Consider the following 116,542-nt stretch of genomic DNA (forward strand, 5'->3'; position numbering starts at 1 on the left):
TTTAATTATTTCTCCTCTTAAAATTCATTAAAAAATACATTAAATTTTACTATTTTGTCCATTCTGGACGAAACAGAGAAAATGTTGCTTTTGAGTTTTGTGTAATTAATTATTAAATAACTCTTACTTATCTTTTTTTATTATAAATATTTATGTGCTCATTGTTTTTATTTCATCCATTCTGGATAGAAAGAGAGAGCAAATTGCTTTTTTTGATTAAATTATTAAATTATCCTTATATATATATATTATTTAATTTTTTTACACGGTTAAGTAAAATGAAAAAAATAAAAATTTTCTTTCATTTTCTTTTTTATTGAACAACTTAAAAATAATCTTATTTTCTAATTTCTTTTTGTATTATTTTATTTCTCTCCTATCAAATAAAGTTTTCAATAAAATAAAATTCACAGAAAAATTAAATTGGTTTAATTTTAAAATAAATAGACTTGGTTTACTTAAAAAAATTAGAAGAACCAAAATTACCCTATTCAAAGTCAAAATACCAAATATGTAAAATATAAAATTAATAGAGAGATAAACACAATACTTACAATTGACTTATCATATGCATACAAATTACAAAGATTCATTTCCATATATCTAATAAGAATATTCCTGCCCTTGCTAGTTTAGTTTTATATGTTACTGAAAAATACTGGGTTGAAGAGGTCCCTTATCAATTGGATCTAATTATAATTGAGGATGCTCCTTGCTCTATTTTTCGCTGAATAAAATCCCAATTCCTTTCTTTCAAAAAAAAAAATCCCAATTCATACGTAAAAAAATAAAAAGAATGTTCGTGATCTGTCTTACTACCATTATCTAACTCAAAGTCAATTTAGACAAATTTTAGTTTTACAATATGTATTGCTTAAATAAGTGCTTATATACTAATATCTATAAATTAATTTAAATAATTTTAGAGGAATCTTTAATCATAAAAACTTTTTTAATATAAAATTATCGCAAAAAGCTTTTATTTGAGTTTGTATTTTTTTATTCGATAAAAAATATAGTATTCATGTTTTAGGCTTTTAGCGATACAGAGGTTGACATTTTTTTATGAATAAGATAACGTAATTTATTGTTGGTGAACACACATCCCCTCAAATTTATAAATTATTATTTGAATTATTTTAAATGATTATTTTAAAAGTTAATAAATTTATCATATATAATTAATAAGTTGTAATTTGATAATTATGTAGAAAAATTTATACTGTGAGTGAATAATCTTTTTTTTTATTACACTCAAATTTAAGTTTAAGACATCCACAAAATTCCAATATCTAAATATAAAAAGTGATGGGCATTGAGCTTAAGTCTCTTATTAATTTGTTAATTCATGGGATCTCTAATATCTTAAAATTCCAAAAAAAATATAAATGACTTCATAACTTTCAAGTAGTTAGACTAAATAAATATGATATTAGAGAGAAGAGATTAAACTACATTAATATAGTTTTGATAATTATTATATTATTTTATAGTTTTCAACTCAATAATATTTTCGTAGAAATTATTGTTAGATTGTTTCTTTCATACAGATTATATAAAATTTCATATTAATAAAAAAATAATTTATTACTTTATTCATATAAATTAAAATCGACGTAATATAAATATTTCAAAATATACTAATATATAAATTATTTGATTATTTATTTGTTGTTGTTTAATTTTGATAAAATTTGACACAAATGATCTTAGTAATATGTAAATATAATTCGACAATTTGATCAATAAAAATCACATTTTATATCAAGTTATAAAAATTATGTAATAATTATCAAAGTTAGATTAATATAATTAAATGTTACAAGCCAAATATATAAGCCAAATTTTGGCATCTAACTAGTTAGAGATTATGTGGTATGAAGTGTCAAGCGTTAAAACTTATACATAGAACTTTTTTTTTTATTCATAATAAGAATGAAAGATAAGTATTGAAAGTTTTTCAATAATTTATTATCATATTTAATCATTTGAGGTATATCCCTTAATATACTTAAAAGATAAAATTGCTGAAATGTGACTTGTTTAAAGAAAGCTTCTTTCATTATTCAAAAACATGACTCATCTAAAGGAGTGTTTTAAGAAAAATAATGGCACCTTAAAAAAATCCAACTGAGGTCAATAATTTGAAACAAAGTACGTCTTAAATAACGTGATACTGCCCGGAAAAATAACGTAGGGATAATTTTTTTTATATGTAAAAATATATAAATAACTTAGTTTTAAATATTTAATATATGAATCATATTTTAAGAAATTTTTTATTGATAATAAAATTTTATAATTATTAATTTAATTTTAATTATTTTCAGTTTCAAAAGAAATTGCTTTTTAAGATAATTTATGTTTTTCATTTGTTTTACTGGTGATAAACAATAATCTTATTAGTAGAAAAAATGTTTAGATGATGATGAAGAATATCATAAAAAAAAGCTTAAATACTTTTTTTTTCTTGTAATTTAATGTTTTTTATTTTTGTCCTTATAAATTTTTTTCCGTTTTAATTTTTACAAAATGTGTTTTGTTTTATTTTTTTATCTTTAAAGTAATTTAGATAGCCGTCTTGAACAATAACAAAGTGTTATCTTCAACATTCTAAAGACGAAGAATAAAACAAACATAATTTATAGAAATTAAAGTGATTTTGTTTTAAGAATGAAAAATAAAAAAACTATTAAATTAAAAGGACAAAAACTATATTTAAACCTAAAAAAAATTGACAAAAAATGTGCTATATTTTTTTATACTATCCAAATTTAATCATTTGCAAAAATATTTTTTTATTCAACTTTACTTATTTCACGATTGAACTTTGGATTAGTCAGAATTTCTTTTTCTTACTGAATCAATCAGAGGATTAACACAACAAAAAATATCATTTTCAATAATATTAAGTATCTATTTTTTTATGAAATTTATATTATAGAATATTTATATACAAGAGAACCTTAACTATTGTTTCATCCAAGCTCATAAAATGTTAGGATCTATCCTGAATAAAATACAAATACGAATAAAAGAATAATAGCAAAATGTCATTAAAGCAATAATTAAAAAATAAAACTAATTTTTTTATAAAGAAATATTGTCTACTTACTCTTGCAATGATTTTTAATCCACCTTTAATGTATTTTTCAGTAGGTTTTTTATTAACCATTTAATCGTTATGTTTAGAACACAAGAATATTTGTTAGCAACATTGTTTTATTATTGTTATTATTATTATTTGATTATAGGTATTTTAAAAATGTTATGTTAAATATCATAATGAAAATAAATTAATAATATTTTTAGAAAAAATATTTTATTTTGTTTAATTAGTATCTTAAAGACATTTGGGAGTATTTGTTTTTTAACTTCCATATACGAACAATGTGAGTATAAAGTCGTGGGAAGGTACAGCCCGAACAACAAAATCGCTCACTCTGTCTCTCTTGATTTTGATATCCTTAATTGTCATTTTTTTAATTTTCATTACGTGTGAATCATGAATTTTGAATTAATTAATGGTAAAATTAGTAATTAATTTGGGTATGATGCAAAACGTTCTGGAGCTATATGCTATCAGGTGTTTTCTTAAACGTCAAAGAAAGAATTTGACTCGTGTTATTTTTTTTAAACCATAAAACTACTAATTAGTGATTTAGTGTCATACACCGGTCAGTGTTAACGAGGCAATTATAAAGCAGCTCGCGTTTACTTAGACGCTTTAAATTGTTTTTTCTAATATCTTTTCGTTTGCTCTTTTCGTTCTTTTGTGAAATTAATCTATCATCTAGTGAACGAAACGTCATGATCGACCAACATTTCCCCTTTGTTTAGACATGGATTAAAATAGCACATAATATTTTAAGATTAAATAAGAGCAATTGATTAAATTCTAAAAAACTTTTTCTCTCCTTATATTCTTGCCTTGTATCCAAACATAGGAGTAATAGTTATTATTAGTTCCACTAATAATACATTGGTGTTTGGAGTTTAACAAAACTAGTAGTAAAGTTAATTGAAAACTGACAAATTAACTTATTAAATTATAAGTAAGCAGAAAAATTAACTAGTAGTAAAGTTAATTGGAAGTAAGCATTAAATTATAAGTATTTGATAAAATTAGTTATTAAAATAGTTAAAAAGTATAAAATGATTGAAAAATAATAAAATTATGATTTATTTAAAAATGATAAAAAAAATTTAAAAAATATATTAAGGATAAAAAGAAGAAAATATAAAAAGTTAAAAATTAGTATTTATAAAAATACTATTTTAAGTAGTATTTCAAAAAAATGTTAGAAGCTACCGAGAAATTACTAAAAAAACTTATTTATTAAATAATCAAATAATTTTTTTAACTAATAAAAAAAGTTAAAATTTAACTAAAATGTTTTGCCCATCATAATCTTTGTATCATTGTAAGTAATTTTAATGTTTATAAGATAATTAAGAATACAAAACATTTTTGGAAAAAAAATATTTTGATTTAATCAAAAGAAAAAAAAATAAAATTAATTACATCTAAACTAGCACATCTTAACAAATGACTTTTTTTAAGATATTAAGTTTGCTTTTCAACTTATACTGTGAGATTTCTTATTACTTTTGGTATTTAATTATTAAATTGATTTAATGAATATTCGTAGATTCATCAACTAACAAAAAGTCATAGAATTTGATTTAATGGTAAAATGGTCACTTCATTTGATTTTTTATTATAAAAAATCATACAAGAAATAATGAAATTTTTTTTTATTATTTCCACTATTTCATTTATAAATTACTGAAAATAAAAAAATAAAAATAAGAATAAGGTGATATTTCTATAGTTAAAAATAAAAATAAAAGATAAATTTTCAAGCCAATCATTCGTAAGTCTTGCAAACATATGGCACACCTATAATTAATATCCTTGGAAGTTTGCATTGCATACATAAAAAATGATATTTGCGAGTAGAAGTGTCCACCCGGTTAAATTAATAACCTTTTGGTTTCATTTTCTTGTGGCGTATGCACCTGCGTATTCTATATGGCAAAAGGTTAAACCAAAGTCAAATATCCCTCTGTACGTTTGTTTTATCTCTCTTCTTTTAACAAAAATGAAGTGGAAGAATATCATTAGTCTTATTTTTAAGACTTGGTTAATTAATTATTTTTCACGTTAATGTAAAAGAATTATATATATATGAATAGACATGAGCAAGAAGATACTAATACATGCAGATTCCACATCATATTTTAATTTAGTTTCAGTCTACATCAAATGAAATATTTCGTCATTAAAATAATAATGTAATTGAGTATGAAGCTAGCATAAAAGGGAGGACTGAGGAGGGAGTGCTCATGGTTAAAGCATACTACAATACAATACGTTGGGATTATAAGATCTTAATTAGGGTTTGTTGTTGTTGGAGATGGCGACCAAGTTTTTAGCTTTAGCTTGTTTACGTAACAATGAGGGGTCGGGGTACCTATCGCCACGACCTCACTACCCGTCGATGCCGAAATATCCAAAGGGAGTGACAGAAGAAGAAGGAAGCAGTAACATATCGTCCAAGGCACTTTTCTCCGTCGTCGGAATGACTTGCTCCGCCTGTGCTGCCTCCGTCGAGAAAGCCGTCAAGCGTCTTCCCGGAATTCGCCAAGCCGTCGTTGATGTTCTCAACAACCGTGCCCAAGTCCTCTTCTATCCATCCTTTGTTAACGTAAGTTATATACTATTAGCAAGCCTAATCATATGGTACTAGCTATTTATTATCTTGTTATTATATTATCAATTTTTCTTTTCCTTTTTCCGAGCACCCTTGCATACTACGCCTATGTTTCAGGCCCCTTCTTTAATGTTGGTTTGTCAAGTCAAATGTTATATTGATAAAATATAACAACTATTAGATCAAACGTTTGTCATTAGAACAAAAGTTATATTGATTTACGGATTGATAATAAGTCTATCAACTCCTTGGAATCGATCTTGCTTATCAAAGAAAGTCAACAGTCTCCCAGAATATCACTAGAGTGATTTCAACTCATGACCCTCTTACACCGTCGGTTGAGTTAAGTACCTAGCTAAGAGAATAACTTTATTCCTTTAACTAAGAATTATCATATATCCACGTTTAACTTAATGGACTACACTCATTGTAGGCACCATGAGACGATGTTGACCAAATATAATCCAACAATAAAGATGTAAGATAATTTTATAGATTTACTTAGTGATTTTTTTATAGAGTTGCACTCTTAAAAATGAATCTTGTTTTTTTAGATTTAAATATAATCCTTAATTTTTTCTCATTAATTCATGCTATCTGATTTTTTGGAACGGAACCCTATATTTCGAATGATAATGTATGGACATGCCATTTGACATCACCAAAGAGAAAGAAAGGGGAAAAAGTGTAGATATAACGAGTAATAAAATAAAAGAGAGAAATAACGTGTTAAGTGTGTGTAAAAATAGGTTGTTCACATATCATTCGTAGATTAGTGACATTTGTCGCATGAATCCTGAGCTTTCTTACGAAAATAGTTTTTTTTTTTAAAATTATTTTTCTATCTAGATTGGTCAAGAAACATATTATCAGTATGGGTAATTCTCGTCATGTCGGCAATGGGAGGTGCCATTTTGGACTGCATGATTTTACTCTGATTTTCCTATCAACAGGATGTTTTGAAACTCAATTTTATCCGCTTAGATGCGTTATTTTTACATGAAATGATGAATGATTCCATTAGTTTTCATGTTGGTCTATCTAATGGTAGTATTCGCGTGCCTCAAATCACACTAAAAATCAAGTAAAACAAGCCTCAAAAACTGAAAAAAAAAATGTATTATAGAAAATAATTTTTTTTCCTATCAGCAGTGTGTTTTGAAGCTCAATTTTGTCTGTTTAGATGCGTTATTTTTGCATGAAATCATATTTATTTCATTAATTTTCATGTCGGTTTACTAATGGTAGCATTCATGCGCCTCAAATCACACTAAAAATCAAAGTAAAACAAGCCTCAAAAACGAAAAAAAAAATCACGCAGAAGGATGCAGTCCAAAGTAACGCCACCAATTTAGACAAACCACCTGAAAAGGTGACAAACATCAAAGTGACACCTCCCAGGTGACAAAGCATTGAATGGCGCCTCTCATTGCCAACGTGACAAGAATCACCCATATTGGTTATATGTTTCTTGAACAACCAGATAGGAAAATAGTTTTTTTAAAAAAGCCTTGAATCCTGTGTTACACTTGTTGTCACCTTGTATGGCTTCTTTTTATTTTTAACTGACAGACGGTGAGCTTCGTTGCGAACTCATGCATGTTAATTTGGTAGAACTTACAAGAATAATTCAGTGATTTGTAGTTGTACACTTGTACTGTTAGCTTTCTTTCACATTTGTTCTGGATGTGTCGATGACATTAATTCTTTCTTAGGAAGAGACCATTCGAGAGGTCATTGAAGATGCTGGATTCCAAGCCACATTCATCAGAGATGATAACGAGACATCTGTTCAGATATGCCGCATACGTATCCAAGGCATGACATGCACGTCGTGTTCCTCCACCGTCGAATCCGCTCTACAATCAATCCAAGGAGTGGTGAAAGCCCAAGTGGCTCTTGCAACTGAGGAAGCTGAAGTTCACTACACTCCAAACGTTGTTACCTACAACCAAATCTTGGAAGCTGTTGAAGACACGGGCTTTCAGGCCACGCTTATAAGCACAGGCGAAGACATGAGCAGAATAGACCTTCAAGTTGAAGGCATAAGAACTGGTCGTTCCATGAGACTCATTGAAAATTCTCTTCAGGCCCTCCCTGGGGTCCAAGGTGTAGAAACACACCCTGAGTTCAACAAAGTGTCTCTTTCTTATAAACCAGACTTGACAGGACCTAGAAATTTCATCAATGTGATTGAAGAAACGGGATCTAGGCGTTTCAAGGCGAAGATTTTCCCTGAAGAAGGAGGAAGAAGGAATAGTCATAGGAGGGAGGAAATCAGGCAATACTATAGATCTTTCTTGTGGAGTTTGGTGTTTACTATTCCTGTGTTTCTAACCTCTATGGTGCTTATGTATATCCCTGGAATTAAGCATGGAGTAGATGCTAAAGTTGTGAACATGCTTACAGTGGGGGAGATTATAAGATGGGTGCTTGCTACACCAGTGCAGTTCATTATAGGGAAGAGGTTTTATTCTGGTGCTTACAAAGCATTACGCCTTGGCTCTCCCAACATGGATGTTTTGATTGCCTTGGGGACAAACGCAGCATACTTTTACTCAGTGTATTCTGTGCTGAGAGCTGCTACATCGCAGGGTTTCAAGGGGACTGATTTCTTTGAGACTAGTGCTATGCTTATTTCGTTTATTTTGCTAGGGAAGTACCTTGAGGTTTTGGCCAAGGGCAAGACGTCCAATGCAATTGCCAAGCTCATGAACTTGACACCTGACACTGCTATACTGTTGACCCTGGACAGTGAAGGAAATGTTGTTGGTGAAGAGGAAATTGATAGCAGGCTGATTCAGAAGAATGATGTGATTAAAGTTATTCCTGGTGCAAAGGTGGCTGCGGATGGATTTGTTATTTGGGGTCAGAGCCACGTGAATGAGAGCATGATTACAGGTGAGGCACGTCCTGTGGCTAAGAGGAAAGGTGAAACTGTTATTGGAGGAACTGTGAATGAGAATGGAGTGTTGCATGTTAAGGCTACCTGGGTTGGATCAGAGAGTGCTCTTTCTCAGATTGTTAGACTTGTTGAGTCAGCACAGATGGCCAAGGCTCCTGTGCAGAAGTTTGCTGACCGCATTTCTAAATACTTTGTGCCTCTGGTAGTTAATTATATAACATACGCTTTTTAAAATTTTTTTTTTATTTGATTCATGTCTTCAAGACATTTTTTTTAATTGAATCCTTATGTTTATATATATAGTACTTACTTTGAAGGGTTTTCTTTGTGCAGGTTATTTTAATCTCATTTTCAACTTGGCTTGCATGGTTTTTAGCTGGAAGATTTCATGCTTACCCCAAGTCTTGGATACCATCTTCCATGGATAGCTTTCAGCTTGCTTTGCAGTTTGGGATTTCTGTCATGGTCATAGCTTGTCCATGTGCTTTAGGTTTAGCAACGCCAACTGCTGTTATGGTTGGCACTGGAGTAGGTGCATCTCAGGGAATACTTATCAAAGGAGGTCAAGCATTAGAAAATGCACATAAGGTCAGCATTTGACAACTAACATATATAGCTCCTTAAATTCAGGATTTGCTTTGTAAATGTTGGTGAAACTAACATGGACTAGCTTAGCTTGTCATAGGCACACAACTTACCTTTTGTGCTTATGAAAGAAAAGTTGTATGTATATACACACACAACATTTGAATCTGTTTATGGTGGTTTGTCTTGTAGGTGAACTGTGTTGTATTTGACAAAACAGGTACTCTCACAATCGGGAAGCCTGTGGTAGTAAATACAAAGTTGTTGACAAATATGGTACTCCGGGAATTCTATGAACTTGTGGCTGCAGCTGAGGTAGGCATTCTATTATTGAGTTTCACATGCTTATCAAGTTATTCATGAATAATTGTGAATAACTTTCGTTGTATAATTGGCTATGTCAGGTGAATAGTGAACATCCACTGGCTAAGGCCATAGTTGAGTATGCCAAAAAACTGAGAGATGATGAGAACCCCATTTGGCCAGAGGCACGGGATTTTGTGTCCATTGCTGGACATGGAGTTAAGGCCATGGTTAGAAACAAGGAAATACTTGTGGGTAACAAGAGCTTGATGGAAGACCACAATGTTGCACTTCCCATCGATGCTGAAGAGATGCTTGCAGAAGCAGAAGCAATGGCTCAAACTGGAATTATAGTGTCTATTAATAGGGAAGTAGTTGGGGTTTTAGCAGTATCTGATCCATTGAAACCAGCTGCACAAGAAGTCATTTCCATTCTCAAGTCTATGAAAATTAGGAGCATCATGGTGACTGGGGACAATTGGGGAACTGCCAATTCTATAGCAAGGGAAGTTGGAATTGAAACAGTTATTGCTGAGGCCAAACCAGATCAGAAAGCAGAGAAAGTGAAGGACTTGCAGGTACATTATTTAAAATTGTGGTTCTAAAATTGTAGATAATACTTTAAGCAACGTGTCGTTCAATCTTCATCCAATAGTAAGCGAAATTCTGATTAGATGTCTAATATTTTACACTGAAAGTGTATATAAATTAAACTCATACTTAATCCTACATCTCTAACATATATTACCTGTGGTTAACATATTGAGTACCCTTTTTTTGTTAGGCTTCTGGGTACAGGGTGGCTATGGTGGGGGATGGTATCAATGACTCGCCAGCACTTGTGGCAGCAGATGTAGGAATGGCAATTGGTGCTGGTACAGACATTGCTATTGAGGCTGCTGATATTGTCCTAATGAAGAGCAACTTGGAGGATGTCATAACTGCCATTGATCTTTCCAGAAAAACGTTTTCTCGTATCCGCCTCAACTACATATGGGCTTTGGGCTATAATCTACTTGGCATTCCAATTGCTGCTGGAGCTCTTTTTCCTTCTACACGATTTCGGTTGCCACCATGGATTGCTGGGGCTGCCATGGCTGCATCTTCTGTCAGTGTTGTATGCTGCTCTCTAATGTTGAAGTATTATAGGAGACCAAAGAAGCTGGACAACCTTGAGATACGGGGCATAAGCATTGAGTGATGTGAAATATGGTGCAGAAGAATTCAGGGTGGGGCTTGTGTTTGCTATTGTGTGTTACTGTTAGTGTTAGTGTTACTAGTAGGTGGTCACTTGTTCTCTCTAATGTTGAAGTATTATAGGAGACCCAAGAAGCTGGACAACCTTGAGATACGGGGCATAAGCATTGAGTGATGTGAAATATGGTGCAGAAGAATTCAGGGTGGGGCTTGTGTTTGCTATTGTGTGTTACTGTTAGTGTTAGTGTTACTAGTAGGTGGTCACTTGTTCAGTTGTCTGTTACTATTTATATATATCAATAACTTGGACATTTGTCACTTGACAGATGACCATTAAGTTGTCAATATTGCTTGCATGATTATGTTTTCCATGTAAAAAATTCTCTGATGTTGGAATAATGTACAAATGGAAATCCTTCAAGTCGTATGTTTTACCCTCAAGTAATGATATTTGCACCCGCAAAATTTACAGGAATCAATGTGGTGTATTTCAGCATGTAATGATGATATTATAATGTAAATAGGTATGATGGTAGTGTTATTTTAAGAGGAACAGAACCACGTTAAGTCGTATGGATACCAAAACGATGCAAGAATTTTGATGTGTAAATATGCATCAGTTTCAGGTGTTCTTCAACACTACGTCCCCATCTCAATTTGCCACATGCAAAGATATATCATTTCAAATATTTAGACTTAATTCAATGTTTGACACAGACAAATTAGTAGTTTTTTTTCTTCTTTAAATGTGAATAATAGATCACCTCCAAGTACAAAGCACCAACACCATTTACAAAATGAACATACACAATTGTTGGCCCATTTGGTTGAGAAAAGATAGAAGCAGGATATGCAGTTGCCATGTACAGCAACATTACTTCACTGTCAAAATCTTCTTATGGGCGTGTGAATTACTCAACAATTGAGCATGGTGGTCTAGCATTTGTGTCTTTATAGGAAGATATAAAGCTATTAAAGCCAACAAAGCAAAGCCAGAAACCCAAGGCTCAAGCCTGATGAAAGAAAAGGCTATGACTATGATTATGTTGTCAGTCTAGCAGCAAAGATAAAGGCATAGCTTTCACATCTTTGAATGCCCCCCCATCTTGTTGCTAGGCTCAGTCCCAGTTTCAGCTACCCTTGAACGCTGCTGTTCAAATTTCTTTTTAGCTCTATAAAGGATATTATGCACTTCTTCAAAGTGAGGATTTGTTGCAGTTCTCGTATCCTCAATCCACTGAAGAACTTTCTTGTATGGTGATAATATACGACTGTGATCCTTCTCATCCAAAACCTAAGTTTATTCACAGTTTAATTTTACAAATTCATGTAAAAAGCAATTATATTACCAATCTCAATTCTAATTCAACTGAAAATTTCAAGACATTGAGCCAATTTGGATGAATGCAGCATCGATAATTATTAAGTCACATTTAGTTACCTCAAGTTGCATGAGTTCACAAACCATGCTGAGATATGCTATAGATGGCTGAGAGACACCAAGCAGGAAGTGTCCATCTCCATTGAGCCAAATATTCTCTAGTTTTGATAAAGAAGATAATAGAACTTTCTCAGCTTCAGCAGCTGCTTTTGGACTAAGTGGACGGCCAGTTGCCGGTCCTAGTACAGTATTTATTACATAGTTCGCTGTAAAAGGTGGTGTGCTTCTGCCGGTTAGTCATAGTTTGCAAGAGACATGCTCTTTCTGTAAAAAGGAGAAAACAAAGATGTTCTCTGGCTAGAAACATGTGATTTAACATATGGCTTGCAGCAATGGTAAAACCTATTCTTCTATCATATGTTGCTTTTTCAAAGCAAAATCAATACAATATGAATAATTGAATATATTGGGAGTTGCATAATAGCTAGACACTAATTTAGTTTACTTAATGACATGAAGCTCTCCACAAGTGAGCAATGATTTAGGCCCAGTTTGATCCATATAAATAATTAATGAAGATATTGGCAAGTTGCACTCAAGTATACTTAGAACAAATTTGAATGCTCATAGTAAGTATGCAGAAGATAGTAACTATATGATTGAATTCTCTTTAAGTAGATAGTAGTCTATATCTATCTGTTACAATACCTATCTAGCACACAAGTTTCCATAGAACAAACTCAACTGCTCACAGCAAATCACATTATTCAAAGGGGTTAGAAGATGTATGGATTTAGTTGTGTAAAGCACCTGCTCCGTGTTGTAAATTAGAGTGATGCCAATCCATTACTGAGTTAATTTTGGCTCTCCTGAAAAGATTGCTTGGATACCTGATACATCAAGGAGTAACTAAACTAAATCATTATAAATTTCAGATGCAAAACTTTTACACTTTTATCTTCAATGCATGGCAACTAGTATTTCATTTAGATCATGGAAAATGTATCTCGAAGCAGCACAAAATTGGATTTAGAATCAATATATTTTTTAAGTTATTTATTTTATTCTGTTTTATCCCAATCTGTACTTTCAAATTAGCATCCAAAAGTGAGGAACAAGGGCCACTAGAAACGGGCAAGGAACCCTGGTCATGATTTTTCGAAATCATGTTAAAATACTGTGCAGTGAAACAGTTCAGCTCTGATATTTAAGAGACTCCGAAGTATTTCTTTAAAATAACCAAGCAGTTCAGAATTTCAGAAGCAAAAGAAGAAGAGGTTCTACTAGCCAGTGGTCAGCAATTCCAGGAAAAGCAGAAGCAAGATAGACAAGGATTGCATGGCTGGCAAAAGAAAACGAGATTTACTAAGAATATATGATAAAATCAATCAGTAAAAATATTCCTAACAAGAAATTCAAAATTTACACGGATTTACTGAAACTAAAAAAGCATACAGGAATTACAGAGACTAAGAAAGTACAGACAACAATGAAAAAGATGTGATTTAAAATCAAATACATCATATAAGCATTAAAAAGAAGGATAAACTCATTACTCCAGTGGAAAATTGATTGCACAACATGGTTCATTCACTTTCCTAAGCCATGATTCACATAGCCCGAAATAAAGAACGAAAGGGACATTCACATTGACCATTTCTAATACCACTCTACATCATGTATAAACCATCCAATCATTAGACTATGAGATTGTTTTCAAATAAAATGAAATTAGTTTCATAAGAAACTATAAATTGTTAGTAAATCAGATAAACATCTGGAAAAAAAAATCCCCTTTCTATGACGGCACACACAATCACCAAATAGTGGATTGAGTATTCAAAGTTCAAACAGGTAGATAGCTTCAAAATATATGACAGTTTAGTCCTTCCCCCGGACAACAATCAAGATTTAGATGCACATGGCTTAAATATAACTAGGACAAATGAAATGAAGATAAGTTACAGTCTAAGAACTTTACTTTCCTCTCCATCGAGAATCATTAATATAATAAAAGACATGACCCTTATCAGTAATTAATTACCTCTCGGAGAGATTGAAGCTTCCATGAACTATAGCCGGAACTTTCTGCAGAGGGTTGATTTCTGCAATAAAATTACAAGAGGGACTTCAATTGAAATCAAATGGATGCAAACTATAAAATTTTCTATCGACTACTTAGTTAGTGCCATGACAAAATACTATATAATTATATTACTTTGTTAAGTGCAGAGTCGTTGGTGAATGAATATACTTATGAGGTGCATAATATGCTTGTTTTACCTCTAAATTCAGGAGAAAGGTGGTGGCGTTTGGAAATGTCAACTTTAATCTCCTCAAAGTCAATTCCGTTAAACCTTTTTAACTCACAGAAGATGATAGTAGTGTTTAGTTCATCATAATCACAATATATACAGATAATGGTTTTGTGTGTAGTGTGGAGAAAAAATATAACCTGCAGAATATGAGAACTGCTCGAGAAGGCTGGGACATTTGATCCGCATACACCTTTAGCTTTCCCATCATCGCTTACAATTACAAATTTTGAACTCTTAAGTTTGGGAAGCAAAACACCACTTTGACATCTTGTTGCATTAGTTCATGTGCCTTACTTGCCAAAAATAGTACTACTATCTTATTAACAATCATTTTTTATATCCTTAAACTGAATGGTTAAGGTAAAGAGACGGTTTTTTACTCGGGTGTATGAACGTGCAAAAACAAAAATACACCGTGTGTTGGACAAGAATTTCAATGAAGACACTGCAGTGAAAAAAATACGCATTCCGATACACTTCTGTTGCCTGCTTTTTTTAACACTCATGAACCAATGCTACCCTCGTCTCGTTTGATGAAAATTGTAATGCATTTGTCTTGGAATTTTATGGAAATTCACGGGGTATTAAGGTATCGATGAATATTTGTTAAAATGCAATTTATTTTTTTTAAAAAAAATAAAATAAGTAATTTAAAACATATATTTATACTAAAAAGCAAATCTCAAAAAGTAAATGAGATTTATTTTATATGTAATTGTGAATATTTAAGTAAATTTATTATATTACAAATACCCACATTGTTACCTTGCGAGAAGAATAAAAATTTATGTATTTTATTTTTAAATGTTCTTCTAAGTGTGGATACACTAATAACATAATTAAAAAAATGTTCATTGAATTATCAATTTTTAATGAAATATCTGCCTGTATACACACATTCACAAGCCTTTTATTTATAATAGAAAATCTACGTCCCATATGTCTAAAACAAAGAAATAACTATTCTATCAGCTTCATCTTTCTTAGTTGCCTAGGCATCCACTCATCCTCTATTTTCTTTTTATTCAAATTCTTATTATTATTATTATTTTGCCGACAAGCTGGGCCTTTTGGGCTCTTGGGTATCAAGCCTTGTGTTGGCTGTAATAGAATAAGCTTCAATTGGAAACGCCAGAGCTCCATCACCGGAACAAGACCCAGGCAGGTGTCGCAGTACGCGGAGAAAGGACGCTATATAAATATATTTGTCCCCGATGCTCTCTATTTCAGCCACTCGTATATTCTTCCTCCGCTCAACAACTATAAGATTATCTTCTTCTTCTTCTTCTCTTCAATTCTTCTCCAATCCCAACCGCACCCTCTTCCGTCCCTTTCTTCACACTTCCTTCAAACCACTTCCTTCGTCTTTCTCTTTCCGAACAGATCACACTATGGCCACCTCAAACGCCAAATCAGTCCATGATTTCACCGTTAAAGTATCTTTTTTGTTTTTGTTTTGCATATGCATGTAAATTTTAGATTTTAGGTTAACCCCCCCTTTTTTTATCCTTTTGCAGGATGCCAAGGGAAATGATATTAACCTTGGTGACTACAAAGGAAAGGTCCTTATCATTGTCAATGTTGCCTCACAATGGTACCTCCCCAATTCTCATTTTTCCCAATCCCTATTTTATTTGTATAATTAAGTACGTGAGAGGGAGTATCATCAGTATTTTTTAACTTATGTCCTCTAACTGAAATTTTACCCTAATTTCGCACAGAAATTGGAGAGATTTTGCCCCCAATTTTGTTACAATCTAATTCTCTATGCTATATTTTGATGTTGATTCAATGTTTGATGCAGTGGCTTGACTAATTCAAATTACACTGAGCTCAGTCAGTTGTATGAGAAATACAAACAGAAAGGTTTGTTTTTCTCTTCTGTTCTCATGCTGTTGTTGCCTGTTGCCTGTTGTCCTTCTCGTTTGTTTCCTTCTTTCTGTCTGTCCCTTTCATTGTTGTGTTAATTATCATCTTATTCCTTGCTGTTGTGCCAATGCTCATCTCTGTAGCATGATAGCTTCATTTTGTGAGTCGTACTTGTACCCGGGTTTTTCCAACAATCTAGATATATTATATTATATTATGTTCTGAAATTCATCCGTTTTAAAAATTATATTAACACATCCAAACTCATTACCATAACAAAACCACAGATGCTCATGTACTGACTTAACATGACACAATACTTGTTGCAAATCTTGTTTGTTGTCTTTAACTTTTACATCCTTAATAAATAATCATTTATTGTAGACTAATTGAACTACTTGGCTGTATGTACTACACTTGAATAAGCATCCCGTAATTTTAAGTTTCAAGCAAGTAGCAACTAACTTATTATGGGGTCCCTTCGTCTTTCTAAAAATCTTGATATTCTTTGTTCAGGTCTGGAAATTCTGGCGTTCCCATGCAATCAGTTTGGGGCACAGGAGCCTGGATCTAATGAACAGATACAAGAGTTTGTTTGTACTCGCTTCAAGGCTGAGTTTCCCGTTTTTGACAAGGTAAAACCTTTGCTTATTCTCATTTCCCACTGCCTGTGATTTCATTCCTGTGTATAAAAAATTATTCCATGCCTGTATCTATATTATTGATAGAAAGAAATGCTGTCATCATGGGATTAGCTCCTTAAGTACAAATTTTTGGTGTGTAGTTCAAATTTTGTTTGAGTCACAATGTAGCATATGCTTTATGTTAACGTCTAATCTCCAATTACCCTTGAGCATGTTCTTAATGGGTTCTGTAATGAACTTTGCGTGCAAATCAAAGTTGATTAGGAGAGCAGTTGACTCCTTCAATGATTTCCCACAGTTTCAGTCCTGGTTGTGTAATGCATTAATATATGAACCATTTAAGTAGAGATGAATAGATTGACTTCAAGACTTTGTATTCTTCCTTGATGTGGCGTTAATAGCCCCCTCCAAATACTAAGCAAATAAGAGAAAAATGAACTAGGGAAAACTAATTCTGGTTTGATCATGGTCAAGTTTGAATAAATATTTCACTTTTCTGTGTCTAAGTATTTACTCTACTGTTAACCATATACTGAGAGTTGAGACCATTTTTTTTCCTTTTAATATAGGTTGATGTGAATGGTGACAAGGCTGCTCCACTGTACAAATATCTAAAATCAAGCAAAGGTGGACTCCTTGGGGATGGCATCAAATGGAACTTCGCCAAGTTCCTTGTTGATAAAGAGGGGAATGTTGTTGATCGCTATGCACCCACAACTTCTCCTCTGAGCATTGAGGTAAGACAATTAGTATGATGGAACCAATAATCTTTCCTATACATATTTGTATTTGAAATTTTTACACCAAGAATGCTTCTTTTTTATCTGATATCTGCAGAAGGACTTGCTGAAGTTGTTGGATGCATGAAGTTATGAATGTTTGGAGTTGCCAATAAATAAACTATGAATAAGAAATGTACTGCAGATGCTGCTGCAATTTCCTGTGTGCCTTATATGTACCGAAACAGTTGCTCTTGTAGCTTTGACATTAGATTCATAACCATGAGATTGTGTACTTATTATTGTGTGAATGTAAAGTTAAGCTTCCTTTAGCCGTGTGCTGTGGTCTACCTATTCCATTAATTGGTTTACTTCCTGGTCTTATTACCTTGACGCAAAATTGCCTATTTCTGACTTGTGATAAGATTAATTCCGTGCAGATGGCTCTTTTCTAGTTGATCGTGACCGAAATGCTGTGATGGTTTTTAGCTTCCTTGCTTACAAGCATCTTCCACGTCTAAACGGGATGTTCTCCAGAAAATATAACGACAATAATGAGTAGAAGAGTGCCTAAGAGAGACTGAGAAAAAATGAAAGTGCACTTAAGGACTCTAAATAACACAAAATTGGCTCTGCAGAACCTTAAGGTAGGGGTATTTATAAAATGTGCAATCTAAATACTTACCGCTAAAATAAAAACAGTATACCACAAAGTGTTATGCGACTGAGTATTGAGTCTTATGAACAAAACATATCAAAGAAACTAAGAAAGAATAACTAATCAAAATTTAGACAGTGGAAAAAGAAAACGTATCAAAGAATTAAAAGTACATAAAATATTATGGATAAGTTTTTTTAATAAATATGAATTATATTAAAATTAATTTGGATTTATTTGAATTAAAAATGATGTTCTATTTAGATCATATAAAATTACCTAAAGATATATTTTGCAGCATTACTTGATGATTACTATTAAATATTTGAGTTAATTTAAAATTACTAGAAATATTAAACTTTAGTACTTTCGTACGACTTATGAATGAATCGAGTCCTTTTATTTATTTTTTAAATTAAATCAATTAGATTCTCGTTATTTTTTTTTAAAAAAAATCCTCAAAACCTTATTCGTTTTCTTTAAATAATTTAGAAATTACGATATATTTTGGATATAACAACGTGAGATAACCAAATTCAGATATTTTATCGAAACTATATAATTGAATATGTAAAAAACCCTAATGTTAAAAAAATATAATTACAATAAATAAACGATGGTAATAATTTACACATGTAAAGTACCATATATAAGGTTCTAAACTCAGCTTCTGAGTTCAGATTCTACCCGAAGCTGTTGCCTTCTCTTCGTTGCCCGCCCACCATGGCCACCAACCATTCAAAGTCCGTCTTTGATTTTACTGTCAAGGTTTCTACTCTGTCTCTCTCTTTGCTTTGACTTTTCGATCAACTTCTGTTCCCTTAAATCGCTACTTTTTCTTCTATTACAACCTTGTTTTTTTATTTACAATCTTTTTTATCAGTAAATATTAATAGTTAGAATATTAGTTTTAATAAGTGGGATCCAAGTCCTGACTTTCTCTCTCTCTTTTTTTCTTAATCATTGAACGCATCTTATACCTGATTTTATTTACAATTATAAAAACCATCATTTTAATCATGTAAATTCATAGTGATATTAAATAACGTGTAGCGAGTTTTTCTGTTCTCTTGCAGGATGCTAAAGGCGATGATGTGGATCTTGCTACTTACAAGGGAAAAGTCTTGCTGATTGTTAATGTTGCTTCCAAATGGTATCCCCCTCATATCAATTATTTATTATTCTTCCTGAAATCGTCATCAACGTGAGAATGTTTTTTAGTTTTTGTTCGTTTTGTGTTGAGGCAGTGGCATGACCAACTCAAATTATGTGGAGTTGAATCAACTATTCGAGAAATACAAAGACAAAGGTTGACTCTTTATGCTTTGGGCTTGCGTTATTATACTTATCTTACCTCAAAGGGGAGAAACCTGGTTTTGGAGTTTGATATTGTGATGTTTTACTCTGTGAAGCACGGTATTTCTTTTTATTATTTTCCAAAAGCTTGATTTTGATTAATACAAATGAGTGAGTTTAATGGCTTCATTAGGGCTGGAGATTCTGGCATTTCCATGTAATCAATTTGGTGAGGAGGAACCCGGAAGCAATGATCAAATTCAGGAGTTTGTCTGCACTCGCTTTAAATCTGAATTTCCCATCTTTGATAAGGTAAATGAATGCATAAGCTTTGAAAGCTTACTCTTTAATCGCCATTTTTGGGCCCTCAAGTGCCAAAAATATATTCTTATGTTCTCTTCCAAATTCCAATTTTTTTTTTTTTGTGACACTTGTGCTGAAAGATTAAATATTACTAGAGATTTCGTGCTTGTGCATTAGTTGAGTTTTGCGTTTGCTGTGGCATGAGATTCATTTTGCTTGGCCATCTATTGCCAACACTAATCAGAATTTTCATCTGCTTTAGACTCTACAATAATTTATCTGCTTCAATTTTTTTGAAGATATGTGACACGCACCAATTACAAGTTTGTCCCTCTGTTATTGTGCTAGATTGAAGTGAATGGAGACAGTGCTTGTCCTTTGTATAAGTTCTTAAAGTCAGGCAAGTGGGGAATCTTTGGGGATGATATTCAGTGGAACTTTGCCAAATTCTTGATTGACAAGGATGGGCAAGTGGTAGATCGCTATTATCCCACCACATCTCCTCTTAGCCTTGAGGTATTATTCTGTCTTATATTATTATTCTAGAAATCATATGGTTTATGCTGCCAATAATTCTTATGGCATTTATTTTTATTGTTTTGCAGCGAGACATCCGTAAGTTAATTGGTATTGTCTGAATGCAAGGATTCAGTTGGGAAGAGAGGATGTTGTGAATGCCAAAGCACCTTTTCTTGACTTTATTATGTTCACTTTTGTGAAGTATGATGTTGTGCTTAAAGGTTTTGACTAAACTGAACAAGATCTGCTCATTGGCATGGACAACATTTACATGATGCCTGGTTTTATTGGGATTATGAAAGAATAAATCTTAAACACATAATAATATGCCAATGATGAACATGAAAAGTTATTTAAAGGTCGCCTAAATAAAAAAATCAGATAACTTTATGTTCTAATTTTCCACTTAAACTTTATCATGAGGGGTGGGAATCCAAGATTCTCATTAAGGAAGAAACTTATTTATATATATTTTTTTTCTCATTTTCAGAAATATCTTGCACATACCAAATATATTTTGGACATTTTCAGAAAATATAATCCTTAGAATCTTGATTCGCGGGGTCAGGATGAAAAAAATATTGTATACCAAACGCCTCTTTAAAGATTGTTGTCAGCATTCTTTAATTATTAAAGGAAAACAAAAATAAAGTTATTTCTATTTATTTTTAAAAAAAATGAATATTAATAAGAATAAACAAAAACTTAAAACATTAAAATTCAACTAATTTATTATTTTTAATTATTTCTCTTACCAAAATATTAAAATAAAAACCCCATTCTGAAACATACTCTTTCCAGCAATAATCTAGTTAACATTCAGGTCCAGCTCAGTCTCAATTATATTTTGTTCAGTTTATTAGGCTTCATAATAAACAGATATCAAATGCAAGGCAAATAGTAGCGTGTTTCAACGTTAAACATTTTGGACCGCAAAGAGGGATCCCAGAATTCACTAAATTCAACGCAGGACAATATGCATCCCAATGAAGTTTGTCATATGATCATTTCAACAGACATTTTTGGGATATGCCAAGAATCATCACTTAAACCCGAATCAAACAATTCATTTGTTTCAGCATGTATTAGTGCAAACCTGTTACCCAGCAACGTGGGGGGATAACAAGCAGCCACAATGCTCACAAACTCAAGTTCATTTACAACAACAGTTATATACAAATCTGCAATGTCTCTCTTCCGAAATAAACTCTCAACCGCGAGTCAAGTCGATGCCAGTATGCATGTGTGTGCTTTTCAGCTCTGCTGGTCGTGATCCAGGCCAAAGGTTTGTTGCAGAAAGAGGGAGGTAGTTTTGACCGGGGGGAGCAGGAGCACTGGCTGGAGAAGCTAACTTATCGTTATGCTGAGGAGGTGGCTCAGAACTTTCATCTTTGATAGTGGTTCCTAGTTTAGACTTGGTCTTGGAGCCACCATAAACAAAACTGCACAACATCACCTGCAGCAAGGAAAACCTTCATTCTTCTATCTAGCTTTTTGCTTTTTAGTTTTTTGGGTTATTGATATTGTTTTGGTTTTGATTCTTTCGAATGTGAAGTATCCTGTGATGCAGAAAAACATGAAGCATGTAGAACATCCTACCCACCCACATGCTGAACAAGGAAACTATAGAAGTATGAACAAGCCTAAGCTCAGCATCCCTATCTGACTATCTCCAATCTCTATTTCCCCAATCCATTTGAAGCAATTTCTTGTTTAAACAAATTGTTTCCAGCATTAACCGCATGAATAAGCAATTAAGGATGCAATCAAGATACTGTGGATTTTAGAGGAATCAAGATACCTGCACGGGGCCTCCAGCAATAAGCACAGCAACACCACCACCAATAACATGACCATCATGGCTAGAGAGCGAAACACTAATGCCACCAGTTCTATTGGAGGGTCCACCGTCTTCGGCAACCAAGTAAGAACCAGACAAGCATAGTATTTGGAATCGTCCCTATAAAAATTAAATAATAAAACAAGTTTCTTATTACAACATAAGAACCAACCTTAGGCACTTTAAGCAATACTAATGAGTGCTTTCACCTCAAAAGTTACACTAGCATTGGTAGAAGCAGGCTGTCGCAGAGTGACTGAAGAAACTGTCCCAGTGCCCGACATGATGCACAGAGCCCTTGATCTCTGCTGTGATAATGACAATAATTTTGCCACAATGTCCTAAAATAGGGAAAAAATTATCATTCAAAGGAACTTCTGAATCAATGTGAATTGATGAGAATAAATCTTGAAGGTTTCCATGATGAATAAAGTAATTATGCTTTTTGAAAACCGAAATTTAAAATTAGATGATTATATCAAGTAGTATCTTCACTCATTCACTCATCAGTATCGCATGCAATCAACAATCCTCTTTACAAGTGACAGTAGTCTTCAATTTATATTCCTGTTGACAAACCCAGTCAATGACAACTCCATCCATGTGTGCATTCAATGATTTCCAGTTATATAAACCATCCATGGGGGTTGCATGTCATGATTAGTAAATTAAAATTATGTCAATATGCTGAATAAAAATGAAGCACATTTATTTTGGAAAAAAGAAAGTTCTCTTCCCACTGTTTTTCAATATATGCCTTTCAGATTCATGTGGAGTATGGACTAATTGGCCACAGAAAGTAAATTTTCTAAATTGAATGAGTTCTTTTTTCCTATGCCAATGATTTTAGAGACACAACAGAATCGGACCAATAAAATTTGCCCCTCAACATCTTCACATTCTGGATTCAGAAAGAGAACTAAATAAGTAAGAACATCTATATTGCTTATGAACAGAAAGAATGTTACTACCTCCCCAACTCCAATAGTGACAACATGAGGCGAAAAGGCCAACCCTGCTGAACTATTCATCCATTCACCTGAGATGCAATAAAAAAGATGTTTAAGGTCCAGACACTTTCAAGAAAGTAAATAAATATATCTTGTTACTACCATTAATTACCACCAAACAATTTTTTTTTTTGCTCAGCAAAAATATATATATTATGTAGATATTGGAAGTACCAGTGGTACTGAAAATACAATATGGGGATTATGTAACCAGCTGGATCCTATGGTTATTACAAGGATCCAAGCCAGCTCCACATTACCCTGTTACAACAGTCCAGCCCCTATCCTCCCAACCTAGGTACAGAAGCCTACTCTTAGATTAGTGGACCATTGGTTAAAGTGTAATACAAAATCTTTCTCCATTGATTTGAGCCATGTCCAAGTTAGTAGTATTGCATCATCCAGCACTTTGCTACCATTGAACAATTCATTTTTAAAAACTATCTTGTTTCTTTGCTGCCAAATGGTCCACGTTACTACCAAACAATTAAAAAAGAGTTGCCCGAGGGGAAGGGAAAAGTGCAAAACCTAGCACAGTAGCAGACATGCTCAACATCAGAAATCTTTTATTTTAATTTTAAAATCCAGAAATGTGAACCTGGACAGCCAAGGCCAAGTGACTATTGCAGTCAGCACACATGCTCAACATCAAGTATCATGATGAAGGCTACTAATTTCTACATACATATTTTGGTTTAACCAGTTCTATGCATCTCCAGGAAATCCATTCATCAGAATAACATTCACTTCCAGAAATTTGAAAAGTACAGTAGAAGTGTAGAATTTAAGACTAACAAGTAATCATATCAAAAGAAACCAAATTATAGAATGTCAGTAACCTGGCCCAACACAGAAAATAATGGCAAATGATTAGGGGAAAAAAGGAAACAGAACTAACCAGTATAATGCATCCAGAAATATAAAAATAACAGCAACACAAAAATCATGCATTTTAAAATACATTTTAGCAATATGAAAACACAGTCAGCATCCACCTATTGCTAAGTTACTTATAATTATTAAAAAAAAGGGAAATTTAACAGCATAAATCTTCAGAAATTTAAGTCACTATCTACTTCTGAACCAAAATCAAAACAAAAATAGTCAAGTCAAATACTGAAGAGCAAACTTCCATCATGAGTACAGCACATTACAATACACAAGAAACGATGATCCTCACGCAACCACACCTAAAGCGGCTAGCTGTTGCTTCCTTCCAGAGCCAGGAGGGCGCCCTCTCGCCTTTTTCTGAGAAGGGGTGGTTTCACTAGCATCCTGAGTGGAGTTTGCAGGGGCAGACATTGGAGACAGTCTCAAAGAAACTGCTCCATCAGGACCATATTTACGGGGTCTCCCTCTTTTCTTCTTCACAGGCTCACTTGAAGGTGCCCCAATCCCAATGCCATGGTTAAAATTGGTATGACCCTGAGGTGGCTCCACTGAAAATGGGGAACTAGACCCTACAGAACCACCACCCTGACCCTGACCACCCCTAGCATTTGACTCAGCTTGAATGCCAGTGTTTGACAAAGGTCTGAACCCAGGGGCTGGTTCGAACCCAGAGGCAGACCCTCCGATCCCTACTCTATGCATGTAATATGGAGCTGAGCTACCAGAGAATGCCATAGCTTCTCGGCCATCCATGTATTTAGTTGCAAGTATACAAGCTTTCTACTACTTATGCAACTAAGCTAAAAGCCTAAAACTCTTCCAAACTCAAGTTAAAAAATAGGTGAAGATGCTAAAGTGGAAAGGCACAAACCATGATGGAAAAATTGGATTTTGACCCCAAAAAATAACAAAAGTGATCTAAAAGACAGTAGCTAACAAGCTCAAATACTTGGCAAAGTGTGTGCTGGAAAAAGGGTTTTGCAAGGGTTTTGTTCAACTAGATGAATCTAAAATAACCCCTCTAGAAAAAATAAAAAAGAGATCAAATAGCCCTACCCCTACCCGGTAGAAAGGAACTCAAAACAGTGTATCCATTGAAAACCCATGAGAAAGCTCACTGGGAAATGTTGTGTCTATTAAAAAAAATGTGGGAGCATCAGAAGCTTGGATTCCAGACATAAAACTCAGACTTGCAAGCTGGCAGTTCCCAAAACCATGTCTGAACTGACTTAGAAAACAAAACCCCAGATTTGAAATCTAGGGTTTTGACAGAAGAATGCAGGGGGTAAAAAGGACAAAAGGGGTGTGAGAGTTGGGAGTTGAGAAGGGGAAAAGCGAATAAAAATATGAGCTTTTGAATTGAAGTGGGGTTAGTGAAGTAGTGAATCAGATGGGTGTAGAAAAGGGGTAAATAAAAGACCCTTTGTTGTTAATTTTGTGTTGTGTAATGGTGAGTGAGGGTGGAGTAGGAGTAGTGGGAAGTATCTGACCAAGAAGGCAGAGAGATAAAAAAAGGGAAACATAACAACAAAAGAAGACTAACAGGGACGGCAGAAAATGTGGGCATTGGAGGGAAAGAGTGGCCTACCAAAGTACTAAAACCTGATGTCCTTTCTCTGACTGCTATTGCTTCTTAGGGTACTGAGCCTTTGCTTCATACAGACGGAGTATGAAGTCCTTAATTAACTAGCTAATTAATTTTTTTAGCTACAAGATAGATACGTAATCTAAATTGTCTTAGACTTTGTTATTAATAAAGTAAATTTTGGCTGCACTGTTGTTTTTATGTATGCTGTCGCCTGCCATATTGGAAGAGTGAATTTTTAGCACGGTAGACTGTACATACTGTTATTTTAGTTTAATCAGTGTGTTAAAATTTAAGGAGCGAATTATGTTGTTTATAATAGTTGTCGAATAAGGTTTTTTTTTTATAAAAAATATATGCAGTCTATGCATTTTTAAATAGTTTGGATCACTCATGAAAATGTCGAACAGATAGTTGAAATGTTTGAGGTCAAGATTCTCCTGTTATAACTCATATCTTAAGAAATGTCAAAAAAAATGCCTAGCATTTCAATAAAGTGCTTTTTGGCAACGTTCTTAGAAGAAAGCGTGCAATTTAGGCTCCCCTGTAGGAATTAAAATCAACGGTCTCCAAAGTTCTCCCATTTTCTTTTTTTCATTTCAACAAACTCACACGATGCGTTACCTTTTGTTCCGCCTTAGTGTATTTGTTATGATCTCATAATTCAACAATTAGGAGGAATGACTTATTACGTTTAACCATTTAAAGATATATATATATATATCAGCATTTTTCAAAATTTATTTGAACATAATCTTAAATAAGTAGGTTTCTATTAAAATTTATGACAATGTATTTGTGCTTTTATGTTTTTCAAAATAATAAAAATATTAAAAAAAATTGTTGTCTATATTTTTTTTCACAAATAAATTATGTGCTTGATTTTCTATTGGTGCAATAACTCAGTGAATCGACATTGAACATGTTCTAGAAACAAACAAGTTAGAGTTGGTGGAAGATTCAATTTTGTGTATTTGAAATACACTTACATGGCTCTGAGGGTGTGCACTTGCACCACTTATTCTTTAAATTTATTAAATTTGTAAATAAAATCTTATATTTTTATATTTTATTTTATTTATATTTATATAATTAAACCAATTAATTTTATTTTTTATAATTTACACTGATTTAGGATTTTGGATCCGTCACTGCTAAAATAAATGGACAAATTAAAAATGAAATAAATGTTGTATCCCTCAACAAAAAACATTCGATGCTCGGTTGCACCATCTTCTTTAACGATTCAAACAAAGTTTGATGCTATTTTTCAAGCAAAGTTTCATGGAGGGATGACAAATGCATCCATAAAAAAGCATTTGTGGTGAATGACAATCAAACATAATGAAAGATAAAGCAGGGGGTCATGAAACATAAATTAAGGAAAAGATTTTACTAAATGTTAAAAGAAGTTATAACTTAAACATTAAAGTCTCACAAGCTATCCTGAGTTAACAAGTTTTTATATTTTTTGTGAATTTTATATTATTAAATAAGTATCATTTTTGTCGACTATAATAATTGCGAGGTTTTCTTTTCATGATTCCTTTAAGGGTATATTCGGTTGCTTTTCCGATAAATATTTATTAATCATCTCGAGAGAGAGTCTAGTGAGAATTTGTTAAGTTATTTTTTTGGTTATTATAATATTTTTTGTAGTTGGCAAGAAATTCATACATAATTTTATTTTAATAATAAGAAACTTATTTTTATATATTTTATTTTTATTTAATTGTAATTTAATTATAATATTATTATGTGTTAGATAAATATTATTTTTATTAAAAAACAATTTTTATATAAGATATAAATCTTATTTTTTTAAAAAAATTCGTCACATAAATTTACTTCAATGAGAAAAAACTATAAAAATTAGTTTCTTTATATACATGTTTATAAAATTCACATACATACACGCATCAATATACATAACATTTTGTTTATAATAATATCTTTAATTTTGGCTTTTGATGAATTTGTTTTCTGGTTTCTTAGGGCATGAATGATGGTAATGGGGTTTGAGTTGTGAACGGTTTTATAAAAGGAGCGATGTCGGTCGAAACAGCGTCGTGGAGGACCAACCCCTCATGCGGACAGCGATACAGTGAAAAAAAAACAATTATATTTTGTGGCCCATATTTATCTACATAATCCAATCTATCCTATTATAACGCTAAAAAAACTGCTGTTAAGAACCTATAATTAATTACTCAATAAAATTTACTCATGTTTTTAATATAAATAAACAAAACATATGCAACTTTATTTTATGCAAAATAGTACAACTAAGTACATAAATGAAGAAAAAAAAATCGAATTTTCTATATCACATCCAAATAACAACAAATTTTCATTAACAAGTTTTAAACTTTTAATAACATAAAATTCTTGATATCTTTTCAAATTTTGAATTAGTCAAAATGATGGATAGGAAGATTAAGATAGAAAACCTTTTAATAATATTAAATTAAAACACAGAAAACAATACTTAATTATAAGTCTGTGTAACAGAAAAAAAAACTTATTGAATCTCTTCAAATAAAAAGGATCATATTATGTAAATTTTAATTTATACCTTAGTTTTAGTGAAATAAACTTGAATCCCCTGCGATGCATACATTTAATTTCAATTTTCAACTTGAATATCATTTTTGCATATTTTGAATTTAATAACTTTTTAACTTTATTTTTTTATTGTAAATTTAAATCTTATTTTAAAAATATGGTACAGTAACTCTTTATGTTTATATCCCTTTACATACAACCACGCGCATCTTCTTGATTTTGTAATATATGTCTTCTAAATTTTGTATTAACTTTAATAATTTTTCTCTGTGATTAATTAATTAATTATACATTCATTTTTTGTTTTTCTTAGTCATTTTTTCATTACTCAGTTTTTTTTTTCTTTAGCATAAAATATATTTATAAATTACTACTAAACTAGTATTTTATTAATAAACTAAACTTTAGCAATATTTATGAAAATATAAATCACATTCAATACCTATAGTAAAAAGAAAGTAAAAGGACTAATAAAAAGATGAAATAGAAGTTTTAATATTTTTGTTTAAAATATTATTTTTTCCACACATACAACCTTTGAAAAATAATTTTATCTGCAGTTAAAAAAAAGAAAAATAATTCTATCTAAGTTAGATTTTTCTTTTTTGAAAACAAAGTACTTTGACTGTCGAAACCATGAAACTAACATGAGAAACTTGATAATCAATTAATGGATAACGTCACTCATAAGAAGTAAGAAGTGTTACTTTATTTGCATAAGTAAAAATCAAGCTATTATCATAAAAATAAAAAAAGTAAAAATCAAACTCTTATCATATTTTGTTGTCTAAATCAAATGTTGCATATGTCTTTTAATTTACTGACTTAGAGATTAATTTCACTAAGGACAAATTTTAATCAAAATGAAAATCAAACACCAAATAACTCAAGGCAGATAACCCTGATAAAAGAAAAAATATTACTACTACTTGATTTACGCAATGATTTTAACCTTTACGAAGTTCAGTTTTTGACTTCCATTTTTTATTCCTTTATTAATGAGAGGTTATTTATTATACTGAATAAAAATAATATTAAAATTCACAGTATATATAAGTTGTGAAAGATCAGAACTAGCAAGGAAAGTCCTTTCGCTTTCCTGTCTTTCATTGTTTTGTTTTAACTGTTTCGAATCCCTGCGCTTGCTTAGGTGCTTCGTCAATGCTTCTTATCGCTTTTCTTCTTCAATTACTCTTCATGCTTCTTTCTGATCCTTGATTTTGGCACAAAAACTTACCTTGCTTCATTGCTTGGTGCCTTAATTTCGTCTTCTTCTAATGCATTTTTATTTGTTCTACACAAATAAATGTTTTGGAGTTCATTTTTGGTTGATTTGGTTGCTTTGTATTAGCAATTCAGGGAGGAACCGTTGAAGTGGATTGACCCAGTACTGCTTTCAATTTGCTGCTGAAGGAAAGGTTTGGTTTTTTAGCTGTATATGCTGCATATTCGGGTCTTGTTATGCTTGTTTTTTTTATAATTTCTGTATAGGGTGGTTTCTATCGTTTGTTTTATTGTTATCTACTATTGGGTTCAAGTTCAACCTACATGGTCCCAGGTGACATTCAATTGTGAATTCTTGATGAGCTCCGTATAGAACCTGCTTGTTGTGGGGCTTTTGTTTTCTTGATGTAAAAGGGTTTTTGAATATTAAAAAAAAATCCAATTTTGGTTAGTGAAGGCCTACCAAACTTGTTTTAATGTAATTCTGTGAGTGACGGGGTTTGTAGTGTGTGCAGTTGAAGGTGGTGATAGGTTGAGAGGTTAAGCAAAAAGGGGCTTTTGGGTAAATTTGATAGTTTTTTGACTAACTGGAATTTGCCAATGATTTATAGGGTTGGGATGGGTTGTGACTTTTCCAAGTACACAGTGTGCTGCACGGGTACGGAGCAAGATGGTCCGGCTGCTGAGGCTCAGGTTGATGGTGGTAAGTGTTTGAATGTGCCTATATTTCTGTTCTTGCTGCTCTGAGAGTGATTGCTCTTTCTGTGTTTATATTTCTTGTTCAGGAAACGAAGACAATGTTGTTGAGGGCGTTGACTTGCCGCGGTTTCATGAATTCACAATTGAACAGCTTAGGAGGGCTACATCCGGATTTGCCATTGAAAATATAGTTTCTGAACATGGAGAAAAGGCTCCAAATGTGGTCTATAAAGGGAAACTTGATAATCAGATGCGAATTGCTGTCAAACGGTTCAACAGAAATGCTTGGCCTGAAGCGCAACCATTTTTGGTAAGCATGCATCAGTTTACGTGGTGCCAACACTATGTAGATTTGCTATTTTAAATGTTCATTATGAGTATCAGTTTTCTTGTATGTTTATGCTTTTTATAGTGTTGTGATTTCCAGTTGGTTTTACCAAACTTTTTGTCGCTTTTAACGGCAGAATCAATTATTATTTTGTTTCGTGATCTGTCTGTTAATTTTTTTTTTTTTTGTTTTTACCACACTCTTTCCTGCTAAAGACATGAATCCGATGGGGGTTGGGGGAATGGCTGAATCATTTATTAGTTTGTTTTATACATGTGTGTCTGTTGTTTTTGTGCATTTGTGTTTCTTTATCTAGGATAAATAATTATAGTATAGTCCAATTCAAATATGTTTTGCACTGTGTAGATTTGTTATTTTTTTATGTTTGTGGCTTTCTTGTATGTTTATGCTTTTTATAATGTTGCGATCTCCAGTTGGTTTTACTGAACTTTTGTCGCTTTTAACAGCTGAATCAATTATTATTTTGTTTTGTGCATGTGTGTCTGTTAATATTTTTTTTGTCGGTTTTACCTCACTCTTTTCCGGCTAAAGACAGATCCTATGGGGTTTGAGGCAACAGCTGAATCATTTATTAGTTTGCTTTAAACACGTGTGTTTGTTTTTTTTCTTGCATTGGCATTTCTTTATCTTGGATAATAATGAATAATTATAATGCGGTCCAATTCAAATGTGTTTTACATGGTTTAATTGCTGTCGAATGTGGTCCAATTCAGCCTGGCCAGATGTCCAGCAGTTTTTGGGGGGCTTGAAGTATTCTTCATTTTAATTATGTTGCAATCTCTAATTGGTTTAACCATACTTCTTTTTGTTTTTAATGGCTGAATTAATTACTATTTTATTTTGTGCATGTGTGTTTTTTCTGCTGGTTTTACCTCACTCGTCTGGCTGAGGACACACAGAAATCTTATGGGGATGGTTGGAACAATTGGGTCAATTATTAGTTTGTTTTATTCACATGTGTATGTTGTTTTCGCACATGTTTATTTCTTTATCTAAGATGGTCCAACTCAAGCCTGTTTTACATGGTTTAATGCCTCCTAACTCATGCATGACCTAATGACATATGTGTTTCTTGTTTCTATAGAATATTTTCTATTGTTGTGCAACATTTTCATACTTAATAGATATTTTATATGTAATGTGCTACATCTATCAATATAATTAACTTGTGCTGAAAATTTTGGTGTGCGATTTATGTTTAGTTTCACTTGCCAATGACAGTTGGCTCAATTAATATTTAATAGTATTGAACAGTGTTGAGAAAAAGGTCTTGGCTTTGTTTCCTGATTCGGATCCTTCATTTGTAAGTTGCATTTGGAGTTAAAGCTTCAAACATCTTGGTGATGGATTTGTTGCTTTAAGGATTTTCCTTTTTGCATGTAGTGCCAGTTGAATATTATCCACTATTTTCACAATTTTTTTCCATGTGGTTAGTGATATAGTTTTCTTCATTCACTTATACATGCTGTTCAATATTCATTATTAGCTTGTTAAAGAAACTTCTTTCCTTCCTTCAGGAGGAGGCTAGGGCTGTTGGTCAGCTAAGGAACCAAAGATTGATAAATCTGCTTGGATGTTGTTGTGAAGGTGAAGAAAGGTTACTTGTTGCAGAATATATGCCCAATGATACTTTGGCAAAGCATTTATTCCATTGTAAGTGCATAACTGACAATTAATTCAGTTTGCCAGCATTAGCTTTGCCATTTACTTGTTTGTATTTTTAAATCAAACTCTTATCTAACCAGTGACTGAGCACAATCTTGAGTTATTAGGAAAGTCCCTTTGTCAGATGATTCTTTTAAATCTGTTTGCCAAGGAGTTTATTATGAAGGAAATTCATTGTCAATGCTCTCTTGTATTCATTTTATTTTACTTAGTGAACTGTAGCTGTGATTTTTTGTTGCCCCTACTTCTTGCTCTCATTCTCTTAAATATGGTTTGGTGACTTTCTTATAACAACTTTTTACACAATTATTTAGGGGAAACTCAGCCCATGAGATGGGCAATGCGAATGAGAGTTGCTCTGTGCCTTGCCCAAGCTCTAGAGTACTGTACCAGCAAAGGACGTGCTCTATATCATGATCTGAATGCTTACAGAGTTCTTTATGATGATGTAAGTTTATTTTCTTCATCTGTGACATGACCTTATTATTCAAGGTTAAGGAATTGTTGGATGATGCTCATCTGCATGTTAATTGTCTTTTATTCTTATGAAGTGGTATCCAGCACACAATCTAATGGGTGTAATCCTGGAAAGCTTTATTACAGTCAATAAAAATGATATTTTATTCAATTGAATTGCTTAAAAAAAATAATTAATATCATTTAATATTGACAATTCACTTCCCTTAACAAGTCAACAAGTTAATACTTATTTTGTCATGTCTTCAAATTTTCATACTTCATACTCTGAATTAAGTTAAAATATTGATTTACAATAGTTGGATAGACAGCCAAGATACACTGTACGTATATAAATATACTGTTTTTGTAGAATTTGAAATGATATCAGAATCTTAAGAGTACCAAGATATAGAGTTGACCATTGTTCAATATTTCATTGCCTTAGCGGGTAAAGACTAGGATGGATGTAAGTAGCTATTTACTTGATTAAGAGGCTATGAAAGGGCACTGATACTGTGGAAGAAACTGCTATAAATTAGTGCTTTCTTAGCCTAAATAGTATGTGTGACTGTCCTTTTTCTTTTTTTCCTCCTTATTATTCAGGAATACAATCCTAGACTTTCATGCTTCGGTCTGATGAAAAATAGTAGAGATGGGAAAAGTTACAGTACAAATTTGGCATTCACTCCACCTGAATATCTGAGGACAGGTACCCCCTCACAAGATATATTTTTCATCACAAAATCATGTTACTCAATCTTCTATGCCTGTGCTTGGAGATCAAACTTTAGTACTGATGCTTATTAAGAATTTTCAGATATGATAATTGATTTTTCTTCTCTCATAACGGTTGTTTCTGTTACTCTATTTTCATAAAGTTTTTGTCAACTTAAAAGGGTATTAAGCTGTGAAAGTGTGAAACTGTTTAGTCATACCAGGTCTTCTGCAAAATTTGTTCTTAGATCGATTTTATTCTTTCATTGTTTCTCTTTATAAACTTTTCATCCAATGGTTGACTTATTGTTGGAGATTTATCTTCACATTGATGTTGGTGATATTTGACCATGTTTGGGTGGAGCTATTAGTGCCATTGTCATAATTTATCTTATTATTATAAACAGGTTGATATAATCTACTGCCATTTCAAACTTAATGTGATTGGAGTGGATAATATAATTCCCATCTCTCCCAAATAGAAAAAACAATAGTTTATATGACGTGATGGCTTAATTATGTTACTTATTTTATATCCTATAATCTCATACCATAATTATAAGTATATGATGGCATTGCGTCTGCCCTCCTTTTCCCTGGCCATGCAGGCAGAGTTACTCCAGAGAGTGTAACTTATAGCTTTGGAACCCTTTTGCTTGACCTCCTCAGTGGCAAGCATATTCCTCCAAGCCGTGTAAGTTTCTTTACTTAATAAAAAGTTATGCAAACCACTCTTACTGTGCCCTGCCCTATAATGTTGTCTATCTTAGTCTAATTGAGTTCTTCCTTTTGATCAATTTCTTCTTCTGATTGTTCTAGCTAAAATCAAGTAAGAAGTCCCTGTAAAAAACAATTCCCCAAAATAATCACTTTCAAAACATACACTTACCTTCATAATTTGTGCAGGCCCTTGACCTAATTAGAGACAAGAACCTTCAAATGCTATCAGACTCTTGCTTAGAAGGAGAGCTTACAAATGATGATGGGACTGAATTAGTGCGTCTAGCCTCACGATGTTTGCAATCTGAACCACGAGAGCGTCCTAATCCAAAGTCACTGGTTGCTGCTCTAATACCTCTACAGAAGGATTCTGAGGTTAGCTGGTTTGAAAGTGGTTCAGCATAATTTACTGTCTGAGACACAAGGATAGCTGGACTTTAATACTTTTAACTGAAGATAAGCTATAGCAGAATGCTTGAAGAGCTGTACATAAATAATTTAGCTTTTACTGCTGTTTCTTGCTTTCTTTGTTCAATGTCATTATAAAAAGTTCATATACAAGGATAGCATATAGTTCATATGCAAGGATAACATTAGAAGAATGCTTGAAGACTAGTTTATATTTGCAAGGCATATCTGTCTTAGTAATCAAATCTTGATTCAAATTCTGTATTGTTAACCTAATTGTTGAATTTTGAATTATAAATCACATTGAATCATAGGATTCAGAAATCTGATGAAAAAAATAGCTTGAAATATTTCACATAAATGTAGTGCTTAATAATTTTAAATGAGACATTGGAAAACATCTTAACTATAATCTCTCGAAAACAAAATTCCTAGACATCATTAAGTATATGAAGCCTTTATTAAAGAGGTATGGAAAAAAGAGCAATGGAACAATTTCAAGAACCCAGAATAGAAAATAGAGTAAAAGAGTGATTTTATTTCTTGACTCAATATAATAGAACAGTGAGAGAGATTTCTTTTCCAAGGATCTCCCGTTCACAAAGGATTTCCCCTTTAATGGATTATGGAGCTAATGCCTAAATCTCAATTGATACAATATAAACTGCCCCTTCCATCCTTATTCTCCCCTACTTATCTAGTTAATCCCCTTTATCTAACTGATTCCCTATGACTATCTGTCTCTAATTTATTTTCCCTTCCAACCTTACAACGCAACTCACCCTAAAATTCAACCTTGACCTCAAGGTTGAAATCTGAAAGCTAGAAAATATAAGAAATGTTCCTCTAGGCATTATTGTGGCTGCAGGACAATAAACAACTTTAATGATAGCAGTTGAGTAATCATTTATGTTTTTATGGCCATTTAGACCTATGCTGCTGCAGGAACCAAAAGATAATGATATAGTTGAATGACCTATAACTTCCAAGTCATCCTGGATGCCATTCCAAATAAAGTGCATAAAATAAAGTGAGTGATGCTGTAAAGCTCCAGTTTCAGAAGCATGAAAATATAGTAGTGGAATAACCAAATAGTATGCAATCTATAGTACTCCTTTAGTTCCTTTTTATTTAACTAGGTTTAATCGGTGCACATTGTGTAGGTGCCATAAGCTTCTAAATCTAATGATTACACCAATAAAAAAAGAGCAGTTTGAAATTCATGAGAATGTAAAAAGATGAGTTTCTCAACATAGAGTTACACAATTGAATGATGGATGTGGAACTCAAAAGGACAATCAGCCAGGAATGAAAATGATCACAACTTGCTGATGTAGCAATCAAATATAGTAAAATTGCTAACATGTGTCTCAACTTAGAGTGACATAAAGATGGATGTGGAACTAAGCAAATTGTTGATGTGAGAATCAAACAGATATGGATGTCTCAACAAAGGAATGGAGAAAAAAACTAACTAAAACTGATGTAACCCAGTGCCAGAGGATCCTTGCTTTGCATAAGTATGGGGGAGGTTCATTATACACAGCTTTTCTTTGCATATGCAAAGAGGTTATTTCTGAATTTGAACCCATGACCAACTGTCACCAAGGCGCAATTTTATTGTTTTGCCAGGACTCGGCCTCCTACAAAGGAATGTAGAATGATCACAAATTGGTGATATGACAATCAAATAGAGTGAAATTGCAAACTTTATCTTGGCATTTTGTGCTTCAAATTTTATAATTTGTAAATGGATAAATAAATATGACTATATGAGGTTAATTAACTTTCTAATTTCATTGTTGAGAACTGGTGAAAGAAATGTAAATAAGAAAAATAATAACGAATTGCCAAGTCATGTGATTTTTATTGGTGATACAAAATTGTTCCATTCATCCATTTATTGTGATTCATCACATGATATTAATCTTTAGCTAGTTGAGTTGTATTGAACTGAGATCTGAATGGTGAATCTTAAGATTCTAACCCTTGGACCATATTTTTGTTTGGTGGAATTAATTATTGATGTTTTTTATATTTATTCTTTTGTAGGTTCCTTCTAATGTGTTGATGGGTATCCCAGATGGTACAGCTGGTTTTCCCCTTTCACCTCTTGGAGAAGCTTGTCTACGAATGGATCTGACTGCCCTGCATGAGGTGATGGAGAAAATTGGGTATAAAGATGACGAGGGTGCAGCAACTGAGGTTTGTTTTTTATGTCCTAATTGTAGAACCTGTGATAAATCATTTAAAGCCATTGGTTGTTTATTATTCATTTTTGTTCAATTTTTTGATCGTGTCTTGATTGTGAATATCGAGGATTATTCATGACCACAAAGTATTTTGCCAAACTCAAAAAAGTTTTATCAAATTGCTATGCTTGCGGTTATATTCCATGGTAGTGAATGTTGTGCTTTAAAGAAACAAGAGAAAAATATAAAAGTAACAAAAATGAGAATGTTGAAATGGATGCATGGCTTCATGAGAAAGGATAAGTCTTAGAATGTGGTTTTTAGTTCTAACTCAACCATGCAAAACTGGCTTGTAAGGGGAGGGTTGTCCTCCACTTATATACACTACTTTGACCCTATCACTAATGGATGGGGTACAAAACCACCACCCTTGAGGCTACAATTAAGGCAGCCCCAAAAGAGGCAACAACTAAGGCAAGCTAGGGAGGCCTAATTAAGGTGGCTTTCGAAGCCTCCCTCTCATGCCTAGGACTTCCCGCTTAGAGTGTGGCAAATGCCGGTGGCCAAACAATGGATCTAGAATAGGCTCTAATACCATCTTAGAATGTATTTTGCCAAACTCAAGAAAGTTTTATCAAATTGCTATACGTGCGGTTATATTCAATGGTATTGAATGTTGGGCTTTAAAGAAACAAGAGAAAAATATAAAACAAAAATGAGAATGTTGAAATGGATGCGCAACTACATGAGAAAGGATAAGTCTTAGAATGTGGGTTTTGGGCCTAACTCAACCTTTCAAAATCAGTTTGTAAGTTGAGGTTGTCTTCCACTTATATAAGTTATTTTGGTATTATCACTAATCGATGTGGGACTAAACCACCACCACCCTTAAGGCTGAAATTAAGGCAGCTCCCATAGAGGCCACAACTAAGGCAGGCTAGAGGGACCACAATTAAGGTGGCTTTCTAGCAATAAGATACAATACGAGGAGATATTAATGTGACACCAATTGAAAAAAAAGATGACAAGCTTCATTAAAGCGGCTGACATGTGCAAAGAAGACTATTGGAAGCACCAATGAGGAGAATAGATTGCACTTTTTTAGTCCTGTAAAAAGGGCAAGGAAACCAAGACGAACATTAGAGGGAATTGTTAGGAGGGATCTTATGGTGAATAATATCTTTAAGAATTTGATCTTTTATCGAATCCAATGGTGTTATGCTATTCATGTAGCCAATCTCACCTAGTGAGATAAGGCTTTTGTGGTTTATCTTGATTGTGGAGTAAATGAAAGGTCATGTTTGACCCTGGAATAATTCATTGTTTCTCTTGTTATTCATTTTTGGTATTAGGAATTTATTGGGTCCTTTGTTTGACTCTTTAGTAGTTTAGTCTTAGTGGAGGAATGGGAAGGGAATATTCTATGCTATACTTGGTCTGACATATCAGACAACATAAGAAGAGTCAGTGCTACATCATGGTAATAATTAAGTTTTTCACTTATAAACTTTACTTTTTTGTTTCCATAATAGTTTACAATATGTTGGTCTAATCTTGAATCTTCTATGTCTTTTCACATTTGTATCATATTGACCTGTTTTTCCATGTAGACTGGCTGAATGGATTGTTCCCTGATTTCTTTATTTCGTTTTCCTATCAAGCAGCTTTCATTCCAAATGTGGACGAACCAGATGCAGGAAACATTGAACTCAAAGAAGAAAGGGGACGCTGCTTTTCGGCACAAGGATTTTAAAACTGCAATTGATAGCTATACGATGGTCAGTAATTTTCTTGGCACTTGGTTAATTGAAGAGTGACTCAGTTGCACTTTTGGTCCTCCTATTTTCTCAATTTCATGAATTTTGTTCCTCTCACTTTTTTGGGGTGAATTTGATCCCTACTATTTTAATTGTGTTTTTGGTCCCATCTATTAACTTAATATCCAATATTTAACGAAAATATTGGCGTTGCAGTGCAGTAGAGTGTCACGTCAACATGATTGTGCTGATGTGGCAGTGCATTAGAATGTCATCTACATTTCTTTTAAATATTGAATGTTGAGTTAACATATGGACCAAAATTGTACAATTAAAAAGTGGCGGGATCAAATTTGCAAAAAATGGGGGATGGAATTCGCAAAATTGAGAAAGAAAGGGGACTAAAAGTGCAATTAAGTCTTGATGAATATACAAAATTACTTGCGCTCTCTCCTGGCTTGGCGGATTTGATAACAGGACTGGATCTGTTTGAGATGTTGAATTCATAAGGCTAAAATATGTTTTCGATCCCTAATAAATATCCAAATTTTGTGTTTGCTCCTTGATAAGTTTTTTCTTTGCATTGAGTCCCTAATAAAACAACTTTTTTTTATCTTTGATGTTTTTTTAATTCTTGATAAATTAACGAATTTTGTGTTTTCTTTTTGATGAAAAAAATCATTTGTTATTAGTCTTTTTCGAATGGACTAATAACAAAAGAAAAAAAAATATCAGGTAGAAAACACAAAATTTGTTAATTTATAGGGACTAAAAAAGAGTGCTAAGGACTAAAAACAATTTTTTTGTTTAATTAGGGAGCAAGAACAAAGAAAAACTTTATTAAGGACAAAACATAAACTTCAGATATTTATTAGGATCACAAACAAACATATTTTAGCCAATTCATTATATAAGATGGTAATTTTCCTTTCTGAACAAGGAAAGAAAGTGATACAATTCAAATATTGAAAAGTTAAAAGCTATGTTTTATAACCTTGCAGACTAGATTGGTATACAAAATAAAGACATGCAGTTTTTTTTTTTCGGTAAATGTTAGTTTGTTAGTTTTGTTAAAAATGTTAGTTGGGGGATCATGCATGATTTTACTTTTACAAACTCTATCTGTAACTCATTATAGACTTTTGAATCCACAACCTCTCCCTCTTCCCTTCACCATTTTCAACCACTGGATCCATCTTATATCTCCTAATAAAGACATGTTGTGAATAGTCTTGAAATATATTTTCATTATATAATGAGTTTCATTTATGAATAACCTATGTTCAAAATATATCATAGATTTTGGATCTGTTACGATTTGTGTGCCACTGATGATTTCGTTGTGTAACACAGTTCATTGATGTTGGAACCATGGTTTCTCCAACGATTTATGCACGTCGTAGTCTATGTTATCTGATGAGCAATATGCCCGATGAAGCACTTAATGATGCGATGCAAGCACAAGTAATATCCCCCGTTTGGTACATTGCGTTTTATTTACAAGCTGTTGCTCTTTTAGCACTGGGCAAGGAGAATGATGCCCAGGTGCCACTTAAAGAGGGTTCTTCGCTTGAAAATAAAAAGAACACAAATTAGTTGAGTTCGTTGACCAAACCTTGCTTTCTTTTTCCTGAAGATAACTTACATAGAACATGTGCTGGTTTCTCAATGTTGCAAGGGGCTCCAGTTCCTTATCGGACAAATTGTATTGCATGGAATAGAGTGGTTTATTATACTTGTGCATGACTGGTTCATTGGTTGCCTAGAAGCATTCTTTTGCACAGACTAGAGTCACCATAAGTTATACAGTATGTATTTGCACTAGGGTTCTCTTTTTGTTGTTTAGTCAGCTATGTTAGCATAAAGGTCATGGGAAGGATTTGAGAAACTTTTGGGAGAGAGTTGTGTATGTAAAGGTTCACTTGTCAGTGTATGTCAGCATTTGTTGGGTAAACAGCAGATGTTGTTGTTGTGCTTGTAATTTAATGTACAGAACAATTGCTTATGGTTACTGCGTCGACATGAAATAGGTTGTTTTTGTATTTTGTATTGATATTGGTTTTGCATCTAATAAATTCTTTTAATCTTTTCCGTGCTATAATCTCTCCATGCTGAGTTTGCCTGATAAAAACGCATGTCTTCAATTGTAATAATCTTCAATTGTAAAAAACAAAAATATAAAATTTAATTTAATAAATAAGTAATTTTAAAATCAATTAAAAAAATTATATAATATAATATTTATATTTTATAATATTTTAAATTAAAAAAAACAAAAAAGAGAGAGAAAGTTTCAAATAGTGCATATTAGAAATTAAATTACATAGTGTAGATTGAGAAAAAATAGAAAAGAGAAGGTGTGTTTATGAAAAAAAAATTATATTTCGTACCATTGAGCTTTTCCGTTAATTAAAATATGTCATCTTTATATCGTCCTGTGTGGAACTATGCCCCAAGACATCATAATTCATAATGCATGTTTCCTCTATTACTTTTTATAAGACATGATATTTCCTACTTTATTTGTTCCTAATCAACACTTAGGATAGATAACAGTCCAAGCTTCATAGTCTGAAATAAATATCTAAAAATAAAGTTATAACTAAAAAAGAGTCCAAATAGGTGACCTCTTGATTTGCAATCAAATGCTCTACCACTAAACGATAAACCCATTTGATATTTTAATCATCGATAATATACTAGATTTGCAAGCCAGAAACAAAATTCATTTTTGAGAAGAAGCCTATTGTTCCAGGGGAAGTTGTGCGTAAGGCCATGATGGAAAGCAGTTGCAAACGTTCAAGCTTGTTTATGAGGAATCTAGGATCCACTGCTGAGCTATGTATGAACCCATTTGATGTTTTAAAATCAATAATATTCTATTTAATGAAAATGTTACTTTGGAAAAGAAAAAAATTAATACAAAGGGCCCAACCGGGTTCGAACCGGTGACCTCTTGATCTGCAGTCAAATGCTCTACCACTGAGCTATGGACCCAAGTTACTGTCAGAGGCAGATTTTAACAAATAGATAGTAATTGTTCAATTGTTTATTGTGAAAATCTACATATATGAAAAGGTTGGACTGGCAATGATGTAAATTTCCATTTAAATAATAATTAATTTTGGGGTTTTAAATAATTTACTTGTTAATTTAGTATGAATTTGAAACTATTAAAGAGAATAGTTAAAATTTTTGTATATGATTAATTTTCCACTAATTACATCAATCATTGACATGGACAAGAGAAGACATAAAAGGTGCAAAACAAAAGTCATAAAGTAGCATTAACAAACAAAACCCACAACAAGCAAATAAGAAAGAAAGAAAATCCGTAAAAATTTGACTTGAGGCCACCACACCTTGCAAGATAGACATATATAACACACCGTATGGCATATACAAAGGGTTTTCTCATGCAGCCATGGCTTCGTCCTCGTCCTCGTCCTCGTGGTCATCGACGGCGGTGGCATCTTGATACTGTTGATACTCGGCCACCAAGTCATTCATGTTGCTCTCAGCCTCAGTAAACTCCATCTCATCCATTCCCTCGCCAGTGTACCAATGCAAGAAGGCCTTTCTCTTGAACATGACCGTGAACTGCTCGGAGACGCGGCGAAACATCTCCTGAATGGAGGTGGAGTTCCCCATGAAGGTGGAGGACATGGACAAACCCGTGGGAGGGATGTCGCAGACGCTGGACTTGACGTTGTTCGGGATCCACTCCACGAAGTAGGAGGAGTTCTTGTTCTGTACGTTGATCATCTGCTGGTCCACTTCCTTGGTGCTCATCTTGCCGCGGAACATGGCGGACGCCGTCAGGTACCTGCCGTGGCGGGGATCGGCGGCGCACATCATGTTCCGGGCGTCCCACATTTGCTGGGTGAGTTCCGGGATTGTGAGGGACCGATACTGCTGGGAGCCGCGGGATGTGAGGGGCGCGAAGCCGACCATGAAGAAGTGGAGGCGAGGGAAGGGGATGAGGTTCACGGCGAGTTTGCGGAGGTCGGAGTTCAGCTGCCCTGGGAAGCGGAGACAGCACGTTACTCCGCTCATTGTTGTTGAGATCAAGTGGTTCAGATCACCAACTGCAATTGTTAAAGCACACACACATTACTCCCTCCCTCTATAATGAATCATGTGGGCTTGAGAATACTTACAACTTGGATTTGTGAGCTTGAGTGTTCGGAAACAGATATCGTAGAGTGCCTCATTATCGAGGACCATGCATTCATCCGCATTCTCAACTAGTTGATGAACAGAGAGAGTGGCATTGTAGGGTTCAACCACAGTGTCAGAGACCTTCGGGGACGGGAACACTGAGAAAGTCAACATCATCCTATCCGGATACTCTTCTCTGATCTTTGAGATAAGCAAGGTACCCATTCCAGACCCAGTTCCACCTCCCAGTGAGTGACAAATTTGGAACCCTGTTGATCATCAAACAAACAATTCTCATATGCATAACTTAGATGTACTTCTATTTCTTTATTATTTTCCTATTAGAATTAGAGTTTCTTCTCAGTAATTCACACAATAACATATGCTACTAGGTAAAACTCTAATTTTGATTGAGGATCAGAACAAAAAAGTATTTAAGGGACTGTAAAAAGGACAAATCTATGATACAATTCTTTAGGTGATTTTCATGTTGCCCTTCAATCAGAACTACTGAACTAGAGTATTATTATAGTTGCCTTACAACAAAACACATGTTACTAAGATGAAACTTTTATTTTAGTAAAAGAACAACATGAAATGAAGTTAAGGTACTACATATATATTTTGTTACAAAAAAGGTGAAACTACTACTCTCTAATTAAAGAATAAGATGAAAAGTAGTTGGTTAACTGCATCTAAATTTATGAATTTACTAAGAACTTGAATTAACTAACTTTAAAAAAGAGAGAGAGAAGAATTAACTAAGCAAGTAGTAGTACCCTGCAAGCAGTCACAATTCTCAGCTTCTTTTCGAACAACATCAAGAACTGAATCAATAAGCTCAGCTCCCTCAGTGTAATGCCCTTTAGCCCAGTTGTTACCAGCTCCATTTTGGCCGAACACGAAGTTATCGGGTCTGAATATTTTTCCAAAAGGACCAGAACGCAAGCTATCCATGGTCCCTGGTTCAAGGTCCATAAGCACAGCTCGAGGAACATACCGTCCCCCACTTGCTTCATTGTAGTACACGTTAACCCTCTCAAGTTGAAGATGAAAGTTACCTACGTAATTTCCAGTGGCATCAATCCCATGTTCATCACACATCACCTCCCAAAACTTGCCTCCAATTTGGTTTCCACATTGACCAGCTTGAACATGAAGGATTTCTCTCATTTTGAAGATAATTCAATCCAGAAATTGTAGTACAAGTTGAGAAGGGAAGAAGAAGAAGGGGTGGCCCTTTTATGCAAAAGGGTGATAAGGTTGAGAAAAATGGTACTTGCCTTTCTTTGTGTCAAGTGGAAAATAAAAATGAATAGAAGTTCAATTAATAGGTTCATGTGGGTTTGATGGGAAGGGGCTATGTCTTACTCCAAGTAGTGTAATGAGCTGGACGTGGAAAGTGACAAGAAGTTGCATGATTGTTCTCATGGCCTTGTGGCCTTATGTATCTGAATTATCAGTTCTTCCTACCACTTGATATCCCATCTGTCAATACTATCTCCAATTGTCCATTTCCCCGTTTGCTCACCATGCTTCTCTCCACAATGATTGATTTGACAACTATTTTTCACCTCCTTTACTATACACGGTGTTAACGTTCTAGGTTTGTGACAGAGTAGTGGATAAGTATATTAGATAAAGTTAAACTAAGTTTAATGGTCTCCAAAAATTATTAGTTAGTCCCAGATTGTTTATAATTTTGACCAATTTTTATGTGACATTAATTGAGTTTTTAATTTATGATAAAAATTAATAACTCTTTGACTGCATATCGTATAGAGATTAGTCAGATTATAATGATTGATAAAAAATATGTATGCCCATAGTTATATAAGTCCCTATTGAGCATGTTGAAAGTGTATCCTTCTCAAGACAACTATTTTCATGCCACTAAAGCAAGAGTTAGGTAATGGTGTGGGAATCCCTGGTCTTCCTTAAAAAACTAATTAAAAAACCGCAACATTGCCCAATTAACTGGCATTTATTCGTGGAATATCTGAAACTGCTGGAAAGATTGTTTGCCCTTATTTTTTCAAAAGAGAAATTATGAATGAGAATCTTAAGCGATATCATTATTTTTCATTTTTTTTAGCATAAGCGATAACATAATTTGAAGAATTAACATTTTGTTGTCGTGTGTTTTAATGCGCAAGTTCAATAATAAAAATGATTAAATAAAAGTATACGTATTTGATATGTTAAAAATCTATCAAGTCTTTAATACCTTTAATCATTTGAGATGAGTAATACGTGCTATTTGTATTCCACAGTTTAAAAAACCCTTGGTAATATTTTCGGATAAATTGATCGGCAATTTAATGAAACAAAAGAAAAAATATGTGAAATAAAAAATTGTTATCATTTCATACAGCTAACATCCAGAAAAGTCAAAAGATATAAGGTTGCTCATTCAACCAATATCTGGTGGTTGCATTATCTAGTGACACCGACATACTTAGTGTGATTTTAGATTGAATTATTTCTAAAAATATTCTAATAATCAATTATAGACTTAATCAATTTTTGATTAATTATGTAAAATAATCTTTATGTTTTAATAGGTATTTTTAAAAATAATTATTCTGTTAAAATGATCTAAAATATTTATTTTTTTATAATGAAATTTAAAAATATTACTAAACTAGAGAACATGAATATAAATAATTTTGAGAATAAAAAAATGAATATAAATAGTTTTTGCATCAAAGTGAATTATAATCTCCAAAAATAAATCAAACTCAAATCACACTAGCAAGTGAACAGAGGTTTAAGGAGGTAGATAATGCTCTTGAATATATGGTTTTCAAGTCATTGGAGGAAATAAGGTAGCCCATCAATTCAAATTTAATAGAATCAGGCTTCTGACGACAGATAGAATGTTCTATCCACAGCAATCACCCACCTCTCTACCTAGTCCCCTCATTCTCCAACTAGCTGTACTTTAAGACATTCACGTCCACTACCAAGGTACATTTCAGAAGCTCACGAGGGTATTACGTATTCTGTCCCATGCTAAACTATTGTTCACGATAGATGTTTTGATTTGGAAGTAATAACTACTTGCGCATGAGCAATAAATAAAGCTGACTTGTAATCACTTGTTAGAACAAATAAGGTTAACATTTTGGTTGGTTAAGATATATCTTTCAAAATGGAGCATAGATTAGTGAAAAATTGAACAATACCGAAAAATAGTAATAGTAGTACAAAAAGAATTTTAAAAAATGGTGACTGAATGAGTCCGAGTCTAGAAATAAAGAAAAAACAGTGTTTATTCAAGCAGCATTTGTGCCTACCACAAACATTTAATCTATTGACACTCTTGCTAAAATGATTATGGTGATGGATTTTCAAATTTGTGACACATTGAATGTCAGCTTTTGATCAGATCATGTTTTCCAGTAAAGGTATATGAGAAGCCTCAAGGCAAAAATTACATATATCTAAATGAAGCTCAAATGAGAGACAACCAGGACTATAACCAAAGGATTACACAATTAATCTTCCACTGACATTTGAAAGATAATACAGCTTTAATACAGCAATTCCTCATACACGTGATCTACGGATTGCTCCCACTTTCCATGATACAATTCCAAAAGCCTCTCGGCTGGAGTGACACCTGCCACAACAAAGACCATTAATCAAAAACAAAAAAACAGAGAGAACCTTTCATGCAAAGCATGATGAAGGCAGCAGCATAAATGAGAGCATGGCATAGTAAAAAATAAAAAAAAATCCATTTCAAGATGTTTAGGTATAAAACTCGGGTCTCAAGAAAAAACAATCGAAAATTTGGCATAAAATTGCACAAGTTTTAATAGCCCAATTCTAGATGACAATGTAAAAATAGCTAAATTAACATATTGACATTTGCTTTGGTAGGTTAAGATGAGTCAGGGTAAAAAAACATGTTCAGAATAAACTCATTCTAATTTCCTTCGAAGATGATGGAAGTGGATTTATTTAGATCAATGTCTTATGCATAACAATTGTCTCAAACCATATTTGGATAATGGTTTTAATTACGATCTTTAAACTTTCAGCCTATGTTTTAATAAACAGAAAATGCTATCCAAGAATACAGGAACTTAATATAGAAAGGCCCTCAAGAACATATTTTAGTCCACGTATACGTAATCATTTTCAAATTAGTCCCCGTAGTTGTCATTATAACATGGTGAGATTGATATGGTGTTGCTGTGAAGTTATGGGAACAAAATTGAAAAAAAGTGACATAAAAGGATAACAATTATAATATAGCAAACTTCAGTCCCTAAATGTGACACTCACTTTTAATTTGATCCCTATATTATACTATATCTCCAATAGACATGTTAAAACGACAATAGACATATCAAGACCAAAATTTAAAAAATTGTGCATATAAGGACTAAACTGAAAAACTTCTCTTTTGTATAGGGGTTGAATTGAAAAGAGTCAGAGAGATCAAACATAGATTTTAACATAAAAGATAAAGGACCAAAAGATAATTTGGACTAGTAAATCAACTACAAAATCTCCATATAATCAATGTCAATATTATTTATACAATTACAAACTAAAATTAATTAACAAGTCAAAGTTCAAATGTTAAAAAAATTCTTCACAGTAAGGAAAGGGAGAACCTACTTTTATTTTTTATATATACAATAGAATAAAGTTCGGATTTTGATAGAATTCATCTAATTCTTCTTTGTATTATAATACTTTAGTAGATTTCACTTATTTTATAATATAATATTTTTAATTTAGTTTAGTTTTAATTTTGATTTATAGGATTTTCCATTAAAAAAAGGAGTCTCTATGTCGCAATACAAAGGACCTCGTTTCAAAAACAGAAGATTTCAAGTAGTTTCATTTCAATAAGATGCAGAGACAAGAGAATTTTGTATGTTCGAAAATCGATAAGACTCTTCTTTAATGTGTCTGCTTCTATAATCACTAAAACAGCTAGTGTACCCAACCCCAAATAATAGGAGCAAAGACTTTAACTAGACCGTAAGAATGTTCAATTAGAGAGCAGAACATTTGTTTAGTGCATTGAAGACAATCTATTGCGAAAGTAAAGTCCAAGGGGATAACAATTATGAATGTTTGAATCTAACTGATGAGTAAGGGAATGAAACGAAGTAGGGCACAGGAAGCATGGAAAGGTTGTGGGAGATGCATCATTAATGAGAGTATATGACCAATAAATCCATTACCTGTTCTAACCACCTCGGCAACCTCATTCAAAAATCCTGATTCCTTGAAGCCTCTTCTTTCCAAGCCATCCTGTGGATGCACACCTGAATGCCCTAAGCAACATTAAAAAAAACAGCAACAACAAAAATAATGACACCTTTTACCTTTGCCAACTTTAGAACATCTTCAGCAACATGCTTCAGCAAACCGTCTCGGAATGGTGTCTTCAAACCAGTTACAGGAACCTGCCATAGACTAGTGGTTAGTAACTTAGTATAGACATCTAGCATGAATAATGACCGTTGCTGAAATATAAACTATCAAATAGTAAAATATCAACTTCTGAACCCTGGGGTTATGAGATATATCAATCCTCAAGAAGAAATAAGAAAGTCTCTAGGCTTAAATCCCAGTACGTGTATATATAATTGCAGCTTCATTTGTGAGTGCGTGTGTGAGAGAGAGAGAGGGACTTAAAACAGAGAATGAATACTTTCTCTTCCAGGCTCCAGAGTGATATTTAGCCCCCTCTAAAATTCAAGAACTTAATAATAGAACATGTAAAAACTTAAACAGCTCCCTTTTATCCTTCTTTTAGGTTTGCACCTAACTTAAATACGCTGACAAGAATTTAAGGCCACTTTGATCAAATGATCAAGACAAGATTTCAGTCCTCACTTATCCCCTTCTTCTAATTATATTTCACCACAAGGTAGCAACCTTGTGCTTAGTCCATGCTTCCAGCCCAAAGCAATTTTACAGGGGAGGGGACTTCATGCATTTGGGTTGGATAATAGCAATAGAAATGAAAATAGTGTTATTAAGGGCTCTACCTTATTCCTTAGCATTTGTCTTTCTTCTGGAGTCCAATCAGCTGTCATATCCAAAACACTTTGTAGAGAAACTTCATCGTACAATAACCCTACCTGACACAATCAAGAAAACTACAATTAGCTTATGTTACTAAATCGAAGCAGTTCATATGTTAAGTGAAGAGCATGCAAGCAAAGATAAATAGTTTGAATGACACAAATACATAACAAAAAACTTCCAAAAAAATATTATTCAAAACAATATTCCTTTTGCTTTTTAAGACAACAAACATTAGATTGTTGCACAGATAGCACCTCCATGAATAAGCTAAATGCTAAGTGACTATCCCAACTCTGACATGTCAGTGTTTATACTCTACGAAACCATTTTGATGTTGACAAATAATACAGTGAACAATCCAAATGTCAGAGGCTAAGTGACCACAAACATCGTGCACAAGTAGTAAAAAGGTCACTCACCCAAAATGCTGGTAAAGCACATAACCTTCTCCAAGGCCCTCCATCAGCACCTCTCATCTCCAAATATCTCTTCAGCCTGACCTGAAAAGAATAATGTAACACAAGTTACACAACAAGGAAAGTGCTGCAAATCTATTGCAAAGCAACAGATACCAGTTAAATTGTGAAACCAATAGAAACTAACCTCAGGAAATATAGTTGTCAAGTGATTTTCCCAATCATTGAGAGTTGGTAATTCACCAGGAATACAAGGAAGTCTTCCAGCCAAGAAGTCCTGCAATAAAAAAAAATAATCAATTCTCTACATTGAACAAATCAAGACTACGTGTATACTATGGTCAAGCAAAGTAAGTTTCACAATAAAGAATGTCGGGGCTACAATAGATAGCCTTAAATTACAAGAATATTAAAGATAGATGGGAACCCTGAAGGTCTTTCCAGTACAGTCGATATATCTGTGTTTCCGATAGACAAAATACATAGGAACATCAAGTGCATAATCAACATACTGCTGAAACCTGCAATCAGAAAGTTAGAAGAAAAAAAGTGAAAAAAAAAAAAACCAAGTCATTGCATGAAATATAATTGATAAAATTGTAAAAAAAATAAAAGAAAGGGATTCATCATGTAAGATGACACAGTACAATAACTATCTTTATTTCAATTAAACTATTGCAGAAAATAATGCATCATCTGAATTTTAACTTCACAAGAATGCCACTTACTAAAGATAAATACAACATTTTTAGAAGTAATAGTAGTTAATGCACTTAGGAAATAGTATGTTTGTGTATCACAAGATAAAATGCATTCATTGTTTATGGGTATTACTGTATTAGTGTCTAGGATGTTTCACTCAATTAGTACTAGCCTGGGAAATAGTCTCCATAAGGTCTATCAAAGAGTCTTTATATATAGATGATATGCAGAAACTGTGTTCTACGTTTTCTTGAATATTAAAGCATTATCACTCTCTAAATTCTCTAAAATATTTTGTTCTTCCTTTAAATCTAAATCTACCCCTCTAAATTCAACAAACATCAGTGAAACAACAAATTATATTCTTATATTTACCGAGTTCTTTCTCCATATTCTTTAGTCTCCATGAAGTCTTCATGGGTAGTTCTTTTTATTCAAAATAAAATATCAAGTAGTGTTTGAAAATCTCCATTTAGGTACATCATTCAGTTTATTAACACCTAGAATTTCAAATTTAAAGTTCAAACCATGAGTTAAAGAGGTCATAGAAGAAAATCATAATAAACAAATAAAAGACAAACATGGAGACTTCAAAAAACAAGGAATAAGTTGGATGGTGTAATTATAATGGTATTATGGTACAACCGTATAGGGCACTTCAGAGATAAAAATGTGCAAAATTCATATTATCATACATAAGTAGAACAGAGGTCCACAATTTCGTCAAACCCAAACCCTCCCTTTTTCTTTTTCTTTTTTTTATCGGCAAATGTTAGTTGTTAATTGTTAGTTTTTTGTTAGTGGGGAAAGTCGAACCAGCAACCTCTCCCCCCCTCCCCCTTCTCCCTTCACCACCTCCCTTAATATCTGGTCAAAAGTAGGTTTAGGGAAATTGGCAAATAAATATCCAAACTCTTCATATCTTGATTGCATTGGGATCTTAAATGTCAAAAGTTCAAATACCCTAGCCATTCAATGAGTATATTTCCGAATACATTTATTTTGGATAGTCAATATGAAGGATAACAGAATCGACAAAAGGATGAAAAGTTTTACTTTTAATGCCTTCTTTTAAATTCACACGAAAACAGTGAAGCCTAGCATCAGAAGGCTTAGAAACAATAGTTTCAGTCTTAATTATTCATAATTCAGAAAAATCTCTTACCCAAAAGAGTCATCAAAAACAAAAGGCAGCATGCCTGTGCGATCCTTGTCAGTATCAGTCCAAATATGGCTGTTCCAAGCATATGAAAAGTGGATAAGGCACCTTAACAATGCAAAGTGTGAAAGGAAATAACTGCGTGAGAGCTTCCATGTACCTTCTCATACTGAAAAAACCATTTGGCTTTCCCTCTTTAAAGGGTGAATTTGCAAAAAGAGCCGTTGCTATCTGTCATAAAGATAACATTGATTACATCACACAGCACTGAACAAATTCCCTAATAAAAACAATTGAAAAGAAATTGTTAACATTTCTTACTGGCTGCAAAGCAAGACCTGCACGAAATTTCCTGATCATGTCAGCTTCAGAACTAAAGTCCAGATTGACCTATAAAAGTAAGATAAATATATTACTATCCAGTATGAGAGCTGATTATAATATTGTGTCAAAAAGATACTCTTTTCACCATGTTCAAATTACAATAGCTTTGTTAAAAATTAGCTTGCAAATCATGAATCATCACACTCACACATCTCACCTGTACAGTGCATGTCCTGAACATCATGTCAAGCCCAAGAGAGCCAACTTTAGGCATGTAATTCCTCATAATGTCGTATCTTCCCTGTGCAACAACACATAGTCAGAAAGCAGGTAATTGCACCACTAAAGGTCAAGAAAGAACTGTCATAGTTCAGTTACTACAAAGAATAGGACCTGCTGACAGAACTCCCCAGGCATAACTTGCTACATACATAGCTTAATAAAAAAGAAAAAGGAAAAAAAAAACCACAGACAGAGACCATTGATAGAACATTGAAATACTAATGGTTTAAAACTAAGTCTAATACGTAAACATAAGTATGTACACCAATAGCAATAGAAAAGGCAGAATTTTGTAATTTTCAGTCGAAAGCAACTATAGTATACTAAGCAGATAAAGATGGCACATTTAATGCATTTCACACAATGTGACTTTGCATAGAGGAAAAAGTTTGTACTAGTAAAAATTGCAAAATCCACCAACCCATTGACTCCTTAAAAGCTACCTAAAAGAAGGATATATGTTCATTCAATAACAAATTAAGCTACCAATCCTTGTGGAGAATTCGTAAGACCAAATATCAGTACTTTACACTAGTAATATCCAAATTCGACAAAAGTTTGAAATAATCTCTAGTCATTATAGTTAATAATGTAATTCATTGCAGATGGCAGTCCATGGCAAAAAAACAAAAATCCACCATACGATATGGCAGATTGCATTGTGGGCAAACAGCTGAAACATGCAGATAAATTAAAATCCCATAGCAACACTAATGAGAAAGATAAAAGTCACACAACTAAAAATGTCCTAGAAGTGAGAAGGGGGGAAAACAGATCAATAAAAACAGAAAAAAGGAGAAAAAAAAGTGGCAAAAAATGAAGAAAAAACAATAGAAACGGAAAAAAGGAGAAAAAAATGGTGACAAAAACTGAAATAAATAAAAGAAGAAAAAACAAGAGGCGAGGAGAAAAAAGATGGCGACAAGAACTGAAAAAAAACAAGAAAAATAGATTAGAGATGAAAGAAGAGATTTAATTATTTGGTTGCCATAGTTTGGGTCGCTAGAGTTGGAACTGCCAGCCGGTGGTGGAGGGGGAAGATGAGCTTCAATCAGCCCAGAGAGAATGGGAAAAGATTACACGTAGAAGAGTGAAGAAAGGTTTTAAAAACCTTATTTGAGACTCTACAAAAATATTTAATTAATAAAAAAGAAGTCCACATCCGACATGGCAGCCACAAAACATGAAATGACAGAAAGCGCCGCAAAGCAGGAGGCATCAAAACTGCCTCACTATTCCTTTAAGCCCCACCTTAACTGCCATTTAATGACTTTGATGGTTAGTGAATAGGTATGGCTGCGAAATTTGACAGCTATCTAATCCTGAAATCAGGAAACCCGCCAAATTCATGAAAAGTAACGGATGGTGTCCTCCTTTCAAAGGATTGGCCAAGTTTAAACTGATGCAGTCAGAGAGCGACATTTGAGCAAGATTTTCAAGCTGAGATATCAGCAAGTGTTCAGCAGTTCAAGATCTTGAAAGACGAGAAGAGAGAAAAAAACTACCTTTGGCATTATAGGTATGTCTTTGATTCCCCACTTTGGCTGGAAACCAATCCCCAAAAATCCAATTCCCATTTCCTCGGCAACAGCTTTAACCTATAAACATGAGTATATCAAAATAATTACCGTTTTGAAGGAAATAAGGTCACTTGTCAGATAACAGACTCATCAAACACAACAAACTAGTACTAAATTTAGCTATCTATTACGTCTAACATTCAAAGATAAGTTCAATTAAATGGCAATACCTGCAATGATGATACATATTTATCCGTAGAAAATATGATTGCATAAAAATTCCAAATCACTCTAATGGCAAAAAAAAAGTTAATGTATCAGCGAAACAAGTACCTGATAAAGGTGCAAATTAACTTCAGCACAAGTCTGATGCAAGGTTTCAAGAGGAGCTCCACTAAGTTCAAACTGACCACCAGGCTCCAATGATATGCTCTGCTTCCCCTGGTTCACATAATGACAACAAAACATGCAATTTTAACAAATGAATCTGGAAGAAAATATTAGACATCTTGTTGATGCAAATGTTAGCCTACCTGTTTGAGTCCAATAATTTTGTCACCTTCCATTACTTTATCCCAGTCAAATCTCTCAGCAATGCCATTCAGCAATTCTGCTATTTGGTCATACTTCATAGGACGCAAGGTTCCAAACTCAAAACCAAACTTCTCATGTTCAGTACCTATTCTGCAAGACCGACCACACGAATAAATTAAGCAATTAAGAGATAGTTCAAGGATTCGATCCCTCCTGTTAACAAAAACTAATGAAGTAACAATTAACATTTGCCATTAAAGAGAGAGAGGGAGAGAGAGAGTTGGAATCTTGAAGATTCAAGAAACCTAACCAGGGAAAAAGGTCATGCAAACAGAAACGGCATAGAAAAGAAAAGCACGTTAAAACAATGATGATTACAAGGAATAATAAAAATGAAAAATAGGAAGAAACATAAAAAAAAGAAAAGAAAAAGGACCTCCATTTATCCTTGGGCTTGCAACCAGAGGCAAGATAATCGACAAGATCCTGCTTGGTGAGAGGGTCAGTGGCAACTAGAGCGTCTTCGGTGGGAGGGCTGGCAGCAAGAATCACTCTACTGCCACGTGCACCACCAAGAATCCTCTGCGGAGGAGCCTTCTTAGTAGCAGAGTAACACAAACTATTATTATTGCCAACGCAGGTTTTCGTTTGTCGTATTAAGTTGTGGCGCGTATAGGTCGTCGTCGTCGTCGTCGTCGTCGTCGCACTTCGCGAAAAGACAACCATGCCGCTTGCTGGTTTAAAACGCCGAGAAACGTTAGAAATTGACGAAGCGCGAAGTGTGATTGGGACATAGGATAGGAGAGAGAATTCACCTTAGGGTTGAGGAAGGAAAGAAGAAAAAACAGAGTGAGGGTCTTTTTCTCCTTCGCTCCTGCTCTGCTCGGACACACCCACCTTGGTTTGCTATTAGAATGAATACTACTAGATTACGACGACTCACCATTACGCAATTTCTCCTTTTATACTATTATTCTGTTAAATTATTAATTAATCAAATAAATCCTGCTGTTAATTACTATTGAACTCTAAGTCTGATTAGTATTGTAATCGGTTCAAAGGATCCAAATCTATAAATATATCTTCGAGTTCTAATAAAGGATCAAAAGCTTGGTTAAAAAAAATTAGGCAAAAGTACTTTATATGATACTAGTTAAGAGATTTAAAATATAAATGTTTTTATTAGTCTATTATTTTATTTTTTATATTAAATATTTTTCATTTTAGTTTCTTAATCAATACTTTTAGGATAATAATTAGCAAAACTAAAAAAATATTAATAATATGATAATATATCTTGAGCTCATCATACCACCCGTCACTTATCTTTTTCAATTTAAAATATTGGTTAAAAAATTAAAAAATATATATATATCTTTATTAGAATATGTAAAATTACATGGTTGATGAGATTTTTACATTTAACCAATATTATAAGGAGAATGATTATCCACACTTTGTTAATTTTGATTTTATTTGACAAGGTTGTAGAGGGCGGGAATTGTGAACTAAGAGGTTGAGGGTGGTTCTTTTTTGGCAAATGAGTGATGAGCCTAAATTTAGACAAGAAAGCACCGCCCCTATGAGTGGATTATTATTATACAGTCATAAAGTTGATTCTATGATTCCAAATTCTTATAAGTGAGCTAAAGGGTCACGAGGCTTCAGCATGGTATAATGATGGGATAATAAAGTAGTGAAGCACAATCTCCCTAACTTGGAAATGGATCCCCTCAGGATGGAAGGTACGTAATTATTATTCTCACGATTAAACAAAATATCTTTCCTAATAAATTCTAATTTTCGAATATATTTGTTCTCCCCTATAACACAAATAGGTTTTTTGGGAAGTAAAAGATCAATATTCATAAGTATTTTCTATTGATTTTCAAGTCTCAAAGGAGATCAAGCATGTCACTTATTACAGTGTTTTTTTTTGGGGTTGCGTTTTCAACTCATTTGCACTCTTATTTTCACAAATTGTCATCTTCTACCCAGAAACAGTATTGTGCCACACGGGGAATTCCACTCGTAGCAACTTTATCATATATTTTTTATTTAGATTAAATATATTTTTTTATTAGAGACAATTATATTTAAATCGAATAAGAATAATGAATAATATGCGTTCACTGTCAGCTCCTATGTTTAAATATGAATGTCTGTGTCGAAATCAAATTAACCATTGATTGTAATTTAAAATAGTTTAGTTTCTTTTATTATATGGATACATAGAGATTTTAATTTGTGACTTTATGTGCAAAACGAAATAATCCTCATTATTGGGTTGCTGTGAAACATGTTGTGATGCTTTAATAAAATTATTAATTAAGCTCAGGAATTAATTAGGAAGCTTCGTGGATGTTCAATGTACTAATATCACCAATGAGGCAACGACTAATGATTTAACGCTGTCTTCTTGACTAAAATCTGCACTGGGCTATGTTCGATGTTATTGGAAAATAAGTGAGGATGTTATATTGTGTTGCCTAACATTTACATAAATATTTGTAGATTATTTATCAATAAAAAATTTGTAAAAATCAAATTCATATCAGCGTGGAATATGAATATATCCCTTATTTATTGGACCAACTTTATTAGATAATTAGAGCTATCATATACGGCGAGATTTTAGAATTCTTGTAACAAAAGTTTAGAGGTCGTCATGATGTTTTTCCTAATTAAATCTTACAAATAGATAACTTATTTTGGTTTTGTGCCGCTTTCGTTGTTAGTGTTCAGAAACTTTGTAGCAGTGTGTTTGGATTTTTATTAATGGGATAAATTTGTTTGTGTTTTTTAGTGAATAAATATCTAAATTGAAATAAGTAAAATTGTAAAATTAAATTTACTGTTAATATAATTTAAGTATCTTCTATATTTAATTACCTTTAAATTAAAGGTAGATGTAAGATACACTGTTTGGTTTAGAAAATAAGTTAAGGAGAGACAGTTTAGGTTAAAAAGTAAACGCTGAGAAAGAGAAAGTGAAAAGATTTGTAAATTTCATATAAGATGAAGAGAGAGAACGAAAAAGAAAAGAAAATTCTCCATTTGTTTGATAAAAAATATTTTCCCCTTAGTTATACCTTTAAAATAAATGAATTATATAATATTATATAGATATTCTTGTAATATTTTATTTATTTACTTTTATATAATTTTACTTGATCAAATTAAATAAATATTTATTTATTTATGCACACATTGCATAATATTTATGCACATGCTAAAATATAATATCATGTGCATGTTTATTTATAGAATTTAATTTTCATTGATTATTAGTATTAAAAAATTTATATTGTTAGTTAATTAAAAATTATTATAAATATGATTATAAAAATAGTTAATTAGTTAATATAAAAATCGAAAATTTGACTTTATAGTACTATATAAATTTATGATTAGGTGAAAGTATTTTTTTTACAATACATTTAAATTCTTGTTTATAAGAAGAAAAAAATGACCTCTTACGATAAATTTATGATATCAGAATGTTTACCTTAAAAAAAATCCCAAGTACAGTCTCTCTAATTTGGACATACTTAATCTTATCCCGCAAACACTGACTTGCATGTAAAAAATCCTACAAGTATTCCATTGAATTTTTGTCTATGCTAATCATCAAAGATTCCTTTCAAATATTCAATCGTCTTATATTGACACAGAACAAATTCTTTATTTCTTTTCCTAGTGTTAATTTAAACGTCAAGTTATTTTAGTTCTCTAATTCTAATATTTGTTTCAATCTAGTCTTTTATTTCACTTCATTTCTATTTATTTTCTTAGTTTTAATTTAATCATCAAGTTATTAATTTCACCTAGATAAAAAAAAATTGTTGTAGTTAAAGAAAAAGGCTACTACATTTTTAACGATAAAATAGATGAAATGAAATATAAAAAAATAGTAAGAACACGCCTAAAACAAAAAATAAAACTAAATGAGCAAAATGGTAATTTTACTAAAAACATTTATAGATTGGTCTAGAATGTAAGTGCACATGAAAGCCATCGCAGATCAATTCGTTTAATAACTTCAATAACTTCGAATGGTGGAGATTGAGTGGGGTCAATCCATATATCCGTTGTTGACCTTTAGAAAATGAGTGCCTCTAACCCTCTATCACATTTTGGTTTGTCAGCTTTTGTGCGAGTTGCCTCTAGAGGCAGAACATACATTGAAATTTATTGAAGGCATCAATCTCTCAACATATGTTATTTAATACACATGAACTTGAAGATCAACTTAATCTAATTATGCTATTAAAACAGGAACCTTTACAACCCCCAAAGCACGTTTGATAGGCAACGTTCCAAAGGTTCTTTTGAAAGCAACTTCTAAAATTATACGAGTATTTTTTTTTAATACATTCACATCAGCTATCAGATACTTAGTGTATGTTCGAAAACATTTAATTGAGGTTGAAGGAGGAGTGTATACTCAAAGAAGGGGTAGATCATTGGAGCTGGAAGGGAGAGCATCAGGGAAGGTACACGCTAAGATCACCATATAAAATACTGATGAACTTACAGATGACTGAAGAGGAAGGTATTGATTGGTGTAATCTGTGGAACTGCTATGTGCCAGCAAAGGTTACAACTTTCGTGTGGAAATTGCTACAAAATAGGATTCCTACGAAAGATAATCTAGCTCAAAGAGGGGTTATTCAGCAAGGAGATAAAATGTAGGGGATGCTACCAACAAACAGAGGATGCAGTTATTTTACACATGTAGATGGTTCTCAGAAATATGGAGAGCAATGTTCTCATGGCTGGGTATTTCAATTTTCAACAGTAACGCATAATGAGGTAAAGCAAAAAAAATTACAATTTAAAGGCACTCTCAAACAAATGAAGTTGAAGCAGAAAATAGGAATGGTAATTTGGTTTGCAACTCAGTGGGCAGTATGGAATGCAAGAAATCAAAACATTTTTGAAGCAACAGTTTTAGAGAAGGAACGTATAGTGGAAAGTGCCAAGCTGCAGTCATGGAAATGGTTGAAGGTTAGGAGAAAGAGTTTTGTGTACTCATTTATTAATTGGTGCAGTAATCCGCTGGAATGTATTAGTAGTTGTGGTTCATGATCATAGCATGAGATTATGTACATTTATGTTATGAGAAAAATAGATTTGCTTTGGTGCTTTTGTAAGAGTAAGCGGTATGTGTATTTAGAAGCATAGGCACTTCTGTAATGTTTGATTGTGGAGCTGGTCTTTAAAACATAACTTGTGTTTTGGAAGCTAGTCCTCAATTTTATAATAAAGGTTTTTGCTTGTGAAAAAAAAAGATAAAAATAAACAATTATTATTTTTTAGATAAACTGAACTAAATACATTCACTGTAACTTGTTTCACAAATAACTCAGCTTAAAACAAAGCTAGTTCATATTGTGCTAAAAAGGCTCAAATTATGCAATAGAAATTTTACTATTTTAGATCAATAAGCCACAAACCAGTTTTATGATTAACATTTATCCCCTTATTATGATTAACATTTTGGCCTTACTATACTTTAATCCCCCACAAACACAGCGGCATCCTTATAAATTCAAACAGAGGAAGAATGGTTTAAAATTAAGTCACTTGTGAGGTACAAATTACTCGAATTTTAGATATAACGCATCATTTGTGTTCATAAAAAAAACTCATTAGAAGGTTCCAACTTTCATGATTTTCCAAGATTTGGGGTTAGGGGATAATGTGTCACAAGATAAACTTGAAGGATCAAACGTAAAAATGACCTAAAGTTTATGAGGTAATTTGTATCCTATCTTATGGATGGAAACACCTGTAAATCAAATCTAAAAATTCGTGAATGTATATGAACAGAAAATTCATTAGTAGTAACATCAATGTTCAATGCATACCACTTATCATTTTTTCCCCATTTATTCTGTTTACCATATACACAAGTAACTAACCTGTAACTAATATCATCAACAATCAGATGAGTTCAATCAACTGTACATTTATAGGATTTACCAGAAATTTTCATCAAGTGATGATGTATCATGATCTTTTTCCACCTCCAGCTCCATCTCAGGCTCCACAGACCCAAATTCAGTCATTTCAATGTCTGCAAGATTCTTCAAATCAACCACTGAAAGCTCGTCAAGGCGCCTGACAACCAAGTCTGCAGCCCCAAGCTCATATACAGGATGCCTGCTAGCAACAGCCACACACTTCATCCGGGCTTCATGAGCAGCCTCCACTGTTAGATTGGAGTTACCAAACACAATGACCCTCTCAGGTATGAAGTTCAAAAGCTGTGCAGCATACACAAACATTTCTGGATCAGGCTTTCCCCTATGAACATCCTCTGCTGCTACAATAACACTGAAAGTGTCCTCAATCCCAATCTCCCCCATAGCAGACTCAAGAGCCTTTCTAGGCCGCGTGGAAACCAATGCCATTGGTATCTTATAATGCATCAAAACACTCACAAACTCCTTGGACCCAGACAAGAAACTATATATCCCACCCAGCAAAGCTTGGTAGATTTCTTCCTTTCTATTAGCCATTCTTCTCAGCTGTGCCGGATCCCTAGACCAACACAGCACTTCCGAAATCGCCTGTTCATTCTTCATGCCTTCTATTCTCTTGAGGATAAAAGCAGGAGGAGAGGGTTTGCCTTCTTCCTGAGAGAGTGCCAGCCAAGCCTGCTTCTCTAAATCGGGGTTGTCTTCAATTAGAACACCCTCCCACTCAAATATAGCACCCAACCAACCACATCCCATCCTCTCATGCCGGAGCAAGGGATTCCGAAGTGACAGCTTATCCGCCCTATTCGCCGGAGGCCACAAATCAGGCCTCTGATCAAATCCACGGTCAATCTTGTTATCCCTATTGGGCAATTTCTTTTCCCTATAAGCATGTGCTTCTCTTGTTAACTCCACAGCCAAGGCCTTAATTGATGAAAACACAAACCTATCCTGCTTATCAGATTTAGGCAAAGCCAGAGAAACCACAATCCTTCCCCCACCAAGAAACTCAGTTGTTGGGAACCGAACAGTATTCAAAGATTTGCGTTTAGCAGAAACATCCCTGGTTAAACTTCCACCACAAATTGGGCGGTGGCCAAGGAGTGAAGTTGCAGCAATTGATTCAACCATATTTTTTCCACTAACCTAATTGAATTGAGTTCCACAAAAAGGGAGGACCAATTATTGAATTGAATTGAATTCCAAAGAAACCAACCTATGTAATCAAAGATTCAATGCTGAAGAAAGAACTTCAACCCTTTTTGCATATTTCCGAAAACGACACCATCTTGCGGTAAAACGACACCGGCGAAAACGCAGCTTAATCGTCGTGAAAATATCGTCTTCTAGAAAACACAAGCATACCAATTACTCGAATCGCAAAATTAACTAACAAAACAATAAATAAAATGCGTAAAACAGAGTAGAGAAAGTGAACGCGAAAAAAGCGAGAGAAAAAGAAAAAAATGTAAAGAAAATAGTTGAAAAGAGAAAGAAGAATGAAGAAAGAGAAAGGAAGTGAAAAGAGAGAATCAGAAACTTGATGGGGACGAAGGGGAAAAGGAAAAAATGAACATGAATGAATCTTTCTCCTTCAAATTCTTTGGAGAAGCTTTTTCTATACGTTTCCTTTTTTATTCCGATTTTTTAAGATTGTGGCTTATAAATCAGGAAGGAAGGTTGGGTAAAGAAGGGAGAGAGAAAGCACGCACCTACAGTATCAAACATTGAAGAAGAAACTGTCCACGTTGGCAAAATCGTCGGCTATAATTGGCACACGTTTCGTCACAAAATAAGATCACATTTTAATAGTGAGTAACTGACGGTGTTCCTATCATTACCTTTTCTTTTCTTTTTTAGTTAAAAATTCTGGTAAAACGGTTCACACGCTGACAAGCTAACACTGTTTCCCCTTACGGCACTCAACCACAGTGTAAGAATAATTTCGAGGCTTAACCAATTATACTGTTAGTTTTTATTTTATTTTAATTATTTATATTTTTTAACATTTCATTATTTATTTAAGAGTCTTTCTATTTTTTATTTGTCAATTTTAATAAATAAATTAAAGGTACTCACGTCTTTATTATATTTATGTTAACTATTGATTAGATTTTTATAATAAGAACTTAATTTAAATAATTACAAAATTATTATAATTAAACCTGAGAAGGTCTAACTTTAATACAAAAAATAGTACGAAAAAGTTATAAATTTAAATTTTTCGCTTAAAAGTTAAATAAAAATAATCTATGCGAGAATTAACTAAACTGTACAATAGTACTACTATAACTTTAAATCCACTTTCTTGTTAAAAAAAAAAAGACACTTTTTTACATTAAAAAAACACTTAAAATCCACCGCAACATTTATAAATAATTTATATTTTTTATAAGTTTTATTATTTTATATTAAACTAGTATAATAATTTGTGTTTTGCACTAGTTTAAGGTTTACAATTTATAAATTTTATATTATTATAATTTTTAATTTATTTGTAAAGTCTTTTATTTTAAATATATATATATATATATATATATATATATATATCTTTATTTTTGTACATATGTGTATGTATGAATATGTATGCTTGCAAGTATATTTATAGGTATATGTTAAAAAAACATAAATTAAATTAAAAACAAACAAATTTGAACCAAATCATTATATTAAATATTAAAGTTATATTATAACAACTTAATTTATATATAATTAAATTTATTTAAATAATTTCAAATTACGCATACCTTTAAATTTTGATTACTATCTATTCATGTTTCATTAATAAGCAAGTAAAGTAAAAATTTATTTATTCTAGATACTCATTAAATTAACTATTTTTAATACATAAAAAAATGAAGTGCATATTTTTTATCATCTCTAATCATTATATTTATAACCTAAATTAATAGATAAATCAAGTAAAAGTTGAGAATTCAAAAATAAAATAATATTTTAGACAAAAAAATATGTTTTTAGTTCCTATACTTTTTATTGAATCTCATTTTTAGTTTCTAAATTTTCATATCTCTAATTTAGTCTCTAAAGTTTTAAGAAAAATTATTTTTAATTCTTCTTCACACAATCTTCACTAATGATGTTAACTTTTGCTTTAAGGTTACCAACTTATGCTCAATGTGACAAATTTGTGATAGGTGAGGGTATTATTTATTTTAGAAGAGAGTACCTTGTGGACTTGCATGTTAAATTTGTAATAGGTTAGGATACGTGATTTATGGACTTTCGAAAGGAGTATCTTTTGGACTTGAAAGTTAAATTTGCAATAGGTGAAGATATTATTTGTTTTAAGGAGCAAATGCTTCGATTACATGAATTTTTTGCAAAATGTTTAAGTACCAAAGTGGCACCATAAGAAAAAATATTTTTATATAAATCAAAGTGGCACCAAAGTACCACTATTACAAAGAATACATAACACTAGCAACCTAATTGTAGTAAATGGTTATAAAAAAAATTGCATCTCTCCAATTCTTGCATCTCCAAAACATTTTTCTGTTATATATAATTGTCACTTCTCGCTTTCAACAGCTACAACCTTTTTCCACACGCATATTCTTTTCATAATGGATGTGAAGAACAAGCTCAAATTTTGAACCACAGCTCATATGCAAGGACGAATATAAAGGGGGGCAACCATGGGCTTCTTTCTTTCTTTCATTATATATATAATAATTAATAATAAATATATTTTCCAGTAAAAATAAAATTAAATAATATACACTAGTTAGTATATAATAAGAGAAAAAATATATATAATGATAATGTAAAATATTTTGCACAATCATCTAATTATAATTTATCATATATAATAAATTTATTAATTTTTAAAATAATTATCTTAAAATAATTCAAAAAGTGATTTATGGTTGAATGAGGTGTATAAACATTAAACTCATATACTACTTCTAATATAAATAAATAAAATGATATATACTGATTAAAAATCTTACAATTAATATATGTTACACCACTAATTATATATTGATCTTTTTAAGACTGAAAAAAATACCAATCTTTTCAGTAATATATGTTGCCACTAATTACTACCATAATCTAACTCAAAGAGATATATTTTCTATGCTAATTATGCTTTGAGTATTATTATAAGTTTTATTTATTTAATTATTAACATTATATTATAAACATATTTATATAAATTTTATATAATTGTTAAGAAATTTGATGACTTTTAATTATTATTATACTTAATACGTTTGTTGCTTTTTTTTATGTTATGAGATTATTATTGTGAGACCAGTTTAATTGTTATTGTGCTTATAAGACAAAAAAAGTCTTCCAAAACATGAAAAAAAAATATTTGAGTTATAAAGTATAAACACAAGTAATTGTTTCTTTTATCATTTGAAAAGGAAACAATTTTAATTTTATCTGTAAAACTAATAATTTTTTTTATAAAAGTCATTATTTAATATGGTCTTCTAGATCTGTCACTGCTCTTGGGGTGCAGATGTAGCTTTTGAAAGTTAAGATTTAATGTGTTTGAGATAGCCATTTTAGTAAGTTCTTTTAAAAAAGATCAATTTCCCACATCATTATAATTATTTTCTAAAAAAAAAGCATTATTTGCCACATTGGACACAAGTTAAAACAGGTAGTGAAGTTTTTGTAAGAAAGGATTAATTTTTTTTTAAGTTTAGTGACTAAATTAATAGATATGAAAGTTTAAGGACTAAAGATTTTATGAAAATATAAGGACTAAAAATATATATTTTTTCTAATATCTTTATATTATATAACAAATAAATACATATAATATTTTTATATTATATATCAATTATTCATAATCATAATTACAAATTTTGTTCCGTGTGTGCCCGTCAAATTTTAACACTACTATAAAGAGGATGCATAAATCATTTTTTCTTGGAAGTAACATGTAACAAATGAAAATGGAGAAAAATCATTACTTACGGAGAACACTCTTTGTAACACATATAAAATTGAAAAAATAATACATTAGAAAGTAATGAAAAATGAAAGACACAAAACAAAAGGAAAGAAATAAAAATTAGACAAAGAAACAAAGATATAAAGGGATGAATAAAAAATCAATTCAAAATTTAAAATAGAAACTAAATTCAATTCAAATAATTATTAAATAATCAAACAGATATTTTTTTCTGAGTTTCTCTAACCGAAAAGATGGAAAACATTGATTACATATGATGATTTGAAATAATTAGAATTCAGTATTTAATTGTTGGATTATTTATAATTAACAAATAACAAGCACATTCCATAATACAAATCAATTTTTTATTAATTAATTATAATACATTTTTCAAATAAATATTTTCATATTAATAAATATATTAATAATTTTATCAGAATATTAATTATTAAAAAATTATATATGAAAATATATTTACATTTTTATTATTATAAATATAACCATCACAAAATTATTATCTAACAAATATATGAAAAAAATTATTTTTAATATTTTAAAATAAATTAAATTTATAAATATATTTTTAAATACAATCTAAATCATAAAAAAATGGTTTAAAGTATAAGAGAATATAATTATAAAAACTTGAGTTATAAAAAATCTTAAATTATACTTTTTAATGACTAATAACTTTATTTATATTTAAATTCGATTTGTAATTGAATTAAATTATTACAAATCATCAAATGATGACACATGTCATTCAATCTTGAGAAGTTGTCTAATTTCAACACGTGTCATCCAAATCTATTTTTGGATTCTCAAAATTAGTATTATAGATTTATTGAAAAAAATAATTTATTTTATATGTGATAAGAGTTGTTTTTATGAGAAAAAAAAATAGTTTTTAACTTATTTTATAATAATTTATAGAAATTTTATTTTATTTATGAAAATGATTTGTAATTTTCAATTTATTTGAATATTTTTACTAAATTTTATTAAAAATGATTTTATTATTTCAAATAATTTACTCAATGTATTTCAAAACTTGCAATAACTCTTTCTTTTATTAGGTTGTCTTAAATTTTACTTTGATTGTAGGTATCAATATTTAATTTGATTTAGAGTGTGTTTGGATGAGGGAATTTAAAATTCTGATAAATTTTAAATTTTAAGAATTTCAAATACTTCAATTGAAATTCTTTTATTTTCAAAATTTTGTGTTTGGATAAAAAAAATTGTGAGGGTGAAAGAAAATGAATGCAAAAAGAAGAGAAGATATGACTTGTGTACTTCCAAAGAGAAGAATATTGATGCGACATGGGGTCGCAAGGAAACCGGGACACAACAGAGTATACCACCATACTCGACCACAACATTCAACGGTGCAAGACATGGCCCAGGCTCTCCGCGCCAACGAGCATCTCCACCGCGTGATAGACAGCGACGCTGCGCGAGTTTAAACGGTGTTTCTTGAAGAAAAAGATCATTGACGTGAGTTAGAGAACAAGATTTTAAGAACTTTTAGGTGGAAGAGAGGATGAATGTTATAAAAGAAATACACAAACATTTTTTAAGGTTATTCTATCAAGAATATAATTTCAATTTATCATCTTTTAGAAGGAAATTAAAATTCAACATTTTTAGTTGTTTAAATTTTTTTTAAAATTCCAAAAATTTAAATTTTTCATAAAAAAAATCCAAACAATGAATTTTAGATCAAAGAAATTTAAATTCTCTAATAAATTACTTTTCTCAATTAAAATTCTCTATTCAAACACACTAACTCATGAAATTGTATGCTAAGATTATTTGTTTGAGATACTTTCAAACTTCATAGGTTTTAGTGAATGATTAACTTACTATAAGGGCGTAAGTCGTAAAGGTGGAGTAGTTAATGGTCAGACTCATGAGAAAATAGGAAAAGTTTTTCTTTTATTAGTAAACCTTAATGGTTAGTTTTTGTTAGTTGAAAAAAATAGAATTCATGATTTATTTTTATTTTTTTAATTAATCATTCAAGTGAATCAAGTGATAATAATCCATGTATAATTTGGGTAAAATACACATGACCTGTATTTCGTTCTTCATTACAACTTAACCTGCGATGGTGTGCGAAGTAACATTGTTATCTAAAACCCTCTACTCTGTTGGGTACGTCCTCAGCTAATCTAAGTCCACAACCCCCGGGCGACTCCCATTTGTAGAATATATGTCTAGGGTAAAATGTTTCAGTAGTTGATTATTTGTAATTAATGTTTTACTTTAACCATTATCTTTCACTTAACGTTCGTTCTTCAATGACTGAGTTATAGCCACCAAGGGGTGTTCCTCTTGTCTGACCTTCTATTGCCACTGATCCAAATGGTTGAACCTTCTTTCTTTCAAATGGATTGTATTAATATACCACTCTAGTCCGAGTGGTTCGTTTACACCCTTCATTCACTAAAAAAATATTTCCTTTTCCCCTTGGTAGAAAGGTGATGATTCTTCCTCATTTGATCGAGGGGGCCTCCTAGCATTTTCTTAATAATTTTTTTAGAGTTGAACAAAACCTTTCTTTTTCTTTTTCTTTTGTATCCCTCTTTATAAAACCTTTCATAAGGAGTTCGTGATCTCACATTGCCTTAGTAACCTAGGAAACCTCTTTACAGGTTACATAATCATTGTAAGTCAAGGCTGTTATCCAGGCTTTACCCATCTACTCTATGATGACCAATAAAATTCCAAGGGGAGTTATTTATAATATTGAGAAAGCAGAGCGATCTTTTATTTGGGGAGACCAAGAGGGAAGGAAAGAAAATGCATGCTATAGGCTGGAATTTAATGACTCTGCCTAAAGCTTATGGAGGGGTGGCTATGTGTAATCTCAAACATATGAATTCTGCTTGTTTGATGAAGTTAGGGTGGTCTCTCAGAAATAATGGGAACAATTTATGGTGTCAGGTTCTTGGAGGAAAATATGCAAGACAAGATTTGTCTAAAAATGCTTTGGTAGTCAAGCCTCAAGATTTCCCCCATTTAGAAAGCTGTAGTTGGGATTTGGCCTAATTTGGTGGAAGGGGAAATTTGGGCCATTGGGGATGGTAGGCTGGTGGATGTTTGGGACAACATTTGGATCGGTAATGGTGTGAGATTAGCAAGTGCTGGTTTAAACATTGCTCAACAATTCCTGAACACCAAAGTCAAGGACCTGGTGGGAGAGATGGGCCTTGGAGTTCAAATTTACTGCAACAGATGTTCTCTAATGAAATCATTGAGCTTATCAAACCGATCCTACCCCCCTCAGATCAGGTAGGTCCTGATAGAAGACTCTGGCCAGGAAACAGACAAGGTGAATTACAGTGACTAGTGCATACCAGAGGCTTATTGGGAGTAATTTTCAAGTGATTCTTTCCCATGTGTATTGTGAAGCTAATAAGGTGGCGGATGCCATTGCTAATAGGGGCATTGGTACGGAGGAGGAGTTTTTGTTGTATGAGCAACAACCAGATTTCTTGGACCTCTTGTTACTTAGGATGTTCTGGGATTTCAATCTCCCAGAGTTGTAGCCGTGTAGTTTTTCTTTGGGCTTAGTCCCCGATTAATCCCCCAAAAGGGTGTGACTCAAACATGATTGGAACCTAAGAGGTTCTACCTTATGTTATTAAAGGGATACCACTTTGGTAAGCAACTTGTATTTCCAATTTTTAACCTCATTTCAACTCAAAACTTTGCTAGTAATACATCCTTCAAACCAAATAATTGTTGCTCTATCGATTTTTACCATGATCATTTTATACCAATAGACAAAATTTGCCTAAAATTTCGACCCAAAACAAACTACCTTTTCACCTAATAGTCTATCATTGTTTTCTTCGTAATGAAATTTCATAAGATGCCTTGGAGTGTGATTAAAAACCTCAAAGCACAGTCTATTCATAATTAGAATTTCATTTCATATGATCATTTTTGTTTTTTTAAAAAAGTTTTACCCGATAACTTCGTTGAATAATATTACAAGTTGATTCTTGATTAGTATTTAACTGCAGTTAACGTATTTTAAAACCAACAAATGTTCCTACTGCAATTGATAAACAAATCTGGTCATTAATTAAGCAAATATTGTTTCCAATTACCTAAGCCAATAATGCACTAATACTATGTCAAAAGGCATTTCATCTTAATATTCCTCTAAATCCATAATGAACTTGGAGCTTTCAATAAATAAGAAAGAAATAAATACTAATTTAGTCTTTAAATTTCTAGCTCATTATCATGTTGGTTACTGTAAAGGAAAACTCAAATAAAATTATTACATGTAAGTAAATTAACTGTTATCGTTCTTAAATTTATGTTGTTATTATCACTTGAATCATAAACTTAGGATCAAAATAAGAAAAATGTTAATTTTAAAGACTTAAGGCGTGCTTAGATTATATATTTACTCTAATTTTCATTTACAAAAAATATCACATTCAATGTATATTGGGTTTTGTGTTACCGCATCTCAATCAGTAAAACAAATACATCTCTTTAAATGAAATTAAAAAATTTTCAGTTACTTATTAATTTTTTCTCAAAAAGAATAAATATTTAAATCAAATTAATGTTGTAAAAATTTGAGACCCCATACAGTAAAAATTTATTTTCCTTTCTCATTGATTTCATCTCAACCAAACCATGGGTAAACTTGTAAGAAAAGTATAAAAAACTTTCCTTATTCGAAAGGCTCATGAAAAAATAGCAAGGTTCTTGATTTGGTATCAGACACAAACATCAACAAAATCCAAATTCGCGTGTCACAGTGGCGCTGGGTGTAAGAATGGGAAATCGACGCTTCACTCAGGTCGCAACCAGCGAAGATGAGGACGAAGCACCGCCGCCTCCTCCTCCTCCCAAGCAGCAATCGTCGGTCAGTGCCCCCGAAGAGAACCGTTCGAAGCAGCAGCAGCGCAAGAGGAAGAGAATGAAGCTTCAAGAAGAAGAGGAAGAGGAAGAGGAGAAAGAGGAAGAGAAGAAGAAGAAGAAGAGAAAGATCAAAGACAAGCAAGAAGAGAGATCGAACGAAGAAGAGGAACCGCCGCAGGAAGACGCAAAGCCCATTGGCGAACCGGTTAGGTTATCCGGAAAGGGAAGGGGCCGCAAAAAGCATTACGAATCCTTCGAGTACGACGGAAACCAATACATGCTGGTATTACCTTTTCTCATTAGCAGGAATTAATTTAAGCTGTTAGATTTGAATGCGTGAGTCTCGATTTCATTTTGTTCTCTGCTAGGGTTTACGTCGTGTGCATAATTGTGTTATGGAAAATAATCAATGGACACCACGACAGTACATGACAATGGGCACGCGGAGAGAGTAAGAGAGAGAAGAATAGAAGATAAAAAAGTGTCAGATATATATGAGTGTCTATATCCAATGACAGTGCAATTTATAGTGTTTCCAAAAGCTTACTTGTTTTATATTTGCCGCTCTTCCTAATTTCTGACAACTGAGAGACAAGTGTTGTTTGAGGTTTCAGCCATGAAGTTGACTTGTGAATTATTTGAGGTTGATGGTTGTTTTGTGAAAGTGGGTTCTAAGACCTTCTGAAATTGAAAGGTGTGTGTTTTGATCCTGCAACTTATTGTTATTCCTGGCATTACTGTTTCTGCAGGAGGACCCTATACTTCTCACGCCTGAGGACAAAGATCAAAAGCCGTATGTGGCTATTATCAAGGTAAATTTCTTGTCAAGAGGAATGCTAGCTACACTCTCTATAACACTCTCTCCGTGACTGGTTATAATCTATTGAAAATCACGTAGGTTTCGCTTCTCATTTAATATAAATCGTAAATTGGGAGAGAGAAACATTAATTGAGAAACAAAACCTACCAAAATTAGTGATTTTCAATAAATTAACAGAGAGAGTATTCGAAAGTGTGTGTTAGAGAGAGTGTCGACAACATTTCTCTTGTCAAATATGTAATTCTGCCATTGGTTGACAATATTTTTCAAAGATATGTTGGGCTGGAAAATTAGGATTTTATGCCACTTGATATCTGCTTTGATATCATATACTGGATTTTGGTGATCATCAGGGTATGACATCATGCATTGGTGAAGAAGTAATATATTCTACCAGAAGTACATGGAATACAAATAATAATTTTCTGCTCATTATGTTGCCCTTTTTTTAAGATTTGGTAACTAGGTTGCCAATTTTTTGTCATGTTATATGCAGCGTATGTTGTTGAGCAGCTTGAGCTGCATTGATGTTATTTTGGGTCTGGTAGCCCCCCTTTTTTCTCCTCTGTCATGTGTGGGTGAGGGTGCTGTTATTCATTAATTTTCTACAAAATCTAGATATATCGACCTTTCTCTCTCCACCTTCATTTGGGGGGTTGTTTTGTTGCCAGGACATTACGCAATCCCTAAATGGCAGCATGATGGTCACAGGACAGTGGTTTTATCGTCCCGAAGAAGCTGAAAGAAAAGGTGGTGGCAGCTGGCAATCACGTGACACAAGGGAGCTGTTTTATAGTTTCCACCGTGATGATGTTCCTGCAGAATCTGTTATGCATAAGTGTGTGGTGCATTTTGTTCCCATACACAAACAGCTTCCAAATCGTAAGCAGCATCCTGGGTTTATTGTGCAAAAGGTGTATGACACAGTAGAAAGGAAACTCTGGAAGCTTACTGATAAGGATTATGAGGACAATAAACAGCAAGAAATTGATGAGCTTGTTCAGAAAACTCTTAAACGTTTGGGCGAACTACTTGACATTGAGCCCGAAGAACCTGTTGCTGATCAGGAAGATCTGATGAAAAATAAAAGAATCTTAAGGAAAAAGAGCATTTCACCTCTTGATGTTTCGAAGGAGGAGGAAACAACTCGTAAGGGGGACCAACCTTTGAAACCCGAAACACCATGGAGTTGTATAAATAATGCCTCAGAACATTATCGCATATTAGTAGATTTCAATGTTCTAACAGGAGATACTCATCGTGACAAATGTTTGGAGAAGTTGCTTCAAAGTGTTGAATTCATGTTTAATTCTGATGACAGCATAAAGAGGGAAGAGAAAGGAAATGACAATTCTGATGCAACCAACAATGGAAGCAATAACAAAAGTTTAGAATCTGTTAATGAATGTAAAGACAAGGTTCAAAAGGTACATGTTGAATTACTAAATTGTGTGGTGGTGATCTCTTGTATGGATTGTTTATTTTCTCATAATCTTCTATTTATATCCATTTTCCTCGAGGCAAGTTGAGGGTTATAATGATTTCAGTATTTTCCTTTTTTCACTTTACAGAGTTCAAAGCCTTTTGTTTGGCCAGATGATGCTGTTCCAGCTGTAGTTGCTCTGGAAAAAGCTTCACATGATACCTTATCATCGGATTATCAGAAGTATAACCAAAAGCTACGGCAATTAGTATTTAATCTCAAGGTTAGATGCTGCTCTTCTAATATGGATTGGTAACTTGAAATGTTTGTAAGTGATACGCTTGAATGATTAAAAAAATTATATATTGCTGCTACATTTTATTTTGAATAAGTTGGGACTTTTTTTATTGCATGAATTTTTTTATCATAGTAGCTATGAAAAAAATTAATGTCTAAGTCTAAGATATAAGATGTGTGATGGAATGCTATCAATCTTTACTTGGTCATGTTACTACTGTTGAGTTATTGATTGTAATTTTGAATATATTTATACAATTTTTTTTGTAGTTATATTGATGCTTTGCTTATATTTTCTTTCTTTTTTTGAAAGAACAATGCAATCCTAGCACGCCGCCTACTAAATGGAGAGTTGGAACCTTCTAAAATATTGAATATGACACCCAATGAGTTGAAGGTATGATATCTTTTTTTTTGCTTCGTTGGAACTTTGCAGTTTTGTGCTCTTATGATGAATTTATTTTGTAGATTTTGTACTATTATTTTCTAATTTAAGCCAGCCGCTTCTTGTGATTCTTTTGGTCAGTCAATATTTAATAGTCTTTAGCATATTCTACCTATTTAACAGATATTCTTGTCATATAGCAGAAGGAGGAGGTGAAAATCTATGATTATTTTAATTGTATTTATTCTTTAGAGTGAAAATTGGGATAAAGTTGGAACATTTGGATCTTGAGGAAGAGGGGATTGCGAGAGATCAAATGGGAAAAGACTCTTTCCTAATGTTCTTGAGCAATGTTGATCACCCTGCATTTGGCCTGTTGATTTGTTTTCTTTGTATTTTCATTTTCATGGGGCATCCTTTTTGGGTTAAATCACTCTGACATTGATTGTGTGTGAGATTAATTGATAATAAATATAGTACTAGGTGCCTTTTACAATTTTGTGATCAACAACAAATGCTTATATCCACTGATGGGCAGGGAATTATTTGCAACTCAGTCCCTATTAATTTAATTTGAAGCTGGATGATATAATTGTTTTTTAAATTTTGATAGTCTATATTAATAAGAATGTTCCCAAATAACACAAACCTCCCCTCCACAATGCTTTCAAATCTGCCATGGCTCTCAGCTGGTGGTGCTGTCCATTTTGGAGTTTGTGAATCAAGGTGGATTTGGGATTATACGGAGTAACCAGCGCATCCACATTGAGAAGTGACACCAACACATTCTGGTGGACACTAGTGAAGACGAAGGTCAGGAGGACTGTGACAGAGGAGAGTGTGACCACCAGGAGGTGGATTGTGGAAGTAGAGGAAGAACCGGATGGCTAAGATGGGGTACCACTGGAGGAAAATTACAGATCTCTGATTAGTTTTCTTCATGGAGTGTCAACAAATATAGATCTTTTCCCGGATCTTGTTCTTTGGTTGAAGTCTATACAGATTGCAGGCTCTTGATAGTGTCAAGGTTTTTTTGCTTAGTGGCATGCTACTGAAAAGGAGCAGTTTTGGTGTTGGGAGATGTTTGAAGTGGAAACAAGATCCCATTTAGTTATGAGGGAGTGAGTGGCTTCATGTTTTCTTCCATTAGTGTATTGGAGAAGGTTTGAAGAAGGGCTTCTATGAAAATAAGCATATTTTCTCAGGGACCGAATTGATTTGGATAAGTATCATCTCATGCAAAATCAGCCATTATTTTAAATAACTAATACATCTATGTTGTTTATTTAGTTGTGCACTGATGGGCCAAAGATATTTTTGGTCCACCAAGTGGTGTAAGTTTACTGGAAATAAAATTTTGATGTTCATGGAATCATGTACTTCTAAATTAAAGTCCTAGTTGTGTTTATTTGATTTGTGATTACGTTTTGTATGTGGTTTCTTCTTATTAATAGAGCAGGGGTTAGTAAACAAGTAGTTGCTACATTCTAAAATAATTCCAGTGTTTGTCAAATTTCTCTGAATGTACTTTTAAAATATTGTTTTTTTTTTAAAATTAATAATGCTAGGAGATGTTTTTGTAAGCTTCTTGTGTTTTTCTTCTTCTTCTTCTTATTCTTCTTTTTTATCCAATACAGAAGATAAATAAATAGATTTTGATAAAGCAACTAACTGGCTTATCATTTTTTAAAGCTGCTTTTGAAAATATTAATCTGGTTGATGATTCTATGGTTTATTTGGTTATTTACTGAATATTTGAACTGCAGGAGGGTTTGACTGCAGAGGAAACAACCAAGAAGGAGCCTGATGAGTCACAACACATGCAGGTCATTTTTTATTTCCTGCCACAATATTATGTTCTGTTAAACTGTGTGAAGTCAGTGAAGATATCTGCTGACCATTAGCTTTTCTCTACCCGGGAAACAGATGACGGGTGCCCGATGCCGCAGATGCACAGAGGGTAAGGTGGGCTTGAGGGATATTATCCACGCCGGACATGGTGATCGGTATCAGGTTTGCACCTTACTTTTTACAGATATATCAGAAATTCCAAAACCATCTCCTATGCTTTTCGTAACTTTGCTTGATTGTTGCCCTTCTCGTTCAGCTGGAATGTACTGGCTGTGGTTATTCCTGGTTTGCCTCCCGTGATGAGGTGTCTGAGCTGACTATAGATGCATCAGATTCAAAAAGAAGCGTAGGCACAGCGCCATGGGCCACTGCAAAATTTGAAGATGTTGAGAAGAAGCTGGTGAGTCCCCGCGAATCTGAAAAGAATGACATCTTTAAGAAAACAAGTGAAGCATATATGCCAGTTTTGGATGCCCAGAAATCATTTGGCAAATATAGGAAAGATGAAACCGTCCAAGCTTCAAAGCACGCTGACTAGTGGCTAGGAATAGTTATCCTGTGCTGTAGTTAATTTTAGATTATTTTTTTTTTTTGGTACTGATAGTAGCAAAAGATCGTATATAGTTCGCATACAACGGAGCCGTTGTTTTTCTGTATAGCTTTAACTAAATGTAAAATGTAAATGCTCAAGTAGAATGGTATTATAGCCATTTACGTGAGTTTTACACGTCCTCGAACACTATGGGTGTTGCCATGTTGGGTGTGAGATGATGTTTCAGGTTCAGGTTCAGGTCGTTACTTTCTATCTAGTATTTTCAGTTTGAAAAAGCAGTTCACAGTTTTTTTTTATTGGCTAAAAACTAGTTGAATGAATTATTTAGATGTGTATATTTATTAAAAATAAGTAATTTAAATAATTACATTAGTTTAAATATGTTTAGTTATAAACTTATAATATATACCAAACATGATGATTCAAGTGGAATTGAGATCATATTTCTTAACTTGGATTTGATATATTTGTGGATGAAAAAACATAATTGAGATCAGGTTGTTTCTATAATTTTTCTCATATGATTTTGATCAGTATAGGAATAAAATTATGGTATTGTTTCATGAAAAAAAAATTGATCAGGTGTTGGAGTATGCTCTTTTTCTTTTTTTGGGAGGATGAAGGTAGAGTTTGCATAAGACTTTAGAAACATGATTTTTATTTTAAAGACAACATGAAATTCGAAAGGGACAATGATGAAAAAACGGCAAGTCGTGACTCGTGAGTCCAAGATTCCGTGAGTTTGATGTGCGGTTCCTCCCCGCCCAATCCAATCACATGCAAATACACTCCCTTGTCTTTGACCACCTCCCGCCCCCATAAAAAAAATAAAAGGTTCTCTCCTTGTCCTTATTCATCTCACATAAATTTACGCTTCTACCCCTGCTGGCATTGTGACTTGGTCAAACATCTTTGGAACACCTTCAACTCCGAGTCTTACAATTACTTGCCTTGCCCGATAGGGAAATATAAAAATAACAACCGAGGGGCTTTATTGCCAATAAATTTCACCTCACCATACGAAAACTGCAGATCTGATTCTCAACTCGACAAAATCGTTCATGGTGTTTAATTGTAGTGGTATCTTATTATTAACGTACACACTAATGCACTTACTAAATTATTGATTAATTAATTAACTGTGGGATTCCGTTCTTGTCTTATTAATAAGTTAATATATATCTGTCTTTCCCGAAGACATAAGATAATGATATATTTAAAAAAATCACTTTTTTTTTTTTTCTTACTGAAATAAACAAGGTAAAACTCAAAGTGGCACTGTTACTGTAGTAAGAGCACATTAAATACCAGTATTACCCTTCACTTTGTGCACTGAATGAGTGAAATATTAAAGGCAAAGTTTGTGGCTGGATGGTGTCATTTGTCATCTCATGATCGATTCTTTCTCGGGTTGCTCGCTTGCTTTGCTTAGATCGCTGGTCTCATGCTGACTGTTATGTGGGACACAGATAATAAATAATAAATACATAAGGAAAGCCAAAAAAAGAAACCAACATGGCATGATGGTGTTTGAAGAGCATGCCTTTGTTTTATTTTAATAGGGTCTTCATGTGCATTAACGTAGCTTGCTGTTCTTTCTCTCTCCAGTTACTCATATGAGAGAGAGTTCAATGCTTCTCTCTTTATTCTCTCTCTTGCAATCTGTTGCTTCCGTTCCTGTTTCTAACATAGCTTTTTGGCACCATTTGCCATTGAGGTGATTGAACTGAGCTTGCTTTTTTGTGGATTTATACCAATTTTGAGTTACAAAACAACACAAATGGCCCAGGACTTTACTCTTTAATCAAAATGGGTTGGTTTCTTAAGTTATTCTCCTGCACACTTTATGCTCAAGTTTGGAGATTTATCATTGTGCATTGAAGCTGCTTCTTGGGGTTCTCCTTTTCTTCAGTTTACTTCTCCAAGATCTAACTCTAGTATGCCCTTTTACCCAATTTATTTATTTTTCTTAAAAAATTCCTTCTTTCTGTGCATTTCTCCATGTTATGGTTTGGTATCATAATCATCGTGTACTTTGTTATTGTTTTTAATTAAAACATTTGTGGAGCACTCATCTGTGTCACTTTACTCACATTTGGGTGTTACGGAGATCATACAGTGTTCTTTCCAGCCTTTTCTCTTTTCCTTTTGCAATTTTTTTGGTACCCTACAAATCATAAGGCATTTCTTTTTCGGTGCTTGGAATCAATATTGTTCTTTTTTAATTTTACTTTTTTTTTTCTTCTTAATCTAACTATAACCAATGATTTGTAGGGCACTGTTAAGACGTGGCCTTTACAACAATGGTTGTTTGCAAGGTCACAATTGTCATTGCAAAATAACATGTTTTTATGAGTGCAAACAATTGTTCTACAGTGTTTAGTACCATCATTTCTTAATTGCAATAAACAGTTTGTTTTATGAAATATCATTTCCTGCATCAACTGTTATTTTCATCCCTTGATTATTACAGCCAAAGTTTTGATATAGTTTATATGGACTCCTCAATGTGATGCTATAGCCTTTTGTTTTAGTCCAACAAAAACCCCTCAATGGAAGATCTCCCTTGTATTCCGGGTAATTGTAGCCATCTGATTTTAATTTGTTAGATGATTGGTACCATGCAGCATTATGTCAAGTGGAATTGGGTCTGTTTGAGTATGTATGTGTTGCATTGCCACAAACTAATATATGTTAGTATTTTTTTCTTAATGGTATTTCAGGTTTTTGGATTCATCAATGGGACAAGAGTTGGAGCTGGATCTTGATGACAAGTCTTCAGTGGGTTTGAGTCCCAATACTGTACTTCCACCTCATCAATACTGTGTGAATGTGAAGAAGAGATCTAAAAAGGGGAAGCCCACTGGGAAAGATGATTCTTTTACTCTCAAGGAGGGCTTCGCTGAGATCAAATTTGCTCGCTTCCGCAGTTCTTCGTGTAAGAGCCATCTCTCTAGACCTCATGGATTGGAAGGTAATATAGAAACCAGGCGCAGTTCCATGTACCAGAGTTCAGAGGAAGTGAAAAGTATAAATAAAATGGGAACCATGGTAGAGGGAAGGAAAAAAATAGAAATTTCAAGGAGGAGTGACACCTCTTTCGCAGGCAGCATTGTTGATTCTTTATGCGGTTCAGATGATGAAGCTTCTGGGCTGAGATCATCAGAGATTACCAGGTCCAGGACTTGCAAGGTGCCAGACTCTCCAAATAGCTTTATTGAAATCTGCATAAATTCAGATGTTAAAAAAAAAAAGAACTCTACCACAGTACAAGGGAGAGACTCTATAAATTTGAAGCCCAGAAGTGATAAAGTTTCTGATTCTGTAATTAATGGCAATTGTCGTGTTGAAAAGGACACAGTCCACTCGCTGCTAAAATCACTCTCAGCTAAGGCGAGGGTCTCTCACGTGCCATCTCCATTAGGAAGTGATTGTTCATCAAGAGTAAGTCCAAAAGTCCAAGTCACTCATTGCAGGAAAAGGTTGAATCATTTCACAAAGTCAAAATCATTGAGAAGTCCAGTGAGTAAGATACTGGAAAATAGTGAGATCAAATCAAATGAGACTGCAAACATTGCAAGACATAGGACATATCAAAAGTCATTGCTAAATGACTTATCCAACACAAGAAAGCATTCTGACATTATTTCTGAGTTTATCAGCAGAGAAATCCAGTATTCAGGTATAGGTTCTTCACCAGTTCACCTGCATGGCAATCTCAAATTGGAAAATAAAAATGGAGTGCCGTTTTTTGAGTTCAAGGTGAAGTGCCCCAAAGATGTGTTTGTGGCCAAGACATGGAGAACAGGTAATGCTTTCAACTGGGTGTATACCTTTCACTCAATTGATAATAGAAAGAAGAGCAATGTCAATGGGTTGGGATCCCATGATTTTGATAAAGATCCCTCAATAGTAGCACAGATGCTAGTTTCCTGTAATTTATGTTCTGAACTAGAAGACAAAGAATTTGACAACTCTATGGTGACAGAATTTGTGTTGTATGATTTTACACAATCAAGGCAGAGTGTTTCGTGCGAAAAAAAGTCTTTGAGTGAACTAGATGGTTCCAAAACTCCGAAAGCTTTCCATGTTGGATCGAAGGAGGAAACTTTGGGGCTGCATGAGAACCGTGCGGTTAAAAATAAACTTCAAGACAAACCTCTATCAAGCAATGTTGAATTTGATGATTTAAATTTTTATCCTTACTTGTCCACGGAATGCTATTCAAACCTTGAAAATGCTGTCATTGTCTTGCAAATTCCATTTTCTAAGAGAGAAAGCTTGAAGTACAAAAGAGGAGATAGAATAAGTGCTAAAGAATATTCCAACAGAAGTGATCTCTCTGCAGTGAAAGATAGAAAGAGTCTTCATCGCCACCAAATCCAGGAACAGGTAAAGGTGGTAATACCAACTGGCAATCATGGTTTGCCAAATGCTGAAAGCCATGGTCCCTCGTCATTACTTGATCGACTGAGGCACGGTGGAGGTTGTGACTGTGGTGGCTGGGACATGGCCTGTCCCCTTATTCTTTTAGGCAATCCTACTATTCAATTTGCTGAAGACTGCCCACTCATGGAGGAACATCAGCCATTGGAACTTTTTGTTCAGGTACAAGTTGAATTTCACAGACACTATTTCTTTGAAGGGGATTGAAAATACATTAAAGGGAGACTTAGTGCATGAGGCTCCCCAGTCCCACCTAATGGGATCGGGTGGTGCCGCAGATGTATGCAGCCTTATCCCCCTCACCCGTAAGTGGAGAGGTTGTTTCCACAATTTGATTGTGTCCTCCAAGTCACAAGGCTGCAACCTTATTGTTACACCAAGACTTGCCCTCTAAAATCTAAATAGATTAAATGCTACAGTATTTTAATTTTGAATTGCTTAGGAGACAAATATGGAATAAATAACTTTGTGTATTTTTGAATTCCAGTTCCCAAAATGGATTCCACTTTCTTATGTAGCTGTTCATTGTACCAATCAGAAGAAGGGCATTGGTTATCTTCCAGATTTCCACCGAACCATATGCCATAATGCAAAAACTTTTCTGGTTGAATTTTAGAGAGTTCAGAGAAATTGCCAAAACTATTTTACTGATAATAAATGGCAAAGGAAATTTTTTATTGATAACATTCCATTCTGAGACATTTAATCAACCTCTTACTTTTTGATGGGTTGCATCTTCTTTTTAAAATATGCTGGTCAAATCTCATGAACATGTTCTTTTATATTCATAATTTTTAGTGATTCACTTCATCTTTTCTTTTTCCCACCTAGTAGGATAATGCTTGGCTGTTGTTGTACTTTGTCTCTTTTTTTTTTTTATATATATATATATAACTTTTTGTGCAATCTTTTCCCAAATAAGAAAGATACTATAGCAAAATTAGCACAACCCAGTGCAAAGTTGCAGTGTTACAGTAGTTAGAAGATCCTCTCAAATTAGCTTGAAGAATTTGAGCTCTTTCTAAGTTTTGAATAAAGATAGAATGTGTACAGGTATTTAGGAAAGCAAAATGATATTAATAGTAGGATTGAACAATGAATTAATTCCATGAGATATGCATCTATTTAGGTTTGCGAATAACACTTTCTTATTACAGCTTTCTCTGCTTTCTTCACTTCAGTGTTACCATTTTAACTTGCTTCTTTATGAGATTGTTATTGTTTTTTCTAATCCATGTCTGACCTTTTGGTGCACAGGGAGCAAAAGGAAGCAGTCCTACCTTCAGCATGACAAGAATTGAAGAGGGGCATTATGCTGTTGATTTTCATGCACAATTATCCACATTACAAACATTCTCCATCTGTGTTGCCATTTTGCATGGAACTTCTGCCTTCAGCAGTGCAAGTCACGAGAAAAACCAACAGTTATCTCAGTGCAGTTCACTGAAAATGCTTCTTGAGGAGGATGTTGATTTCTTTTTCAAATCAGTCACAACTGAGAAGAAGACTGTTTGCAAGAATCAAAAAGGAATTCCTCGATCCTATGTGCTGAACCCGCCTTTTTCTCCTATTGCACGTGTATAAAGTATAGTAGACCTGACCAGCCCTGCTGTAGTGATTAAATGGAAAACACATCGTCTATAGGGAGTTTGGTTAGACGTTGTTGACGTAGTTTCTGATGTTTCTACCGTGATTCCAAACACACGGCTAGTTTCTTATCTTTATACCACCTTTATGCCATTGCTGGTTGGAGAAGTATGGTCTTGGAGATGGCCTGTGAAAATTGGTAACAAGTGTGTGGAGGATCTTAGTGAGGGTGGGGATTGCAACTTTGCATCAACATAATGGTTTTGTTGCTAGACACAATGGCCTGCTTGCAGAATCTACGTTAGAGGTGTCAGAATCATTCTTTGTATAAGTTCTTTTGTTCCAGTTAAGTAGGATAGAAACCAAAAATTGTCCATATTGTACGGGATAGTTAGAAGAGGGGTATACTTTACACCCGGTAGGAAATAGCATAACAACCCTTTCTCTCTGTTTTTTGTATCTATTAAGATTCTGAAATTATATAAATGATGGGAAGTGGATTGGAATAATTTCAAGAATTGTTGGTCTCTCTTCTTTGAGTATGGACCCAAATTTTTGAAAGTTCAAAGAAATACAGAGTAGTAATGATACTTCCTAATTGCTAGGCTCTAAATCTTAAAAATCTTTTAAATAATTATTTTTTATTGCTACTTTTAATTAATATCATTAAGATGTTTATATTTTTATATTATAAAATAGAATACACAATTTGAGTGAAATTCTTATCCTCCATACTCTCTCAATTAACATTCAATATTTTTTTTCTTTTTTCTTGTGGATATGCATTTTACACTATCTCGACAAATAGCTAAATATTTCTCTTTCGATTGTCTCAAATTTTATTGTAAATTTTAATTATACAAAATAAACATTTACTCATGTATTCTTCATAGGCTAAAATATTTGTTTGTTATTAGTATTTTTTTTTTAATTTGTCTCATCCTTTCTCTTTCACGGTAAGGAATAAATATTGGTATCCATTTTGTCCAACGTCTACTTCTAAATTGAAGTCCATCTTCCTTTGAAAGTTGAAACAAATTGACCTTTTCTATTTAGACCAATAAAAAATTAACTGTCTGTCCACTAAAATCGCATCATTCGCGAGATAGAATTTAATTTCAATTGTTTTAAATTTTATGATTGCAAAATGATCCCACGAGGTTCATTGCAATTTAATTTAAATTCAATATTAAACATGAAAATCTTCATTTTAATCCCCCTCATCTATGGACACTTTAAGAATCACACAGGATCAAATAGATTTGTTGAAAAAAATAAAAGTTTTATTAATTAGAGAAAATCATATTGATATCCTTTATTACCTGTCTTTGATTAGTATAAATAAAAAAATAAAAATAGATGAAATTATATTGATATCTCCTGAGATTTTGTCAAATTAAACAAAATATTTTTGCTTTTTATCTCTATACAAACATCTCCTAATTATTTAAAAAATATTACACTGACAGTGTGATACCCTTCTTATATTACATCCCTTAAGGTTCAAAAATATTACACTGTATACTTTTGTAAGAAAGTCATTATAAGGAAAAAATAAACAGATATTTTGTCTAATTCTAAAAAATCTCAAAAATTGTCTATAATTTACTCGTCAATTCATAAGAAACTACGTTGAGAAATGGATAAGCTTTTGTATAGATTGCGGGTTAGTCCCTTTTAAGCCCTGTCTCAAGCTTTAAAGTCTCCTTATTAAGTATGCTAAATGCTTTTAAATTTTTTACAAAGGTGACAATAAACATTGAAATTATAACATCATGCTTCTACCCTAACCCTAGTACCATTAGCCATTAGGAACAAATTAATAGCTCTATCCCACATTAGTAGCGGGTTGCGTGAGTGAAGAAACATGAAACAAAAACAAACTATTCTAGAAGATGGAGTAATCTACACAAGATGTTATGATTGGAGGGTAAGGCAAGATCCATGAGTCATCAAGATTCACAAGACGTCATCATCATTATAAATTTCAAAGTATTAAAATTATAATTATTTAGTGAAATTAATAGAATAATTTATGCTGGTTGTAAAATTTTAATTGGTATGCCAACATGCACAAGGTTGAAAAAGCCCATTTACTCTATTTTATGACTAGTGGGCTTATTCACTTAAATAAAATATATTTTGTTAAAATTAGTACTTTTTAAATTAAATTAAAAACAATACTATATCCTCCTAGTATTTTATAAAGTAAGAATTAAAAAAATACATAAAAAAGGAATCTTGAAAACACAATGCTTTCAATTCATTCTACATTTAATAAATAGGAAGATTTGTAAGATAATGTTAAAGAAGGATTTAATATTACTCTTTAAATCCATAGTTTATGAAACTGCTTACATCTTGTGGCACAATTAAACTTTTCTTCCACACACTATCTAGTTATCAAGAATGCTCAGGACTTGGGGAAACTGCTGCTGGAAAACCCAACGATGGACCTGTTAATTCAAAGTTTTTGCTGTCTTCACTCTTCAGCATTCCCATCATTGTCCTGAATGCATAAATCAGTGGGATATGGTGCTTCCAGAGAAAATGTCCTCTTGAAAAATTCATATGAAGCAAAGAACAGTGATCCTTGAGACATGTACATAATCAACCTCGGAATCAACCCCCTGATGATAGACATACAAAGCATATCAAAAGACAAATATCAATGTGCAATTCACATTTGAATAGAGATTTCACGACAAAATGTATAGCAGTTACTCCTATAAAATATTTTCTTCTGATCTAAATGATAGAGGCAAGATTCAGACAATAATACCTGTACAGGCCCTTCAATCCTTCACTCTTACTAATTTTGTAAAGGGCATGGAGCACACTATCATATTGATTTGCAGACCCAGGAATCTGCAGTGCACTCACTTCCATAAGAACCATGAATTAAGAGTAAACTGGCATACTTCAACCAAAAAAAAAGAGGATAAAATATGTATTGTATTCTTTAAAATAACATTTGAAAATAACATACTGAAATTATAATATGATTGAGGATAACAAGATAAACGATATTAAATGTCATAGTTTAATAAGGAAAAGTTTCAGAAACCTAGTGTTAAGAAAGGTTGTCTTCAACATCTAATTAGATGGCTGCACCAGTAGTAGCAATAAGAATTTATAGAATTGAAGGGCATGATAATTAAATACCTGTGTCTGTAATCTAGTCTTGATCACATCAAAAGGAGTCGTGAATAAAGCAGCCGTAGATCCAGCTAATCCTCCACACACTACCTACAGAAATTTGTAAAATCATCCTAGTTACATTCATTGCAATGAGACAAAAAAAATGATGGTTAAGAGCCAGGGACAAACATTAACTCACAGTCTTAAACGAGTTGGGTTGAATACTAGATGGCATCACTTGCTTCAAGCTTTCATATGTGTAAAACTACAGTTGGTCACAACAACCAGCAATAAATAAAACCTTAGTTTCTGAAGAACTTAGAAAGGCAATCATAGAAGACTAGTCTAAGTAATATTAACAGGGGGATTGAGAAGAAAACAACAATAATCAAAACAGGCTTGCTCTCAGAGTAAGAAATTAAAATCCTCATGGGAATCATGAATCTTTAGTAGCAGGGTCAAACTTTGCAGCCAACAAGGAAAATAATGAATTTTCAGCATGACTGCATGAGGGACTGTTGGACACACTACCAAAAACTCATGCAACCCCCCCTAGTGATGACAAAATCTGTCTGTATCAGCTACTTCAATAAATATGCATTCAATATTAAAACACCTACTGACCTTGATAATTGAATGTGGAACATTCCGGAATAGTACAGCTCTCCAACCTGCATATAGGGAGGAAAAACCACCATTTCTGATAATTCCAACCAATACATCCCTGCACAGATATACTCGTGAGGCTCATAGCAAAGTAAAATTAATACAATTATACAGGTCTTGCATGGGAAAAATTTCCAGTGAAAGTTTGAAGCCATGAGTTTACATAGACATAACAAGCATCTCTTGACAGGACATATTTGACATGACCAAACCAAACAAATTTTACAAGAGCTTCAGAAACAATAACACAAATTACAATGATTAAATATTCACAACAAATGCATAAAGCCAAGGCATACTGATGATCCCAAAAACTGTGGCATACCAGCAGTTGCGATAATGAGAACCAACTTGCATCTGCTGCTTTATTCGCTCACTGGGAGTAAAAATGAAAGAGGTGGCAATGCTTGCACAACCACCTCCCACGCAATGGGCAAAAGAACAATACTCCTGCACGAAAAGATGATTGAAACCTCATTTATGCCAATAAACACTAAAATAATAGTAAGAGTCACTGATGTCAAACACCATAATATTTACAGCGATGTTTAACTTGCAGTTTCTCCCACCTAGATGGTACCACATATAGAAATAAAGAAATCAGGGAAAAGCCAAGCACAAGACCGCAAGGGTAACCAACTTCAAACAACTTCACTTAAATAAGTAAAATATAGAGAAAGATGGGCTACCTTTGGAAGATGAGGAAGCAAAGCTGCCTTAACTGATTCATAGGAGAAAGTATAAACTGCAGAAATTGGAGCTGAACATGCAATGTTTGTGGTAATTCCACGATACAGTCCAAGCAAACCTGAAATTAGTCCATCAACTCTATGAAGGAGCCATCTAGTGGAGTATTTAATTCAAGAGAGAAAGTTAATCTAAATGAAACGAGACATATAAGCTGCACAGATATCTAGCAAGAACATAATTTCTCTTGCAAAGCCAACCTCTATCAGAAACAATTGACTTCCCAATGTAAAAGATGGACCTGTGTTCAGCACGGCATGCTTGAATGACTGTTTTAATTGTGTCAACAGGATGCAGACAAAGGCTGACACATACACCAGCTAACGCCCCAGAAAAAGCATGTTCTTGTTTGGCTTGGGAATTACAAGGTTTTAGGTGGGTTGCAGCGATCTGAACCTTAGGTTTATCATCAGTTATATCCAAGAAATGCTTTCTTTGGATTTCCTGAGATTCATTATCATCAATCTCATGTTGGCACTGATCAGACGCACTATTATATGAAGCTAGAGAGTAAATATGATAGTCCGCACAGATACTAGAATAAAGGATCTGACAAGCACCAGCGTCTGCCTTAGTATCAGGCACAGCTTGAAGAAAATAGTCTGAACAAAGAGGGCTAACTATTCTTGAGTTCAGAATTGCAGCATTAGATAATGATTGAGTTTCATGTGTGATTGAATTAGGACTACACACATCACTCTCATTAGCCAATGTGGGGGTGCTTGTGTCTACTGAAATGTTACCCCCAGCAACTGGAGCATTAGTTTCCAGGTTCTCAGGTCGGGTAGCATTCACTTGACAATTTAGCGCCTTAGTAATATTCCTACCTACCCACCAAAATACATTTCCTGATATACAAGACATTTCCTCCCTCCTAAGTTCCATTTCTTTCCAATCTTGATTTGTATTTTTATCACTAGCCTGCAAACACCTCTGAAATAAAGAATGAATATAATCTTGACTGTCATTAGAAGAGTCAAGTACTGATATCTTCTGCATTACCTTAGGGAAATCCAATTTTCCCTGCACAATCTTTGCACCACCACCCTTGGTAACAGGATAGTACTTAATGTCACTTGACGCATATACCAAGTCATTTTTTTTCTCATCAACGCTATCCAGAATTTTTTCTTTCTGGAATCCTTTATCATCCTGATTCACATTATCCTTTGGGAGTAAAACCGAAAGCGGGCGACTGGCAGAATCCCATATCTGGCCTATAGCTGAGATGAGCTGAGCTGTGCTCAGTATCTGAGGGGACTTTGGTTGAGAACTTCCATGGCATTGCTTGTTCTCATTGGTGGAAAGAGATTGCGAATAATCTACACAAGAAAGATCAGCCTCAGAGGATGCCCCTCCGTGTTGAATCCGCCAATATTTGATTGATTGTTGATCATTTTTTGGTGATTTCTTGCATCCAGACATATTCCCAAATCTTCTGTGTCTCCTTCAACAAGCCGATAGCCCGAAAATGTCTGGATCCTGGAAATGAAACTACATTAACTGTCAAGTGTCAATTACCTAAACACTTAAATTCTCAGTTGCGCACTTTTTTTTTTCTTGGGAAATTTATAACATGAACATTATGAACTAAAAAACACTAAACCAGCGGTATTTTTACCTGTTAAAATTTTCTTCTCATTTGTGTGAGAATATAGAAATGAAGAGAAAGGAACCCGAAGCAAAATTGGGAACATCAAGTGAGCTAAGTGAATGAGATACTCTGCAGAAAAAAGAAGGGAATGAATTTATCGGAAAAAGAGAGAGAGAGCTAAATTTGAAAGTTGTTGATTAAGAAATGAAACCTTGATGAGAGCGATGGTTGGTGGCGAGAAGCTGTGAAATTCATGTTTGGGGAGAAAGGGTTTAAGAAGCTCAAGATTTTACGGTTGCGCTCAATTTGTTTGCTCCGCACCATTACTCAATTACTCTTTTTCTTTGTTTTCACCACCTCCCTCCTCCTTCCCTTTATTTTACCATCATTTTTTTCATCTTCTAATTACACCCTTATATAGTAAATTTATCAAGAAAATAAAAAATAAATAATTTTGATTTTTACAAAATATTCACAGTAAAACATTCATATTATTTCTTTGAGGCATTTACATTTGAAAAGAAATACTATCTTATAAGACGATGTACACCAAAAAATTATCCTATAAAAAGATTTAATAATGGACAAGTCAGAGCCGCGGGTTAACTTATTTAGCATCAATTTTTTTACATCTTTAAGTCTACCGCTGATATTTTCGTGTAAATTATTTGTTTTTTAATGAAAAAATAAATAAAAGAAAGTTTATATAGAATATATGCAAATAAAATGTCTGAGCCCGGGTTCGAACCGGGGACCTCTAGTGTGTGAGACTAGCGTGATAACCAACTACACCACCCAGACTATTTTCCAGGTTATGACGGCTAAGTATGAAATTTTCTTAAATTCCCAAACAATTCCTCACCCTTTACAATTTCCAATTTTTTTTTCAGTGAACTCAGGTATCTCCCGAGTAAAGTTTGGAAGGTCTATGAAATTTAAACTGCTCAAATCTTTTCCCGCTTCCAGCATTCTATGTCATTTATTCCACCAAGTAGGGAAAAAAAGTTCATTTAATTCTTCCAAAACTCAATGGTACAATGAATTAGCAGGATTGGATTATAAAGCACGAACAAATTTATTACTTTTTAGAGGATTTATTACAATTAATTTTTAAAGTGAAAATCTTGCAGACTGACAATGATACTGGTGTCCTAGTCTCAACTCTCAAGGAGCATACACATACAGGTCATAGTTACGCGGTTACGCCCGAAGCTCTATGTATTACAAATGTGGGGTAAATTAATTAAATACTTTTTATGCACATTTTTTTATGCATAGTAATTAAATTATAACACTCACAGATTTTCATTGCTTACTTTTTATGCACATATACATATATAAAAGTAAAAAATTAATAAAAAAATTCCAAAAAAAAAATATAAATTGACTATTATATATTATATGAAATCAAAAAATCAATGACACCAAAATAACACTTCCTTTATTTAATTAAAAGCATTAAGTTAAGTAAAAATAAAAAATTAAGAAAAAAATTGAAGTAAAATATAAAATTAGTTTTAGGTCACCAGTTTTGAACTAGTTCGCTAGTTTCCGCTTTTATAAAATCAGTTTTATTTTTTAGTCAAACGGACCTAACACTAAACTAAAGATGGTGATTCAATTTTTAACCATTCGAGCTAGAGTTTTCAAATGCAATGTTTTAATGTTCGATGAATTTGTGGCATTTCTCACCTTCAGCTACATATACAACATCGTAGATAAACATTACTGAATGGAAAGTTGTAAATACAGCAGATTCAGTAATATGGCATAAAAGGCCATGATGCTTACATACAAACTGGTTACAAGCTAGAGTTTGCAAATCGCCTCATTTAATAACAGATTGAAGCTGAAATGAGCTGACCCTTGAGCCTTGAGTACAGTGTAATAGTTAGAATGATCACCTAACATAAATAGAAAAAAGTTCCTAACGGCTATCTCTATAAATAAGCACTCTACAGCATCAAGTGGCATCCTAACTATTGCCATCGTTTAGGGGGCTTCACCGAAGAAGAGCTACTGGCTGCAGGTTTTCTAACACCTGAATGTAAGAAGCAGAATAAACAAGGGAGATTGAGTCACAGATCAATTTAAAATAGATATATTAATTTTGGACACGTAACAGAATAAAATGGGTAATATACATACTTGACAGAACCTTCGAGGAGGTTTTGTTCAATGAAAGCCTAGAAGGTCTTGACTGGACTTTTTGTGGGACTTGAGCAGCTTTGGGAATTTTGGATGGCATAATAAGCCTGTATTCAATCAAACAAATTGAGATCAGGTCCGCTTTAAATAAAGCTTGGTAACAGGTCCTATGCAAGTAACTTGGATTTGAGATGAAAGAGCCTCATTGTACCAGCAATCATTGATGTATTATTATCCATACCATTCTATATTAGGGTAGAATATGTGCCTTGTAAACTTTTAATAGAGATGGAGGGCGGTGGAGAACTCACTTTTCTGTGCTCTCAGCTGGAAGGTTGTCAGTTGTGGTGTCCTTCACTGGTGTAATTTCAGCTGCCTTCTCAAGTTCAGGGAAAAGAGTGTACTCCACAATACTGCTGATTGAACCTTCAGTTTCGGTTCCCATTGAAAGACCGCCATCAGATATGTCACTTAATCTCTCCTCTGAATCTGCATCTCCAAATCTTAAGAGGTCAATGTCTTCATTGACATTTTGACTGCTATCATCTCTGGTTAATTTCAACCGAAGGGAACTGGACTTGTTCCTGAAATCATCCATTGATTGATGAGAACCAGCTTCTGAATGCTTATCACTGTACTCTGAGCAGTTATCCATTTCAGAAGCTGCCTTTCCATTGACTCCAAAGCTCCTCGCTCCTGCAAGTCTCATGCTATTTCGGGGAGTCCCTATGGAATGTCTCCTTGGAGATGATGACCCATGTCTTGCTGAGATCATACCAAGCTTTGCACCATTATGATTAGCCTTGAGCGACTGTAACCGTTCAATCTCTTCATCCTTCCTTGCAATTACATCCTTGAGAGATGCCAACTGCAAGAATAATACAAGTCAGTGTGCATTTGTAAATGATATTGCAATATCAGCTTAACCTACAGCAAGAGTGATGGCCTGAATATTGATGATGGGGCATAAGTGTAAAAACAAAATGAATAAATAAAATTATAATTCCTAACATTTGGTGCTTTGCTGATAACTAGAACATCCAAGTAAAATGCAATCAAAAATAGAAATAACCTGCTCCATAAGTTCTCTCACATCCCTTCCCTCTTTGTTGCTACGAGCAGCGCCTAACTCCACGCCGGAAACCCGCTCAGCAAACTTCAAGGTGCTTACAGTTTCAGAATATGAAGCAACATCAGGATTAAGCTGTACAAACATAAGGGTTTTCGCTTGACCACCTATAAAATTACAAGGGACAAAGCTATTGCAATTTAGTAAGCCATGACTGCAATATGCTTAAATCAAAATGCAAACAAATGAAACCAAATATAACAAAACTGTAAATTGATACCAATAATGGCAACAATTACCTAACGAACTCTGAAGAAGTTGGGTCAATTTACTATTTCTATATGGCACATGTGAACTCTTTTGTGATAGAGCAAATATTACATCTCCTAGTGCAGACAGTGATTTATTTATATGTTGAGCCTCCTTAAGCCTATCTCCGGTTGCTTCAGAACGATCCACTCTTTCACTTCCTGCAAGATCTACAAGATGAAGGCATCCACGCAACAGAGTGTTGGTCTTCAAATCCGTTCCTCGAACATGAACAGAGAGAACACTATTATGTGATATGAAAATAAAATGAGTTTTGTGTCTTCATAATTGAAAAATTGACAAAAAAAAATCTTAAAAACTGTGAATATAACCTGTGTGATCTACTACTTCTTTCATTCAAGGCTGTGGCACTTGTCGCCCGATTTGTCAACCCAATATTCATCAACTCAAGGACATCTGCCATTGAATTCACAGAATGCATACTTGCATCAGGAACAGCCAACCCATTTGGTTGGGCAGTATTCCAAATCCCAAGTGTGTGCAAGTCAAGGAAACAATACTTGGTATGTTTTTCCTTCAAAACAAGTAAAAGTAAATGAATGGTAAACAATGCTATGCCTAAATATAATGACATGCACTGTCATACATGATACAAAATAAAGATGCATGAAGTAAATAAATGAATAATATATATTAATAATATATATTTTCTGCCTTCAAAACAAGTATTAGGTTGGATTGTTATTTTGGAGGGTAGCACCTTGGTGCCTTGTAACTTCTATCTCTGGTACTGGTTTATATATTAATAATATATATTTTCTGCCTTCCAAAAAAAAAAATGAATGAATAATATTATGTGTAAAAAATCTTCTATACATGTGCATATAGTAGTATGTCAATACATGAATGAATAAAAATGCTAGTTATGAATATAGAGAGTCACATAACTTATAATTAAAAGCGAAGCCTAGTATACAAGGCTCCCACTATTGTGGATCTGGGAATATATACTAAAGAAAAGGATATCTCTTTTGAGGACCATTGTTTGATAGTAAATCACGAACTTGTTCGTTATAAATTTCAACCATTTGTACTCCAACTTCATAAACAATAGAGCTTCTCCTACTCTGGGAGATATGGAAAAGATCATGAAGCGCCCGATAGTTGACTCCCCAATCTGATTTTGATGATAGGCCAGGTCCACTCTAGTAGAAAAGCAGTTGCTAAGTAAATTAGGCTAGATACGCAACATAAAAAGCATTAAACGGATATAATGCATACCATCGTATATGTCTTTCCCGAGCCAGTTTGACCATAAGCAAATATACAAACATTGTACCCATCAAGAACAGATCGAATCAATGGTTGAGTGTCCTTGAATATTTCCTCTACAAAGAAAAATATTGACATATAAGTTAAACATTACTATCAATTTCAACAATAGAAAACAAGTACCAATAATAATAATAATAATAATAATAATAATCATGAAAGAGAAAAGAAAAAAAAACGCAGTACCTTGACTTGTTGCTTGACCGAAAACCTTATTAAATTTAAAAAGCTTGCGATTTTCTTTTCCTTGTTTAAGAGGATTGCCAACAATCAGTTCTCCATCATCACCAACAAACTCAATTGTTGTATGGCTTTGACTTTGCCCTGGAAGAAATGGCCTAATTCGACAATATACCCTTATATTACCTATTAATAAATGGTTTAGAATAAAAAGAAGAAAAAAATCAGGTCATCAATCAAGCAAACACCAGTTCACAATCTTCATATAAGCACCATATAATGCATACCTTTCAAATCTTGAACTTCATTATACAATTTCCTATTTTCAGCTATAACTACATGATAATTTTCAGCAGCCTCAGCTAGACCTTTCAACTTGATTCCTACATATACACATCTTGTTTGTAAATACATCTAACCCATCATAAAATAAATAAATAAACTTCGTACCCCATTGCCCAGAGGCTCTTCGCTATGCGAAGGTATGGAGGAGGGATGTTGTACGCAGCCTTACCCTTGCATATGCAAAGAGGCCGTTTCCGGATTCGAACCCATGACCAACAAGTCACCAAGGCACAACTTTACCGCTGCACCAGGGCTCGCCCTCTAACCCATCATAAAATAAATACCAATGATAAATCACGAAAAATTTTAAACATTGTACCCTACCAAAGTACTTGAATTCCTCTAAGTAGTTTCTTTTTGTTTTTATCACATCATCTTTGACAGACTTCATGGCAGCTCTCAGTTCCTAAAAAGCATCAAATTATATGGGATAGCACAAGAAAGAATTGGCGACCATAAATGAAACAGCAATACAAAGAAGCAAACCTGGAAAGCTCCAACTTGGAAATTTACGATAGTTTGATAGGTATCCTCTTTATTCTTCCATTTCAAAAATCTGGATTCGGAAAATGCCTCTAGTTCCTTCACTTGCATTCTTGCATCTGCAAGATGAAGCTTAAGTCCCTCTATTCTTTTTTCATATTCAGCTTTAGATTCAGTAGCTTGCAATTCTAACTCTGAAACATGTTCTTCATATGTTCTTTTGGCTATTTCCAAATCTTGCTTCAATTCAGAAATTTTGATTTCACTATGAACTTTTTCTTTCTTTAAACGAGAAAAATCCTGCTCTTCAAGTTTCTTCTTCTCCTCAAACTTAGTTTGTTCAACCTGCAAAGCATACTGAACATACAAATGACTGAGCAAGTTAGCAGCCAACATAAATCATATTTATAATTGGAAAAGCTACTTATTTTGCAATTTTTAAAAGCTAAAAAAACATTTAAATAAATATCAAATCAATTTTATTTATTTATCCACTGTGATAAAAGGGAAAACCTCTATCTCTCTCTCTCTCTCACACACACACACAGAAGATCAAGCTACTCCAAGAATAACCCTTGTTAAAATTACTCCCTTTTACATTTAGTAGATCAAGCTCATACCTTCTTATAAAATTTAAAAATTATTTGATATTTTATTAAATAAATTCAATTTAAAGTATAATATACTTTTTTTAAAATATAAGTAAATTTTGACTATAAGATTAGATAACTACAAGAGTCTGATTCATCTAAATCAACAGTTGGATTAATAAAAGTTAATATATACAGAATTATTGAAGGGAGTAATTTTAGCAAGGAATAATTCAATCCCTCCTTTATATATATATATATATAAAACAAGGATCTATATTGATAGTTTGTTCCATTATCTTGAACTCAAAGATAGGGCTTGAAATAGTTTTGCACCTTCAACTGCTGAACCCAACTTGTAACAACCTGTAGAAAGTAGAGAGTGGAGACAACTTCAAAATTAAACTAGAAGACAGTAATAATAATATAATATAGCAAGGCATTGCCCCAAATCCATCAACAATGACAACACATAAAAATAAAAAAATACCTCATTCTCTTCCGTTGTCCCTACCGCCAAGGTTTCAAGTGCATTTATTCTTGTTTGATACTTTCCCTCACGAGCCTTGAAAAGATGGTTTTGCTTCAGGTATGCAACATAGTTAAATGGTCATTGTTCAAGAACAACTGAAAAACTAATAATCTTTAGGGGAAAAATGTGAAAAAAATATATTTTTACATTTTTCATGCTTTCTGCTTGATTTGAAAAGCGCAACTGAATTACTTGCAGAATTTTCCTCAACAGGCATGCAGCACGATGAGCCTAGAAACAAAAAAAAATGGGAAATCAAACTACTTCACAGACACAATCAAAACTAATTTTGCCAGAACAATAAAACAGCATTATGCATTACTTCTTGTAGAAGTATTTAGTCCACTTACCTGAGGTACATCTCCATTTTTCCTTTCAAAGATATCACTTAGGATCCTATTTCCTATATTAAAAAGCAATTGAGTTGAGACACTCTGCAGAAAAAGATTTCACAAATATATTAGGGTCACATACAAGTTAATAGCAAAAACCCAAGGGAATGATACACACACACTGTACACACAGGGAGAAAGAGAGAAAATTATTCAGACAACAATATATATAGAATTGGTATGAGCAAGAAGAAAAGGAAACTTTGATAGAGACAAACAAATTATCTCATCACTTACATCCAAATTGTTTGATTTCAATACTTCATTAAGTTTAGCATCAGAAAAATCTGCAAGCAATCCTTGCTTCAACTGGAACAGTTCGTTAGACTTTATTCCAGTATGATCTACGGAAGTGATTTCATCTGGATAAAGAAAACAAAAAGTATAATAAAAACAAATAAAATGTTTTAACAGAAATAGAAACAACATAATTAAACAACAGCCAATCCTTATTCCATTAGGTAGTGTCAAATACATGAATCATGTGGCATGGTTGGACTTAACAAAATTTAAATATTCAATAAATCTACTGAGAGCAAGGCACTTTCTAATGGATTATTATACCTGATACAACAGAACCATCAACAGCATGTTGCAATTTTGAAGCATCCTTGAGGCAACTATCAGATTCCTCAAAGGATGTTAAATTTGACTGGTCCCATCTCTTTCTTGAACAACTTTGGATATTTTCTCGTGCAGCATTATAAGCAAAATGAGTTTTCAGAGTCTCGAGGCATTGCAACACAGGCACCATGGATCCCTACATACATTCTCAGGCCACAGAATTAATTATTAGGACAAAAATTACAAAGTGTAGTAAAGAAAAATGAAATTTGAGTGTCATGTTTGAACAGGGCCAACTAGTTTATTTTATTAGTCAAAGTCCAGAAGCCTAAGGAAGTACATAGAAGTGCACCAGTTTCAGCATCAAAGAAAGAAACTGAAGTATACATAAACTCAACCATAAAATAGTATATATCACAATCAAATTGTTCAGTGGTTTTCCTTCTTTGTGTGACAAAAGATGAAACAAACCATACATTTTCCATGTACAGACAAATTAGGTATTTATCTGGCAAATTAGATTAGATTCATAGACATAATATAACTCACAATGTTCTCAAATTACATTGCACAATAGAACTTCTTATACCTGCTCCAGGTCTGACAATTCAAATCCAGACAATCCCAATTCATCCAAAGCTACCAGAAACCTTTTCACACCGATTAGCTCATTCAAAGAACCACTTCCCTGAATTCAAAAATAGATTCCTTAGAAGAAAGAGGACACAAATAAACAAGCTCCCTAACTTAATGTCTGCACATTAGAAAACAAAAAACATTAAACCTAAGCACACACACACGGAAAAGAAAAAAAAGGCAATACACAAGTATAGAACACAATGAAGGACATTCCTACTACCTTCACCGAACCAGGAACAAGATTGTCCAAAATGCTGCATAATACAGATCCATCCCTCAACCATGCCCTCAATTCCTCCTCTGAAGTATCTAAAGGCAGATTAAAATTAGGAAGCACCGCATTTATCCACTTCACCAGAGACACAAGCTGCTGGCTACCTGAAACCATACCAAAATCTAGTCTTGCGTAAAGAGTAGGCCAACAAAAAATTGAAATAACCATTTCATTAGAGAGAAGCCAGTGAAACTTCTCTTTGGTTAACACCTGCCCGAGGAAACCCATTTCCGTTGTCAGTTCCCCCTCTCCCCCGCCCCTCCTGCTCCCACTGCATGTTCATTTTCAACACTCCTCACCACCTTGATCAATTACACCTAAACTGCCACAACTAAGAATTTTAATAAGCACAAACTCAATCCAAACAAGTTAATACTTCAAGTGCAGGAGAAACATTTAACTAAAATATACTTAAAAACAATTCATCCAAAAAAAAAAAAAGATCAATAACATCACAGAAACAGAATGATCATAACAATATGCTTCTTCTCAGTAAAAAAAAAAATAAGGAATTAGGGTTAAAAATAAGCTGCATTAAACAATTTACTGTCAGTCCAGCACAATATTGGTAGGCATTCCGTGAAGAACCAAATTAAAAAGTGTCTCTCAAGAACTACAATCACGGAGAAGCAAATGCAGAAAAACGATTTGAGGTAAACAAAGCATTAAAACACTAAACTCCAAATCGAAGCTACAATTTTAGCTGACACGCATTATTGTGAACTATTTACGAATTAATCACGCAACGAAAGAGGCGAAAGAGAAGCAGATCGGCGCGAACCTATCTGGAGGAAGCAATGTGGGAAAAAGGTGAGGGAGATGAAGCTCCGCTTTGCAAAACAGAGATCAAATCCAATGTCCTGGAAGAATGCAATGTGGATGAAACAGCAACAAGGGAGCGGTTACGGATCGATGAAAATCGCGGGGAAATGATCGTACGGAAACGAGAAATTGGGGATTTTGATTGATTGTTGTGTGTTGTGAGAGTTGAAGAAATGGGCATGGGCTTTTCTTTGTTTTCAAATGACAGTGTCAGGACCTGCTGGAATTTTGGAAAAATTAGGAAAGGCTGAATTGGATTACAAGCCAATTTGAGAATTTTGAATCTCTAAGATTTTAACTACCCTTTCCCAATAATATTATTAAAACACCATTTCCAATTTTGTGATTTTTACGCTCTCCAATGTCATTCCCGCCGGCCCCTTTTCCTTTCTTAATTTAAACTAAACTCAATTTGTCTTAATTTTCAATTAGCCCACCGTGTTCGCTTTTGGCCAAAGATGTCTAAGTGTATTATTTTAATTTGATTGGATTTTTTTTTTTTTTTTTTTTTGAGAAAGCCAAGATGTGAGAAAATGATTGGGTCGGGTTGGATTTCTTATAGGAACAAAAGTTTGGTTCGGTGTAGTATTTTATATTTGTTTTCTTGTGTTCTTTTCAAATTAATTGAAATTTTTAATTTAATAGTCAACGTCGATTTTGTTGTCAAATTTTCATTGTAAGAATTGTCGAAATAAAATTATATTTTTTTAAATAATATTAAAGACACTATTTTTTTGCAGTAAATACGATATACTAATAATGATACAAGAATGACTCCTCCGTTAAAAGTTGCAGAAAAATTATTAAATTAATCAAATATTGTAAATTTATAATTTCGTATGTTCTTGCATTCTTTAATTTTTACGATGAAATTACTTTTTTTTTTGAGAAAAACGATGAAATTACTTATACACCTGTTTTCGGACATAATCTTGTTTGGTCTAAATATTGCATTTCTTACTTATTAAGTATGATTTAATATTGTACAGTACTCAGACAGAGATTATGTAAAATGTTTTTTTAAGAGAGATTATATAAAATGTTACTATATTGGATAAGATTTAAAAATTTATATTCTAAATAAAAAATTATTTCAACTTAAGTGATATCAAGTTAAGTTGTGAGATGTAGGTGTTTTAAAAACTTCGAAAATATAACTTTATTACTCCTAAAAGTTATATTCAGTTTTTTTTTAATATCTTATGTGGAAAATATATATAATTCATAAAAAAATTAACATTAAATATTATTACAAAAATATTTTTTTATAAAAATATATTCTTTAATTTGAAAATTTATTAACCTATATTATTTTTGAAAGAAATACAAAATTTTAAGACACAATAAACAGAAGTCATTATAGTTAGATATATCAAGTGGAAATTGATTTTAAGACAACTATTTTTATTTATAATTTTTAGTTTTTTATGTGCCTAATTATAAAAAACGGTGTATAATCGTTTAAGTAGTTAAATTTGTACTTAAATTACTTAATTATCAGGGTTAAAATGAAAAAAAAAAAAAAAAAACTAGTTGGTATTTTGCAATTTGCGGGGCATGGCTCATTACTTTAGTTCATCCAAACTTTGTCCCGTTTTGTCAATAAAATCTATACTACCCATGTTGATCGTTTATTTATAGCAAGTAACAACAAATTAATTAATTAATTAATGACAATCAATGTAGCTGATTTTGATCACCGAAACCAAATTGATAGCATTTAATTGTCATGAAAATTACTCTCTTTTTTTTAGGGTGTCATTAAACTTGCATTTTTTTAGCAAATTACACTTTGGGGATTTCTTGAATTACATATAAGATCATTCTCTTTTATATTCTTAAACTAGTCACTTTATGTTTACAAATATTACAAGACATTTTTTGGTAGAAAATATTATTTTAACATCTCCTGAGAGTTATAAAATTGATTGGTGATAAGAGAAAAAAAAAGGTCATAAATCCCACTAACAAAAAATTAATAATTAACAAATAATATTTTTCGATAAAAAAAAACATTTACACCCCATAATTTACTAGTATAATTATGCAAAATCTCATGATTTACTAGTGTAATTTTTTATATAAACCATAATGTTTTATTAGAAGTCATCATGTTCAAGCGAGTTGAGTAAAATTATTATAGATGATTCTCTCTTCAAGTATTTAATGAAATTACAAACAGATAACTCAAATTCAAAATTATAAGATTTTTTTTTAAAAGACATGACATAAAAATTACTTACTAGTAATGTTTAGATACAAAAATTGAACACTTGTGAATAATACACGAGCTATAAATAAATGTCAAGGTTAGAGAAGCAAACTAAATTTAAAACACTATATATCAAAATAATTTGTTTGAATGATTGAAAAATACAAGGAAAACATTAAATAAAATGGAATTTAAATAATGCTTTAAATTAAGAATGTGGAAATCTTATTATTATCCTATAATTACCATATATGCCAAAGACTTTCACCTTTATACTTTGTGTTTGATTGTTACTTGAATTACCATGCAACATTCACTCCTTTGTTTGACATTTGGTTAATCTATAAAAGACATGATTTACTTTTGGATTATAATATAAAAAGTGAAGTTTAGTTAAAAATAAGTTTATTATAATTTGATTTATGCTTGAAACTTTTTATGTAAAACAAAAAAAATGAAGGAAATAACTTTAAACTCAATTCAACTTAAATGAGACTCACATTCAATTCAATTATAAAAATAAATTACTAAACATGTAAATAAATTTTTTTATGAGAGGTGAATAATAAATCTTGTTTTAAGTGATCAAATATCAAATCAAACATACTCTTAAAAGTGAGTGAAATTCATAGATATAGATTGTATCCTTTATAAAAAAAAATGTAAGAGAAAGATAATATTATATACTAAATAACCAAAACACACTTATATATGTATATATGAATCAACATAAAAACTTTTTAAAATTGATCTAAAATTGTTTAAACTCAATTAATTTAAAAACTAAAATCAATTATTTAATGTTAAATCAAACTTGTAAAATTTCACCTAAAATTATGGTTTTTTTTTTTATTTTACCTAAAATTATGTTAACCAGTATTTAAACATGATGTTTGATAAATCAAAATGAAACCAAATATGCACATACTTTTTTCTTCTATTCAAAATATTTATGTCATTTCATACACATACGTTTTTATTTTATTTTTCTTTCTTGCGAAACAACTCACATAATTATATCACTTTTTTATTCTTTTGTTTTTTTTCACATTTAAAGAATAAATTGAATGAAAGAAGAAGATAAAAAATCAAAAGTGTAATTTGTTCTATTTTTTAATAAATACTTCCGAATTTCGAATACTAAATTGTAACTATGAGAAGTATTTTCTAGAAAGAAGATTAAATTACTGAAAAGCCCTGGTTGCAGCGATTGAGAACTAAGATAGAAGTTGGTGTGCGTGGTAAGTAATTTGTTGTTGGACTGGATCAAATTGGAAAATTGAGAAAGCAACAAGGATAGAGAAGAAGAAGAAGGTGGTGGCTCCTCCTTGGAATCGGAAGGTCCTGTTCCAGAGGCCAAAACAGAAACCCCAATCTCAGATGGCAATGGCATCTCATTCGACAATCAGAGTGAAATTTTTCGGGCCATTGAAGTTGTAGAGCGTGACTCTTTGGCCATCTTCTCTCTTCGCTTCCCTCCGTTTGGCCCTCTTCGAATCCACCTCCACCTCACTCCATCACATGCAGTGCTTCACCGATGCCACCGGTCGCCTTCAGGAATCTGGTACCTTTCATCTCTCTCTAATTCAAATTTGACAAAAATAATCATAATAAAAATTGATATTTTGTGGTGGCTTTTTTACCCAAAGGTAAAATTTTACACAATTTTTCAATAGGAATATATTTTAAAAAATTATCCACAAAGGACTAAGTCTTAACCTTATAATACATGTTATATGACTTTTTATTTTTATTTTTTTTAATTGAAGTTGTAAAATTATTTAATTTTTTGAAAATTAAAATTATAAAATTATTTATGACTTTATTAATTTAAAATATTATTTTTGGTTTTACCACTTTAGTAAAACCTTTTATTTTTTTTTATTTTTTTAAAGGTTTAGAAGTCCTCAACCTGTTTCTTTAATCAGTTTTCTTTTTTTCTATTCGTAAATCTGTTTTTGTTTTGTAAACTTGTTTTTTTTAAAATTTATAATTGTTTACAGTTTTATTTTTATTTTAAACAAAGAATTTTAAAAATATATTTAAATATATAATAAATAATATTAAATTGACTTATTTATTAATATATTTTTTTATGATTTTATTTGATATGTTACTATTTTATTTTAATGTTTTATTATTTAAAACATGTTATATATATTTGTAATATAGTTTACTTTAAATATTTTTTTATTTAAAGTTTAAATAATCTATCCATACAAATATATAAAAAAATTAAAATGAGATATTAAAAATTTGAAAGACTTTAATTTAAAAATTGATTATATTTAAATAAAAATTACATATTTATTAAACTAATAATAAAATAATGTTTCACAACGAATTTTATAAAATCATAAAAAATATATTAATAAGTAAGTCAACTTAATATTATTTATTATATATTTAAATATATATATTTTATTTAAAATAAAAATAAAACCGTAAACAATTATAAATTAAAAAAAAAAGATTTACAAAATAAAAACAGGTTTACGAATAGAAAAAAAAAGCAGGTTTACAAAAAAATTAAACAAGTTTAAACCTTTAAAAAATTAAAAAAAAAAGTTTTATGACTTGAAAGTCATAAATAATTTTATGATTTTAGTTTTAAAAAAATTTACAACTTTAAAAGTCGTAAAAAAAGATTTGAATTGAAGTCATAAATAAAAAAAAACATGTGTTATGATTAGAAGTCGTAACACCTGTTACGACTTACCAGTTTTGAGTAATTTTTTAAAATATATACTCCGATTGAAAAATTGTGTAAAATTTTACGCCTAATTGGTAAAAGAGCCGATCACTATATAAATTCCTGTCTCAGGTATTATTATTATTGTTATTATTATTTAATATTTAAATAAGTGTTTGTTACTGTCTATATTGATATTCAAGTTAGAAAATTGAATGATCGCGTAACAGAAATTGAAGCTTCTGGTTTAAGTTGGCTAGTTCCTAATTTATTATTATTGTTTTGTGGGTTACAGATTGGACGAGGAGATGAAGAGTGTTGATGGTCTTGCCTCTCAATTGTATCCAATTACTTTGCCTCTCAGATTGAACCACATGATCATATTTAAATACTTTATACAAGGGAACTAAAATGGAGAATGGAAAGGGAATGAAATAAAGAAAAAAAGGATGGTTTGTGGTCATACGCATACCCGTGAGGGGGTGTGGTAGGATGAAGGATGGGGGTGTGGTAGGATGAAGGATACAATGAGCACAAACGATGAGGATGATGAGCTTGAGTCTTGGTCCTTTTGAGACTTCGAGGAAAGAAAATGTTTATGTACAACTGAAGACTAAAACACTAGACTCATAGATAACATAACTATTGGGTTTAGTTAGGTTCATCAAGTTTGGAACTCATGAACCCAACACCAAACTCAAATATAAATAGTAATGCTATTTGTGTCTTATGTTGTAGTCCTAAGTTGTATTTAGACATTTTCTTTCCTGAAAGTCTTAAACTCATTGTCATCAGCATTCATGCTCATCGCCATTCTTCATAAGGCACCATCCACACCTCCCTTCACTGATATGACAACTTTTCTTTATTTCATTCCCTTTCTATTCTCCATTTTAGTTCCATTTCTTTAAATATGACTTTTAAAACAGTTATTACAAAAGAAGGGTGAAGAATGGCGATGAGTACAAACCACGACTAGCTTGAGTCTTGGACACTTTGAGACTTTGAGAAAAAAAAAATGTCTAGTATAACTCAAGTTTGTCGTCATTCGTGCTCATTGTCATTCTTCACCACCATCCACACACACCCCTTCACTGTTATGGCCACAGACCACCCTTTTTCTTCATTTCATTCCCTTTCTATTCTCCATTTTAGTTCCCTTTCTTTAAATATGACTATTAAAACAGTTATTACAAAAGTCAACAATCTTACATGATAATATATGATTAGATGCCGCTCTAAAAAATCTTTAGTGTTAGTCAGTACATTGTAATTAAATTCTAAAGATTCATCTCAAAATATTTTTCTATTATTCTGGAATGTTTATATTTACTATGTTAGCGGGGGAAAATACTCCACTGAAGTGAGCAAGCCAAGAAGTGTGCAAGTGATGGTGCGTTCATACCTTGTGAACTTAGCCTTGTTTTTTTACCTTGTGTGCACTTTAGATGTTTCCTCTATTTAGAAGTGCCTTATTTTCTGTTTTAACTGAAGACTTGATTAAGAACAGTTTGAGTGTTAGATGTTCCTTCTTTTTCATCCTTTGATCTTAGTTTTCAATTGATTCCTTAATGGTTTGGAGAAAAATCCTAAGAAAGCATGTTGATGCTCTGGACGCAGCTGTTAAAAAGCTTCTTCATATCCCCTGACACTGGGGGATTCAGTCTTGTGCAAGGTTTTTTTCTGTTTCCCATAACAAACTCTTAAAAGAAGTTGAAATATCTATCATATCATGGATTGTGCTGAGATAGTGATGAAGTGCAAGTAAAGCAACAGAATATTTTTCTCTTTCGGCAGTTAATATAGGAGGTAGAGAACTGGTGATGTTTCCCCTTTTCCCCTAATAAACACAAGGGATAAAGAGTTTACAGATTGTTCCCCGTGTTACAATCTGTATGTCACAAGATTTTTCTAGTGCACACTATGGTTGAAGTTTTAGATGTTGATGATTTTGTGTCCGCGCCTTTGTCTTGATCACTGTGCTGTTAATAGTTGTTTGGATACAGAACTCTGGGAATGAAAGTACTTAGAGACTAGAGTGGCATATTTTGATGCTTTATTTTGTTCTGAAATGGGTGGTATAAACATTATATGCTTCTTGTTGAGAAATCTATGCCCGTCCATCTTGCAGAAAGATGGGATGAGATAAGCTGTCTTTACTCTCTGTTTTTTTTCTATGATGCCACACTCAGAAAGAAAAAAAGAAAGATGGAATGTCTGGCATGTATAAGAATACGACCTTTTGACGACTAGGCCTGGATTCTATATGTTGCACTGGCAAACACGAAAATAAATATTTCGAATCCAAGCTCATGAATTTCATCTACAAGGCTACTTTAGCAAGTGTTTGAATTTCACCTACAAGGCAACTTGAGCTATTTTCCATGTGACATGCTTATGCTTTGAAAGCCCAACTCCATTTTAAACATTCTGAATTAGGAATTTAGGATAGACAGCTCACTGTTAGCTAACCTATGATTCATGTGTAACTTACATTCTCTGATGGTAAAAGTGGGTAAAAGACGCTAATAACGGGTGAAATCATTAACTGGAACTGAATATGATGTATAGTGATTTGATTCTTGAAATGTATTACTGTGTAAGGGAATGATAGATGCCATAGTTTGCAAGATATATAATAGAATTTGGATTGATTTGGGGGGGATTATAATGGAACCTAGAGAGACATCTTGCAACAACGTAGAGATATGAAATATGATCACATACATCAAAAGGGATAATTAATTGAAAATACATATAGTTACCACATTTTAAGTTATCTTCAGGTAATCAAATGTCTTTTTTTATTATTTTACTTTTATTAACTAGTTCAATAATTAGTTTTACTTTATATTTTTAATTCAATCAATAGCTAGTAGCTGCTTTTGCTAAACAAGTATTATTCTCCTCTTTTTGCAAAGTCATAAAGAACATCTTTGAGGTCAGATTGGAATTTGAGAATGATATTTTAATGCTGGGTACAATGTGTGAAAAATAATGGGTATTGTTGGTTTACAATATATTATTTTTAACAGATTCTCTATTATTTCTTGAAATTTATTAGGATTCACAAAATTGAGTAATATTTGATAAAGAGTGAATGAGATTTTAATTAATTATAAAAAATGTGTAGAATAAGTTGTTGAACCAGGAAAGTAAACCCAACCTTTTGCTGCCGTCCTAAGCCTTTGTTTTACATTTGCTGTTTCTTAAACTGCCACTGCCCTGTCATCACAACTCACAGTAAATCAAAATAAGAAATTTTGATATCAAGTTGGTTGAATTCAATTCATCAAGGTAGATCAATGATACAATTGTCAATTGTGCTACAATCAACATACTGCTCCGAGTCAGATGTGACAGGTGGCAATATGTTGCCGACACAAACAATATCAAAAATTTCATATCATTTTTTTTATTAAAATAGTATATTTAATTTTGTGCCTAGTATTACATAGTTTATTATTTTTCAATTTTTAATGAAATAATTTAATTTTATGTTTCTTAAATTACTAGATATCAACCAAATATATTCATAGGAATGATATTCCTTTTTTTGCGTAGTATTCCAGAAAATATGATTTCTGATCACATAGTTTTATAATTTGAAACAAAATTCCCTAAAACATTAGAAATAAAATTGATAGGTTACTTCCTTTTTCTTATTATTACTGTATAACACATATTAGTGAGTGTTTCTCTGGCACTGCAGCTTTAAATGAATATTTATCCACGAATGCCAAGAGACATAATTTTCCATCTTCACGCAATAAAGTGCACGTAAACAAAAAATCAAGCATGCATCTAGTCCAGTTATTGCATTGTTATTTTGAATGGATTAATTATACACAAAATGAACCAATAGAACTTGGGGTGGATCGAATAATATTCAATCATCAGCCGGCAAAAGTCTGATGTTCATATTTCATACAACGCATATTTAGGAGTAAATGACAGCAATAACAACAAAATATTAGTCAAGTCATGCTACCATAAGATATATTTTCTTTATAAAAAAAAATTGTAAACGAACTTGCTGTTGAGTTAGTTTCTAATTTGGACAAGTAGGTGAAGGTGCAATCTCTAGACTGGGATTTTTCTCCCCAGTAATTATGATTATTTGAAGTTTAAACATTGTTTCTCATAAACACTCAGATCAACAATTAATTGTTTGTACGATGTTAGAAACAATTATTTGAAATTTGAAAAAGTTTGAAATTGAATTATATTTATAGAAAACAAGGTTTCTTGAGCTGACGGCTCACGCAACAAATACCTTTCATTCATTCATTGGATTTGGATTTTAGTAGGTTGTTTAATTTTATTGATGAACAATAATGCAATCCGATCGTTTTCCTAGTTTATTAATTAACAGTAATAGCAACAACCAAAAAAAGTTCAGATTAAGAAGCATTGGCTTCTAGGGTGGACCAGTCTCTCAAATGATTTTTAACCCTTAGATGAATATCCCCCACACGTCCTTACTCTCCACATTGGCGTGGCTTGCTCCGTCTTCTCCCGCCGCCACAACCACCATGGCCACAGCCGTCGTGAGGGTCTACCATAATAGCATATACATAAGACTAATAAACAAAAAGAGACCTTCCAGGCTTCCGCTCATAGCGGTTTGAATAGTTTGATTGCTTCCAATGGAATTCAGATATATATTAGGAATTTATAATAATTCAATCAACTAAAAATTGTCTTGATAAAGAGAGAAAAATGTGATATGCCATATGATAGATGAGTAATATAAAAATAAATATAAGTTTCGCAAAGTTGTATAAATATAATTTATTTTTTCTCAATATTCCGCTAAACCAAGCGTAGCAAAATGGCACAAGTCTCCGGATGATTTGTCAAACTCTTTTATTGTATGGGTTTGAAAATTGATTAATGTTAGATTGGCATGTGATAGTGATTTCGTCCTTTACTTTTAACTTTTGTTTGATTTAAAGTGTCCAAAAATATGAGAAAGTGTGTATTTGGGAGTATCACGATTTTTTATTTATTATAAATATACACATTTGTTTTATTTCTTATTCTTATATTAAACGGTGAGTAATTCATATTTTATAAAAATAGAAATTAACTTTCACAATAACTACTTATTTTAACTTTATTTTTAATTAAATAAATTTAATTTTATTCTAAAATTACTAAATATTAAGTAAAATGTTCATGATAATACATACCATTTATAGACATAATATTCTTAAGAATAATATAACATGCTTTTTTTGGTGAATATAATATACCATGCTTTGAAACATACACTCCTAAAGAAAAGTGAAAAACCTATATTACTTAATTGCAACTCCAAATTTACAACATTCCGGAATCCGGATAGAGTGTAGTGGTGGAGATTTTGCACTCTCAGTCTCAGGTTTACCAAAAATATTCGGTGTACTGCGTGAATTGATAAGATTATTGAAACTGATTTCATTTTTAATGTAGTCATTATTTGATAATTATTCTTGTTAAATAATAATTTCTCATTTTAAATATTATTTAAAGAAGTGACTAAAATAAATGGCTTTTTTCACATATTTTCTTTGAGGAATAATCTTGTTTAAGCCAAATACTATAATCGGTGGAGATTCGATCGTTAATTCACTAAATAACCGATGTGCAATGCTTACATTAGTAGCTTTATATACCTAATCACTCTTCACTCCATTAATTTTGAAATTTACATTTCCAGATTTAATGTACAAAACTACACTAGACCGGATTAACTGGGCACTCTTCCATCAAAGATATCCATGCCCACTTTATTAACTGATATAGTGATTAGTTACCTTCCTTGCACTCCAAAATAATTTGAATAACATTTTTTTTACATAGTTACATATTTTATAACATGATGTTTCTCCCTTCTAGGTTATCAAATTTATGGGAAAAGAAATCAATCAGAAGAGGATGAATTCTCTAACACTTTGAATCCAATTTAACCATGGTGTTATTGTTCTGAATAATAAAAAAATTCAAACCAATTAACTGAGATAGTCGAACTTGGTGGCATGGAGGCGTGTGACAATATGTAGAAAGCCACTTGTCTCAAGTTCCTATATAGGTTTGTTCTCTTCCCTTAGTCATTATTTGCAAAATGTTTCACTTCCTCGTGGCATTATTATATGAAAACAAATTACATTTATTGATTTAAGTATTTATCTATAGATTTCAATTAAAATAAAGTTTTATTTAGATAACTTGCGCAATAATTATTAACGTATATACATCAAGAAATTAATAAATAACGTTTTAGAACTGTTCAATGGAATTAGATCGGATTAAATTCGACAACAGTGATACGGTGTTTAGATTTAAGATTTGATGGCTGAGCTAACCGGCAAAACACGACAGAGATGTTGACACAATGGTGGGGGAGAATCTACAAAACACTCCTATGCTCAAGCCTCAAGTTTTGAGAAATGTAGAAAGTAAATCATAAAAGTTAAAGATGTTTCATAGTTAAGTGTTTAGAGTCATGTGACTAGCCTACGTGATGCATATGGGGGGTATTAGATATAAAATTAATTTAGTTAGTTACTAGAAGTTATTTGAGTAAGTTAGTTGGTTACTCAAGTTATAGTTACTAGAAGTTATTTGAGTAAGTTAGTGTTGGTTACTCAAGTTAGTTATTTTCTATCTTTGTATAAATACATCAACTTTGTAATACTTTGATCAATGAATGAATGAATGTAACCTAAACCTGCTTTTTATCTATCTTCCATTTCTTTCATTCCTAATATGGTATCAGAAGTTTTTGCTTTCGTGTCTCTTGCTTCCTATTAAAGCTATTTATGGTTCTCTCCGGTGGTGTGGATAGTGCTGCTAGTCCTTGCTTTGTGGCGTCGAGCCCTGACTCGAGGGGGCGTGTTGTGAGTCCTACATCGAGTGGTTCACGAGGATGATTCAGTTCTTTTTTTAAAGGGACCTTTCGGATGTCTGGTTGGTTTTTTTTTTTCTCTCATGACCATGGATGTCATTGATGATTAAGTTCTTATATAACTGGGTAGGCCACTGATGGAAGCTTGCTTGTAGAGCTTCTATGGAGGCTGAATCTTTGAGCTTCAATGAGGTCCTTTAATGGTGATTTTCCACCATGGAGATGCAGCGGAAGACAAAGGAGAACAGGTGAGAGGAGGCATCATCCACTAGGGAATAAGCCATGAAAGAAGGAGTTTCACCACCAAGATGAGTCTTGGATAAGAAGCTTGGAGAGGATGCTTTAATGGAGGAAAAGAAAGAGAGAAGAGGGGAGCACGAAATTGAAGGAATAAAAGAGGGAGAAAAGTGTAACTTTGAAGTGTGTTTCATACTACTAGAATGACCAAAATACAAGACCTAAAAGAAGGAAAAACCTATTCTAATATTTACAAAGAAGAGTGGATCCAACCTTGACCCTTGGGCTAAAAAATCTACCCTAAGGTTCGTGAGAACCCTAGGGCCTTCCTTTGGATCTCTGGCCTAATCTACTTGGAGTCTTCTATCCAATGTCCTTGTGGGATAGGATTGCATCAGCCACCCCCTTATGCATCATTTTTTAAGGAGACCTTTCGGATGTCTGGTTGGTTCTTTTTTTTTCTCTCATATCCATGGATGTCATTGATGATTAAGTTCTTATATAACTGGGTAAGTCACCCCCCTTATGCATCATTTTTTAAGGGGACCTTTCGGATGCCTGGTTGGTTCTCTTTTTTTTTTTTCTCTCATGGGCATGAATGTCATTGATGATTAAGTTCTTATATAACTGGGTAGGCCACCCCCTTATGAATAATTTTTTAAGGGGACCTTTTGGATGTTTGGTTGATTTTTTTTTTATCTCTCATGGTCATGGCTGCCATTGATGATTCTAACCCCTTCATTCTTCATTCTTTTGACAATCTTGGCATTGCCTTAGTTTCTCATCCTTTCATTGTGTTCTCGACAAAGGCTTAATTGCTGATGTGATGTTGTGGATGAATTAGCGTGAAGCGGTTGCGGTGCTTGTTTATGCCACCGCATTGTGGTACCTCTTCGAGCGTGTTAGTTACAATTTCTTGTCCTTCGTCACCAAAGTTTTTGCCAACAAGCTTTGATGCTTGCTTTGGACTCTTGGAAGCCGTCGAAGTTGGTCGAAGATTTATCGAAGTTTTTATTTTGACCGATGTATTTCCGATATGTTTCGCTATATTTCATGTTTTCAATTTTTTTTTCTTTTTTTCTTTTCTCTTTTTTCTTTAATGTTGATATATTGTATTCTCTGAGGTAGAAGTGTTTTCAACACATTCCAGCTTACGGGGGTATTAGACATAAAATTAATTTAGTTAGTTACTATAAGTTATTTGAGTAAGTTAGTTGGTTATTCAAGTTATAGTTACTAGAAGTTATTTGAGTAAGTTAGTGTTGGTTACTCAAGTTAGTTATTTTCTATCTTTGTATAAATACATCAACTTTGTAATACTTTGATCAATGAATAAATGAATGTATCCTAAACCTGCTTTTTATCTATCTTCCATTTCTTTCATTCCTAACAAGGGGTCATGTGTCCAACACATACCCTTCGTTGGTATTGATGACTCAAGCATGTCGATTCAATCAGATCGAGTAACTTCAAATCATTTTTGTTTAAATGAATGATGGAGATACTGCTCACAACAAGAACCAATCCCTTAATCATTGGTCACAATTGCAAACTTAATTATTTATTTGTTTAGAAATTATTTTGTATCCATAAATCCTTGTTGTGTACAACACACTGAGAGTGTAAATCAACTCATACAACAAGGTTTTTTTTAGGTGTAACTAATGTTATTTCAGCTTAATTAATGATATCAAATTCAAATCATTAGCATACAATTACATTAATATTTAAATAGAATTTTTTTTAGTTATAATAATCTTATTTGTTTCGAATAAGATTATTCCTTTATACACGGTCGGTAGCAAAATCCTTGTCATATATATAGACACATGTTGGCATGTTATACATGAAATAAAAATTTACGTCGAACTATATAACACGCTGCACGCTATGTTTTTGTTTTTACCCTGCGGTCTGGAAATGAGTGCTACCTCTCCGCAAAAATAGATAGGAGGATAGAAAAATAATGAAGGTGGTCTTGGCTTTCTAAGGGTGAGTTTGGGAGAAAAGAAATAGGAGGAAAAGAAGATAATTTTTTTAAAATTAGGATGGTCTCACATCTCTATCATTTTACATTAATTTAAATATATTTTTTTTTCCTATTTTGCCAAACTCGCATGTTTGATTTGTAGTTAAAATTGTTGTGAGACATATTTCAATTTCAATTTCAATGTAATCCAACATTCAACGGATAAAAACAAAATAAAAATGAAAACAACAACATGCACTAATTCCGTGCAAAACTCTGGGTTCCTTTCCTTGTGTATTTTTTCTGCATAACAATTAACAACAGCAAAAATATCCCATTAGTACAATACAAGTAAACAAACCAAGCAACACTACTATGATATCCTCCCTCTCAAGTCAACATCTACAGCCACTGCGCTTTTTAGCTACAGTAGTTTTGGATTCGGAATGGAATCTACCTACCTAATCTAGCAACCAAGACGTGCTTTTGGAATACAACCTGGTTGTTTTGTTTTATTGTAGTTGATTATTATGACAAGGCTTTCTATAATCAGAGAAACAAGGGTCATGGCAAGGGAGTAAATAAATCTACATATATATAGATTAGACTTAGAGAGAGAGGTAGACAAGTTCAACAAACTTGCCTTTCTTTTCCCATCTGATCATATAACACAACACACTGCAGGCTTGTTGTGTTGTGCTGTGTTCATTCTGAAACTTTGATCTATGTGAGACAAGTTGTGGCTACCCTGCAAAGCCAGAAAAAATGGTGCCAGAGAACTTGAAGAAACAACTTGCTTTGGCTGTGAGAAGCATCCATTGGAGCTATGCAATCTTCTGGACTGATTCAACTACCCAACCCGGGTACCAACTGTTCAATTCATATTATCTACCTCTATTCTATTCTCAATTGTTTTCTTGACTTTGCGCTTTCCCCTTCTTCAATGTGTGGTTTTATCCAATAACTCAGAATATTTTATATTAGATGAGGAGACTTACACAATCTGCCATGTTTGGTTGAACATGAGGAGGCATCATCTTTTTCTGTTGTAGTTTGGTTTATGTTATATACAAGAGAATAAATCAAAATCAAACAATTCTAATATATCCATGTTTTTCTCATCTCAGATGAATAGTTGACCAAATAGCAATTTGGAATTCTGAATCTACTGTTACATTTTCTTGTTGGTAAGAGGCCATTGTGATGTGTTGAAGTTTTTGTTTTTCTTTCAGGGTGTTGAGCTGGGGGGAAGGGTATTACAATGGAGACATTAAGACTAGGAAAACAAGTCAAGGAGTAGAACTCAATTCTGACCAAATAGGGTTGCAGAGGAGTGAACAGCTGAGAGAACTATTCAAATCCCTCAAAACTGTAGAAGTCACCCCTCAAACCAAAAGGCCTTCAGCAGCAGCACTGTCCCCAGAAGATCTCACAGATGCTGAGTGGTATTACTTGGTTTGCATGTCCTTCATATTCAACATTGGCCAAGGGTAAAATAATAAATCTCTCTAATTTTTATTTTTCTTTCTAGTTTTGGAACATCAACTTGTGTTCCCAAAAATGGGGTGTTTTATTGTTTTTTAATCTTAAGGGTGAGTTAGTTTAGTTATCTTCAAATCTATGTGTGCTGATAGGTTACCAGGAAGAACTCTAGCAAAGGGTCAACCCATTTGGCTGAACAATGCCCATTCTTCTGATTGTAAAATTTTTAGCCGTTCTCTTCTGGCAAAGGTGGATTCTGTTTCTTGACCTGGCTTGTTCCATCTTCTACTTTTGTTTGAAATCTCCAATTATTATACTCTAGTTGTTTACCATGATTAAAATGACAGAGAATCTGAATTGTGTCTTCTTTGTTTGGTTTTTGTTCCATAAACAAACCTGTGGCAATTGTCTTCTCTCATGCTCAGAGTGCATCCATTGAGGTACCATCTTGTTTTTTCTTTACTTAATCCGTTAATCATCCTTGTTTTATAATCTCTTACGGTTTTTAACAGTTATCTTAGTGCCATCAATGCAAAGAAATTAGATGTGTTAGAACAGGTGTTCCTTTTGAACCTACCCTATAGTGTTTAGTCTAGAAAGTCCTGTAAAAGTATGCATCTTAATTCCTAAGGGTAGCAGTAGACTTGTAGTTTCTGCAATGGTTGCTTATTATCTTAACCAAGGCAAGACTCTTTGTGGCCTTTTCCATGCATGTAGTTTCAAGTCTAAGACTATGATGATTACCAAAACTAATTTGTGTAAAATTTAATAGGCAAAGTCTAATCAATGCAGTGTGTAATTCGTTTCCTTGATTTCAACTTTCAGACGGTTGTGTGCTTTCCGTTTAGGGAAGGGGTTATTGAGTTAGGTACTACTGAACAGGTAAGTTTCCACCTTCATTTAAACATTAATTAATTTGACTGTTTTGTTATCCTCCCCCATTCATTTAACCCTTTTTCTTTGTGTGAAGGTCCCAGAAGATTTGAGTGTCATTGAACTGATCAAAACTTCTTTCTTGAATAGTCTGCATGCCAATGTTCCCAATAAGTCAGTAGCTACATTGAAATCAAGGAACCAGGAAGGTCTTTCTTATGCAGCATTTGATCATAATGACTATAATGTTAAATCAATTCCAGAAGTTGGGTATGAAATAGCCAACACAACCTCTCCTGATGGTAGTTCAAATGCATTCCAAGCCAATCAACCGCTAGATGAAACATTTATGATTGAAAGTATAACCAATGGCACTTCTCAAGTCCAAAACTGGCAAGTTATTGATGATGAATTGAGTAACTGTGTCCATAACTCCATGAATTCCAGCGACTGTATATCACAAACTTTTGCCTGCCCTGAGAATATTGCTTCTGCCCCCAAGTCTAACAACCCTTCTGATCCTTGTGCCCGAAATTTTCAAAAGTGCAACAACCCAAAAATGACCTTAGTGGATCCTCGAAGTGATGATTTGCACTATCAGAGAGTTCTTTCTACCCTTATAAAAAGTTCTGACCAGTTACTTATGGGAATGCATTTGCAAAAATTTCCTCAGGAATCAAGCTTTGTTAGTTGGAGGAAAGAACAGCCAATGGATTGCAAATGGCCAAGAGCAGGAACGTCACAAAAGTTATTGAAGAAAGTATTGTTTGAAGTTCCTCAAATGCACTTGGATGGGCTGCATGAGTCTCAAGAAGAGAATGACTATAAAGAGGGAATGAGAGTAGAGGCTGATGAAAACGGCATGAACCATGTTATGTCAGAAAGGAGGAGGAGAGCAAAACTAAATGAAAGGTTTTTAACCCTTAGGTCAATGGTCCCTTCAATCAGTAAGGTAATGTATAATTTAGTCATGGAATTTATTTATTTTTTGTCAAGACCAGTATCCTTCACAGAAAACAATTTTTGATCGAGCCAGGTAAGATCTTTATGGACAAAAAAGCTCTCTCTTGAAGTATTATCGACCATAGAGGTCCTACCTCTATGGCATTTTTGCTTGATTGTCACGGTTCAAATTAACCAAATATATAATGCCTGTAGGATGACAAAGTTTCAATACTAGATGATGCTATTGATTACCTTAAAAAGCTCGAGAGAAGGGTAAAAGAGTTGGAAGCTCACAGGGTGGTAACAGACATAGAGACTGGGACTAGAAGATCACCACAAGATACGGTGGAGAGGACTTCTGATCATTATTTTAGGAAAAATAATAATGGCAAGAAACCAGGGATGAAAAAGAGGAAGGCTTGTGGTGTAGATGAGACAGAAAAAGAGATTAATTCAGATGCTTTAAAAGGAAGTTATGCTAATGATGTTACTGTGAGTACCAGTGACAATGAAATTGTGATCGAATTGAAGTGCCCCTCGAAAGCAGGAAGGCTGCTAGAAATTATGGAAGCAATCAACAGTTTCAATATAGATTTTAGTTCAGTTCAGTCAACAGAAGCTGATGGAAATCTTTATCTGACCATTAAATCTGTGGTGAGCATTTGGATATGCCTTTTTGGTTTTATACTTTTCTGCATTCAGCAGAACATAACTAACTATGGAATTATCGTTTCTTAAGCACCTAAATACCCTTTTGCCCTTTATCGAAAATTGATTATCCTTCTATTTGCAGCTCACAGGACCAAGTGTTGCAACAACCAAAAGAATCAAACAAGCACTCCAAAAATTGGCTTCCAAGTGCTGAATTTTTATCTATACCTTAAAAACCGTGGGGGGTGTTGAATCTAATTCATACCACTGCCGTGTGACATAGAGAGTCCATTAGAATGATGGAGTCACAACTCACTAGTGCAGCTCTTGGAGATTTTTTTTCTTTGAAGATTTCTCATAAAAGGAAAATGTAGACTTTCACTCATCTTTCGGCAATACCATAACTCTTGGTGACGCAAGATATATGGACTTTGAATCACTTGTAAATGGGTAGGTAGGCTTAGTTGACTAGATTTATGTAATTAATGCCACTTGCTCCTATGGGAACACTAAGGTTGACCAATGACTAAATATTGACAGAGAGACGTACATTATTAATTATGATAGAGCTGCGCGTAACGTTGAAATAGAAAATGAACCTACCTATATGATTTTCGTACACTACTAGCTACTAGTCGTATCTAAAATGAACAACTATTTTGATCATGAATCTATAACTCTGTATTTGTCCATCACAACGAATCTATAATTCCTGTGATCCAAGAAATGTATATAGATCCACAGATGCTCAACTTGTCTTTTAACTATTTTCTTAACAATTTGTTTTTTGATATTCTCCTCATTCTCTTCCCTCACCATTCTATCCCCTTAATAATAAAATATTACAACGACAATTATCTCGACTTAGTCAAGATTTTCAACAACCACCCCATTTTTAATTTGTTCCCTAGACCCTAATAATACTTGGTCTCGGTCAAATTGAGTCTACAGTAGTATAATCCTCTTTCTGCCTTTTATATTTATATTAAGAGATCAAAGCAGACAGCAGTGGTACATTGCTGGATTTTGACGGATGCACGCATAGAACAGATTATAAAATGGGGGGCGGGGCTGGCATTTGGTACTGTCAAGTTATAGTATCTGGTCAAATATATTTTAAGAGTAAATCATCAATTTAGATTTGTTGCATGTTTCATTATCAAATTAATTTCTCATTACTTTAATTTAATCTATTAAAGATTTTACCGTTAAATTAATTTATTGAAGATTTATTTACTAAATTAGATTCTCAAAGATTTTTTTTATTACTACTTTAAACTAGTTTAGGTAGTTGAATGACTAATTTGTTGATAAATTAATTTTTTGATGGAATAATACGATGATAAAAAAATTTAGTGAATTAATATGATGGTACTTTAATTAAATATTTAAAAGACAAATATAATTACTACATTTTTTATGCAAATTAAGCCCTTCTAATAATTCATACAGTGGTTCTTAATAACGTAGCTAACTTTTTTGTTGTTAATTTTTTGTGTATGCATGTTGACTGTTGACCATGCATATGTGACATATGGCGGACAACTAAGGGGATATGAAACATATGCATTCACTAAAGTAATACTATAAAGCAAAAACATGTTATGCAGTGGTGGAACATGTTCACATATATATGGAAGCTGATTCAGTCATTCTAAGACTTCTAACTTGGTGATTCTTAGTCCGGACCGAAACAGAAGAGCAAAACATTTAAGACGACTCTTAATTGGATATATGTTGACCAATGACCATCTTCGGTTCATCTTCTCCTTTCATAACTTCGAAAAGAAAATTCAGCACAAAAATACCATCTACAGTAACATTTTTTTGTTTAATTTTTATGCATGGTAAGTGTAAAGATTTTTATAATAATAACCCAACAGTAAGTATAACTTTTATACTATAGTAGTTATTTTATATTCTGGACCAACATACTGAGCCTGTATATTTTGGATGGCCACCGTACCTGAGGT

The 116,542-nt window shown here is 32.9% G+C and overlaps 14 protein-coding genes, 1 long non-coding RNA gene and 2 other non-coding genes across 32 annotated transcripts; 8 read left to right on the forward strand and 9 right to left on the reverse strand.

The window, feature by feature from the left end:
• Window positions 1-5,420: 5,420 nt before the first annotated feature.
• LOC114422959 (probable copper-transporting ATPase HMA5) lies at window positions 5,421-11,186 on the forward strand. Its single transcript, XM_028389532.1, has 6 exons — window positions 5,421-5,711; window positions 7,433-8,824; window positions 8,956-9,210; window positions 9,400-9,522; window positions 9,612-10,088; window positions 10,295-11,186. Exons 1-6 carry the CDS (start codon window positions 5,421-5,423, stop codon window positions 10,709-10,711), a joined length of 2,955 nt encoding a protein of 984 aa, XP_028245333.1. The 3' UTR covers window positions 10,712-11,186.
• Window positions 11,187-11,357: 171 nt separating this feature from the next.
• Window positions 11,358-14,875, reverse strand: LOC114424346 (glutathione S-transferase T1-like). 2 transcript variants are annotated; one of them, XM_028391187.1, is made up of 7 exons: window positions 14,544-14,873; window positions 14,372-14,445; window positions 14,133-14,193; window positions 13,377-13,430; window positions 12,899-12,978; window positions 12,149-12,354; window positions 11,358-12,001 (listed from the first exon to the last, which is right to left on the reverse strand). In XM_028391187.1, exons 1-7 carry the CDS (start codon window positions 14,612-14,614, stop codon window positions 11,789-11,791), a joined length of 759 nt encoding a protein of 252 aa, XP_028246988.1. In that variant the 5' UTR covers window positions 14,615-14,873; the 3' UTR covers window positions 11,358-11,788. The 2 variants fall into 2 exon arrangements, with proteins under 2 accessions (XP_028246988.1, XP_028246989.1); XM_028391188.1 differs by lacking the exon at window positions 13,377-13,430 and having other exon boundaries at window positions 14,544-14,875.
• A 559-nt stretch (window positions 14,876-15,434) lies between these two features.
• Window positions 15,435-17,970, forward strand: LOC114421004 (probable phospholipid hydroperoxide glutathione peroxidase). Its single transcript, XM_028386746.1, has 6 exons — window positions 15,435-15,842; window positions 15,924-16,000; window positions 16,211-16,272; window positions 16,792-16,910; window positions 17,489-17,656; window positions 17,757-17,970. Exons 1-6 carry the CDS (start codon window positions 15,621-15,623, stop codon window positions 17,784-17,786), a joined length of 678 nt encoding a protein of 225 aa, XP_028242547.1. The 5' UTR covers window positions 15,435-15,620; the 3' UTR covers window positions 17,787-17,970.
• Window positions 17,971-18,824: 854 nt separating this feature from the next.
• LOC114421006 (probable glutathione peroxidase 8) lies at window positions 18,825-20,747 on the forward strand. Of its 2 annotated transcripts, XM_028386748.1 has the most exons (6): window positions 18,825-19,064; window positions 19,373-19,449; window positions 19,544-19,605; window positions 19,786-19,904; window positions 20,244-20,411; window positions 20,501-20,747. In XM_028386748.1, exons 1-6 carry the CDS (start codon window positions 19,020-19,022, stop codon window positions 20,531-20,533), a joined length of 504 nt encoding a protein of 167 aa, XP_028242549.1. In that variant the 5' UTR covers window positions 18,825-19,019; the 3' UTR covers window positions 20,534-20,747. The 2 variants fall into 2 exon arrangements, with proteins under 2 accessions (XP_028242549.1, XP_028242550.1); XM_028386749.1 differs by lacking the exon at window positions 18,825-19,064 and having other exon boundaries at window positions 19,544-19,712.
• Window positions 20,748-21,303: 556 nt separating this feature from the next.
• LOC114421005 (AT-hook motif nuclear-localized protein 5-like) lies at window positions 21,304-25,733 on the reverse strand. Its single transcript, XM_028386747.1, has 5 exons — window positions 24,455-25,733; window positions 23,226-23,293; window positions 22,464-22,595; window positions 22,216-22,374; window positions 21,304-21,870 (listed from the first exon to the last, which is right to left on the reverse strand). The coding sequence occupies exons 1-5, from the start codon at window positions 24,906-24,908 to the stop codon at window positions 21,625-21,627; spliced, it is 1,059 nt and encodes a 352-aa protein (XP_028242548.1). The 5' UTR covers window positions 24,909-25,733; the 3' UTR covers window positions 21,304-21,624.
• A 3,638-nt stretch (window positions 25,734-29,371) lies between these two features.
• LOC114421007 (serine/threonine-protein kinase BSK7-like) lies at window positions 29,372-40,590 on the forward strand. Of its 3 annotated transcripts, none has more exons than XM_028386753.1 (12): window positions 29,372-29,455; window positions 29,665-29,723; window positions 30,141-30,232; window positions 30,315-30,538; window positions 32,095-32,230; window positions 32,557-32,690; window positions 33,305-33,410; window positions 34,024-34,109; window positions 34,322-34,510; window positions 36,596-36,748; window positions 38,400-38,513; window positions 39,846-40,590. In XM_028386753.1, the coding sequence occupies exons 3-12, from the start codon at window positions 30,148-30,150 to the stop codon at window positions 40,086-40,088; spliced, it is 1,470 nt and encodes a 489-aa protein (XP_028242554.1). In that variant the 5' UTR covers window positions 29,372-29,455; window positions 29,665-29,723; window positions 30,141-30,147; the 3' UTR covers window positions 40,089-40,590. The 3 variants fall into 3 exon arrangements, with proteins under 3 accessions (XP_028242554.1, XP_028242552.1, XP_028242551.1); XM_028386751.1 differs by having other exon boundaries at window positions 29,384-29,455; window positions 29,657-29,723; XM_028386750.1 differs by lacking the exons at window positions 29,372-29,455; window positions 29,665-29,723 and having other exon boundaries at window positions 30,130-30,232.
• Window positions 40,591-41,417: 827 nt separating this feature from the next.
• On the reverse strand, window positions 41,418-41,489 carry TRNAC-GCA. Its single transcript has one exon. It is a non-coding gene; the product is annotated as a tRNA-Cys (tRNA).
• A 176-nt stretch (window positions 41,490-41,665) lies between these two features.
• LOC114421008 (tubulin beta-1 chain) lies at window positions 41,666-43,966 on the reverse strand. Its single transcript, XM_028386754.1, has 3 exons — window positions 43,433-43,966; window positions 42,653-42,922; window positions 41,666-42,580 (listed from the first exon to the last, which is right to left on the reverse strand). The coding sequence occupies exons 1-3, from the start codon at window positions 43,824-43,826 to the stop codon at window positions 41,907-41,909; spliced, it is 1,338 nt and encodes a 445-aa protein (XP_028242555.1). The 5' UTR covers window positions 43,827-43,966; the 3' UTR covers window positions 41,666-41,906.
• A 1,938-nt stretch (window positions 43,967-45,904) lies between these two features.
• LOC114421009 (glutamate--cysteine ligase, chloroplastic-like) lies at window positions 45,905-54,600 on the reverse strand. Its single transcript, XM_028386755.1, has 16 exons — window positions 54,469-54,600; window positions 54,090-54,387; window positions 53,653-53,803; window positions 53,453-53,560; window positions 53,105-53,197; window positions 51,535-51,618; window positions 51,315-51,383; window positions 51,154-51,224; window positions 51,000-51,068; window positions 49,560-49,653; window positions 49,320-49,409; window positions 49,136-49,216; window positions 48,677-48,769; window positions 48,008-48,088; window positions 47,864-47,933; window positions 45,905-46,278 (listed from the first exon to the last, which is right to left on the reverse strand). The coding sequence occupies exons 2-16, from the start codon at window positions 54,377-54,379 to the stop codon at window positions 46,190-46,192; spliced, it is 1,533 nt and encodes a 510-aa protein (XP_028242556.1). The 5' UTR covers window positions 54,380-54,387; window positions 54,469-54,600; the 3' UTR covers window positions 45,905-46,189.
• Window positions 54,601-59,450: 4,850 nt separating this feature from the next.
• On the reverse strand, window positions 59,451-61,291 carry LOC114421010 (5-amino-6-(5-phospho-D-ribitylamino)uracil phosphatase, chloroplastic-like). The gene has a single exon (XM_028386756.1). The coding sequence runs from the start codon at window positions 60,769-60,771 to the stop codon at window positions 59,638-59,640; it is 1,134 nt and encodes a 377-aa protein (XP_028242557.1). The 5' UTR covers window positions 60,772-61,291; the 3' UTR covers window positions 59,451-59,637.
• A 7,989-nt stretch (window positions 61,292-69,280) lies between these two features.
• LOC114421012 (FK506-binding protein 5-like) lies at window positions 69,281-75,085 on the forward strand. The gene is made up of 8 exons (XM_028386758.1): window positions 69,281-69,749; window positions 70,216-70,278; window positions 70,958-71,713; window positions 71,858-71,992; window positions 72,320-72,403; window positions 74,158-74,217; window positions 74,318-74,404; window positions 74,499-75,085. Exons 1-8 carry the CDS (start codon window positions 69,381-69,383, stop codon window positions 74,778-74,780), a joined length of 1,836 nt encoding a protein of 611 aa, XP_028242559.1. The 5' UTR covers window positions 69,281-69,380; the 3' UTR covers window positions 74,781-75,085.
• Window positions 75,086-76,316: 1,231 nt separating this feature from the next.
• On the forward strand, window positions 76,317-81,343 carry LOC114422091. Of its 2 annotated transcripts, none has more exons than XM_028388291.1 (3): window positions 76,317-76,732; window positions 77,519-79,403; window positions 80,499-81,343. In XM_028388291.1, the coding sequence occupies exons 2-3, from the start codon at window positions 77,535-77,537 to the stop codon at window positions 80,823-80,825; spliced, it is 2,196 nt and encodes a 731-aa protein (XP_028244092.1). In that variant the 5' UTR covers window positions 76,317-76,732; window positions 77,519-77,534; the 3' UTR covers window positions 80,826-81,343. The 2 variants fall into 2 exon arrangements, with proteins under 2 accessions (XP_028244092.1, XP_028244093.1); XM_028388292.1 differs by lacking the exon at window positions 76,317-76,732 and adding an exon at window positions 76,770-77,372.
• A 1,784-nt stretch (window positions 81,344-83,127) lies between these two features.
• On the reverse strand, window positions 83,128-87,336 carry LOC114422907. 6 transcript variants are annotated; one of them, XR_003668764.1, is made up of 10 exons: window positions 87,188-87,336; window positions 87,004-87,105; window positions 85,583-86,864; window positions 85,325-85,443; window positions 84,961-85,085; window positions 84,594-84,693; window positions 84,169-84,234; window positions 83,994-84,073; window positions 83,611-83,696; window positions 83,128-83,458 (listed from the first exon to the last, which is right to left on the reverse strand). XR_003668764.1 is itself a non-coding variant. In XM_028389466.1 (10 exons), the coding sequence occupies exons 3-10, from the start codon at window positions 86,805-86,807 to the stop codon at window positions 83,311-83,313; spliced, it is 1,953 nt and encodes a 650-aa protein (XP_028245267.1). In that variant the 5' UTR covers window positions 86,808-86,864; window positions 87,004-87,105; window positions 87,188-87,336; the 3' UTR covers window positions 83,128-83,310. The 6 variants fall into 6 exon arrangements, 3 of the variants coding, with proteins under 3 accessions (XP_028245267.1, XP_028245268.1, XP_028245269.1); XM_028389466.1 differs by having other exon boundaries at window positions 83,994-84,077; XM_028389467.1 differs by having other exon boundaries at window positions 83,994-84,077; window positions 85,583-86,876.
• Window positions 87,337-87,703: 367 nt separating this feature from the next.
• Window positions 87,704-87,777, reverse strand: TRNAV-CAC. The gene has a single exon. It is a non-coding gene; the product is annotated as a tRNA-Val (tRNA).
• Window positions 87,778-88,679: 902 nt separating this feature from the next.
• Window positions 88,680-96,967, reverse strand: LOC114421016 (kinesin-like protein KIN-14J). Of its 5 annotated transcripts, none has more exons than XM_028386765.1 (22): window positions 96,576-96,967; window positions 96,005-96,111; window positions 95,741-95,898; window positions 95,471-95,569; window positions 94,882-95,077; window positions 94,555-94,679; window positions 94,276-94,359; window positions 94,073-94,156; window positions 93,884-93,976; window positions 93,730-93,759; window positions 92,807-93,160; window positions 92,645-92,726; window positions 92,263-92,358; window positions 91,982-92,161; window positions 91,745-91,851; window positions 91,490-91,668; window positions 90,835-90,999; window positions 90,493-90,746; window positions 90,197-90,360; window positions 89,436-89,992; window positions 89,125-89,231; window positions 88,680-89,017 (listed from the first exon to the last, which is right to left on the reverse strand). In XM_028386765.1, the coding sequence occupies exons 2-22, from the start codon at window positions 96,075-96,077 to the stop codon at window positions 88,956-88,958; spliced, it is 3,249 nt and encodes a 1,082-aa protein (XP_028242566.1). In that variant the 5' UTR covers window positions 96,078-96,111; window positions 96,576-96,967; the 3' UTR covers window positions 88,680-88,955. The 5 variants fall into 5 exon arrangements, with proteins under 5 accessions (XP_028242566.1, XP_028242563.1, XP_028242565.1 ...); XM_028386762.1 differs by having other exon boundaries at window positions 95,741-95,916; XM_028386764.1 differs by having other exon boundaries at window positions 96,005-96,116.
• Window positions 96,968-99,999: 3,032 nt separating this feature from the next.
• LOC114422994 lies at window positions 100,000-104,172 on the forward strand. Of its 2 annotated transcripts, XR_003668778.1 has the most exons (3): window positions 100,000-100,392; window positions 101,816-101,860; window positions 103,103-104,172. It is a non-coding gene; the product is annotated as an uncharacterized LOC114422994 (long non-coding RNA). The 2 variants fall into 2 exon arrangements; XR_003668777.1 differs by lacking the exon at window positions 103,103-104,172 and having other exon boundaries at window positions 100,002-100,392; window positions 101,816-102,832.
• A 6,785-nt stretch (window positions 104,173-110,957) lies between these two features.
• Window positions 110,958-115,157, forward strand: LOC114421017 (transcription factor EGL1-like). The gene is made up of 8 exons (XM_028386766.1): window positions 110,958-111,481; window positions 111,851-112,108; window positions 112,253-112,349; window positions 112,526-112,540; window positions 112,926-112,982; window positions 113,071-113,925; window positions 114,132-114,572; window positions 114,712-115,157. Exons 1-8 carry the CDS (start codon window positions 111,384-111,386, stop codon window positions 114,781-114,783), a joined length of 1,893 nt encoding a protein of 630 aa, XP_028242567.1. The 5' UTR covers window positions 110,958-111,383; the 3' UTR covers window positions 114,784-115,157.
• The last annotated feature ends 1,385 nt before the right edge of the window (window positions 115,158-116,542 follow it).

This window comes from Glycine soja, chromosome 8 (assembly GCF_004193775.1).
Source record: "Glycine soja cultivar W05 chromosome 8, ASM419377v2, whole genome shotgun sequence".
NCBI classification, from domain to species: Eukaryota; Viridiplantae; Streptophyta; class Magnoliopsida; order Fabales; family Fabaceae; genus Glycine; species Glycine soja.

Coding starts and splice junctions, on each gene's coding strand:
- LOC114421007 (XM_028386750.1), top strand. CDS start 30,130: ATGATTTATAGGGTTGGGATGGGTTGTGACTTTTCCAAGTACACAGTG. Junction 34,511..36,595: donor CTCTACAGAAGGATTCTGAG/GTTAGCTGGTTT, acceptor ATTCTTTTGTAG/GTTCCTTCTAATGTGTTGAT. Junction 38,514..39,845: donor CAATTGATAGCTATACGATG/GTCAGTAATTTT, acceptor TGTGTAACACAG/TTCATTGATGTTGGAACCAT.
- LOC114421009 (XM_028386755.1), bottom strand. CDS start 54,379: ATGGTTGTCTTTTCGCGAAGTGCGACGACGACGACGACGACGACGACG. Junction 51,619..53,104: donor ACATACCTATAATGCCAAAG/GTAGTTTTTTTC, acceptor GTTGTTGCACAG/GGAAGATACGACATTATGAG. Junction 49,410..49,559: donor GTACTGGAAAGACCTTCAGG/GTTCCCATCTAT, acceptor TTTTTATTGCAG/GACTTCTTGGCTGGAAGACT.
- LOC114424346 (XM_028391187.1), bottom strand. CDS start 14,614: ATGATGGGAAAGCTAAAGGTGTATGCGGATCAAATGTCCCAGCCTTCT. Junction 14,194..14,371: donor CCTTTCTCCTGAATTTAGAG/GTAAAACAAGCA, acceptor ATTTTATTGCAG/AAATCAACCCTCTGCAGAAA. Junction 13,431..14,132: donor AGCTTCAATCTCTCCGAGAG/GTAATTAATTAC, acceptor TTCTTTTGCCAG/CCATGCAATCCTTGTCTATC.
- LOC114421004 (XM_028386746.1), top strand. CDS start 15,621: ATGCTCTCTATTTCAGCCACTCGTATATTCTTCCTCCGCTCAACAACT. Junction 16,273..16,791: donor TGAGAAATACAAACAGAAAG/GTTTGTTTTTCT, acceptor TTCTTTGTTCAG/GTCTGGAAATTCTGGCGTTC. Junction 17,657..17,756: donor CTTCTCCTCTGAGCATTGAG/GTAAGACAATTA, acceptor TGATATCTGCAG/AAGGACTTGCTGAAGTTGTT.
- LOC114422959 (XM_028389532.1), top strand. CDS start 5,421: ATGGCGACCAAGTTTTTAGCTTTAGCTTGTTTACGTAACAATGAGGGG. Junction 9,211..9,399: donor CATTAGAAAATGCACATAAG/GTCAGCATTTGA, acceptor TTTGTCTTGTAG/GTGAACTGTGTTGTATTTGA. Junction 10,089..10,294: donor AGAAAGTGAAGGACTTGCAG/GTACATTATTTA, acceptor TTTTTTTGTTAG/GCTTCTGGGTACAGGGTGGC.
- LOC114421016 (XM_028386762.1), bottom strand. CDS start 96,077: ATGAACATGCAGTGGGAGCAGGAGGGGCGGGGGAGAGGGGGAACTGAC. Junction 92,162..92,262: donor TGAAGTTCAAGATTTGAAAG/GTATGCATTATA, acceptor ATTTATTAATAG/GTAATATAAGGGTATATTGT. Junction 91,669..91,744: donor CGGGAAAGACATATACGATG/GTATGCATTATA, acceptor CTTTTCTACTAG/AGTGGACCTGGCCTATCATC.
- LOC114422091 (XM_028388291.1), top strand. CDS start 77,535: ATGGGACAAGAGTTGGAGCTGGATCTTGATGACAAGTCTTCAGTGGGT. Junction 79,404..80,498: donor CATTGGAACTTTTTGTTCAG/GTACAAGTTGAA, acceptor TTTGGTGCACAG/GGAGCAAAAGGAAGCAGTCC.
- LOC114422907 (XM_028389466.1), bottom strand. CDS start 86,807: ATGTCTGGATGCAAGAAATCACCAAAAAATGATCAACAATCAATCAAA. Junction 85,444..85,582: donor GTCAATTGTTTCTGATAGAG/GTTGGCTTTGCA, acceptor GACTAATTTCAG/GTTTGCTTGGACTGTATCGT. Junction 84,078..84,168: donor AACCCAACTCGTTTAAGACT/GTGAGTTAATGT, acceptor AAATTTCTGTAG/GTAGTGTGTGGAGGATTAGC.
- LOC114421005 (XM_028386747.1), bottom strand. CDS start 24,908: ATGGATGGCCGAGAAGCTATGGCATTCTCTGGTAGCTCAGCTCCATAT. Junction 22,596..23,225: donor TCACTATTGGAGTTGGGGAG/GTAGTAACATTC, acceptor TCCCTATTTTAG/GACATTGTGGCAAAATTATT. Junction 22,375..22,463: donor ATGCTAGTGTAACTTTTGAG/GTGAAAGCACTC, acceptor TAATTTTTATAG/GGACGATTCCAAATACTATG.
- LOC114421010 (XM_028386756.1), bottom strand. CDS start 60,771: ATGGTTGAATCAATTGCTGCAACTTCACTCCTTGGCCACCGCCCAATT.
- LOC114421017 (XM_028386766.1), top strand. CDS start 111,384: ATGGTGCCAGAGAACTTGAAGAAACAACTTGCTTTGGCTGTGAGAAGC. Junction 111,482..111,850: donor GATTCAACTACCCAACCCGG/GTACCAACTGTT, acceptor TTTTTCTTTCAG/GGTGTTGAGCTGGGGGGAAG. Junction 112,109..112,252: donor ATATTCAACATTGGCCAAGG/GTAAAATAATAA, acceptor GTGTGCTGATAG/GTTACCAGGAAGAACTCTAG.
- LOC114421006 (XM_028386748.1), top strand. CDS start 19,020: ATGGCCACCAACCATTCAAAGTCCGTCTTTGATTTTACTGTCAAG. Junction 19,065..19,372: donor TCTTTGATTTTACTGTCAAG/GTTTCTACTCTG, acceptor GTTCTCTTGCAG/GATGCTAAAGGCGATGATGT. Junction 19,606..19,785: donor CGAGAAATACAAAGACAAAG/GTTGACTCTTTA, acceptor TGGCTTCATTAG/GGCTGGAGATTCTGGCATTT.
- LOC114421008 (XM_028386754.1), bottom strand. CDS start 43,826: ATGAGAGAAATCCTTCATGTTCAAGCTGGTCAATGTGGAAACCAAATT. Junction 42,923..43,432: donor GAATTGTGACTGCTTGCAGG/GTACTACTACTT, acceptor GATGATCAACAG/GGTTCCAAATTTGTCACTCA. Junction 42,581..42,652: donor CAAGCTCACAAATCCAAGTT/GTAAGTATTCTC, acceptor TAACAATTGCAG/TTGGTGATCTGAACCACTTG.
- LOC114421012 (XM_028386758.1), top strand. CDS start 69,381: ATGGGAAATCGACGCTTCACTCAGGTCGCAACCAGCGAAGATGAGGAC. Junction 71,993..72,319: donor AATTAGTATTTAATCTCAAG/GTTAGATGCTGC, acceptor TTTTTTTGAAAG/AACAATGCAATCCTAGCACG. Junction 74,218..74,317: donor ATGAGTCACAACACATGCAG/GTCATTTTTTAT, acceptor CCCGGGAAACAG/ATGACGGGTGCCCGATGCCG.